The sequence below is a fragment of the Motacilla alba genome, chromosome Z (assembly GCF_015832195.1).
Source record: "Motacilla alba alba isolate MOTALB_02 chromosome Z, Motacilla_alba_V1.0_pri, whole genome shotgun sequence".
Lineage (NCBI taxonomy): Eukaryota > Metazoa > Chordata > Aves > Passeriformes > Motacillidae > Motacilla > Motacilla alba.
In genome coordinates, this window is record NC_052046.1 from 45,792,462 (window position 1) to 45,936,640 (window position 144,179).

A 144,179-nucleotide genomic window follows, 5' to 3' on the forward strand; every position below is an offset into this window, starting at 1 on the left:
TATTTAATTATGCATGTGGTCTCCTCAGTATTTTTTTGCTCCAAACATGCTTTGTGGAAATATAAGCAGTCAAGTAGTCTCAGTTGGGCACTGCAGTATCGTCCAATAGCAGCTGAGGTAAGTCTGGCTTTTGTCAAACCAGTAAATAAAGTCCAAAATGACTGATCATAGGAATGAGAGCAAGAGCATTAAAATGCATAGAAGGAAGAGTAAATGGAATAAAGGAATACTAAAGACTAATTCTGCACGAATGAAAAAAAAAATTCCATGTACTAAGTGTTTTTTTTAAACAATTTCCCTCTATAGATAAATGTCAAATTTCATTGTTTAATTATAGTCTGCAGTACAGGCTGGAGATGAAAAGAAGACTGATTATGTTCAGACTAAAGAGAAACACAGGACTGAATATAGAAATAGTAAGGCAAAGAGTATATTAATTTGTGCTTTGTCTGGCTTCATTGCAGTCATAATTAGAACTGCAGCATAGTCAGAAAGTAATTTCTTTGAGCAGAAAGTTTTAGGGTCATTTACCTGTTTTGCAGTCAATTTTTCTGTGTAATTTTGCCTGCTTCTGCTTTATTTCAGGTGCATTCAGTGGGACTTAGATAAACAATTACTTAGTTGCAAAGACTTTCTGGCTGTATATTTTATTCCTTATGGAGAATGAAGGAAGAAAATTTCTCCTCTAAGAGAAACACATTATAAACCTCTTATATGTTACAATGAGTAAGATTATGTCAAAATTTTACCCATATTACTTTCTGATAATATTGTAGATGTTCACACATTAGGTACGAAGCTCTTAGCTTCTCACAATTTCATGAAAATATGGAATTAAATCATTATAAGCATGTTAGGTATGAGAAAATGAAACGTGAACTTATGTCAGACTAACAATATGAACAAAAAAAAAGAGGACTCTAGAAATTGTGAGGTTCCTTTGCAATACTTTTAATGTGTGTTCAGAGGAGAAGCCATGTAGAAGGGTCTCAGGTGGGCAGGACTGTGGCAGGTATGCTTCTCAGTACTGCTTTGCTTTTGCTGCTGCTCAAAAGGCAAAATTGAGGGAATTTGTGGCTCCAGTGACAAAACACTTGACACATAGTTGTAAAGGGTGCATTACCCGCCTTTGTCAGATGGGAAACGTTATGATGCATCAGCTACATCAAATGATGAATCATACTTTAAAGCATGCTGTTTGATGTACTTCCCATTGCCCTAAGAGAGATTTGTTTGAAATTCTGTTTTAAGATGCAATTTGCAATTTCTTTCAGTATTTTCTAAACTACTTTTCAATGAGTATTTCAAACTACAAACACTTAAAATAAAGAAGAAACATGCAAATGTCGGCACATGTTTTTTCTCCATTTCAGGGCAGAACACCTCAAATGTGCAGGAGAAAAGGAGTGCGCAAAAAGCCCCCAAAACCTGGGGAAAGAGTAAACAACACTGTGTCTGTGATCAAGACATCCAGTAAAGCTTGCTGCAGATTTCATCATTTTGTATTTGTTCTTGTATAATTCCATTCATTTAAAACTCACTTTTCTAACAGGTGAAGTAATTTATCAAATATACAGTAACTAAAACCACAAAAGTTAAGTCATATGGTCTCTCAGGGATTTCTCCTTAGTGCTATTTCCTCTACTCCATGTCAAAGAAGGAAGATAATTAGAGAAAGACAAAAGTTTAAAGAAACAAACAACAACAACAACAACAAAAAACCAAAAACATGCAATAGCATTTGAACTGGATAGCTTTGGACCAGATGTAATATCTGGAACAGATTTGAAACTAAAATCCCATTGAATCCTAAAAGAACCTACCTTTTTGGAAGTAATGGGGCTCTTGAAATTCTTGCAACAAGAAAAAAATTAAGAATTTTTGTGTTTATTTTATTTATGTATTTATTTTTGTTTAATTTAGAGAACTGTTTCATATATAGGAATTGCTAAGGGCTGCTAAACAGAGGTGGAAATGCTATCTTAAAAGTTATTAAACAGGCGAAGAAATAATGTTTTGTGTTAATTCCAATCTGAATTTAGGAATAAACTAAGATAAATTAAACAGTTTAAATAAATCTCCAAGACAGTATCCATATACATAAGGAAATGAAGAAGAATGAGCTGTAGAGCTGGCTGGTGTAAAATAGCACACTTATGTGCTATGATTACTCTGCAAATATATGCCCTCAGAAGGTTAGGTAAGGCTGGGACAATTTAACAGCTATAACCAGAGGAAAAGGAAAATGCAGACAGAATATCAAGAAGAGCATGACATGCAGCTCTCATTGATGTCAATTAGACTGTGATCAGTGACTTCTCATAGTGAAGTATTGTCTCCTGTAAAGCAGACACCGTTTTTGTTAGGATGTTTGAAATCTTAACACCCACAGTATCAGAGCATGTTCAATAGCAACATTAGAATAAATAGGAATGAGGATTCAGCTGGAGGCTTGGAAAAGAATGTTTTACGCCAGAAATAAATTTGTTAAAGTAATTTAGAAGCAATGTGCTCAACCACACTGAAGGCAGCAGAAGCTGAAAGGGAAGGAGATTCCTACATCTCCACCATTGCTTACAAGAAATGAGGACACAAGGAGAAAGAGAACAAAAAGAGATGTTGTGCTGCACTTGGTGGGAGTATACTACTCTGTAGTCCATGATCTCTACAGTAAGAAGTTTTCCTGCCAGGTGACAAAGATGAAAATCCAGTGAGATGCCGGTCTTCTTTTTTTGTCTTAATGTATTTGCATGAGCATTGCACATTGGACCTCTACCTGTGTGTGGTGGGTTGACACTGGTTAGATGCCAGGTACCTACCAAAGCTGCTCTATCAGTCCCATCCTCAGATGGATAGGGGAGAGAAAATATAACAAAAGGCTTGTAGAATAAGGACCATGCACCTGTTACCATCCTGGGTAAAACAGGATCTATGTGCGAAAAGTAGTTGAATTTATTATAAATATTTATTATAAATATTATATATAACATCAGATTAAGATCTGTCTTCCCCACACCCTTCCCTTCTTTCCAGACTCGTCTCTTGGTTTTTTCTGCCCCTTCCCCCTGGTGCAGAGGGGTAGAGAATATGTCCTGTTCAAGCTTTACTGCTCACACTCTTCCTTTGCTCCAGTATGGGATCCTGCCTATGGGACACAGTCATCCACAAATTTCTCCAACATGAGTATTTCTCACAGACTTCACAAATTACTCCAGCATGAATCCCTTCCACAGCGTACCATCCTTCAGGATCACACTGCTCTGTAGTGTGTCTCCTGTGGGGTCACAAGTCCTGCCAGCAAACCTGCTTCCATCTGGGCTCCTCTCTTCACAGGTCCTGCCAAGAGCCTGCTCTAGCACAGGTTTCCCACAGGGTCACGGTCTCCTTCAGGCACATTTACCTTCTCCAGAGTGAGGTCCTCCATGGGCTGCAGGTGCATCTCTGCTCCACTGTGGAACCACGCACGGGCTGCAGGGGCACAGCTGCTTCACCATGGTCTGTACTGGGGGCTGCAGGGAAACGACTGCTCCAGCCCCTGGAGCACCTCCAGCCCCTCCTTCTCACTGACTTTGGTGTCTGCAAGGCTCTTGCTGTCATGTGCACTCACTCATGCCTACATTCTCTGGCTGTGATTGCTGCTGCACAGATTTTTGCCCCCTTCTTAGGTACATTCTTTCCAGAGGCACTGCCACCATCGCTGATGGGCTTGACCTTGGCCACTGGTTGGACCATCCTGGAGCCAGCTGGCATAGGATCTTCTTTTCACAGAAGCCCCCCAGCCGTCAAAACCTTGCTGTGCTAAACCAATGCAGCACACTCTTTATGAACTCCATGCAGAGCCAGTTTTACAGATGTGGTAAAGTTACTGGCTGTTAACACTGTATTAGCATGGGTTATTAAATCCTTACACAGCAGATGGATTTTGAGCATACTACTTCTGAAATGATGACTAAAAATTATTTGCAGGGACTTTCCTGGTATTTCCACAAAGTTAAACATGAGAAAACTCAATCCACATGAATCAGTGGGATTCCACTGTTCCCATTCCACTTTTCAGGTTCATTCAAAAGCTATTCAGGAATGTGAGAGGATTTTCTTGTAAGTAGGAAGTTCTAGTTCTGCTTACCTATGTAATGTTGGTCCACAGCAGACTCCAATTTGGGTATCAGAGTCAGAATAGACTTAGACTATGTACAGAAAAGAGTCTTTTTTCTCTATCTTTTCCATCTGTTGACCACTATCTATCTTGTCTTTCTTCCATCATTATTTTTATCATTTTCTTGCTGAGAACCAAAATTCTCCCATTTTTCCAATATATAGGGACTGATGCTAACCATGTACCAAATACCTCAGATGATTCTTTTTGAGTTATTAATGTTTCTGCTACTCCTGCTGAATTATGAGAAATGTTAACAGCAGCCTACTCCATGCCAGATAGCTGTATATACAACATGTAAATCACTGTGGATATCCTGAGTCCATTAAAACTAGAAAGGCTGGTGCTTCTTGTTGCCTTATCTTTGCTTATCAATCTCACAAGAAAGAAGAAAGGTGCTGTATGGAAATACAATGTTAAACCCCCCAGCTGTGTGGCCCTCACCCACACCATTACTGCCACAAGAGTGGGAGAGGGTTTCCAGTAAGGAATGTCTTACTTCCTTAAAGCATGACTTCATATGAAAATTTCAGCTGTGGCATAGAATTTGAACTGGGCAGTATTTGAACAAATACATGCTTCCGCTTATATAAACAGCCTAATTAAATCCACTGCTTAAAAGCTTGCAGAACTGGCAGCATGCTTTATAAGGACAGTTTGCCAAGGAAATGAGGAGCTTGGGACTAAATCTTTTCTGTCTTGTGTACAGGAGCAATATAATTAATTGCACCTTCTTGCATAAAGCAAGCAGAATTTGGCATAATCTTCAAAGCATGCCAAGCTCCTGTGTGCACTGCATGCCTTTGGGTATGCAGTGGTCTAAAAGCAATACAGAAAAGAATAGAAAGGATGCATAATCGCTCATTTTATTTCTGGAGCCATTTTAAATTTCACCCTGGAAAATATCTGTGTAGATCTTCAACATGGTGATTGATTTACTTTCAGAGAAAGTAGCTCTGTGCTTCATGTCTTGTGTGTTTTATCTCTACTGACAATGTGGCTGTTATCTAAGAAGGATATGTAGTACAGTTAAAAATATACATATTGGTGTGTAACATATCAGTCCAAAAAGATAGTCATAGAACCAACTGCAGAGAGCACCAACAAAGACTTTTTCAGACCTTCTAACCTGTGCTTGCACATGGCATTTCGATATAGAACAACAAAATTGTCCAAGAAACTTGACAAGGCTTCACACTACAGAATGCTTCCACAGCTGCGCAGTTGTGGACATGCTGCTTCAAAGCCAAGTTAGACACTGTAACTACCCTCATTTGTTATGCTCATCTTTATGCGTTTACATTTGGCATACTAATGCTTCAACAGATAGCACCTGACTTAAAGGGTATTTTGAACAAAGACACAATAAAGTATTCTAGTTTTCTGCCCATCTCTGTACCTGTACAGCCTTAGATGGACACAGACTAACATAGTTGTCTTATGGCTTTCACGTGTGCTCTTGGCTCCTTTATTAAATGTAATAATGTGTCCTTGCAGAAAAACCAGGAAAGCTAGAGATGTGAATAGAGAACTGATCATTGGCATTCTAGGTAAAAGCCTGATTCCATAAGAAGTGCCTTCTCAGAGCTCCAAATGGCAGACAGTACTCTGGCCTATTTCCAGGTGATGCTAAGGAGCCCAGTGAATGAAACCAGGTGAGGGACAGTTGAGGCAATCCCTAGGGCACTGCTCAGGGAAGTGCATGGCATGGGAGCAGGGAGGGATAGTTGTACCAACTCTCAGCCCGCAGCTGCTGTTACTGGCACTTGGGAGTGGGTTGTGCAGGACTTGGGAGTGCTGCATTTTCAGTGTTCTAACCTCTTGGCACAGTCATCCCCAGACTTTCAATATCCCAAACAGTCCTGCTGCCATGATAGCCTCTCCCATAGTGTAATGGGCAGGACTGGATCATCTGCTAGCATCATCTAGCACCTTGGTCAGTAGCTGGCCCCTAGCCCTGTGAGACAGGAGTGGCTGGCAGTGACCAGCCTCAGGGTCACTGGCCATTCCTAGTGCTGGAGTGTGAGCAGAGGGGGGAGCTACTGGGGAAGCCAAGGGAGTTAATTGGCGTTTTGTGGGACATGGACATCACCCCAACATGAAGACCTGGGTAAGACAACATTGCAGGGGAGTTACGGAAAGATCTTAATGCTCCTCCACGGCTGCCTCCAGACCCCTGGAAATCCACAGGGTTTTTTTTTAATTCCCTTCAGTAGCATAACACCTTCCTGCCTGAAATTTCCTTATCAGCTAAGCCAGGTGAATGCAACAACCAGAGGAAGAGCTAGGAAAAGCGATTTATATTTACCACAGAAACTCTTCCCTTTGGCTAAAATTTTTCTTCCTTCAGCCAAAGAATTTGATGTGATCCAACAGCCTCTGGGCCTACAGTACCCTCTCTCGTTGAACAATCTGTCAGCAGCAGGTACTGCTGCAGCTGGACCATTTGCAAGCCACAAACAGCTCAGGAAGCCCAGATTTGTCCCTGTTATTTCATTAGGTGTAGACATGTATTGGTTTTAGATTGCAAATACTGTATAACTATGCAGATTACGTTTGTATTTTGATGCCAGAATAGAGGCTAGTTGCAGCTCTAGAATACTGAAAATTTCTTCATTCTTCCATCTTGCTAGGAACAGTACTCTAGACACTATTTTGGTTCTTTTCTTTTCTCTTCTCTTCCTTTTCTTTTCCCTTTGTTTTCTCTTCCTTTTTCCTTTCCTTTCCTTTCCTTTCCTTTCCTTTCCTTTCCTTTCCTTTCCTTTCCTTTCCTTTCCTTTCCTTTCCTTTCCTTTCCTTTCCTTTCCTTTCCTTTCCTTTCCTTTCCTTTCCTTTCCTTTCCTTTCCTTTCCTTTCCTTTCCCATTTCTCTCATCTCTTCTCCCTGGCACCCAGGGACAGGACTCAAGGGAATAGCCTAAAGTTGTGTAAAGAGAGATTTAGGTTCTTCACCCGGAAGGTGGCCTGGCACTGGAACAGGCTCCCCAGGGAAGTGGCCACAGCACCAGCCTGACAGAGTTCAGGAAGCATTTGAATAATTCTCTTGGGCACATGGTGTGATTCTTGGAAACATCCTGTGCAAGACAAACAGTTGGACATGATGATCCTTGTGGGTCCCTTCCAACTCCATATACTCTGTGCTTCTGTGTGATTCCATGATTTTCATGAAGAAAAGAACCCAGAGATGCTCAGAAAGAGACTGAGGGCACCTCCAGAGCGAGAAAACCATGTGAGGGTAGCAGCCTGGTTGTGCAGAGGGTGAGATGCATCAGAGGCTGAATTCCTAAGAGGGAAGCTGGTTCTCACTTGACTGGATGATCAGAACAGCAGCCTTGAGCTAAAGGTAATGAAGAGGGTTGATAAGGCCAGGTTTATAGACAAGTTGAACAGTTCTAAGACTTGCTTTATTGATTAAATGACAATGGGGAGCCAAGAGAAAGAAGTTTTAGTAATCATGGTAGTAGGTTGTGGGAATCCATACTCACAGCTGGGTTACCAGAACAGCAGAAAGAGAGCAGGTCAAAATCTTTCATAGAAAAAATATTTTGTGTGTTGTTATTCCTTCATATTCTGATCATAGCAATCAGTAGTGATTAGGATAAAATCTCCCTGACCTAGCAAGGATAGAAACAGTGCACTGGTTGTAACATAGGACTGTTTTGAACAGAAAACAGGAAATTAAGCTCTGATTGAGATCTGTTTCTTATCACTCGTCCTGCTTTGAAGTTCCTATGTCCAAAGTATTTTCCCTGCAAGCACAATATTGTTTTCATAGTAATAACTCCCCTCCTTTCCTCCCTTCATGAAATTAGCTGTTGATTCCTTAACTTACATATCCTGTCTGAAGAAAACATCTGGAGCCAAGGCAGGAGTGAGATATTTACGTCAGGGTCTGGAGTGTCCATCTGTGTGGCAACATAAAGGCACCGGGGAGTGTAATGAAACCTGCGCACGCTGCCTGGTCCAGAGTGAAGAAGAGGTCAAATGCCACAGAGCTCCAGATGTCTGGCTGAGTGAGTGGATGAATGTTGGCTGTGTAGCCACAGTGCATTAATGACCCATGCATTAAAGGCAGCTGAGGATAAAAAATAGATGCTGTCAGCAGAAAGGACTAGAGCAGGTTATGGCTCCCAAAGGCAGAGAAAGCTAGAGAGCCACAGTCAGGTTGTGCTGTCTGCATGACTCCACAGTTGCTTTTCAGAATGACTGTGTCTCTCTTTTGTCTTCCGCATTTAGCTGCAGGAACAGGACCACTGCAAAATTCAACAGCGTTGGGTGTGTGTGTGCGTGCACAGCACAGAAGCAGCAGGGTGATGAGTGTGCACCACAGTGGCTGTACAGAATAACCAGAGATTGCTCTGGTTTTACCCAAATACCCTGTACAATGTCAGGACACACATGCAGGATTGGGTGAGAGATAGTCCCAGGAAAAGTGAGTATGGTTGATCACTATCTATGCACATAATCACAACAAAGAGGACACTTCTTCAACTGGAACAGAATATGCAACATGAATAGCACCACCTTGCAGCTGGCCACAAGCAGACCTGTGAAAGGGGGCTAGGAAAAAGAGAAAGGTTATAGTGGCATTGCAGAGTTTCCTTAGGGGTAAATGTCTCCTCCATATTAATGACATAAAGAGCTTGGTACTCCAGGGCACAGGAATGAGGGTATCTACTGTTTTTCATTATGGCCTTCTCTGCACAGCTTTGTGAAGGCATATCAGCAGAGGCAGTTCTCGTTTCTCATCTTTAATTTAATTTACCCCCAAAGAGGAAGCTGTGTGAAATAACATGGCGGGGTTTCCACTAGTTTGGTAAGAAGAAAACACCTGCCTTTGCCTCTTTAACCTGTTTTTCCATGACATGTCAGCAGACCTAAAACCAGCACATAAAGGCCTGGAGAAAAGGCAAAGGCCTGTGACTTTGGGTAATGTTGTAAAGGTCAAGTCCTTTTTTTCACAATGCGTGTCTGGGATGAATGTAACAATACTGTCGAGGGAGAAAGGTCCTGCTCATATAGGTCATGTCTGTGTTAATTTAGTCTACTTCTTGTACAAATAAGTGTACCTTGTCTTATTAATCTTGTAGTGCCCAGTTTTAGAACCCTCCTCCCTTTTATGAGGAGAGTGATACCTATGCATGTGATTTACATGTTTGTATATGCACTCACAAACACATACATGAAAAGATTTGATAGCCCATATTGTCATCTTGTCATAGGTCAGGCTTGATAAGGTTGAGAGGTTACTTTCTACTGTTTTTTACAGTGAAACAGTAGTACTTTTTAGGCTTTGTATCTGGAATAGGAAATCTGGGATCCGAAGAATACATCTGCAGGGACCAATACTGCTCCAATTTTTCTGCTTCTCACAGCAGGAATTTTCATTAGAAATCACTACTTAAAGTCAATCCCAGGAGATATGATGCAATGCTACAATTCTCTGATGAATTACATACAGCATCACTGTGCTACAAAATATTTCATATGGAATGTATTTTCTGAGCAATAATTATCTGTTAGATATGCACTATCCAGAATAAAGTTGGGGAAAATTTGCTGATGCCCCCAACAAGATAGGAAAGATTATACAAAATTGCTGGAAGTTTATAAATCACTGTAATAATTGCTGTGTGTGCTTGTGTTTGATGTTATACACTTCTACAACATACAGAAAAAACACAGCTCAATTGCCTTTAGCTTGTCCTAGAAGAAGCTCTGAAAAGTATGATTATGTGATTAATAAAATGCCTGGATTATGGTTCATGATCTTGTGTGCTTGCATGTTTATATATAGGTAATGCTTGAATGTCTTGAGCCATCGGGTGAGACTTGAGTCACGAAGCTCTAACTCTGGGTAGCTGCCCTTGTCAGTGCTGAGCTCAACTCAACGTATGCACTATGTCTGTGGGCTTCTTGCTCCACAGCACAAACTGGACATTGCCTAAGTGTAGGGCTAGTGCTCTTGCAGGGGCAGAAGGACAGAGCCAAACACTTCCTGCTGCAACATGCAGGTTTCTCATGCAACTGTAATGGTTGTGTTTGAAGCTGGCTTAAGCAGATGCTGACACTGGCAGGCTGTGTTTGACAAAATTACACTTCAACACCCATTATGCTAAAGGAAGTTGCATAAGGAAACACTGAAGACATAAAACCAATTGGTTCTGGTAATGCAAAATATGTTCAAGATACTTTCTTAGCTTGGGTTAAGCTTCTGACAGAATTGCCACTGAGAAGGGGGATTGTGCCTTGGTCTCAGGAACATGTTCTCTTTCCTATCAAAATTAGAAATTATTTGGTAAATTAGATAAGCTTGTAGATCTGGTTGAACACTGTGCCTTCAAGAAAGAAATACTGGTCTTCAGTAAGATCAGAGAGTTGATGTCTCATGGCTGAGGGACCGCTACAAATGTGCAAACATATAGCAAGCTTGAGCAGCTAGATAGCACAGGGGAAGCAGAATTGCTTCTTTTAACAGCAACAGGGCCTAAGACCAGCTCAGAGTGGCTCTGAAACCACACCTTCATTCAGGATCAACTGAGTGCTGTTCCTGACTCTTGGGATAACAGAGCACCTGGAAAAAAACAGCTACTGGCCTGTTTCATAAGGAATCTCTGTTTTGGGTTGAAAAAGGTCTTAAAGAAGTCACAGACAATTTATGCCTCTGCATTTCCTAGAGGATTTCCAATTGATGTGACTCTCATTAATTCAATGTTTTTTGGTTTGGGTTGTTTTTTCTTTCAGTTATAGCTGGGGACATTTGCAGACTAGCTTCAAGTCCTCTAAGGCACTAGCAATCTTTATGGAAATTTTCACTAACTGGTACTGCTGCATGCTCATTATTGAAGAAAAACAAAGAAGGAAAATGAAATGAAAATTAGATCTAGGCCCTCCCGGCAGCTGTCACAGCTCACACCCCCGTTTAAAATTATCTGAGCATCTATTTTTGTGGAGCTGATGTGTTGCTTTATGACCTCTGCCTGCCTGGTCCCCGAGACTTATTATGGATATCTAGCACATAAAATTTCTTCATTTACCTTGTGGTGAACAGCATTGAACAAAAATAGCCTTGTCTCTGCCTTAGTAACAATATGAAACAGTTACTCTTTTTTCACTGTAGACAAGCTTGTTAAAAAGATTAAGTTTTATATTATTAGCACGTTTTTGGTATCTAAAACACCTTGGGAAAGGAAGGATTTCATGGCTTTCTAAGAGCTGTACCCAGTTCAGTTGTCAAAAGTAAACTGATTCATAATCAATGTTGCCAGGAAGGCATGCTTGAGACAAAGGAAGTATGTGGGCAGAGGAGTAAAATAAGCACATTAAATGAAATAACAGCTGCCTCCATATATAGAAGTTGCTGTCAATAAATACAAATAATATGAAATTTAGATCAATTATAAATGAAATTTATTACTCTGATGACTGATACATTATTCTTTTTTCTTCTCTTCTCCCTTCCCTACCATAATGTACCCAAATAAGGCCTAGATTGCGCTATGGAGATATTCCAGCTATTGCCACTTGTGAAAAAAACTAGAGGCATCTAGACAGAAGGACAAAGCCTTTGCACTTCTGAATCTTGTATCCCTTATGTTTTTGATGTCTACTTTAGTGGTGGAATGGAGTTTGTACCCTTGGCTTTCTCATCACTGCTTCAGATAAACTATATGCTAAGAAGTGGGGCTCATTAGTAACCTCTAGGCCATCATTAGTAACCAGGCCATCATTAGTAACCTCTCAGCACAGAATTACATAAGGAGAAATCTAGTGCCAAGGTTAGCCTGTTCCTTTCAGCTAGGTGACCTTCTTTCTTTTACTGGACCTCCAAGGGACTATCTATCTCTCCTGACTCCTTTCCATAAAACAGCCCTCTTGTAAACCATCATTTTTGTGGTTTTAAAAATTGGTGAAATTTAGATGTATCCTTTATTCAACCAGCTGTTACTCCCCTGGTGTTGCAGGACAGTGTTATAATACAGCTCACAATAGCTGAAGCTAATTGCTAGTGTCAGGAAGACTGGCAGTGTTTTAGCAAAAGGGAACTGCACCATCAGTTAAATAGTTCTTGGGAAAGAGCCTTGGGAGGGAAAGGGGAAGGAAAGGGAAAGGAAAAGAGAAGAAAAGAAAAAGAAGAGTGAATCAGGAGAACAGGTCAGATTGGCAGAGTGACAACCACCCCTTTTCAAGATAAGATTTTCCACTTTTCCCAAATGCTCCATATATTTCTCAACTTCAGAAAATCTTCAAATTGAGAATCAAAATGTATACATACTAAAAACTATGTTCAAGATAAAAAAAAAAAAAAAAAAAAAAAAAAGCAAGCAGACAATTTTAATAGATTAAAACCCTTTGGAAAAAAATTAAATTGCTAATATTTGGGGTTTCTAAATGGTTCTCTGCCAGATTAGTACAGGACATCTGCTAACAAATTTACCTGTAAAATAACCACTAGACCTACAAACCTACGAGATAAATTTGGCAATTAAGTGATTGTAGGCCTCCACTCTAGTATTGACCTGCAAAGTAGCCATGGTCAGCCAGCTGCACAAACCCCCAGCTCAGACCAGGGTTATGTCTGTCCCTCATACTGTGCCAAGTCCATCAAGGCCTGGGCAGTAACACCTGGCTCTTGAGAGATGATCTGCACTCATGAGTTGCAAAAGTACTTTCATAGTAAAATATGGCAACACTTTCAAGCTTGCCAGCTATTCTCCCTTGTCAGGTGGAGTAACAGATGTGGAGAGGTTAAGTGGTTTATTGAAGGTCTCAGATAAAGTTGGTGGCAGAGCTGAGAGTATCTCAAGAAGACTAATTCTCATGACCTTGATCTAAGTGACACTCTTTGGAAAGCATCTCATTATTCACATCTGGTTGTTTGGTTTTTTTTTTTTTTTTTTTTTGTATAGTAGAGATACTTAATTACAGGAAAGAAGAACTATAAGAAATGGTAAATTATGAGAACAAGGCTAAAATCATTAATAAAATAGAAGTGGACATTTAGTGCTGAGAGACTCAGCAATCTCAGTTGAATAAACTGGGAGCATGAACACTACACTTCTGGCTTCTGCAAAAAGAATTTGCTAAATTAAAAACTTGCACAAGTGATATTTTGCTGCATTTCCAGATATGGGCTTAGTTTCCCCAGGGCTGTCCTCCATGTATTCATGTTTTAAATCATATAAACTATGACTTCCTGAAAATAAAAATAGCTTTGTTAAACTTAGACTTTTAATAAAGTACATCACCATACATGAGGCAGGAAAAGTATTTCTTTGCACAATAAAAGCTTCTGGCTAGTAACAAGACATTATAAGACTTAAAACATTTGCAACATCCTGAGACTCCTCTCATGTTCACCAGTTCAGCTCTGAATGGAGTGAATGCTTCTTCTCTCCACAATTAATTTTCTCCCCATACTGAAGTCTAAAACAACAATAACACCCTAAACTCTTAATCTGAATTGTTCTATCAGACAAAGAAGTGAAAAAACAGAGCAGTATCAGCATTTTGTATTTTCTTCTCCATGCACAGCAGGACATCAATCTACATTCAAATTTGTGAACAGTCTTACTGAAGGCAATCTAACTATTCCCATACTAAGGGATAAAGAAGAAAAATATGCATTTTTAGTTTGTGAGGCAGATTGCCATTCTGAAGTTGTCCACAGACAATCTGTAAGGCAAAGTTGCAGCTTCTGGAGGGGGACTACCAGGTCATGTCAGCAGCATTTAACTGCTGGGCTACCTGCACTCCCTTCAGAACAGGCACGTGGTGAGTGCAAGCAGCACAAAGCTAGAGCATGGTGACAGGCAATGTCAGACACGAGTAGCTTAGCACTTTCAGACTTGTTAAATGAATGAGACAACTTGTCTGTATGAAGTTTGACATGGATGTGTGAAGGGGCAAGGCCTTAGCAATGTATTAGAGTTATTGAAATTATATTTTCAGGGAAAAACTAAAAGGGAAAGCCAAATCCTACAAATATCTCCTGAGACTCAAACATAAGCAACATACTGTACCATCTTTCCGAGTCTGTTTGCAGGCCTGAATCACAGAGGCAGGCTTGCATTGCATTTTGTCTGTATACAGTATGTGTTTCAAGCAAGAGAATTTGTTTTTTATTCTTGTTCTCTGGTTAGCAGATATGGGGACCCTTGCCATCATAAAGAATGGATGTTCATTCAGTCTAACTCAGTAAAAATCACAAGCCAAGACGATTCCCTTGCAGAAGAGTATCCTGAGGAAAGAGCCCTTCTTCCACGGGTACCTTTGTTCCTCCCTGCCAGTAGTTCTCTTTCTTTCATTTCTGCATTGCTGCAAGAAGTTTATAACTGTTGGCAATTACAAACCCACTTCACCAAATACAGCAGAGAGAAGTGACAACTGGGAAAGATGTGCAGAAGCAGCAGCTTCTATAGCACCCTGCTGCTAGTCTGAGAATACATTACAGAGCTATTCACAACATTTTCTACAGTAGTTATCCGGGATTACAGAAGCACAACATTATAAAAAAAAAAAGCTTACAGAATTAGCAGCCTGCAGTATTGGCATATTGTGAAGACAGCAATCTCTAAAGTTGCTTCAGTTGTTTCTCTCCAGGTAGCAGCATTGGCAGTGACTCAAAAATACAATACAAATTGCAGCAGAACCACTGATACAAAAGGGAATAAACAAGAACAATGGGGACACTTTTAATCAACCACTTGCACTTTTACAGGCAGTTTTAAAAGGTTATTTTTATTACTAGTTTGTATTTATACACTGTTATTTGCAAATGTGCTCCTGCTAGTACATACCACTGACTCAGTTTGAAAGGCATGTCTCTATTTTTTTATATCCTCACAGCAGTATGGAGTTGTTGAAGCCTCAAGGAAATGGTTCTTTCTCTCTGTCAACCATGCATGCATGCACGTGGATTTGATCTAAATATTTATTAATTCTCTGTAGAGAATATAAATACAACAATCAAACAGTCCTTGTATGGCCAGGGTCTGACAGTCTAACATTTCTGAGCAATATTGTAGTGAAATATTCTATGCATAGCTGTTCAATTTACATCTTTTATTGTACATCAGTGAATTCAGGGGGCCTAAGTTACTTTTTAGGGCACTCTACTATATTTTGAGATCTCTGTATCATAATAGGTTTATCTGAAACTTAAACAAGTATATATAAAAGAGGTTTCTTTTTGTACTGACAAATCAGGATCCAGCACTAGTTGTCTTTTTCAAACATTTTCTGAAACTGAATCTGTCCTGTTCCTGGATTATAAATTTAAATGTTTAATGCAGAGGTAGTTTTGGGAAGGGAGGGAGGAATTTTATAGCTTCAAGAGGAAGGTTTGGGGTTGTGTGTGTGTGTGCATGTATGTGTTTGTATTCTTTTTAAGTCTCATTTGAGAGAACTGGTAGTAGGAAAGTTGTAAAGGAAGACCAGAGCATATTTAGTTATTCTGTTCCTGCACCAGATTGTCTAGGCATAATAAATGGACAATAAAATAAATACAACCCCATGTCTCTTAATTTGATACTTTGAAAGTCCCCTACTCTCTTTTAGCCTAAGGTAGATTACTATTTTGTTATTAAAGTTCCTTTAAGACTACTAAAGCTTAACCCAGGTTGCACTAAAGTAAATGGGAATTGTTAAATTTATTTCACTGGAGACAGAAATAGGCCTTTAGGATATATCCTTCCATTGCTACTTATTTCCTTTTATTTCATCACATTATGTCATCATAAGTATATCTGCATTCTTGAGGAAGTGGCATGGGAGATCAAGAATTTCATTTCCCAGGAAAGGTCACGTTATTTTCCAAATCTAGAATGATGTGGGGGAAAAAAAACTTGGAGGAGCCCTCCAAATCTCTCCTGTAACCCAAATTAGTTACTACTTGTTTTTGTTTAAACACCCATTAACATACACCTAGATATTAAACATGATTTGCCCCTGCAAATGTCTTATAAAGTATCTTGCAATGCCAATCTGTAAACTTTTGCTAGAGTTAGAAATATGTTTTGTCAAAAAATTCCAACCTTTTCTGAGTGGTGTGAATCTGCTGGTGTAAAATTACACAGAAAGCTCTGGCAACCATGTGGAACAGGTTTGAGCAGCACTGGTTGCCAGCAACATGTCTTTGCTGTTGTTCCCACTTGTTTTCCACATTACTGAAGTTGCTCTAGCACTGGCAGCATTCAGGTTAAAAAATATCTTTAAACAAAAGCTCAGTGGCTGAGAGGATTTAAATAGTTTTTTAAGTGTGATCCCTCTTGGCATGGGTAAATTGGGCTGTTTTCCAGCAAGATTGTGATTTAAACAGAGATCTGGCTATCTGCACTTGAAGTGCCATGGGGACAGGGCCTCAAAATCAAACTATAATATATAACCAGCTGCTGACAAAGCTGTGAACACTGGGGGTGGCAGTTATGAAGCAGAACATAATTCCCAGTCTTACTCCCACAACTCCCTTGCTTTTGGTGTCCTACACATCCTCTTCTACCCAATAAATTCCATAACACCCTGTGTGATACTCTGATGTTTTGAATTCCTTGCTCCTGGACAAGGCAATGCAGTGTGTTAACAACAAGGATGTCACAGCTGGTTCTGGTTTTATCCCACAGGTAGGCTGCAATACCCTTGGTGAATGAAGCAAGTGGTGGTTGACTTGTTTCCAAGTGTGTATTTGGACCAGCAGGGTTAGAGATACAAAAACCAAAAGGGTATCCATACAGCAGTGTGCTATGTTTACAAAATAAAGCATACAGGATTGAATAGCTGAAATCTACTCAGACACAATGAAAATTCTATTGCTTTTTAATATGAGATGTTCCTGAAGTTGCTGTAAATTTCAATGGGAGTTCAATATGTGCAGCACATCCAGATCTAATTTGGAACCTGAATTATATTTACTATCCATTTAAAGCATAGATGGTTTTTAAATTTGTTCACCCAATCTTATCATGTTGTGCCTGTTTTTCCTTTGCAGTTACTCAGAGTCCACCAAGCTACTCAAATTGCTAATTAGCAGGACCTGAATGCTTCTATTTAAAGGAGAAAATCAGGTGTGCATTCCTTCACTTTTTTTTTCCACAGAAACTTAATTGTATGAGTTAGGGTGGTTGTTTCATTACTTTCACCTCAAATATTTTCTTAAAAAACTTCCAGAACAAGATGGAGGTATGACCTCTGTGAGACAAGTTGCGAAGTTTGAATGTTCCAAGATTTCTCTGAGTCAATGGAAGGGAAGATGTTTCTCAGCACTCCAATCACCTCCTGCTGTGCTGCTGTTGATGTCCCACAAAAAAGGAGGTTCAATACAACAGAGAGCAAAATATGTCAGTTAAAAAAACTTTTGTGCCATTTGAAGTGTTTGTTATCATAATAAAATGTATTTAAAGTCTTGTCTCACTGAATGAACACCTGATACAAATACCAATGCAGTAGGAAGGAAGCTTTGGTCATCTCACTCTCATTACACCAGTACCAGTCTACTGTACTGCACCTGCTGTTGGCTGCCAGGGAGAGCCCTAAAGGCACAGGAGCAAACTGCTTCCACTGAGTGCTCATACTTCTGAAACCTGCTTCTTTTGACACTTCTCAGGAAGGCGTAGTTGATTATCTTTTAGTTTGCAACGTACCAATCAACTCAAACAGCTGAACTGTTTTTCTTCCAGCACAATTTCCAAGGTATTAAATCCCCTTAGTTTAGAAATATGTATGTATTTTCTTTTGTTTTTCAAAATAGTAAGATTGTACTTAATTCAGGTTAAATATCATGATGCTTTGATATGTTAGACAGAAATGTTGCTACTGAGAAGTCAGCAGCTATATCCGAGGAAAGCTTCCCACATTTTGCATGGGTTTCTGACAAAAGGAAATAAATTAACTACATAGTAATGGGAAAGAAAACTGTTGATTAAATGATGCCTTCTTAACATTCTGCCATGGGGGGGGGGGGGAAAGGCAGTCACTCAACACATAGAGGAAATAGAGTTTAACAGAATGTTTGGACTACAGTGTGATTAGATGGCAGATCTTATTGCCACTATATATTGCTACAGGCATAAAAGCTGGAAAAAAATGTATTCTGGCTGCCTATGGCAGGTGTGATTTTCATCATATCAGCTGGGTAATTGGATAGACCCATTTTCTAGGACGATTCTCCCAAATGCATAAATGTGAAAATAGAGATTTCTCTACAGCTATTTTCTTCTTTTTTTTTTTTTCTCTCTTTCTCAGTTTTGTGCTTGAGTTCTTCTTCTTCTTCTTTTTTTGTGTGTTTGCGTAAGTGTGGCTTTTATTACCTTAGTTCAAATTGTACATGCTGTACCTATCTGTGCATTTATCATAAAATGGTAAATTCCCAGATTTGTAGACTCTACAAGTTGAGCAAAAGAGGTAGCCCAAAAGATAAGAGAAATACTGTCCAGGAGATGGAAACCAACACAATCTTGTTTTCCTTTATTATACTGTGCAGAAATTACACAGCAGGGACTTAATGTCTCCTCTGCAAGAAATACTTCAGTCATTTGACTTTTTACCACACACCAGGAAATCAGTCGCATGATAGAAAGTCTAAGAAACTGGAATACATGGGTTACAGAATTCATGGAACTTCATACTGTTCTCTTATTGATAGTCCATCTTAGTTGTATTTCAACCCATATGCATACTTTTGTCTTTTGTAGTTTTGGCATAGATTGAGATATCTCTTCCCTTTGTAAATCTGAGACTAGCATTCAGAATGAATGCTGCCATCCATTTCAGCTTCAGGAAAACATTCTTCTACAACATTGTCAATGTTATTTGCTATCAGTGGGCTTGTTTGGTTTAGGAATGAAAAGGCAGGTGTTTGGGTGCAGGCCTGTACAGACACTCATGCCCTGTTGTGGCAAATTCTGTCTGTCTGGCAGTGCAGCTGGACGTGCAGAACTGCACCTTCCCCAAGAATGAATCAGGTAGGCTGATGGCAAAATGATAAAACCTCTGTAACCTCACACACACATTTTCTGGGGCATGAACAGCAGCTGAATTTAGTTTTCTAGGTGACTTCTTATATATTCTGGCTTGACCTGAGAGTTTTCTGAAAGATTCACAACTCTGCCAGCATTTAGTGGGATTCTCGTTATAGGAAAATCTAAGCATGGTTTTGTAAGCACATCAACTAGTTCTAGTGTGAGCCCCACTTCTTTTGACCAGTACTGTAGACAAGAAATAAACACTTCTACTCATCACTGTCTGACATCCCAGTTGCAAGTTCAAAACATAAGCTTTAGGCCTACCATCACTGTTCAGATGCCGAGGGCAGTTTTTTTCTTCTCATGATTATCCTCTTCAAAATAAATGCTAGCAATCTGTGGTGGACTAGGACTGAAAACAATTCCAAATTAATCTAGCAGGTTGTCAAGAAATCAAAAATACCATCACTGTATGAGCTGATGCAACTTACTGCAAGTTACATAAACCAGGGAGGCATCTTAATGGAGTGATTGATGGCACAGCAAATACTACTGCAAGAGGCTTTTAGACTTAACTCATCATTTAAGTTACCCTTCTATCAGCTGAGTAAGATTCTATTCACCTGCCTAATATTAAATAATTAAACTTAACTAGCTACAATAAACGGTGTAGGAGATGAAAAACAAAATCAAAGTAAAAGATACACTGTATTTTGTAAGGTGGGACTGAACATGAAAGCCCCTGGTGTAAAGAAAAAGTACCCAAACACACACAGCCCTCTGTTAAGACCTGAAATTTTTTACAAGGTGAAAAAACTGTTCTCACTGAAGAGAGTGGTATGTCTTCCACGAAGTAATTCAAGTTTTAAGGTCACGATCAGACTGAGGTAATTCTCTGTGTTTAAGAACCAGGGAACATTTAATGTGTATGACAGAATTTATAAAAAAAGCACAAAATACCCCTGACACTGGATACACCATCCTATTGTATTTTTTATAAGTCAGAAATAGAATTATTCTGAATGCACAGGGAACACTGGTTTCCTTTTGATGGTCCTTTAGCTGTGGTGATGGGGCAAAATGGGTTCAAACAGCTTGAAGTAAGAAAATGCCATGGAGGTTTATATTGTTATTAGATGAAGACTTAACAACTTGTCCTTAATCCTCAATTACACTAAGTTGGTTTATTGCAGGGACAGATAGCATAATAGTGGTTAGAATGTGAGTACACCTGGTTTGCCGTTCAGAACAGGGTTGATGCAGTTGCATTGAAAAAAAAAAAAAGAGTGAAAATTCACCTTTAGTGAAAATGGCAATTAAAAAAGAAAAAATTGTAGCAGGAAAATTAACTCGAAGAACTAAACTCATGTCAGCTTTCAAGAAGTGCTGGCTGGATGTTAAAAAGTCTGAGGAGTTTTTCTCAGACAAATAAGTTTCCTTGGAAAATACTTGAACCTAGGGAGCAGCACTAATGAGATAAGTCTGTAAAACTCTCTGTGCCATTAGCAAGGCTCTAGGAATATTAACAGCAACAGCAAGAAAAATTAGATGTCACAAAGGATTCCAGAGTGTTTCCTCCCATTCCCAGACTATCGTACCTGGTTTTATAGTAGCATGTTGCATACCCTGTAAAATGAAAGCCTTCTCTTTACTGTGCCTAATGAAATGCCCTCCGTTTCTGGTTAACCCAGCAAAACTGTATTTTCATAAACAGGAAACCAAAGTTAATCCCTAGAGCTTCAGAAATAATAATGATTTTTAAAAGTGTGGAAATATTTATAATTTGTATCACAATAGCAAGTAGGGAAGCCAAATAAATTGGAGTTGCTTAATACTGGGCAATGTGCAAACATAGCACAAACATCACAGAAATATGCAACCTAAACAGACCAGACAGCCAGAGGGTAAGAGAGGAAAGAAAGATGCATGCTAAATAATTACAAATTTCCCAAGCTAGAATAAAAACCAAAGGAAATATAAAGGAAAATATATTAGAAACCTAATTACCATGAGGGTTCTTTCAAGTGTAAAAAATGCTATTATTCATGGAGTTTCATTTCTGTCAGAAGAAAAAGGACAGTGAATGAAGGTATGCAGATACTTCATTGTAGCTCACAATGAAGCAACTATATCACTGCAGCTACTTAGCAAAGTTCCTTTCTGATATAAACAGTGCTATTATCTGAGAAAATCCCATTGGATTTCCATTTGGTGAGTTTCTTTTGTTTAAGGATCTTAATTTTATTATGCATAAAAGCTCTGAACCAATTTGCCAAGTTCAAGTCTTTACATGTTGAGTGAGAAGTTACTGAGTCAAAAGGACATACATGCTTTTCCATTCTCCCCACAATTTTTTTGTGAGTAGTAAATCTGCCTCACACTATTTGGTGAAAGAGCACCTCAGCTTGTGTTTCAGTTGTCTGGATCTAATTCAGAAAATACAGATACTAGCTATAAAGCCTTAAAGGAGCACACATCACCTTCCACATGGGTAATTATCAAGCCACGTACAGGGGCTTGGATGAAAAACACATATGGATTAAGAGAGTTTGTTGGGACTTCCAGATGAGACTTCTGCCTCTTCTGGAAAAAAAGCACAAGTTTTTTCCTCACCCTGACTTGTTCATAGACAAGAACCAATTAGAGGAAACAGTGGAAAGCGAATGTCCTCAGCAGCTTCCTCTTTTACCTGAAAAGAAGACAAGCAAGGAGTTAAATTTTCTGCTCCAGCTCCACCACCCCCATTCAGTGGGCTGAGCTCCCCTTAAAACTGGCAGCTGTAATTGCAGTCTCCTTCTGCGCTGACCACGAACAGACCTTTACAACCGACCGAGCAGTCAGAGCATAACACATTGCCTCTTGAGCTACATTAACAGACCACACTTCTGGTTCCTTGCCTCTGGCAGCTGCAAAACAATGTAAGTTTGCCTAGGCTGCTTCATGAATCACAGAATCAGCAATCATTTAGTTTAGAAAAGACCTCCAACACAGAGTCCAGTCTTTGACTGATCACCCCCTTGCCAACTAGACCATGGGTCTTAGTGCCACTCCCAGTGGTTTCCTGAACATCTCCAGGGATGGTGACTCCACTACATCCCTGAGCAGTACATTCCAGTGTTTAACAACCCTTTCCATGAAAAAATTCCTTATGAAGGTACGAGGGTAGACAGTTACCATAGGTGAGAAATCCAGCTATGGTCAGCTAAAGGAACTCAGTAAGTAGCTATCTTGACAACTTTTAATTGCTGATACATACCTTCACTGACGTACATGGCTACATTAGAAATGGAGGAATCCTCTTGTGTTCATGAGTGTTATACCCACACACTACTGTTTAGTCACAATTAGTATGTGCATTTCATTGCTCATTTGAAAAAGCAGAAAACACATTTTTAAATTTGGAATTATAAGGTAATTTTTCCCTTTTAAAAATCAATCTTTTCTTTTTTTCACAGATACCATCAATCCCAGTAAAGATAGACATTTCTGTCTGGTTTTTTTTGGTGTGTTAACTGGCAAATATTCTGGACCATGGAGTGGGAAGAATGTCATTTACTAAGAAAGGTTCATGTAAATGTTGAGTTATTTCTGTTTGACCATTTCTTTCAGGTACTATTAATATAGGCAGTCCTTCAGGGTATCATTACTGTGCTAGCAGTTTTGGCCAAAGATTTTATGATGTTTCTGCAATTCACCTGCTCCTGCATGAAATGTAACCAATAAAAACTGGAAGTTCTTACATCTCATACCTTAAATGTACAATATTGAAACAAGACATTGCATGGTGTTCCCCTTATTGGTTCTTATGCTTATGAAACCAGATATTTCTGCTGATGTTTTATGTGTAAATATGCTTACTCTCAACACTTCCATGTAAGTACACTTTTTTTTTTCCTGCACAAATTCAACAAAATTTATTTATGTCTTTTTCAACATTGCTTTGCTCCTTCTCACAATAGTTTCTCATGAGTGGAGTCCTCAGAAAGAGAGCTTGAGAGAAAAAAATGAACTTGTGGTTTTAAACTAACTGGATCTGCACCAAAATTCTGGATTAAGTTTCTGGTTTTACCACATACTATATATATATGACCTGAGGCAAGGTATACTGTCTCTTTATTTCTCATCTTGAAAGCAGGGATAATAATAGTTTCTCTATGTAGCAGGATTCTTATGAAGCAAAATCCATGAACAGTAATGATAATCTTCAGCAGAATGGAAATAACAATTGCAGCCATTCTTTGAAGGTATAAAATAAGGCCAAATGCCATGTCTTGCACTTGGGTCTCAGCAAACCCCTGCAGCACTACAGGCTGGGGGAGACAGATGCTTGGCAAAAAGGGACTTGGGAGCGCTCACTGCAAGCTGGCTCAGTGTGAGCTACTCTGTAACCACGTGGCCAAGAAGGCCAATGGTATCTTGGCCTGAACCAAGAGCAGTGTGGCCAGCAGGACAAGGGACATGATCATCCTCCTGTACGTGGAGGTACCTGCAGCTGAGGCTGCACCTTGAGTTTGGTTCTGGGCCACTCACTTAAAAAAGGACATTGAGCTGCTGGAGGAAAGGGCAACAAGGCTCATGAAGGTCTAGGAAACATGTCTTATGAGGAGTTGCTGAGGTAGCTGGGTTTGTTAAGTCATGAGAAGGGAAGACCCAGGGGAGACCTCATTACTCTCCAGAACTCCCTGAAAGGAGGCTGTAGTGAGGTGGGGGTTGGTCCCTTCTACTGTGTCTGCAGTGAGAGGATCAGACGAAATGGCCTTCAGCTGATGCAGAAGAATCAGATTAGATATTAGAAAATTTGTTTCACTGATAGGGCATGTCAGGCATCTGGAATAGGTTGCCCTGGAAGGTGGTGGAGTCCATCTCTGAGGGCGATTAAGAGGCATCTGGATTCAGTGCTAGGTGATGTGGGTTAGTGGTTCAGGAGTTACAATGGTAGTGCTGGGTTGATGGTTGGACTTGACAACCAACTTAGAGGTCTCTTCCAACCTTGATGATTCTAGGGTTCTAAATAAGGGTGTTCATCTTCTAAACACACACAGGAAAAACACCATCTGCAGGGCACTGAGCTGAAACTGGTTTTTGGTACTGACTCTTAAAAAGGGAGATCAGTGTCAGGGCATGCCTGATGGAGGCACTTCTCACACTATGTCCTTCTGAAGGCAAACTAGACATAAGTATATTGGTGGGCACAAAGCCCTCTCAGAAAAATATCCAAAATTGTAAAAACACAGCCTGGAGAAATAATAAACCACAAATATGTTGACAATTAAAAAAAAAAGTATCTGGCACATTTTTCACTTTAACTCATGCCACTGAATGAGTGGCATGATGTGCAAAACCAGGGAAAGTCGTGCACAGGAGAGATGGCAGCTGGCTTGGCAGTAGCATGGTGTCACCAGGTATACCTTCCAGCCGTACTTCTGCACCTAGCAAGGAATACCTGATATTGGATGCTCATCGTGTTTCATGTTTGAGTCATGCTTGCCACCTTCAGCATTTCCCCCTTATTTTTTTTACTTTTAAAAGACAATGTATGACTTGGAACGGAGCGGAGATAGCTCTCTTCGAGAGCCGCAGTGGCAGCACACCAATTTTGAATCAGTAAACCAGCTACAGGTGCGGAGCACCCATGATGACTCATCACCTCTCTGTCATCAACTGAAGTGACTGCCGGGGGAACGGGGGATGTAGGACGCTGAAATTTTACCGACACGCAAAGTGGGCTTGCTGCTGTCAACAGCCGGGGGTCAGAAGACAAATCCCCTTCTCATTTCCTGGTCCGACCACAAGCACACCAGCTTTCGTGACCTGCTTTCCGCTACTCCTTAAGGCCGTGGCGATGCCAGCACATTCTGGCGAGGGGAGGGTCAGCACTGGGGTCCCGCAGCGGTGGGCAGTAAGCTCCGGGCGGCGGGAGCAGAGCGCAGCGGGCCGGGCAGGGAGCGCGGCGGCGCTGGCGGAGCTTGGATGGCGCGGAGGCGGCGGAGGAGGAGCGGGCGGCACAGCGATAGCGCTGACGGGCAGCGGCAGCCGCTCTTTGTCCCCTCCCCTCCCCTCCCCGGCGCGCCCAGCCCAGGCGGCAGCGCGGAGCGGAGCGGGCCGGCCTGGGGATTCCCTCCCCGCGCCGCCGAGGTCGCCATCTTCACCCCCGAGCTCGCCTCGGACGCTGCCGGCAGGGCTCCCGGGGAGCCGCCGGGAGCCTGCGCCGCGCCTTCCCGCTGCATGTGATCGGCGGGCGGTAGCGGCCTCCTCCGCGGATCTCGGCTGCGTCCTCCTCCGCCCCCGGCGCGGCGGGGAGGGGGCGCGGGGCGCCCGGCAGCGGGAGACGGAGGTGCCGGGGCGCGGCGGGCACACAAAGGAGCGGGCGCCGCCGTGGGCAGCGGTGAGTGGCGGGGCAGGGCTGCGGGGATCCCCGCGCTCGCCTCCCTGCCCGGTACCTGCCGGTGGGCTGGGCTCTGGCCACTCCCTTCCCGGGGGCCCGCTGGGAGCCATGGCGGGGGTTGTGTTGCGCCGCCGCCTGGGACCGCCGGTGCTTCCCGCACCGCCGGCCCCACGGCCGGCCAGCGGCGAGCGAGGGCCGAGCGAGGTGCCCGGGGGCGGCGGGGCCGGTGCTGGGCGGGGCGATGCGGGGGAGGCTCCGGCCGCGCCGCCTCGGGAGCGGGCAGTGCTGCGGGCGATGCTCAGCCGTAATCCCGCTTGACGCTCGGACAAAGAGGAGCGAGCCACAAATTTTGTGGTGGGCGATTAAAAAAAAAAAAAAAGAATACAAGGGTTTGGGTTTCCTGGATTTTGTGGTTTTTGTTTTTTGGATTTTTTTGGTTTGTTGTGAGGCTTTTGGCGGGTGGGCTGGGAGGTTTTTTTTGGTTCTTTTTTAATGCCGTACGCCCCCGCCCCGTCTCCCAAGCGTGCGGCGGGAGGGCAGGTGCCGCGGTGGGCGGCGGGGCCTGGGGTCGGGCTGTGCCCGGCACAGGGCGTGGTGCCGCGGCGGGGATGCCGCGACGCCTCCGTCCCTCCCTCCCTTCCGTGCCCCGTGCGGCGTGCGGAGCCCCGCGGGGCCGCGGGAGGAGTGTAAGGCCCTCCCGGCAGGGGAAGGAGGGAGCAGGGGTGCGACAGCGATGATTTTCGTGCGCATCTAGAGAGGTAAATTAGCGTTTAACAGCTGTTATTTGGAATGTGGCGCTTGTCCGCTGGGGTGAGCGTGTGGTTTTCGGGCAGATAATCCGTGTGTGTGACCCTGTGCGTTTACCAGAATTGTAACTCTTCCATAGGAGAACGTTCCAGGAGAACGTGAGGCCCTGTGACATTTAACTCTAAAGCTGGATATGCATTAAACTGTAAGTTTTCCAGTTTTGTTTTTGAACTTGGATTGATGAATGGAGTGATTGTTTTATGTCTGCGATATAAAAACTTGAGAAATAATTTAAGTGAGACCCTAGGCAGACTTTTCCCATGCCTGTTGCATATATATGTCTCTCCTGGATGGCAATAACTGGTTAAAAATAAAAAGTAAAGAAAATCTGCGAAAAACTAATGCCTTAAGTGCTTGCTTTACGTATCGTTATGGTGATAGATTTTACTTAATCCTCCAAGGCTGACAATCACCTTTTAGACTTAAGTCAGTGTATAGGAAATACCTGTAAGTGCAGTACTAGTGTGTTTCCCTACATTTGACTGAAATAATTGAGATAAGATGCTGCTTTTTCCTCACTCGTAAGGCATATTTAGTCAAGTATTTTACTTAGGTGGTCTGATTAATAGCAGCTCGTTGAAGGTATAGATATATTTCTGGGTTGTTTTCTTACAGTGTTAAAACATAGATGCATTTTTCAAAGATGTAATTAAAAATATTAAATTTCTACTGTGATGGGGTTTTTTGAAGGGTGAAAAGGACTGTTGTAGATGAAATTGCAGGAAATGATCACGCAAATACTACAACCCCAAATGAAATAAGTAGCAGATCAAATAAGGAATGAGATAATTCACTGTACAAATTTAGACTATACATAAACTTCATTGTATGTCAATATCACTGCTCTTTTAAATTTGGGTTCTCCCATTAGCTTAAGTGAGAAGCTGGAACCTGGATATAGCTGTCTGGGCATCTAAAGTGATTTTGCTAACAAGTACAAGTAATTCGGTGTTCAAGACACTTCCTGGTGAATTTTCTCTATATCTAGGCTAGAGCTGTATAGCTTACAAATTCCATCACTCAGTCCACATAGTGTTATATGGCATTTGTGCTCCAGAGGAGCAATGCACTCTGAAACTGTTGTTATATGTAGCTTGTACAGAAATATTACAGTTAAATTATCTTTTGCTCTGTTTTGCAAAAAAATAATTGTCAATTTACTTATGCTGTAGTATAGCCATACAAAATAAATTTCTTTTGAGGCTTGGTAGTAATTCTAATGCTGTGAGTGTTTTGGAACTTCTGTGGTGGCTTGCTGTGCAGTGTGATGGTCTGTGGGAAGTCTTGAGGACATGGTGGCTGATCACAGTAGGGAAAAGACAGAAATGTTTCAAATATCCCATCAAGTAAAAAAAAAAGTTGAGTTGATTTAGAAACAGGAAAAGGAGATGAGAAATTGAGTATGTATTCCAACTTTCTTTCTGTATATTTCACTGTGCCTTTTTTAATGTGTATATCAGAGGTTTCATTGCAGTGATAAAATATTAACCCTAAAATGATTTCAAAAAATCAGATCATGTGCCATAGAGTTGTTACAGTAAACAAGAAAGATTAAGTGTCTCATTTAATCTCTTTGCCCAATAAGAAATTGCTTTTCTAGGAGTGATGATTGTCGGTGTTGAAATAGTGTTAATCAGCAGTTGTTGCTGTAATTGATTGTCCACTGCAGAGGAGTCCTTGTAACAGCCATTAACTTGAGCAAGCTTGCACAAACCCTGAAGATACTTGTACCAGACCTTTTGACCCTGAGGTGGGGGTGAAGGGGCTTCTTTTTTGCCTCTTGAGTTTCTCCTCACAAGAATTACAGTGCACTATTAGAAAAATAGTTTTTCCTTTACACCCCTGACAAGGAGAACATATTTCATTCTGTGATATATCTTTGAGGTGACAGTTTCTTGAAGTTCAGGATTATCTTTTCAAACTGTTAGGAATAGCAGAGATACTTGCTCTGCTTCATGTGATTTATAGACCTACCTTTTAGGCATGAAGCGTAATGTGGAATTAAACGACTCAATAATGGAAAAAAAGAACCCTGGTGTTGAAGTACTCCCTTGAGATACTGCCCCTGTTGGTTTTTTTTTGGTTTTGTTTTTTTTTTTCTTTTTTTTTTTTTTTTGTTTTTTTTTTTTTTTTTTGTTGTTGTTGTTACTTTATTTTCAGTGAATTTAGCTTGACAAATTAAATGTAAACTAAGCTTACCATGCTGCTAAGGAAAATCTTGTGCCAGTCTGTTTTGCATACTCCGTCATGTTTCATTTTAGAAGCCCTCTGGGTTCTGGTCAATGTCAGTGAGTACTTGGATAGAATCTGAATGAGACTAATTTTCACTTTTGAGTGATACACTTTGCCTGTTCAAATCAGTTTTCAGCAACTCAGTTGCAGCTCTTGATTACACTTGACAGCCTGAGTCCAGGTAGTGAATAACAGTTTATAATTTGATTCATTACTGCAATACGTGTGTTCGTAGCTATGATTCTAACAAGCATTTTAGACTGTTGCCTGACGTAAACATATGTAAACACTTATCTTTGGTCACCGCCTTACCCCTGGGTGTGTGTTTCTCGTTCTACGCCTCTGTGTGCGTGTAGATAGAGAAAGTGGATGAAGGCTAGTGTGGCCCTTGTTCCTTGTGCCATATTCATTAAAATGTGTTTGTTGCTACCATAACTGTTTAATATTAGCCATCTTGTGTCTCCTAGTTTTAATACTGGCCTTGTATTGTGTAGCGATTAAATGAGTTTTAGAGGAACTTGGGGTATTGTGAAAGTGTTCGTCACTGTTTTCATACTTTAGAAGTGGGAGAATTGCTTTCTAATGTGTTCTGAAGGACTGTAGACAATTGACTGCTGAAACATGAATGCCTGTCTCCCAATCCGATTTTATCAATGCTCGAAGTATACTTAGCAAGGTTGACATGAAGGAGTTATTTTTTATGTTATAGCTGCTGTATTACTTTTGTGTTAAAAAGTACAGAAGCAAAGTGTATATCACTGCACAAATAAATTATTTTATTTTTGACTAGACTAGGTGTAGATGCTCTAGAAAAGCAGGCACATGGTGTTCTTTTCTGTAGCCAAGCCTAGGAGGAAAATGAAGGAGAGAGGGGGAGGAGGAATGCTGCTCTGAAGGATGCTGATCGTGAGATGGGTGGATTGGATTAATTTTTCTTTAAAGAAAATCAGTTGATCTGAAGAGAGGCTTTTGAGTATTCACTGTCACCTAAAGGTTTCATGTTATTTTGACGAAGCAAGTCTGTCTTGCATGATGAGCATCTCATTTTATTGTATGACTAGCAATGATAAGAAATGATGATGAATTCAAGGAAGAGGCAACCTGAAGCAATTGAACGTGGGTAAAAGAGCAATCAAACAGCTGCAGTGAACGTGTTTAAGTGGGGGCTTCACATAAGGGCAGATTGAACGGGAAGTTTAGCAGCGAGAAAGCTGCCTATTAGTAGCAAAGTGAATGTAGGAAAATTAGACTGGTGGGTGCCCTACGAGAGGGTCTTGGCTCAATGCCCATTGCATAGGTGGGTAGCTCTGCCTGAGGACTCCTTTGGTCTTTCTCAAATGGAATGTTTTGTGTGTGTTTAGAAGCGGATGCGCAAGATGAAATTACTAGACCCAGGGGAGTTGTAAGAGGAAAAGTAGTTTCTGTTGACTGCTTCACCTCAGCAGCAAGGGGAAGAAGAGCTGCCTTGTCCTTACAGAAGGCAAATATTAGGGACTGCAGACCTCCTTCAAAGCAGTCTTACATCTTCTTCATCAGAGTGGCTTAGGACAAGGGGTAAGGAGGAAGAGGTAAGGTGTAAATGAAATTGTCATCAGGTTTTGCAGGCTTCTTCCTGAAACAAACATGAACTATATTAATTTCCTCTTCCAGATTATTTCGTTTTCTGTCCAGTCAGATTTGCAATATTTGTTGTGAGACATCAGAGGGAGAGCTGCTGGTGTGACCCTTGGGGATGTCTTGTGCAGGGCTAGGAGTTGGACTTGATTATCCTTGGGGATCCCTTCCAACTCAGCATATTCTGTGATTTGTGATACCTTCTGTCTGCACATGCATTAATGCATGAGTGGTGCATGGGAGAAGGCAAGCTGCTGATAATTGTACTGCCTGAAAAGCTAGGAACTGCTATACAGCTTGCTTTTGTGTTATGACTAAACTATATTCAACAAACAACTGAAATGGGAATCTGTTCTGTTCAATAGTTTACTTATTTTGCTGATGTTGAAAGTAGGGATCATGTTATAGGCTGACATTTAGTCATGTCAAAGGTCTATTTGCAGTTACCTGAGCCCATAGTTATTAGAAAAAGTTACCTCAGTTCTTCACTGGACAGAGTTTGGATCCTTTCCCCACCATACATAAATTGTAACAGAAGTATGCTGGATGTGATGAGGTTCTTCTGCATTGCATAAACCAGTGCCTCTGTGTCAGGGAAGAGGTGCTGGAGGAGAAATTGCAGTTCATCTTTATAGGAAAGGAGAAACTTAGATCTAAATAGGAAGGGGTTTGTAATCCTGGGAGGGTATTGCACATGGAGATGACCTCTCTGGTCTAATAACTGTTCACAGCTAAACAGTTAGAGTGCTTTGAGTTGCACTTTAGGCAGGCAGGGATAAAATATTGTAAGTATCTCTATCCATTTAGGCTGAAAGAGAGAGCTATTTGTTTTATCAATATATGAACAGTACAAGGGCAAAACTGTGCATGAACCAAGTAAGTGATTACAGACTGCATCATGGTTCGCTGGGTATTTTGCTATCTTGTACTTTTTTACAAATCGCTGTACAACTCAACCTGTTTTTTTCTAACTGTATGTGCCTTGAACTTTATCAGTTATTACAAAGAGTTCAAAAGTGTTTCCTTACAAAAACTTTCTTTTCATAGAATAGAAAGTGTGTTGTCACCAAACCCTCCCCAGTTAAAATCCCAATTGTCCTCATAGAAAAAATAAATGTGTGCCTTCAGACTAAGATTTGTGAATTCTGTCATAAATTTAGTACCTTTTCTGTCTTAAAGTTCTGGCTTATTGTTGTATGGGCTTTATATACTTCTCCCATGCTTCATTTTTGGAATGGGCCCTTAAATCATCTTTTTTGTACTCACTCACTGAACTTGGAGACCAACTGTTTAAATCTCTTGCAAAAATAGGACTTTTCTAATTTGCAGCTGGCTTCCTTGTCAAAACAGTCATGCTGCTTAGTACTGAAATATTATATGCAGAAAGTGTCTTGTTACATTTATTGGTTGCTTTTATCTTACAGCTCATATTCAGTAAGTCTTGTTCTGTCTGATAACACCTCTTTTAATTGGCCCCACGTGATGCAGCTATTAGCCTCAAACACCAGTTACTAGAGGAAATCCACCTACTTCTTTAAAGCTTCCTGAGAACAGTTTTTCACTTGAGCTCAACTACCTATTTCTTCTCTTAACCTTTCAAGTGAATGGTATCTTGCCTTGGTATATTTGCACTGAAGTTCTTTTCTAGTAAGCTGACTTTTACAAGGTTTGCTCTGCCTTGAAATAAAGTTAAAAAAAACTAAAATTGATGTGAGAATGTACTTTCAAGTTAGTCCTGTTCAATTGAACTGTATAAACAGATTTTGAGATACAGTAGAAGCTGTTTTCTCCAGCCAAAATTAAGTATAAATATTTCAGAAATAGAAGTTTACCCATTTTATTTGGTGTAGATATGTTCAGAAAGTCAGTGTATAGTGAACAAGAAGAAAGGCTTAAAATCCATATTTTAAGTAACATCTAATTTTTAAGGGGAGGACAAAGGGAGCAGGGAGTAGTCTTCACCAAATTACACCAAAATGTTATTTTTGGTATTTCATGCACTCCTTGCTCATCTGATTTTTTGGGTTTTGTCCTTAAGCATATGTGAGGAATCATTTGCAGAGGTAATAGAAAACTAAGCTTTGATGCATTCTGTTTTTTTATTTCTTTTTGGTTGGTTGGTTTTGTCCTATGAGAAATTCATCTTGCACAAATGTTTAGATGATGTGCTCACAGTAGGAGCATGTCACTGGTACAGCCAGGGTTTGCTACATAATAAGTCTTTATTTCAGTGTTGAAAAAGGGACTTTTTAGAAAGGATAAATCTAGGTGTGTTCAGCTCTGCTATTTCTTATAACTGTACCTGGTTTTCTTCTAAGCTGTCTTGTAAATGGCAAAGCCTTGTGGTACTCTTCAAAAATCTTAGTTCAACTTGAGACTGCAAATTCACTGAGGTGGATCAGTACACACAGTTTCACATGTGGACCATCCTCTAGGGTCTACTGTATTCAAGCTTCCTGTAGAAGAATCTCTAGATCCCTGCACTGTGTTATGTTCCGTGAATGATTGCTAAGTGGCACTTAGTACAGGCCTTTCCCGGGAAGTCAGCAGGGGTGGTGACTCCTTTCAGCTCTGAACATTGCAGGTCAAACCCTGGCTATGATTAAATTAGTGGTGAAGCTTTCACTGAGATCCTAAATTCATTACTGTTTAAAGTCTGCAGAGCAAGTTAGCTGCATGTCTGCAAGAATGCTTTTGGAGAGTGATCAGCCAGCAGTTAGCAGTTATGGTGGAGTCCTATTTCTTGCATTTCTTCAGTGGAATTGCTGATACTTGTATCTGGAGGTGCTTACAAACCAAAGTGTGAGCATTATCAGTTTATATACAGAAAAATATAGGTGCTGGAGGTTGTGGTGGATTTGGTTTTTAATGTATTTATTATTTGTTTGGGGCACAATTGTCACCTTTACTCCCAGTCATTTGTCCTCTGTGTTGTCAGGATATATATGTATTCACTGTAAGACGATCCTTATTTCTTAAGATTATTTTATTATTATTTAGTTCAGTTGAAAATTGTAATAGATAAAAGGAGACTGCATCAAGAGTGATCCTACTTGGGAGAAACTCACAGCAGGCACAGACCTGTGATAGTCCAAATAAGTGTGCATTTTAGTGAAATAGTATGCAAATTAAGAATTCCATTAAAGAAAATATGTTGTTCTGAAAGTGACACTTCCACAGATCAGATAGGTACTCAAGTATTCACAGAGGTAATGGGTGATTCTAGGTTATGCTTTTTATACTGTTTATATGCTTCCTCTTTTTTCAAATTCTTAAATTTTGTTCTTTTTCTTTCAAGGACAGAAAGTGTGATCTGAAAACTTTGTTGCTTTGTTTCTACAGGTTGAGATCATACTCAGATATTTTTGTCATTGTTCTTCTGTGCAAACAATTTTATCAAACTATTTGTGACTTAATGTCTTTTAAAATGTAACTTAATTTGTGTTTTCATCTATTCAAAGATGTTGAGGTCAAATGCTGTACTGTTTTGAAGTCCCAGGCAGCAAATTTTGCAGATCACCATGGTAATGTGCGTGTGTGCGTGTAGGAGGAAGGCTAAAGTTGGAATCTGCATTAGCAGAATCTGTTAATATTACGTATGCTCAGTGGCATTAGCACTGCTTGTTCTTTGACATGCGTGTTCTTTGACTGCATGTTCTTTGCTTAATTAAAAACAAAGTAATATGATGGAATTAAAAGCCCCATTGTCTGATTTTTAGTCCTTTTTTTTCTCTCTATGTGTGTATGTGTGTTTCTGAAACAAGTCTACTGAAATAATAAAATATGGGTATTTGTGGAATCTTCTTTCCGTTCAGAAAATGGCATATGATGATCTTGTAAAGTAGCAAAGAAGCTCCACAATTTCTTTGTTCCCTCTCTGAGAATTTATGGATAGACTTAGAAGTCATTGTGTTACAACTAGAGATATCTATCAAGAACACTTGCTGCTGATAGTGAATGGCCTGGTGATTTCTGCCAAAACATTGTGAATGTTTAAGTTGCTTGATTTTGGGTAAGCATATTTGGATTATTTTGTACTTGCAGCTGTTTTCGCAAATACAGAATTAGTTCTGAAGTATCATCAATGCTAGTTTAGGGTTTTTTTTTAAATAAAGAACTGTGTTCTGTTCTGAAACTGATTCTTAATTGCCCTCAGTCAGTGCTGATTATAGCTAAACTTATAAATGCCTGTGAATTTGTTGGAAAAGTGCATGAGAAAAGTTAAAGCTGAGTTTTTTTGTCTCTTTGTTACTGTAGTCTAAATAAACTTGGAAAAATTGGAGACTTGGATGAAGAATGATTTGTATTCCCCATTGCTATATTGATTGTCTCAAGCCTCAAAGTAGGAGAACAATGAAGACTGTGAAGGTTGTAGCGGGGAAGCCATACAAAAAGTGGCTGAGGTCACTGAGTTTGCTGAGCCTCGAGGAGACTGAGGAGAGGCAGAGACCTCATTGCAGTTTACGACTTCCTTGTGAGGGGTAGAGGAGCAGCATTGATCTCTGTGATGACCAGTGGCAGGACCCGGGGGAATGGTATGAAGCTGCTGTGCTAGGAGAGGTTTAGGTTGGATGTTAGGAAAAGGTTTTTTTACCCAGAGTGTGTTTGGTTCCTGGAAAAGGCTCCCTTAGGAAGTGGTCACAGCACCAAGCCTGACAGAGTCCGGAAGTGTTTGGACAATGCTCTTGAGCGTGTGGCGTGACTCTTGAGGCTGTCGTGTGCAGGGCCAGGAGTAGGATGATGATCCTTGTGGTTCCGTTTCAGTTCAGCACATTATATGATTCTATGAAATTTTAATTACTTGCAATAACTTACTAGTTTAAAAATACTGACCCACTGTTATTGAGAATTGTAGGCATTGATACAGGTTCAAAATGCAGACCAAGTCGTTATAACTTTTGTTAGATGGCCTGGGAGAGTGGGCTTCTTAACTCTTCCATTGCATAGGCAAACCTTATAGCAAAACAACCAAGGATGGGGAGTTCAGATGCTCTTGCTGCATCAGAGTTCAGATGAGTCAGGAAGTTCACCAGAGCTGCCTTTGCCACCAGCAGAGCAGAGTTATTAGCCTGGCGTGATGTGAACATTCAGACTGTTTGTTAACTTGGGAGGTCATCTGGAGATCTCAGCCATCTGTGTGTGCATTCACATTACTTGGTGCATTTTGTTTTTACAATGCTATTCGCTTGTACACAATCTGTCATAGTAATAACTCTTATTACTATGATATTTTTCCTTCAAAATGCCAGGCCTTCTTTTGAGAGTGCAAGTGTGGGAAGTGATGGCTTTGACAGTCTTTGCCTTAGGAAAACAAGCTGCTTTTTCAAGGCTGTTTTTGCGTGGGCTGAACATCACTGTGTACGCAATGTAGTCATTTGTATATCTAGTGACTTGCTAGGTCTTTTTTTGCATTTTGAGGAGAAAGATACTTACCATCTACTAGACTGTCTCTCTTTAAATATCTTTAAAAAACGAGACTTGGGGGTCAGTAGGACTTCAGACAGTGAACTGTTGTAGTTTTGGGTGGGATTTTTTTTCATTCCATCATTCCTGTTCCATTTCATTCCATCATTGTACTTCTGTTATGTACTGGATCTGTAGTACCACACAGATTGATTGTCATCCGGGTGATTTAAAGCAGACAGATTTTTCATATTAGATTTTGAAGTAAAAATTCAAGCAAACTACATCCTTTATCTGATAAATCAGTGAAGTTAATCATATCAGGTTTTCAAAGTCTGTATTGGCAGGTGTGAAAACAGAGTACCTGCTCTAAAAAGCATGCTACTAAATGCACCTTCCTCCCACTGTTAAAAAAAAAAAGCCTTTATGATAGTAATATAATCTTGAGAAAGAAATACTAGTACACAGATACTTCTTCTTTCACTTTAGAAAGGTTTAGCCCCTCAAACTTTTTAATACATACTGAATTTCTCCATACTCAAAATTGAGTGTGTCTAATTAAAGTAAAAGACAAGGCTTCACCCATTATGTAGCTGAATTTCTGCACTTGCTGCTTTTGATCCCAAAGTATCTTTCAGTCTTCTCCCTAGTGTGTTCATACAGTGTTATGTGTTCATCTTCTAAAGCAAGCATGTGTGTCTCTGAGCCAAGGAATTTCATTAGAAAGAGTAGAAATAGGAAAGCTTGGTGCCAGTACAGATAAACATGACCTGGACACCAGTCTTCTGGGTGTCTGACCTCTACTAGTTTCTGGGATAATTATTTTTTTTTCCCAACTTGGTGGGTTTTCTGGAGGCCAACCAAGATAAATGCAGACATTATAAAGTATTGAAATGTCTTCATGTTGCTGTCTTCTAAGGATCTCTTGAGAACCATGTTTGAGGTGAGGAAAAGGCATTCTGAGGTAAGTTTAAGTAGGCTACTGGCCCAAGTCCTCTTGTAGGGCTAAGTTGGTGAGTTGAAGTATCTTTCTCCTAAAGAAACAGAGTGTCTTTCTCCTAAAGACATACCTTCAGTGTAAACTCCATCTCTAGTTGTCCTCTAAGGAACTCTGATTTTGAGATTTACATCCCTCTGATAGGAATGGGAGAAAGTAAAATGAACCTTCACAATTTTTTTCAACTTATCTTTAATGTTACATACTGTATGTCTCTTTTGATGCCAAATATGCACAGGTCTAAACTCACTGACATTTCACTCACTGCATTAATTGGCATTCTGTTTAATTAATTGCTGTACCACTTACAGGCTTCATAGTGAAATAATAAAATATACTCTGTGGGCTGTCTGTAATTTTCTGTATATATGTGACTTTGCCTTTGACTAGAATAGAATGGGGGCTGTAAATGTGTATGTATATATGGTATATGTCTACAAAGATAAAAACTACTTAGGTGCAAGATGAATCATTGGTGTTTTTTTCCATTTTTGTTTTTAATAACTTTCAAAATGATGAAAAAGTCCCAAATGAAGACAGTGAAACTCAATGAAAACTTCAGATTTTTATTTTCTAATGGATAAAACAGTGAAACTGCTGAAGTTCACTGGTTTTTTTTTCTTCCAGCAGACAGGATTGAATGTTTGTAGACTAACTGTTCATGTATTGTAAATTCATGGGCTGTTTAGCTTAGAAAATATTTTTCTTTATGGTATGAATAAATTTTTAAAGTTTACAGTGTACATGTGTTGTGTTTTCAAGCTCTGTATCAAATTTCAACCTGTTTTATATAATTAGAAAACACCTTAGAAAATGTTATGGAGCTACAGTAATAATTTTACTCTCTGAATTTGACACTTAGGAATAGCAGTATTAATTTTCTCAATTCTTTTGTTGCTCATGGTGCTTTTATAGCTGTTCCACTAAAATATACTTCTTTGGCATTGAGGTTCTCTAAAATAAAGTCTCTCTTCAGTAGAAGCACTATACTAATAGATACGTTTCACTTTTCTAAGGCCACCCATATCTCATTTTTTCAACCCTATTGATTTGGTTTTTGTCATCTTTGTTTTCATACACAGGTTTTATAGTGAACTCTTCATAAAAAGCAAATGTGACTTGTAAGCTGGGATGTACTAAGTAAAATAAGAAATCATCAGAGCAGATAATATCAGGATGACAATGAAATCACCTGTTAATGTGGCCTGTTAGTCACTAATGCAACATTAGTGATTTTTTGTAACTGGTTAAATCAGTAATGTAATTATTATTTGGAAATACAGGCTTGAAAACAAGGCTTCAGAGAAGCATACAGCTTCAAATTCTAACACAAATGATACCACTTAGACAAATGCTTGTTATAACTGGATTTTTTATGAATGTGATGTGAGCAAGTCTGCAGTAAGCTGTCCAGAGTTAATAGAAAGTTGGCACAGCTGGATAAGTAGTGTGCCTTGGCAGTACCTGCAAACAGCTACTTTTTCCACTCTGCTGTCATTTAATAGCCTCTCAAGCCAAAAGTCTACCATTTATAGAAATGATTTTGTTAATTAAATTGTCCATTAGGATGTATGTTTAGTCTCCAAGATTCATACACCTGGGATTCTAAATAGCTGTGACATCGTGACTTAAAACCTCTGATCCAGATCATCTCATTTCTGACTGACTTTTTAAGATGTTATTGTACAAGGATGGCTTTTATTGTTCTGTCCTGCTGCTCTTACAGCATGGCCCTAGATTTCTAATGCTGAAGTTTAGGAAAGCCTTGAAGTCTTTTTTTTTTTTTTTTAAGGAGGGGGCGGAGGAAGACATTTGGCTTAGAGATTGTAGATATTCTTATAGCTACTGTTACCTCACCTGTATAAATGTTATTACATGTTTAAATTGTTTATACAGAATTGGTCCCTACATGCTTAGGATGTTATGTGTGCCATTAATGTGTTCTCTTTGCTAATTTCTCATAATGCAGTTTTCGCTCAGTGAAATTTACTAATATGAATCTTTCTCCATTTTGCTTTCAGTTGCATTGCGTTTAAGTGAGGAGGTCTCTGTTTAACTGCAGCTAAATGAGTTGTTTCTCCTATCTATCTATCTATCTATCTATCTATCTGATAGTGCCCACAGAGTCTTAAACTAGAAGGCAGCTAAATTTCAATGACACTTCTGTTACAAAGTTGAGATCTACTCTAAAAAGACATGATTGCCTTTCTGGCTTTAATGATTTTATTTGCTTCATATTGGACTTTCACAGCTCTTGCCATGCTATGCTATGCAGACAAGTTTACCCCTTTTCCTTCACAATATTTTTCTTTTCATTAACCATTTTTCTGCATTTATAGTCTGTTACACCTGCTCTCATCTGCTTTAGCTCTTAGTTTCTATTTCATAATTTCTCTGACGATCTTTTCTGGAAACTACATGGGTAAAGATGAAAACCCCTTAATTTTATTTTTTAAATCTGTCTTATGTGAGTCTAAGAAGAGAGGACTTGGGTTCCTGAGTGTGTGGGCAAGGAAGAGCTGAGATAGGATAAAAAAGCCCCCTGTAGAAGTCAGCAAGCAAGTGCCTCGCCATATAGGGTGAGGGTTAAAACACTGTGGATGTCAGGTGTAGTAGGGAGGTGGAACCTTTTGTCTGGGGGGTTGTTTTGCTCAGTTTTGTTTTGGTTTTTTTTGGTTATTTTAATAAAATCTGCAAAACATTGCCCTGTCTAACACAGGAAATGTGCAAAATTTCATTTACCACCACATTTACCTTATTTTTATATGCACATTTGAAGTGTGAACTAGATTGTTTGGTATTTTCAGCTTTCCTCATGTCTTCTGTCTGTTTTGAAACCCATTTCTGATATATCAGTGCTTTCATGACGGTCATCGCAGATGGATGCTCTGTAAATACAAGAGTGTTCTGGTTCGTTTGGGTTGAGATTTTTGAATAGAGGTTTAACAGCACTAACTATTCTCCTGCTACTTCAAGTAGCAGTGATTCTTCTTTTCACTCAGAGCCAGCTCTTATGAATGTGTTTCCTTTCTGTTATTGCCTGCATTACTTGTAATCCATCCTTCCTTTAACTGAGAACTGCTGAACTCGGTAGCACATGTCATGGATGTGATCCAGTAACAAACTTGTTTGCTAAACCTCACACACTTCATGTCATTTAACTGCCATGTTACATATTTTTATTGGGAACTAGTACAAAACAGTTATTCCCTGAATGACCTGGTATTGCCAGTAATTTGAAATCTGGTCACTAAGAAAGGTTACCTAGCTATAGTCTTGCAAAGATGATGTACATACAATTTCCACACACTCTTGCTAATATAAAAGTCTGACCCTAGCAAAGGAAGCAGCCAAAACTAAGGGTACTGATTTTGTACCCGTGCTCCTTATTTACTTCATTTAACTATGTCAAACATATGTATATGTATAAAAACTATTTATGTATTTTAAACAGTGTGTAAACATATCGGGATATAAGGATTAAGAGGACCTGAGAGTGTGTAAGTCAGTGAAAGTTTCTTTCAGCAGCGCTGTAAACAAGGTAGTCGTAATCCTTGGAATCATTAACAAATGGAAGTAGCTCAACGATTCTGACCCCTGTAGTGCTTTTCAAAGGAGAAGCCTTGGAGGAACTCCTGACTCTTCCTTTGGTAGCTGTTTTTTTTTCCTGGAACCATGAAGTTACATTGCCCTTCAGTGTGAATAGTTTGGATTAGGTGCTGTAACAGGTAGTAACTTAATTCTGTTTTTTTTCAGTTTCTCATCGCTCTCTAGAATTGGGGATATCTTCATTGAATAACTTGCTGCTTAAAGAAAGTAACAGAAGTTGGGAAATTCAGGTAGGCAATACTTTCAGTTTACTATTCACTTTAAACGTCGATGCAAACGTGTATGGCAGATCTATAAATACTCATTGTGGTACCAAAACCATCAAAGCATGGTATAGATTTTAACCTTACTAAGATTGAATGTGGTTTCACGGCACCTCTTGTGAGCTCTAAGCAGGCCCTGATAAGAAGTCCAAAAGACTTATGATATTCAAGTGTTCTTTGTGCTCGTAATAAAAATATATTAATGTTTGTATCTAATATGATAGGAGGTCCAGGTACTTTGTAATGCTCAATAGATTTAACAAACTATTTTTGGCAAACTATTGTCTTGTTGCCCCAACAGACTCTGGTATTCATGGTACGTGCAGCCACGTACACTTCCATTTCTTTTCCCAGTTTTCTTATCGAGAAAAATTCTTGATGGATTTGCTAATTACATGTATTTCGCATTTCACTTCCTTTGTTCCAACTAATGCTTCTAAATAGATCTCCAATACTTAATTCCTATATAAGGTGACAATATTCTTTTGGTGTTCTTTGTGTAATAGCTTTCATGGCTTTAATAATTTAGTTTGCAACTCTGTATATTACAGTGTTTTGTTCAGGTTTGTTCTGATTTTAAGGATCCATCCAACTTTAATTTGCTACTTTCCAGTTTTTAATTCAAGTACATGTGCTTTGGTGTGGTGTTAAATAATGTGTAGGAATGGCCTGTAGTTTTAATAACCTGAATTTTCCTCCACCAAAATTCTTGGATAGATCTACTCCTATTTGACTAGATCTATTCTTGTTTGACTTAGCTCATTGATAATGATTGTAGCACATTTATGTTGGGTTGATTGCTGTGGATTACACTAGTACCAATGAAACAGTTAAACCTTGAAACTATTGCTGATTTCTTATGACCTCAATTCTACATAGCAATTTTAATTTTAGAATTTGTAGTTCTCCTTTAATATTTTTTCTTTACTGTTTTCATATTTTACTGTCTAAAAATCCAAATGAACTGTGTGGAAGAGATTCTATAGGATATCAGTACCTTAGGAAATGTACTTAAAAATCTCTTACGCATGTTGTTTCTTCAGAAGGAGATGCAACTTGGGGAACATATTGCAAAAATTCTCCATAGAGTGTTTTGCAGGCTTTGTTGTTGATTTCTTTTTCAGGAACTAAGCGTCTTTCTATTTTACCTTACTCTCTGCTTCTAATCACCATTCATGTAGTATGTAATTCAAATACTAGTAAAAATGGATGCTTTACCTTAAAAATACTCAAAGTATGTTGAATTTTGTTTAAATACAGGTAAAATTACATTTTACATTTTAAGATACTGTCAGTGTTACATTTTCTGTTTCATTCTTTGTCTCCCTTCCCTCAAGTTCCTTTGAACACTCTGAAGTGTTTTTGGTATGACTGATGATACGAGACGTGTTTGGGCTTATCCTTCATGTTGTGCACTTCCTTTCCATTATCACCTGATCTTTTTAGCTCTGATTTCACTATTACTTGTAAAACGTTTCTGCCAGGGAGTCTGGGGAGGAAAGTCTGCACAGGAATTTACCCTGGAGAAGCACGTGACAGAAAGGTGATTGTATTGTTAGCGTGAGAAACTGAAGTGTAAATGGCATCCCAAACTGGGAGCAGGAGCTGCAGTCTCTATTGCTGACCCTGAAGCTCCTCCTCTGGCCTCCTGCTTGCTGCTGGGCCTCAAGGGCATTCCCAGATGTTTTATGTGCTCACCATGTGAAAAAATGTTTCATTACAGAATGAGAATGGGCTGTGCAGATGGGGAATCTCTGTCCTTCCGACTCTGTCAAGAAAAGGGAGAGAGAAAGAAATAGTAGCCCAATTGTAGTAACTAGAACAACCCTAAGGTAATTTTTAAGTAGTTTATAAACTACTTAAACTACTACTGCCAACCCCCAAAAAATTCACAACCAGAGAAATACTGTCCTGGGAGGGTGGATGGAAGAAGGAAGGCAGGCAGTTGGGTAGCATCTGTAAGGCGATAAGGATAGGTGATGATGATGAGGTCTATTTGAAGAAGACAATTCAGAGAAAAAGAAGAGGAATATTTAAAACCAAAGGGAAGTAAGGGCTGTACTATAAGCAGCAGAGGAGGGCGCAAGGATGGATGACAATTGATGCAGGAAGGCAAGTAGGGAAGAAGCAGAACTTCCGGAGCAATGGTTCGGTGAATGGTGATCCCCACTGGAGCAGGAGCTGACAGGAAGCAAAGAGAACTCACAGTGCAAAAATGCGTGTTTCATTCTTGTGCCAGAAACAAGTGAAGTGCATTGGGTGTTCCCAACCTGTTGGCTGGCCTTTCTGTGCAAGCTCCAGGAGTGTCTGCAGGAAGCTTCAATCATAGATCAGGAAGTGCAGCCTTCCTGACTCACCTTGCTGGCAGCTATGAAGTTGGTAATGGTAAAATCTCCATAAAAACCGTATAATGTGGCCTATTCCAGATTAAAGAAAAAAAAAAAAAGAAGCCTTAGATCCTAATATTTTTCTTAATTTTTCTTAAGTTTTTGAGGTTCAGAAATTGAAAGTATGTAAGATAGTGATGGACAGTGCTCTAGTGCCATTTCCTGCTGCCTTTTGCCTAGAGCCCTGCAACTTTTCCTTTCCCTGCTTCACTGCAGTTGTGTGGTGCACTTTGTTCACATGCCGGGGCCTTTGTCGCAAAACTCTGACCATGTGCTTTGTGAATGTACTTCTAGTCACATGAAGTAGAAGTATTTAGGCTTGTGGTTCTTCTTCATAGTATATTCCTCATCTGGCCTCACTATGCTCTTAAACATACACTTTCCAACTGTTAAGCAGAAACTCAGAAAAATCTGAAAAAAAACCCCAAAACCCTGAAAACTTGTTTTTTCTCAATTTTTCCATTCTTTTATTGCTAATTTAGTAAAGTTCTAGAACACTGGGAGGAAGGAAAAGATGGGAAAAAACCTCACCCTCATGAAGGTAGGGGAAAACCTCACTCTCCTGTCAAAACTGTAAATTACTTAAGTTTGGCAAGGAAGCCTTTGTTCCATTCATGTCTGGAACTAAAAGCTGGTGCAACATTTCTGCATTACTCTTTGCATCCAGAAGTCGTTACCCTAAAATGCTTGTGGATTGTTCATTTGTTGTGTGCACATCTTGACACCACCATAGAAAAAACGCACTTATTCAAAATCTCAATTATGTCTTTTATGTTTCCTTGCTTTTTTAGTATATGATTTTCAAATTGGGTCCATGGCTGGCTTTTCTGTGCAAGATTTTAGTTTCTTGAGTAAGGATATGTTTAGATTTCATCCACCACACTTTCATTAATTCTCTGTGATTCTAATTATCAGTTTAATAATTGATTCATTAATTTGGAGCAATGCCATAAAGAAAAATTTTAGTTCATTTATGTAATTGAAATTTATTCAGTGCTTTTTACTCTAAGGGAAAGGAAAGAAAGAAAAGAAAGAAGCTCACATAAGGTCTTGGATCTCAGCATTTTATTTCATGAAGGACTTTTGTTTTTCAGTGTAGCTTAACTACCTTTAACTTGCTAAATTCATATTATCATATTAATCCTGTAGAATAATTAAAGTAACACAGGTAGAAAACTGTCCTTCTGTTACTCCATTTCAGATGCCATTTTGTGCAACCATTCCATTACTGCTGACTCTTGTACCATCTGTATTCATATCTGACTGTCCTCCATTTCCTCCCTTGTTGAACTTGGGTCAAATCACTGGGGTGCAGCTGAGTTATGTGACTGATCCAGCTTTCTTAAGCGTTCAGAAATTACTTAGTTTATTTCCCTGAAACATTTTTTTTTGCATTTCAAGGTAGAATATAGCTGATCCAGCTGAACGATATTAATGTGAAAGTCCACAGACCTTTTGCCCTCACTTTTCACAGTACGTGGAACATGAAGTACAAATTCTCTGAAGCTTTGTTACATTTGAAACTATAAAACAGGAAAGCTAGGAGACAAAGTTTGTCAATAGGACAATTGCAATCATGGAAACCAAATTTCATTATACCTGTATATGTCTGTATGCCGAGAATAGTAAACAAAAAGTAGGAATGGAAAGTGTGTAGGGAATACTGGCTGATGTCTAAATTAGATACTTAAACTGGTTTATCCCCCTCTGTGCTGTAATGGGGAAGAGAAGGAAAGCGCAAGACCCACAAAGGAATTATGCTGGGAAATATACCTGCATGATGTCCAGTTTCTGTAATTTGATATACTGAATATACACGTGAGAGATCTTTCATTTTTGGAGTTTTGTAATTAGACTTCTGATTCACTACAGAATCCACTTTATATTACAGGTCAAGTAGTTCTCTTCTGTAAGACATTTTTTTCCTTTCTGGAAGTTGTATGCTATAATCTTTTTCTTAAATTGGCTAGTCTTATGTGCAGTGGGAAATAAATCTTCCTGAAAAACCTGTGTCCTGCCCTCTTACACTGTACTTTGCAACCAATATTTGTTTTGAAATATGTGATCTTATACTGGAAAAAACATCTGCTATTTTGTTCTTATGGCACAAAGCTCAAGAAGCTTTCTAAGAGTATAATTCTGGCTTTTCCCACCTCGAATAATCACATCTCCACAGAAAATGCCCCAAAGTTCATTCAGTACTTAATGTTTGGGACAAAGTGCTCTCTGCAGAGAGAATGCCAAGGACAAATGTCCTGGGTGTACTTGAACATTGACATCCTGTTTCCTGGGAGGGCCTGGGCTGAGTGTTAGTAGTCCTTGCTATGTTCAGTGCTTACTGTTTGTCTTCTGTACATTAGGTTTGTATGTCCAATGCTATGCATTCACTAAAGCTGCCAGACAATGCCTTGGTGTTACACAGTCAGATTAGATTACTATAGCTATGAAATAATTAAAGACTCCTATTTTGCAGCATGAAGTTTCTTGAAATTAAAACCTAAACTTTTTGAAATTAAAACTTAAAACCTAGTAAGTTAGGTACAGAGAGGCAGGGAAAAGCTTCTGTGAAATCTAAGAACTGGCTGAAAGTGAGCACAAAGTAATAAACAGACTTGTGCTTATGGCAGAAATTAATTCTCAAGTTCATCTTTGCCACACAAAACAGTCTTGCAGTCTGTCTTTTGGACCAACAATTGGTACAGCACACTGAAGGACACAGAAGAGACTGTATTCTAGCTTTGTTCTTAACATTATGTGCAGCTTACGTCCTTATTAGGGAAAGCACTTAAACTTGTGTCCCTTGAAGGAGTGGTGTGTTCCAATATACACTTATTCGGAATTTTGCACATAGATTCAGAATACTGTCTTGAAAATTTTAGTAACATTTTGCTTTGGAGGTGCAGATTTTACAGACTTCTTGCTTCCTTTCTGTCATTTCACGGAGACCTAATGTCTGTGACATGTCTAGTCATGTCCAGAATTATTTGACTGGACTGTTTGTGTGCTGTATTATGTCCAGGAGACACTGATCCAGTTTCTTGGAATATGTTTCATTCATATCATGTTATGCTTTCCATGGACATCACTTAGTTATGTAATTTTCTTTTTAGAATACAAAGAGTGAAGCAATTATCTTGCTGCACCTGCCCCCTTCAGCATGAAGTAGTGGCCGTAGATTTTTCAAGGATGTGATTTCTTCTTTTGACCAAGGCAATTCAAAAGAAACACGTCTTGTCTTTAAACCTTTCTCTGCATTGAAATGTAGTTTCAGTTGCATTGAAATCAGTCTTTAATCCTTCTAGTCTTTCTTCATTCTCAGTTATTAATCCGACCAGGAATGTTTTCTGTTACTGAGTAAATTGTGGAGGAAGGGTAAGTAGGCCAGTATTTCCATTATTCCTGTTGCATAAATGATCTGCCTCTCTCTGACTGTATTATGCATGACTGACCTTCTGTTTGGGGCTGATTTATTGAACTTCATTTCAAGTATTTGTCAACAGTTACTTTGTCAGTCATGTTTGGCCTTAATTATGAGTCATGTTCAGAGGGTGAGCTGCATTTGTACATCCTGGGCACATTCACTCCATGGTGCACAGTTGGAAGACCTGTAAGAGTGGATGGTCTCAGGCTGTAGCTTCTTTAAATTCCATTGACAGGCAGAAGAGGAATTCTGCTTTTGAATTGTCTCAGGCAGGAAAATAGTGGGGAGTTTCAGTGGCTCCAGTGGATTTTTGTTCGCTTTTTTAGCTAATGTGAGTGAATTAAAAAATGAGGATAGTGAGGCTACTGTAGCTCCCTTTTTAAAAGTGGTCTGTTCAAGTTAGTGCTCGTATTGTGGGAAAGATGTTATTACTGTGGTAAGGAGGAAGTGTGAAATACCTTCTCCTAAAGAAGACTACATGGGTGATAGAGAGAGATGCTGTAAAAAGTAACTCTCTCTCTCTCTCTCTCTCTCTCTCTCTCTCTATATATATATATATATGTATTGTATCTATATTTATGTATACATAAATTACCTTAGGCAGAAGAGGGATGGGGGGCATAGAAAAACATTGTAATTAATTAATGGGAGGCAGGAGCGCCGGAAGAATTGTTTGATTTACAAAGTAGCAAGCTGAATCTGTAGTTGAGCAGCACCTGCATCTCAAAAAATCTGTCAGGCGTTGAGTGGAAACTGCTGGCTACATGACACTTCTGACAATCTTGCAATCTGACTTACCATCTGAGTTTTGAGATGCTTCTAACATAAAGGTCCTAACTTGAGAAGCCACAAGAGACTGCTGTATTGAATGTCTTTTAATGGACTGTGACTTAACAAGTAAATGAAAAGCCACACAGTGGCATGAATCTCTGGTCCCCACTGATTTTAAAGTGCTGATCCCCAGAGCCGTTTGTATATAGGTGTTACTACTTGATTTGTTTGTTGAAGTGAAAACAAATTCGTGGAGATTTGCTGAAATTTTTCATTGTTACCAGAATTGCTATGGAAGAAAAACATGACTTAATGTCAAAATTTTATTTATCTTCAGATAGCCCAGTTCATAGAATGATTTTGCCAACAAGTGCTCTCTCATAAATACAATGGTTCCTTTGTTTCTGAACTCTCTTTCTTTTGCTCTCCATCTAGCTCCTTAATATCTCCTGCAGCAATCTTTGCCTGTGACTATTAAGATACATTTCGGCTAAGCTTTCAGGTGTAGTAGGTTATCTGTTGTGCTTTTACTTTCCATTCTTCATTCTTCAGATTTTTTTGTTTAAAACCAAACAAATCAACCCAGTTATTTTATATTATACTTTAGACCTGTTTCAAAAGTGTAGCTTCTGTCTCTCTGCTATGTTCTGCCTTGCTTCTCCTCTTCGTCTCTTTCACCCATTAGAACACCAGCCTTTCCTGTTACCTCCAATATAGCACTAACCCTTCCTGTTACCTTTCTGCCTCTTCCTTTCTGCTGCTTCTATTTCAGAATAGCTACAGTGGTTGGTACCACTGTGGTGATTCTGTTAGTTTGATCCAGAATTTGAAGGCTGATGGATAGTGTTACATCATGAAATCCTTTGTGGTGGGTGTCACAGGAGAAAGACTGTAACTATTTCTGTTTTTAAAGCTCAGGGAAAAGTTGATAGCTCTGCAAATACTGACGGTTGTGCCATTTGTGGGGAAGGGAGTTGATATGTGTTACAAATTACAGAATGGTTTGGGCTAAAATGGGTCTTTAAGGTAGTATTGGAGACTCATGGATACTCTTTGTTAACCTGTGTATTGGTCCTACATATTGGCTTGCTGTGACTGGTAATGCCTTGTAAGTGGATGTCTAGTTCCCTAGTGTGAAGTTTTGTAGCACAAAAATATCTATGTCCCAAAACTGTTAAAAAAGCACATGCTTGTTCCAGTCTCTAGAGGTTGATATACTTTCATTTCCATATGTTTAAAGAAGTCACGTAGCATTTACTCACCGGAAGCTTTACAATAGAGTAGCACTGCAGCTATTGCTAATTTGGTAGTTCAAGTTTAGCTCAAGTGTGGAAGTGGTTTTTTTGTTTGTTTCACTGCCCTTTTTTTTTTTTCTTTTTCATATAGCCGAGAATCCTCTAGAAGCAAGACTCACATACATCTAGAAATAATAGCTTGTTTTGCAGAAGCTTATGATATTCTGAGGATGTGTTTAATAACAGTTAACAACTACAGTTGCTAGTAATGTGCAGCTACAAAAGGAACAAAATCCCATTACTTGACAAATTAAGAGCAGTAGTTTTTCAGAAGAGCTTCTGAAAAACTTTTCATTGTCTCATAATTGTGCTGTTAGTATTGGTACACTTAGGGAGCATTTAATTTTTGATAATCTGCATTTTCACTATTACAGTAAAATAGGGTATTCATCAAGAAATGTAAGAATGTATTTTAGACTATTGTTTTTAGAATTTTTGCAAAAATCCTAAGCACTGTGCCTTTTTCCATCAAAATACCCATCTGTATTTGTCAAAGTTTATGACCACTATGCACTGACTGTTATTGCTGGTGTTACCAGTACTGTCTAAATTTTGCAGCTGTCTAGGATATAAGTATATTACAAAGCAAGTTAAATCAGCTTTTTTTTTTTTAAGAGTGATAGGTTTATGCACATCTCACTAGAGCAGTTGAAATGCTTGAGGTATCTATCTAGCTATGTAAAAATACACACACCTGCTAGTTATTTTCAGATGTTCAATTATGGTTGTGCTAGTGACATGAGAAGAAGATTCACTCTCTTTTGACAGGAGTCAGCATTATTCACTATATTGCATGTTCCAGAACTGCAGTTACTTCAGCATCACTGTGTGTTATTCTACTGCTCCTCTCTTATCCCTCTTTATTTTTCTAGTTACTTCTGCCTTGTTGGCTGCCTAACATGAAATGCATGTGTTGTTTGTGGTGGTTTTTTGTTTGTGGTGTTGTTTGTGGTTTTGTTTTTTCTTTGACTCTAGCTGATGTATGTCTTTAACATGGAAATTGAAGTTCTCTCTCCTAGTTGTTCTGTCATCCCTGTTACAGAGCTATGCATCAGGAGGGGGAGACAGAGATATGAGATAAGGCTAGATGAAAGAGCAGGTGGAACCAAATACTGAAATACATAGCATTACAAGTAAACAATGGTACCTGTACCATTTCTTGATCTTATTTTGTTCCTGCTTTAAAAATTTATGATATATTCTCATGATGGAAGAAAGTCCACAATTGTAGGTTAAGAAGAAAAAGAAACTTTTTGTTGTGCTAGAAGTATTTCACTCAGGGTCCTTGAATAATATTGGTTGTATTCTTCAGGATTAGATGCTTACACAGATCTGAGACAGGTAATTGTAAATGTGTTGTTTTTTTCAAAATGTGTACTTTTATTTCACTGAAAGAAGTGTGGTTTGCTCAGCTCTGCTTTCTTTGTGCCCTTCAGAAATAACAATGAGGCTAGAAGACCTCATAGAACTACCAAGGTGAAACCCATGAGGCAAGATCTAAGCTGTTTCTCAAAAAGTTACCATGAAAAAGACTGGGATGTCCTTTGTTAACGCAGAGTTAAAACAGCATGCTTCTGCCTATGGTCCTTCCAGCCCCAGGTCACAATTGTCACATCATGGGACAGGTACCAGCCTTTTAGTTTCAGACTATCTCGAAGTCATCACCCCTGACTGTTCAGGAGTACAGTAAGTGCATAGCCTTGCCAGCATGCTCTGGTAATCTTACGGGCAGGAAACAATGGAATTCATATTGCTGTCTATGGAGACTTGGTTTCCTCTGAGCTGGCACACATCCTAGATGTTTCCTCCACTGTCCACTGTTGTAAAGAGACAGACCTTCAGAAACAGGTTTGATGACATTAAGTGAAAAATTAGTCTGGCATTTAGTAAAGGCCTAAACTGTGATTTCCTTTACGCCTTTTGCTGTGTGATAGTCTGGCTCTCTGTGTGGGAATACTTTTGTACTCTATTAAATCTCTGCATCTGCTATTAATGTAGAACTGATAATCTTTAAAGTGTATGTGTGAGATGTACATGAGATAAATATTCTGTTTCCATTGTAAACTACTTGTACATTACCAAAAAATCGTATTTAATGAATTATTGTGTGTTGCTACTCAGGGTTCTCATGAAGAGTTAATATCTTTCTCTTCTCTAATAATTTTCTGCTCTTCAGCAGTGAATTTTTGGCCTGAGAAAGGGAAATCCAAAATGAAAACAATCAATTTTGTTTTCTTTCTTCTGACACCAGAAATGCTAAACAACTTCTTTTTAGGAAATTGCTGACAATATTCTGGCATTTACAATTAACAAGATACCAGAACCCATCCAAGAAATAATTATTTTTTAAATATTTCTAATTTTATTTATTTAGCTACATTTCCTGAATGGAAACACTGCCTATAGCCCTCTCCTTCACAAGTGTACAGAATGAATCTAGTTCTTAATGCCAGTAAAGATTTAAGTTAAACCATGGGAAGGTTGTGGTTGTTCAGTGCGAATGAACAGTGCTTGAGACCACAGCGCAGTATGCTGATTTGGTCATTGAATCCTTTTCTGTTTTTTGTCTTCAATCTGTATGCCCCAGAGAACGCCACATCTCTTGAAAGGAGCTCTTTCTTGAAGGCTGGGTTTATTAGGAGACTGTTCTCACTAGTTTTAAAAATACAGGTCTTGTCTCAGTAATTGATAAGTTGAATTGCAATCTGAGCTCCCCATCAAGTCATGAATCAAGACTGGATCATAAATGAGCACTTCTGCAGTGCACCCCTGGAAGGGAGAAAGCTGGTGGTGACAGGCAGCTGAGCCAGGGCGCTGTGCCTTCTGCAGCTCTTCATGTCAGTGGTCACGTTTGACAAAGCCTTGCCTGCCTGCTTCTGATGGGGGGAGAGGGCGGGATGCTCTTATCTGGCGGCTGGGAGGAGCAGATAATGAAACCCTTTGTGTCCCCCTCCAGAGACATGAGCTTCAACAGCAATGAGCTATGCAGCTGCAGCCGTAGCAACAAGGGCCTGGAGAAAAGAATGAGGGCAGCTTCCCAGCACAGGATGGCCAGGGGGTTAAGGATGAGCAAATTGAACGGGTAGCATAGTATTTAGATGAACCTGTGTGCCTGTTACTCTTACTAGGGATATATTTTTTTGTTTTAATTTTGACACTTAGACTGAAATATATCCATGTGTCTTTTAGTACATTGATAAACCGATGACTAAAGACTTGCCAGTGTCTTTGTTGCTTTTAAGGGTCTTGATAGTGTATTCTGGAGAATTCACAGTGTTGTTTGGTACAGTGCAGACAGTTCGCGGTCACCAGTTAAAGAGCATGAAAGAAGTCAGTTTTGATTTTTGTAGTATAGGTGCACAGAATCCTTAAAGATGCAATGGTTTAAGAAAATAATTTATTTTTGAAAGGGTACTAATTCAAAGGGTTATTTGCATTGGTGCTTCTAAAGTGGTTATGTTTATTGTGACAGATGATTTTTAGAGAAACTGATGTTAAATACTTCATTTTTTAGGTGCAGCAATCTGGTCTATTTTCATGGGAAGTTCCATGAATGAGTTGAGGATAACTCTACAGATGAGAATACAACAGGCTTCATTAATTACCTTGCTGTGGATAGGGATTCACAAGCCACAGTTTGGGCTGCATGTCTGGGAGAGAGGGGCGTTTGTTTGAGGGAGAGACTGAATAATGAATACCTTAAACCAAATGATCTGTGTCTGAGTGGCAGACAAAGAGGGCTTTGGGGCAGTGACTGATTATTCCTTGTGAAAGGACCACAGCCATATCTGGCCTGCATGCTGAATCTCACATGTGAGCTGTCACTCCTTATTTTTCCAGAGAAAAAGGGGAAATCAAATCTACTTAGGAAGCAAGTGCACCTTGTTAATGGAGGTGCTGTTACTGACTGCATGATGCTCATCTAGTTACCGTAATGAGGAAATTTTGGTTATTTTAGTTCTGTTTTCCAGTCTTTTGTCAAATGCATTAGGTGTTTTTCAAAAAGTTATGTACAGATCTTTGTTTGTTCTCCCTTACATTTTCATACCTCCTAGATGCAGTCTGTAATATTTGTCCCACGAGGTGATTGTAAGCCACAACCCAGAGCAAACGGAGCAGTAGGTGTGGTGATTCTTGGATGTTTTCTGATCAGGCCAAAATGCTGACCTGTGGCAATTGCAACTCCAGGACCAAGTTTACTTCCACTGACTGTGCTACACAGGCACTACTGCCCTGCACAGGAGCTGGATAAAGAGCTGTCACCCGTCTAAACTGTTCAAGCAAGATTTAATGAAGCTTAATGGTAGAATGAATGAGTTTCTGATTTCTTGGCTTCCCTTTTTTGTTGCCTCTCAAACTGAGCACTGAAAGTGAAAGCTAAGGAGAACATGTTCCTTTTACTAGGTATATTTGTTGACTTGCTGTAAAGTGCAGCGGGAAAGGTCAAGTGTTAAAATATTTGGAGACACCTTGATACTCAAGTTGTAGAATTCTCTGTATTTTTTGTGAGGGGTAGGAAAAATGGGGGAAATGTTCTGGTTTTTGGAGAGGACTTGAGACTGTACTTAAATACTTAATTGAGTAAATATATCTTGTGCTCTTTTCAGAAGTTGCTAGTGAAATCAAAACTACAGATTTAAAGTTTGACACCATCTTTAACAGTCCTTTTCCTTTATTTGGGAAGGAAAAACACATTCAAGAGCAACTGCAGCTTTCATCTAAGCACATACTTTTCACACCTTAATCTAAACTTTCAGATAAAAACTGTTATCCCAAGCAAAGGAATTGGTGTGTGGTTTTTTTTGTTTTTGTTTCCAAATATGAGTGAATCTTTGTCAGCAGATACAAGAAAAATATCTGCCACTCCACCCACACACAGAGAAGGAAAATTCAACAGTTTTGTGGCATTGAGGGAGATAGGACCTTGTTCAAAACAGAGAAACTTTTTATGGTAAATTGAATCGTCACCATGCAGCTGTTTGACAATTTAGTCAAAGTAGTTGCTTCTTCCATTTTAGTTTGTTTACTTAAGTCAATTACACATGCAGATTCAATTGTACCCTCCAGCAAAACTCTAATGACTCAGCAACAGATCTTTCACTGGGAAGGATTATATAAATGAAATACTATTATGCTAGTAAGTAACTCAAAACAAACAAACAAAACCAGACACAATTTAAACAAGTGTGAAGGCAGGAAACACCTTTCTTTTTTCCTGTGACAGAGAGACTTCCACCGAATTTTACAACTTAACTTGTAGTGATGATGGAGTTTCTCAGCTTCTCTGTAGTGTGAGACAGAGTGCTAAAGCAAACTGCAGTTTGTGAATGTCAGTATGAAGATATTACCTGTTGTAAATACCAATTGTATATTTCAGAGATACTACAATGTCTTTTTCAAAAGTGTCTGCAAAGCTTCTTAGGAGTTCAAGGTAACTGGAGATCGGGGAAAGAGTCTCCATAGAACTAAAGAAAATAGTGCCTCTTCTCTCAAAGTCAAAAACCTCTCATTGTACCTCTTTTGTAAAAGGCAGTGTGCTAGTTTAGGCTGGTTTTGTCTTTTCAAAACTTATGTAATGCCTGTTGTGTGGTCATGTGCCACAGTAGTTCTTGAGAGAAAATGAAGCTGTTGTGCTAGTCAGTGGCTTCTATCTCTGCATTGCTGCAATGAGGGCATGGGACAAGTTCTTCTGTGTTAAATGAGACTATGTCTGTGTTTTGAAAGGGAGGCATGTGCTGACCATGGCAGTAGCAGTAAAAGTAGTGGATTTGTATATTAGGAAATTCTTACGGTTTGTCTTGTTTCACCATAATAACAGTTGGAGCTAGGAAGATGCTTCTGAATATATATTTACCTTGTGGTCTAAGGAACTAAGTAGTCACCAAGAGAAATAACTTAGTTAATAAGTTTACCTGTCAGAAGAGTAGAATAAGACACCAGATGGTGAGAGTAATGTAGAAGGTTCTGGAAAAGAGTTTATTCTCTGGGCTTAAACTTGAAAGCATTGGATGTGAAGTCCATCAGGAGCTAAGCCTTGTAATTTACTGTGTTGTCTGTGGCTAGTTTGGGTCTTGAAGGAACCTCGTAATCCTTTCTGATACAAAGAGCCACAATAGTTTTCACTACCATTTTCCTTATGACTTTGTCATGTATGTTACAAAAAACTGCCTGTTGTGTTGGCTGTCTGAAAAATCTGTAGTTGATCTTGAGTAAAGGAACTTGTATTTCCCTGTTTCAAGTGGGTAAATGGTTTTGAATGATGTGAGAAGCACTTGAGTCTTCATGCTTATATTTATTGAGATTCTTTTCATAGTGAGGCAGCACAAGTACTATACTTAACATTTGTTATTCAAAGTGTTATTTCAAGTTATCAGCAGAAGTACTGCATGAATTGTGATTGTTTTGTCCTAAGAAATACTATGGTCAAAACGTTGTTTATTTTTTAGGCTTCACTTTGGGTTTCTGCTTAGGTCAGAAGGTTGGGAACTAGAGGGAAGTATGTTGTGTATTTCATTCGCCTTTCTTACCTGTTGGCAAGCAGGAAACTAAGTGATCTGATGCAAGAGAGATTGCTTGGAGATAGTATGCCTCTTACCTGTATCACAGTTGTTGATACTGTTTTCAAATACCTTTTCTTACAAATAATCTAATTATTCCCTTTTCCTCCATATCAAACAAATTCTCCAGAGTTAGGTCCTTGTACTTGGAAGTGTTCATTCAGTGTGGATAACAAATATTGCCAGGTAACGTAATGGCCAAGTTGAAGTGCCCACAACGGGGAAAAGAATTTAACTTCATTGCTGTGCCATCTTAGAGCAATAAGGTTTTATTTCACACTCATAACACCTGCTGTAAGTAGATACTATTTTTATAGTACAGCAATTAATATTTAATGGATAATTTTTCCTTGCCAATGGAGAAGTACAGATGTTCTTGGGAAAGAAGAGAAATCAAGAAGTAGGTAAGAGTAAATATCTGAAGACTATGCTGGGCTAGTGCGGAAACCTGGACAACATGGAGCAGAAGCAGAAAGCACAGGCTCCTCAATTAACAGAAGTTGTTAATATAATCATGTTGTTAACAGAAGTTGTAGGAATATAATCATGAAAGGACTCAGTAGCAAAAAGAACCTAGTTCTCTTTCAATGGCTGTTTTTCACCATCACTGCATAAAGAGCTGAACACAGTATGAAAGGGCTGCTTGGCTTGTTCTTTCTATCTTGTTTTCTAACTTTTGGCTCCTACCCATACTGTCCCAAGGATTTAACATGCCTGCTTCACAGTGCAGAATGGGAAGAACAGAGGAAAAGCACAAAAGGAAAGGCACTAAGAAACTGAGAGTTGTGTAGCTTGACACACCTTGAGGGTGATTGTTTTGTTTGTTTGAAGCACTAGTAGAAAGACAAAAGTTGCACACAATTCTAACATCAGTTTCAGCCTTAACAGCAGCATACTAGTGCAGGTATCTTGAGGAATATGCCTAGTAGTTTGAGGGTTACTTTTCCCAAGTTCTGCATCCTCTGTCACTCTAGTATCTTTATTTCTTTGAGATTTGAGCTGTACCAGTTTGATCATCCTACAGAAGCTAGATGCATAGACAAGAACAACAGAATATTTAATAATTTTTGAAAAACCCAAAACATATGGAACGCATCCATGGCAAAAATGTCAAGGTAAATTGTGAAATAGGGAAAATTACTACAAAGCCTTGGTTAATTTATTCCAAAGGAAAAACAGTGTGTTGTATGTCTTTACTTGGAATGTCATTCATAATGAAAATAGTAGTAAAAGGCTAGTGATGTACTAGTTCCCCAGTATGCACACTATTCAGATGCTTATTTGTCCTTCTTCCTGTATATTGCCTTTTTAAAAGAGGAGGTAGAGAAAATATTCTTTGAGAAAGAGGGGCAAAAAGTTAAGGAAAGAGGACAGGATGAGAAAGTGCTTGTGAGCTGTAAGGAAATGAAGGGGCATATTTTTCAGACTTAGAAGGCTTAATTATCAGAACAACTTTCTAAGGGCACTAATGGATACTGCATCACTTGTTTTCTTCAAATGGTATTTGAATGCCTATTAAAAAAAATATACAAATGAATGGAGGTTCAAGATCTTCAATTATTACTTTAATGTCTCTTTGTGTAGAGTATTGGTTAATGGTGTTGTGGAGGCCTTTTCAGATGGGAAGCACACGTGTACATTTATCATTGTTGCTGTTTGTAACTAGAAATTCCAAGGCAGGCTAACTTTAATTAATCTGGCATTTATCTACAAAATGAAGTTTCAAACTTCAGGGAGGTTTTTTCTGCTTCTTAGTTTACAAAATAAGACCAAAACCCCAAACAAATGAAAGAAGACTGAACATTCAGATAAATACAAAGTAGTACAAGCATGTTAGTGACCACAAATTAACCAATGACTTAACTATGTATTTATTTGTTGTTTTAAAATTATACTTTCAATTTAATAATGCTTGGCAAAGAGCAGTTACACAAAGAAATGCAGTCGTAGCAAATACATCCTTCAGAAAACAGGATGTTATTAGGTTTTTTTTGTAACTTCTGTAGGTCAGCCTTAGTAACTAAGGTTTCTTTCCAAACTGTGGTTTGGTTTTTTCTTTAACTTGTTTTTCTTGTGCAGGTTGTGTCACTTATGTGTAAGAGTCAAAAGCCGTGTAATCTCAAGCTATAAGTATAAAGTCTGTATCTTGAGAAAAAAAATGAGGCATTTTAAAATACTGTTATGCCATATGAGAATTCTTTCAAAATAGAATACAAAATTCTAGTTGCACTTGCACAAACCCTGGTATTAATAAACAGTGAGAAATGAAGTGTTATCTGGCACAGTTACAGTCCTGTACTGTTGCCTATTTGTAGCGAAGAGAACAAATCTTCTTTTACTTTTTGCTTGGTGTGTATCTGGCAAGTAAGCATTGACAACTCTAACAACTGTGTATGTGTTTTATTAGTGTTACCTAAAGAGCAGACTTGCTGTATCCATTAGGGGTTTGTTAGATGGTTTTGCCAAAGAGCTGCTGAGGATAGTGCAGAGCTTTTTTAAATACACAAGATTGACATAAGGGGAACGATGCTACTAAGAGTACATAAAACTTGCTAAGTATATACTCCTTAACTTGCCATGTGTGTAATTTTGCCCATCTAGTAGAAAAGTAGTTTCCATGGACACTGCAGCTACTGCAATATATTCACATTATATATCCTTACTTCAGTCAGTCATTCCACTTAAAGAAGGTCTAAACCTAGTCTTCTCTTAATATTATGCTAATTGAGGAGCAACATGTGTTACTAACAGACATGCAGAGGACCACTTGTTATGTTTGTTCTGAGCAGTAAAAAACTGTATAACTGAAAAGATTCCGTTTAAAGTAATGTGATTTTGTCATGAAATTATCTGAATATGTCTTTATAGTTGTATTGCTAGAATGCAATGAAAACAGATACCAAGGCAGATGCGTAGAGTTCTTTTTAAATACATCTCAGATTAAAGTAATCAGCAGTGCATACTCAGTGGGGGTTTTTTCAAGGCGTACTATTTAATGAACTGCAGAGTTCTGTGAGCAGAGTATAGAACAACTTCTTCTGGGGCATATATGTGTTGCTTTCCAGGAAAAGGTAACATGTTTTACTGTTGCTATGTCTGTTCATAAAATTGTAAAAGATTAACATACAAAATTTCAAAAACTACTAGATATTTGTTGGTCTGTTGAAAGGATCTCTGTCTTTAGCATCTGTGAGCAGTTCCAATGCCTTACGTCTGTGAGAAGATACACATGGAAATCCTTAAAATGGTGGAAATACGTGTGCTTAGAACAAAGTTGACTACAAATGTTCCAGGGTGTCTTAAAATACAATTGTTGCATGCCTTAGTTTCCCACGCATACAAAGAGGGAGAGGTCAGGAGACTTCCTTAAAGCCTGTACCTGCCATGAGCCTCCTGTTTATTTGTTTGTTTGGTTTTAGCAATTAAACTAATTCCTGTTAAATACTAGAAATAGCATTAATGATGATTGATTATACTCAAAGATCCTTATATATGTGCATGATGGTTTTTTTAGCTTTTGCTGTGACAATCCTATCTCAAAATTGACACCACAAATTGTATCAAAAAAGTCACTGGGTCCAAGATGATGAATCATGCCTGTTCAGGGAAAAAGCTATTGGCTGGTTACCTGCTTGGTACTATTTTTCAAGGTTTTGGCAGAGTCTTTGAATCATTAATGAATTTCTTTTTTTTTTTTGGGTAATGTAGCATTTTAACATATATCAAGAATCTTTTCATTTCTTCCCACATTGAATGATGGGCTGAAACTTCCACTACTTGCTGACTTAGACTATTGTACAATTTAGGAAAAAACTCCAGGAAATTTATTTTGGTGATAGCTTTCTGGTTTTTCCCCTATACCATTTTACTTGATTTAATGGATAAATTGATTAAGTCTGTGTTAGAGTAGTAACAGGGGCCTGGAGTCTGCATGTCAGAGTACAAAAGTGCTATTTGGCAAACCTGCCTTAGAAAGTAATAACCCAGTTATATCAACAATGTCCTTTGTATTTTGGACATAATAATTATTTTTGTAATTAAAGTTGTGTTTTATGCTTCCATCTTTCATCTGAAAGCATGCAAATAAAAAACTCCTATGTTTGATAAATAAACTAGATAACTTGATCTCATGTTTATCCTTTGTAATTTAACTTTGATTTTTTTATTTATTGTTGAACACACTGTACTGGTCTCTTCATTGTTCACAGTTATAAAAAATACTCTGTTAACAGAGGACTTTCTAGCTAGCGTCAACTAAATGAGAAATCCACATCTATGCTCAGCTTGGGCACCTCTGTTTCCCTTCAGAGCAGCAGTGTCTTTCTGTGAAATTGACAGACAAATGTTGTGCAAGGTGTCTGATTTGGCAACATGCTCTAAGCTTGTTTGTACTATGTAGGAGCTATTGACAAGTAACTCAATATTTTACAATAGAAGGAATTTATGAGCACAGTGCTACTGTAGAGCATTTACTTAGGCCAAACTCAGTCTCTTAAGTACCTATTATTGTTGTTAGGATTATATGGAAATAGTTATTTTAGTTTTAACATAATTCAGCTCTGATTTCTTTGATCTGGATAGCAATACACTGCATTTTTCAGGAGAAAAAGCACTTGTCTGAACTAATTTTTAGCTAGGCCGTATGGCGTGACTCTGCTTTGCAATTATCGCATCTTAAAAAAAAATAGGTAGATTTAGCTCTGGATGCCCAGCTGTCAACCCTACAGGGATGGCCATGAAGGAGTTGATGTACAAGAACGTGTGAGGGGCAGGGAGGCATTTTGGGAGGGGCTGTGCTCTGAGGCTTGGCCAGTCTGGGTCATGTCTGTCTGTGGGAGTTGCAGCAGCTGGTCCACCCTCACTTTGTGTAGCCTGCTCCAGAATTCTGTCTGGTGTAGCTGACACTGCTCTGCTTGTGCAAGTCAGCTCCCTCACATACAGCCACATTTGGCATCTCCAGAGGTGCCATCGTGGGGTGTGGATGAAGTGTAGTGCAATGATTGTGCATGAAGTCGCATCTCAGACAACTAAACACCTACCCCTTCTGTAGGCATAGTGTGTCGAACCATGGGCAGAGCTAGACTCATATCCAGCGTGTTCTTCATTGCCTTCTTTTTTCCTCCTTTCCAGAATATGGTTTCTGATTTCTTAGTTAATAAATTGGTCTCTAATCTGTGAATTATGTTAAGAACAGACATTCAAAGGTAGAAGTTTTTGTGTGGGAACATGAGTAACTGAAAGCTAAAAGGAATTAAGCAGCAAATGCTGTCTGGCTTTGAGCTAAATAATTAAATACCCTCATTTGGGGGCAGGGAGGATTGAGATATGGTTCTATGTGGGCTCTTTTGTGTAGTTAAGATTTTTTTGGGAACGTCTTATGTTGTTGTGATAGCCACTTAACTAATTCGGAATATAACTCTGATAGTCCAAGAACATGAACCTGATAGAAGAGCTGGGCACCTTGTTAATTTTTGTTAAATGAAATCGGGGTCTAATTAGGACTCCAGATAGCACGAGCACTGTGTTTGATTCTGCATGCAGAAGATCTGTTTCTGAACACTGGGTAGCAGGATATAAAGTAGAGTTTTTCCAACTGAATTTAATTGAGAAACAGGTAACTTTGTTGTGAGTTAAGTTTTAGCATACAGAAAACGTCTTCTACTAACAATAAGGTTAACAGTTTACCTTCACAGTCCCTGGATTAATTGATTTTAAAAAAACATGTGTTATTTAAATCCTCTTTAAAAGAGGTTGTATTTAGTATTACATTTAGCTGTCATGACTCAGCTTTGCAAATGTCATGTTTGCCTCCAGTGAATATAATTTATACTGTGTGACATGAGCCTAATCTGGAATGTATTGGGAAAAAATAATAGGGTGCTTCTGGTGCTTAAGAGCTTCTGTATGCTTAACAGCAAACAAAGTTAATTTTTAAGGAAGACAACAGCCGATGCATGACTGCATCAGAGCCAGCTGGCTGAAGTACTTCTGCAGTCAGAATGAACGTGTAAATGTAATTCAGGTGAATCAGATATTGTTTGTGGGGAGAAAAATAAAATCTTAGTAATCTATATATCCATCTGTTTGCTCCTTCAGATTTTAAAAACATCAGCTACCTGCACTGAGGGTGCTTGCAGAGGTAGATAACATCCACGAGGCTGTATGTGGGGGTTGTGTGAGGTCCCTGACCCAGGGCTTGCCTCCTGGGAGGAGGAGCCAGCTGGATGCCCAGTGGCTGCACCCTTGGCTAAGAACCTGCTCCAGATCTTGCCACTGTACCTGCTGATCTGGTTATTGTCCCCTGCTGTCACACAGTCCAGATCCTAAGCAAACCAAATGTTTCTGTTTCACAGAAAACTTCGAAGCTAATGGTGAAATAGACACAGCCAAGAAAGTTGTTATCTTGAGGGCAGGCAAGAGACCATGTGTTCAGTCCAGATGTATCCTGGAAAGTTTCTCTAGCTGTGTTCTGAGGAACAAAACAAGAAGTGTCCAGGTATAATGTCTCAGTCCACTCATGCTTATTAATGTAACTTACAGAAAATACTTCGCATCATAGAGAACAGAGGGTTCTTCAGTAGATAAATTATATTTTTATACAATTTATTTCATAGGAATGTGGTTTTGACAGTTTAAGAAATTGAAGTTTGTTTGATTTTTTTGTTAGAGCAGTCTTTTATGCTATGAAGCATGTTTTAAGCAAGTTTAAACACATTCGGTTAGTAGGCTCTTATATAAGATAGAGTTTGTGACATGGAATAATCTGCAATTTATTAGTGTATTGTTGGCAGACTGGATTTGCATCTATCAAATTATATCCTATCTGTGAATATGCCTGTTTTTTAAGAGGATGTTGCTTGTATTTTCTGTCTACTATATGACAGTACAATTTGGAGTTGTTACTATAACTCGGAGTTCACTGTGGAGTTCAAAGAGTGTCGTCCTGTGGTTATTTGGTGTCAGAGTATGCTTTTCACATTACCAATTTACTTCCTTATAGTGAGAAGCTAAGAATTGAGACACATAAGATTTCTTCCATATTTAGTGAACAAGTACTGCAAGCTGTTTATGGTTTTGTCAGCAGCTTTCAGTTTCAGGAGCTGAAATTATTCTGTTTAAGATTTATTGGTAGGAATAAGCTAATTTAAAGCTTGTAGGAAAAATGGCTTGTAGCCTTGACAGGTTCATTCTAGGTTTCCCTTTCCCTGGATACCTGTCAATGCAGATAAGCCATACACCACTGTGTGTGGGGGTGTTTCCTATGGAAATCAAACTGTTTGAGGTTTGCAGTGGTTTTTCCCTGGCTGTAGAGCTCCAGGTGAGTTTTACTCTGCCACTGAGATATTATCCACAGGACATTTCCCAAGTGGACATTTTTAACAGTAATGACCTTTGTGGGTACACAGGGAACACAAGTCAGTGTTCCTTGGCAAGATAGGCAGCTCATTTCTGAGGAGACCGTCCAGTTTCCTCTGGGTTCAGATTGCAGAACAGCAGTAACTGTTCTGCAGGGAATATGTACTTTGTTAAAATGTTTCTGGAACATTTTGAAATTCCCGTTTTTGTATAGCACTTTGTTTCTTAACTGGGTTAGTAATTCTGATATCTTCAATGAAATTGCATTGTAGTGTTGAAAATTTGTGCACCATGTCTTTTTATTTTAAGCTGACTATATGTACTTAGTTATTTTTCTGCTTATGTAGGAAAGATGTCATAGTGTCTTTTGGGCTTAAAGATAGACACCACTACCTGGTCTCCTATTTTACTTTTCTAAATTTAATAACTTATTATTGAACTTAATTTGGTAAAGCTGTTCATATTGTCCAATGTATAAAATGCCAAGTGGCAGGTGAGCTAAGAGAAGAAGTCACAGTTATAATGTTAACTAAAAGGCTTTTATTAGTGATTACATGACAATCAAATTACTATTAATCAGTGATTGAATGGAAATTAAATGGTAATCAATTAAGCAGTAATTGAATGCAAACTAAGCAGTGATTTAACCGAACTTTTAAGAAAGGTGAGAAGGATTGGTAACTACAGACCTGTCAGTCTCACTTAGTACTTGGTATGGAAATTACTGAAAACATCATAAGGACAGCACAGTCATTGGTCACAGCCAGCATGAGTTCATGAGGGGAGAGGTCTGTTTACCAAACTTAATTTTCTTTTACAAGGTAACCTACCCAGTTGACCAAGCAAAGCCACTTGATGTAATCTTTTTTGGATTTCTGTAAAGCTTTTGATACTGTCTGTCACAGGACCCTTCTGGAGAAAATGTCCAGCCCACAGCTGGATAAACGCATCATGTGGGGGGTGAGCAGCTGGCTCATGGGTCAGGCACAAAGGGCTGCAGTGAATGGGGTGACATCAGACTGGTGTGACCTGCCACTTGTGGGGCTAAATCTTAGGGACAGTGCTCTTTAGTGTTTTAGGAAATGGTCTCTGAATGTCGATATTAAGTAAGTACATGAAGTAACTTCACCAGTTACACTAAATTAAGACGAGCTGTGGGCTCCCTTGAGGGTAGAGAGGCCTTGCGGAGAGACTGGGATAGACTAGAGAGCTGGGTGATCACCAACCATGTGGAATGTAAAATGAGAAAATGCCAGATTCTGTATCTGATCCAAAGTAATGCTGCTTGAATATACAAACTGGGGAGCAAGAGTCTGAAAAGCAGCCGTCCAGAGAGAGAGTTGAAAAGAGGTCTGGGGCTTGGTTTTTCTGGCAAGTTGAATATGAACATGAATCAGCAGTGCCCTGGCAGCCAGGAGGGTTAGCCATGTCTTTGGGTGCATCAGACACAGCATTGCCAGGCAAGAGAGGAGTTTGTCCCACTCTGTTCTGCGCTGGGGCAGCCTCACCTTGAGTGTTGGGGGCAGGTTTGGGTTAGATTTTTAAATTGTCTAAATATCTTTGTATCTAAAGCTATTAGAGAGGGAAGGGTGACCAAGATGGTGGTAGGTCTTGAGGGCAAGACTTATGAAGAGTGGTTAAGGTGACTTGGTTTGTTCAGCTTGGAAAAAAAAATGAGGCTGAGGGAATGACCCTGTCACAGTCAGCTCAGGCTGGTTCTGTTAGCTCATGGTAGGACATGGTCTAGATTCCATAGTTCATGTGAAGATATGGCCTAGCAGAGTTCTGCATAGCAGGACTGACTTCAGTCAGACCTTCTTGTTGATGATGTCTGTCAGGATCAAAGCACTCCTCTCTCAGAAGGGGTTCATCCATCATGGACTTGCCAAAAAACAAGATCTCTAACCAGAAAATTAGTAAGCATCTATCTATCACAAAATGAAAGTCAGTGAGGATTTTCGAGATTTTGTTTGTAGTTGCATTTTTTTCATACTCTGTGTAAGTAAACATTTTTATCAGTGTAAGCATCAAGAGCTCTCTGTGGTCAAGTACTCACTTTAAAGAGTAAAGTAAATACTCAAATTCAACTCAGTATTAACGATTGTTTGCAGTGAATTTCAGTTTGGGAAAGGGGGAAGTAATTCCTTTTAATGTGCATTTAAGGAACAGTAATTCATTTTAATTATTGTGCATTTTATTAATGTGCTTTATCTGAATCAAGCTGAAATTTGAAGATAGTTACAAAAGAAGATATTTTGGAAATTACAGTATTTCTTCTATGATAAACAACCCTGTATGGGTACTGGTTTTATTGCTAGTGAGGAGCTATTACTCTGTGCATGTGTAATGCCTTAGTGAGAGCAACTGTGTGTATGAAAAAATCTGAAGTTTGATTTTTCCCTCTTTTCTGAATTTCATTCTCTTTTTTTTTTTCTTCTTCTTTTTTTTTTTTTTTTTTAAATCGGGTATCTGTAGAAACATTTTTTTTCAGTTTGTAGTTGTTCTCCTTAGTACCATCTGGCTATCTGAAGTGTGTAGAGGCAAAAGCTTGTTAGCTTTCTGATTGGTGGTTTTCATACTTGCTGGATATAGCATGAGAGCCTTAGCCATAGGAATGAAATGCTTTATGATTGCTGCAGTTACTGATTGTAGGTTGTGTGTGTAACTTTGTATGGACATGTTCACGCACATGCAGTCACAGTATTTAGCGGATTTCTTGAGTACAGAAGTGCCTGAAAGGAGTTTTATGTGCTGTGGAAGCATAGGAGCTCTCTGTGGGCGCTTCCCAGGAGCTGTATTTCAGTTCATTGCTTTCTTTGCACTTCTTTAAGTATTGCAGAATTAAGACACTCATATGTGCATTATGGCATACTTAAATTATGGTACTTGGACCAGATTCATTTGTTGCTATAGGTATATCTGGATTTTCCTGTCCCTTAAGTGACTTTAAGAAATGTCTGAAGGCAAAGGAAAAAACCATTTACTGCTGCTATACTGCTTGAAAAAGATGAAACCTGACCTTCCTGCCTAGGCTTGACTCTGTGCTATGTGTTACACATGAATGTGCTAGCTAATCTCTGGCCATTGATGGAGAATAGGAAAAAGCCAAACATTTTACCAATTTTCTTCTTCTCCTCATGGTCTGGTCTGAAACCACACATAATGCTATAGTAAGGATTTTTACATGAGTGCAGGTTTCTGACTTGAGCATTCTTTATGAGGCTTGCTTTGTGAGTCTACTGGTGCAGCTCCCCATGCTTACCTTTAGAGCGAAATCTAAACAGGCCCAGTTAGCGCTTGCCACCTCTCACAAGTTCTAAAATTTCTTTGCTCTTTGCTTTCTGGCTCTGCCATATGCCTTAGTTACATTCTGCTTTTTCTGCAGAACTTGGGTGATATTTCTGTACCATTTTCTGTCTGAAGATGGACTGCATGTAAAATAAACTGAATGTTCAATATTTTGTTCTCAAGTGTCTCGTCAGGAAAAACTGATACCACTTCAGACCAGTCAAAGCCTAATTTAGACTTCTATGTGTGGTTCTTGTGTGAGTGCTCTTCAAATGAGCAAACGGTAATAGAGGAAGGCGTTGAAGCCAAGAGATATCACCTGTATTAAGCTGCAGAGTGGTCATTTAAGTGAATTCTGAAAGTACAGTACACTGGGCAGTAACAAGAAAATGTACTGCTTCTTGGGAATTGGTACCCTTGAAAAAATGACTGCATGAACTCACAGGCCTCTGCCTGCAGCTTCTCTGGGTACCCACTCCAGAAGTCCTAAATTGCACTTCTATTCTAGAGTGACCCAAACTATCTTTTGAAAATGTGATTTGTCTTAACTTTTTAAGTTTCTTTAAGCCATCTCCCGTGTGCCTACATGTGGATGCGTATACAGAGTTCATGTCACATAAACAAGCTAATAATAGAGAAATTATAAAAGGGCTAGAGAACAAGTATTGAGTGGTAAGGCCTTAAATTATAGCACATTAAAAATACCCAGTTCTGTTGCAGTTTGAACAAAAACCTACTTCTGTTTTGTTTTTTGCCAGCTGTGGAACTGAAAGTTAAAGCAGAGATTAATCTGATACATTCTAGCCATTTGAAGCATGCATTGTCACATGCCAAGGGGGACTTGAACAGAGATAATTCATCTGGCTTTTCAGATGGCCTCATGTGAATCCTGGGTAGTTTCATGGGGTACAGTGACATTGACTTATCCAGTCCCACAAAATTTGAGACTGCTTTTGCTTACTGCACTTGGTCTCATAATTGTTTTGCACTCAAAGGGGAGGTGAAGTGATGTCTAGGTATTAGATAAATTACTTTTATGTGGAATTGCCTTGTTAAGATTTAGGCTTTGACATTCTTCTGGGATCTCACACCCTGGGGGAGGTTGACAAAGCCTGAGGAGAAGAATGTACTGCTGATAGTGGACAAAAACAAAGCAGAATTTATGTGCCACAAGGACTTTTGTCAGGACTCCTACGATAAGGAAGAAACTAATAAAGCAAAGACAGCAACTGTGCTGAGACCAGCTCCAACTGGTAAAAAGTAATTCTGGCAGAGGGAGACAGGGATCACCGACTCACAGCCCATGAACTAAAGAAACTTATGGACTCAGGAGAAAGTCTGAGCATGTGAGCTACTTAGCATGAGACTCATTTAACCAGTAGAAGGTGTAATACTAATGAAAGATACCTGTGTAACTTGTGGCCAGTGAACTGTGATTTCTTTCTTTGCTGAAATGTATAAATAGTCTAAAGTTTTGGTGACTGGGGAGCCAGCCTTTTGTGGGTTATCACCTAGCTCATGCTTTGCACGATAATTAAAAGAATTGGAATACCTTGTCTCAGTGTGTAAATTGGCACTGCACACCAGGCATTTGGGACAGTAGCAGCAATAATTTACTAAAGTGCATTAAAAGGTCTTTAAGTACAACATCAGACTTGTGTTGCACCACAGTTTTACAGTGGCTGGTTAAGATCTGAAATAGTGGTGTGCCATTGTGATGTATTTTTTTATATGGAACACTTACTTGCACAGTTAATAGTTTGCCTCTGTGAACTCTTGCACTTTTAATGGCCTTTCTTCTCTTGTTCACACTTACTACTTTCCTCTGTCCAAAACTTCCCTTGGATATTGCTTTGATGTGTTAGTCTCCTGTGGAGAAAAAATACTTTAAATGCTGTGAGTAATGATTTTTATCTGTTGTCATACTAAGAACAGGTGAGGGTCCCTTCACTATCTTGCATGGTCTGCCATGTAGTATGTGGTGAGCATAGACTGTTCCATTTCCTCTAATGTTGCACTGTTTTTAAAATGGTCTCCCTGGATGCCAAATGTTGAGGGTTCCCCATCATTATTGTAGAACAGGGCAATAATAATAATAACTGGGCATTCTTCAGGAATGTTTGTTTGGGGGTTTCTTTCTTTCCATTCTTTACAGAAATGGTATGTTGTTGACAGTTTGCCTTGAACCATTACTTTGCCCTGTTCATTTTTTTCCTCCCTGACTGATAATAACTGTTTGAAGTAACAAGGAGGCTAGCTGAGAAAAGCATTATTTTTCCTTCTGTAGGACTTGCTACTTAAGAAGAAAATGTTATTGACCAATTTAAACTTTGTCTAACAGCATTTTTTTTCCATGCAAATAGGAAGTCAATATGAAATCAGATTTTCTAAACCATAGGAGTGAATTCTCAAAGGCTTCTCACTTGTTCTTAGCCGGCTGTTGTTGGCGGTAGGGCAAAATATGCCTAGACTATCTCTTAAGTAGGATAGAACATATGTTTTAAGTCTGTGATTTTCCTTCCTGTTATTTAGTAAAAAATTTTGGATTATTAGTTTTCTATTAGTCTTTCTAAATTTTCATAGTGCTTTCTAAATTTTCATTAGTGCTGTGGTTTCAAGAAAAGTAGGTTGCTATGGGCATGTAAATGTGGGGAATAGTATAAGCTGTGAATTGACTGTTTCAGAAAGATTCACTGAACCCATATATATCAAATGCAGTTATTAATTAAAGACAGGAGAAAGCTTTCAAAAGAACTAGACATCAAGAATTTTAATATGACTAGGTGGTACTGTCTCATTTGTTGGTTCTGTGTCCAAAATTGTAAGGACCTTTCAAGGACTGGATCCCTCGCGTGAAATAAATAAATTTAAGTGAAGGGCTATGGAAACTCAGGCAGTTGCAGATGGGAGTATAAAAAAACCAAAACCAAACAAACAACCCCAAAAAAACCCCACAAAAAAACCAAAAAACAAACACTTTTAAAGCCTTTCTGCTTTAAGGTCACAGCTGGCACTTGCAAATATGTTTACTGTCACACTTGGTGAGCTGCACTTTTCTTGACAGAATTGTGTGCTTTCCTGCTGTCCTCTTCTTTACAGCTCCCTCTCATGCTATCAGCAACATGATAAGGAAAACCTAGTATTTCTCCTCAGAAACTTGCTGTGGTTTCTTTCCTGTATCTTTTGCTGCCCTCCCATGTATTATTCCAGGTGGATACATTTATTGCAGGGGAGCTTGTGATGGCTTCCTACAAACTGAAAGCACAAAAACTGGAGGTGTTCAGTGAAAGATGTGATTGTTCCTAAAGCTAGATTCCGTACTATTAGCAACAACTACAATTTAAAAAAATCACCCCATTTGTCTCCTTTAAGTAAGGTGTAAATAGTACCTTCATACTATTCCCCTGTTTTCAACAGTCTTTCAAACCTTAAACTCAGAAGCAAGTTGCTCTTATACTAGTAATTGTTTATGGCTATTAGTTTGTGTTGAGCTTGGTTTGAAGTATAAACTATTTCCAAGTTGCTCAAGGAAATATACTAATGAAAACCGTTTCAGTATTAATAGGGGCAAAAAATAAGAATTTACTCCAAATGACTAATAAACCCAAAATAAAGCCCTATAGCCTTACCACTCTTGTAATAATGTGAAAAACCGTATCACAAAGACGTGAATAAAATAACCTTCTTACAGAGTCAGGACATATTCATTCGGGGTTTAAAAATGCACAAGAAAGTCTAACTCAGACTTTGAAGAAGATTGATAAATGTATTGAAACTAAACCCTAAGGGACTTGGGAGCCACTAAGGCACTAAGGTAGAATCTGTGTGGGAAGATTATGAGGAAATGAAAAAAGGATTTTAGCCTTATTCAAGCTATGTTGATAGTGAATGTTGTCTTTTGTGTGGCAAGACTTGTTTGTAGCTCAAGTTTCTCAGGATTTAGAAGTGCAGAAGATAATTGATGCATTAAAATCAGTGTCCCAGTGCCCAGAAGTGTCTGTTCTTGTAGTGGGCAATGGAGGAAGAGTGCTTCTGTAAGTTCAGTGCCCCGATGAGATAAAGTTTTTGTTACAAAATTCACAAATGAAAGCAATTTTCTCTGTAGGTTGTCTTTGTTTGAAACCTCTTGCTTCTTGTAGGTGGTTTGTTTCAAAAAATTAGGCTGGCAAATGAAAACATCTCTCACTTCCTTTGAGAGCTGGAGAGTGTCCTCTGGTTGCTACAGCTGTACGTGTGCACAAGCACAGCCTCTCTCTTGGTTTGGACACACCTTAATCGCCTCATTTCTGTTTGCCACATGACTTAATTTAGTCATCATCAAGAGGAAATAGTGTGGCTACAATAGAAATTTAAAGTGCAAAATGTGAAAGAAGTCTTAGAAATACATTCAGAAATTATAATTTTCTACTTACAGCATGCAGGATTGAAAGAAATTACAGTTCTTCAAAGTCTTTAAGGCATAAAAAACGAAATCAAAATACCCATGTATTTCGTGAGATGAATCTCCTTGTAGTAAGAACAGCTGGAAGGTTTTTTTCTTACGAAGTACTTGAGACTAAAATACTAGTAGTGGGCTTGGTCATGACTTTGTGCCTACTTGTGCTTAATATGGCACATCATGTTGTGTCAGGACGTGTCATGGCATGGCATGATTTTTGTTCATGATTTGCCTTTTTTTTTTTTTTTTTTACCCTTTTTTTCCCCCATTCTTCTTAAATAGTAGTCTGAGCTTTGGAGCAAGCCTAGTTAAATTCAGATGCTAACACCTGTAATTTTTTTTTCTCTTCCTGTGGTTTTATTTGTTTCAAGTGATTGTCAAAGAGCGTTGTTTCCACATTTCCTGTGTAAAGCCACAGTGAACAGTATACAGTCAAAGGATATAGAAAATAAACCCTTAAAAGGATGCCTTTTTAAAAAGACCAGGCTGTTCTCAAGCTGTATATTTAATAAGTAGTTTTATTCTAACTGACTCTCCACAGCATAGTGCATATTCCTGTTTGGATCAGTTAAGGTAAATGCTGTCTAACCTGTTCTATATCAATAAATGTGAAAAGCTCAGAGGGAAAATTGGTGTCTTAGTTTACCTTTCCTCCTTTCCTGCTCTGTATACTTCTCACTGAAAAGCTAATACTGCTTTAGTAAGAAAAATGGGTGATACTGTAATAAAGTGTGCTTTGCCAGCTAATCATTAATGCAGTGCTTGCACTTCCTGCCTTTGTGACTGGTATTTAACAATAAGCAGTAGTTTTGGTTTTTGCATTAGACCAGCCACTGTGGAATAAACCTTAGAGTGAAGAAAATTGCCTCATTGGTGTTCCACTTTAAATTTTAAACAATGTATTATTTTAAAAATCTTGATTTCTTTTAGAATTTCTATAAATGTTATGAAATTGATACAATAACTAAGGTATGAAAGCCTTAAGATGCAACAGAGTTGTTCAGCATGATAATCCTGTGTGTTTTTGTAATGTGAGTCATTCACTCTAGAATAAGTTTTATTCAGAGCTCAAAAAGTTTACATGGGAAAAGCAAATTGATGTTTCACCATTTATTGCTCTGATAAATTTCTGGTTCAGACAGGGTAATTGTCTTGTCTTTTCAATGTGAGCTCTATGGTGTTCTGCCCCTCTGAGCACCATAAACTGAGCAAAGATCAAAACCAAAGGGTGGCAGAACTGTTACTGTGAAGTGTGTTCTTCAGCCTCTGTTGTGCTCTTCATCTGGCAAGTCTGCTCTGACAAATGCAGCAATACTGCAAATGATGCCATGTTAGGGTGGTGAAACACTGGCACACGTTGCCTAGAGAAGTTGTGAATGCCCCATCCCTGACAGTATTCAAGGTCAGGTTGGATGGTGCCCTGAGAAAACTGGGCTGGTAGAAGGTGTTCCTCTGGAAGGGAGGCTGGAACTAGATGATCTCTAAAGTCTATTTCAACCCAGACCATCCTATGGTTTGTGATTCAAATCTTAATCCTATGAAAAAGGAGGGAACTAGATGTGAAGTACTGCATATATTTTGAAGCCTCATTAATTGCAGCTAGACTTGGGGTGCAGTTCAAGCTTTGCAGGAACAATTTCCCACAAATTGCTACTATGCTAATATTACATAATTACGTGACTAGAAGCTGTAGGCCACTATGATATTTTTTTCTATTTATTTCTTCATAACCAATAATTTGGAAAATTTGTTCTTTATACAAGCAATTGGCAGTGTAAGGAAAGTGTGTTGTCATTAACATCACAGCACCAATACACCTTTTTGCTTTCAGGTTAATTGCTTTTTCTTTCCATGTTGGTGCAACAGATTTATGCCTGATACTTATATTATCCTGATTCCTGTAAAAGTAATTTGTTTAGCAGACTGGGAAAACATATGAAATTCCAGAGCTTTAAAAAATACTGCTAAGCATTTGTTTTGTTTTAAGAGGTGCAGTTAATGTCAGTTTTCTTCAGACATACCAATATGTCAACTGTGTGTTTTAATTAAAAGTCAACAGATTGAAAAAGTGTTAGTGATTGCAGAACCACCAAACTAAAGGCAAATGTAGCACTTTATAGGCTATAAAACTAAAAATGCTTTTTAAAGAATAAACATGTAATCAGAGATTATTATTTACAATCTTTAGCTTGGCTTTGTCATTCAAAAGCTTTAGAGCTAAGGCAGGGAGTCAGTTTTGACTGTCCTGGAAGTCACAAGTCCCACATGCAGAGAGTGGCTGTGTAGGCCAAGACTTCTGCACCCTTGGGTATTCTGTAACCAGGAAGAGCTTTCCAGGCTCACAGGTGCCCACACAAGCCCTACAGGTTTGCTCCCAGGGCTTCAGCTCAAGCTAGTGCTCAAGGCTGCAGTGAGCTGGAGGAGTGTGCCAGCTATGAGTGAACAAACACAGAGACAGATCAACAAAAAAAAATCTCCCTGCCCTTCAGAGTATGTCTTCTGTACTTGGGTGTAACATGCCGATCAAAGTTAACCCTCTGTGAGAATAAGAATTTGATTTGTCAGTTCTGGACTTAGTCAGCGATTGTAAGGAAGCAACAAGTATCATAATTTTAGCAGTCACAAATCAGAATATTGGGGTACTTGCAGAGCAAGAAAAGCTCACTGCTCACTGCACACTACCCATTCCTTGCTCTAGCAGCTTACAATATATCAAACGTCAAAATGCTAACTATGAGTGTTTGATTTTTCAGTTCCTCATAATCTGAGCTGCTAGCATTGGCAGGGCATTGCTGTGTTTCAGAACAACTTCTCACCTATCGTAGAAGTAAATTACCCAGCTCTTAAGGAGACATAAGCTGTACAGTCATGGGACTAGAATTGTCAAATATTACATGCTTAACAGGAGTTAACTCTGTTTTACTTCTGATTTTGTAATATACTGAATCAAATTTAGAGAATAATTGTGTGGCGTGCAAATTCTGAGCCTGTAGAGAACAGCTGAGTATTTTTCTGTCAAGGTTTTCTTTGTTACTCTTACTGTTTAAAGTTAATGAAATTTTCACTCACCAGAATAATTGAGAAAATGGGTCTGAAGCCACCTAAGTATGGAGTGAGAACTTCCGTAGAGACTTCTATTTTCATTCTTGGGTTTCACACTACTGGTTGTTGAAACCCGAGTTTTATTGCAACTTCGTGATTCATTAATGGGATTTAGATGGTGATCTTTAAAGCAGGAAAAACATCTTTTAAGTAGTGAAAATATGTCATGTTAGCACTGTTCTAAGACCTTCTTTTTAAGTGCCTGACAAGCAAAAGGTTGTGTAGAAGTATTTTTGTCAGAGTGGGGATTGTTTGCTTGTTTATGTTTCCTTCTTGCTCTCAGGGTATCCTGTTTAATAAAGTTGCTTTGTTTTATATGGTATTAGCAACAGGATGACCTAGCAAAGCATATTCCCCCACCCCGTTCTGATTTTCAGCAAGGAATGTAAGAAACAAGCAGATAAACCTAATTTTGACAGTGTCAGGTGATTTTTCAAAGCTTGGAGGTGAGAGTACTTTAGATGGGGTTTTGCTATTTAGATGTTGTTACTGCAGCATGCATTTTTTTCTCAAAGAGCTTCATCTAGTGGTTTAAAAACCAAGAAGCGTGACAGCTTCCCAAAAGCTTTGGAGATAGTATGGAAAAGGTTCCATATTCTTTTCTTTTATTTTCTTTGTATTCTTTTTGTGCATGTTGTAGGCAGTAGTTGTGGAAAGTACATGGCTAGTCATGGCCACACAGTGCAGTGACTTGGCATGTATGTAATAAATGGGGGACTGCTTTTCTCATGTGCTTGGCCCGAAGAGAACTAATGAAGGTGTTAGCAAAGTGGAGCTGCTCTGCCACAGAGCGTGTGTACTGATATATGTGTAGTTTCATGCATTGCATGGAACCTCCAAACCACTTAATACTGTGAGGAATTGAATAGAAATGGGAATTACATAGTTATGCAAACATCTATGTGAGTGAAGACATATAAAGAATTATTAAGGAATATGCCTGTAAAAACTTGTGAATATTCATTATCTTGCTTTCTCTGCAAGTGAAGTTTATGATATGTGGCAAGATAAGTGAAGTCTCACAGGAATTTTTATTGCACTCCTTCTGAAAGAAACCAGAACGGAGGTTTACCAACAAACATTATTTGAGCAAAGGAATGGTTGGAATCTGGAGCCTCATTTGTTCCACTTGAGGAGTTTTAGAGGTTTAAGGAAACGATTTCAAGGTCTACAACTAATACGATATTTTGAAGTCACCTGTAAATGAGGCATAGGGTAGAAGAGGATGGAAGGAAAGAAAATACATTGTGTTGACCGGGTCCAGCCATTTTGCAGAGTCTGTATACAGAAATGTATTTGTTTCCTCGACATTTAGGAGACCATACCTTTAATTGACAATTGTGTAACAGGGTTGAGGTTAAATACCATTTAAATCTCACACTGTGAGTGTATGATGAGAAATGTGTATGCATTGAGAAGTATGAGAAGTTAACAGGCACGACTCGCTAAGAAGATAAAGGGGTGTATGGGCAATTATCACTTTCTGAAATGAAATTTGAAAGTTAGAAACAAGCCGAGATGACTGCCAAAAGATTGGACACCAATTTTTGGTGTCACTTCATCTAACCAAAGCTGGAATGTAAGTCTCGTACAGATTTATGCTATATGCAATTTTTGGTAGTCACTGTAGAAAAATGAACCTGACTTGTTTGCTGTCTTTCAATCTGTGATTCAGGGCATTACCAAGAAATCAGTGGTGTGGGTGGCTGGCTTGGAGCTTGAGATTCTTTGTATTCTCTCTTTTTGATTCATGTACTTCTGTTTTCAGGTTCACGTAACGCTAGGGACCAAAGAAGCATTCGTAGTATTTCTCTGGTGCTGGGATCAACCTTCTGGAAGAAGACTCTAAAATAACTTTTTGCCTTCAAGTTCTTTGTCCTGGGACTGACTTGTCTTTGGAGAAGAGCTCATCAGAAAAGAGAATTTTCACATTGGAGCCATTAAAAATAAACCTGTTCAAAGAACAGGCAGACTTAAAAAGGTTGAGTCCTGCTTTTCATCTGTGTTCCCACTTCAGACTGTAAACAATGAGTGAGTTTTGGTTGTGTTTCAACTGCTGTATTGCAGAACAGCCTCAGCCTGTAAGTATGAATATTGGCACGGCTTTGTTTTTATATAATTAACTAAATTGTTCACATTTTTTAGTTGTTTGTTTGGTTTTGGTTTGTGTTTTGGTTTTTTTAAAATTAGGGCTGTTTGGCCAGCATTGGTGAGAATTAAGCAATTAATTGATAACCTGCCTTGATGGCAATCAAAAAAGTCTGTTCAAAGTGCTGTTGCTTTCCTGTCCTTGAGACCAAATCTGTCCAAAGTCTTTGGAAAGAGCCTATATTTGTTAGAATTGAAAAGGAGAGGAAGGGAAAAGGGTGATGAGGATGTAATCTGTCTTTCTAGAGTAAACAACTTTTTAGTGGAGATGTGTAAATGTCCTCACTTCCTAATGACTTAAGGCCTGCCTTTGGGTGTGGCTAGACAATGATGGTAGAAGAAAATGAATACATTAAAAAGTCCAAAGTGAAATCTACCACCTTAATTTAAAAAAAGATTTCATCTTTAGCTATTAGGTTAGTTTTTAGATTGAATCTTTGAAGAGTGAAGGGATGCATTCATATTATAAATATTTTTTTAAAAATAGAATTTAAAATGGCTGTTGTGTGAAAAAGTATATAGTAAACAGTTAGATGAAAGAAAATTTCAAAGCATGTGTTAGGAAAACAGAAAATACACAAATATTCTTTGTTTTCATATATATTTTTAGTACCTTTAGAGTGTTTTTGAGTCCAGTGCTGTTGGCAGAATGAATGTCTGTATGAGGATGGAATTAACCATGAATATGGCTAGGACTGTGAGAAAGATCATTTTATGATATGACATCCAGATCAAGCTAAGTGAATGTATAGAAATTACAATGGTCATACAGTAGTTTTACAAACACGTTAAAAAAAAAGACCCAATTACTACTGGTAGTATTGCAGTAACCAAGAGAAACCCAGAGTGAATTAGGAAACCTCAGATCAATATGCTCAGCTGCTAATATTTGGCTTTAGGGAAACTAAAGGATTGGAAAAAAGTACCTCACATTAGGCATTGTCCTTGCACAAAGCCCGAATGCCAGACTGATGACATGCAAATATTAAAGTGTGACCATTAACATTTTGAACTAATGAGTGCAACTTTGTTTCTGTCTTAGTCAAGCAGAGCTGTGGGAGGTGAACTCTGAGATACCAGCATGGGAAGCTGTGATCCTGCTCTCTTGCTTGAATACCATGCAATCCTTTAAAATGCTGGCTGTACTCATATGGACCCAAAGTTATTTGTCTCTGGTTTTAAACATATATTTGAATAAGATGACACAGTTCAAAGTATTCTAGATAGCAGAATGGCATATTCTGTTCATTTTTGAGAATCCCGAGGCTCAGTCCTTACAAAATCTTGACTTGACTTCTATGATCTGTTTAAATTACTGCCCAAGAAATCCACATATGTTAATACAATGGTCTGTGAGTAATGACTCCTGAAGTGGGTGGAGATTGTACATGGAAAGTGGAGGAAAGGGAAGCAACCCACTGTTTCTGCTGATACAGTGGTGTGCATTGGCTTGATAATTAAAACCGTCCTTGTGTTTAAGATCCTAATAGCATGTTGTTCAGCACTAACCTAGTTTTTGAAACGTGACTTTCAAGTGTTGTAGGAGACTTGCATGTTACAAAGTGCCAAAATTCTTCAGGGTATTTCTCAAAAAAAGAGATGTATGCCCTTCTTGGCATGCTTGACAAAAGGCACTAAGTTGTCCTTTCCCTGCAGTTACTCATCTCGTTTCGCTGTGTTGTATTGTACAGCACTTGTTCTGCCATGCTCAGTTGCACTAAGTGGAGTGTTTAATCAGACACTTATACTTCTGAGTAAGTGCAGGAATGTTTTCCATTTGAGACAAATAGCAAAGCATGTACTGTAACTCTGAGGCAAATGAGTCTGATAAATGAGACAAGTGATAAGCAAGCAGTTTTCCCTGTCTCTGCAGATGTTGTGTGCTTGCATGAGAGACTTGCTGAAAAACATGCTAGCTTTTAGTCCCAAAATACTGCCACATATTTCCCCATTTTATCATAAACTAAGTGAAACATGCAAACTTGGATAAAAGTTATGTGTCTGTCCCCTGCTGTGCATCCAGCATGTCAGTTGAGTTCAGTTTCTAAGGAGAAATGCCTAATCTGCCCAGTCTTATTCCTTTCATGTGCCTTCTTTCATTTTAACTCCTGCATCTCAACCACTTCTGTGGCCTGCCTAAGTGTCACAGCCATTTCATGTTTAGCAATTACATGTTGAGTGGCCTTCATCTGGGGTAGGACTAATGTGGTCTTGTAGCAACACTAACAACCACTAGCCTCTCAAAATAGACCTTAAAACCAGGAAGTTAATTTTCTAATTGTTCTGATCAATGTTTAAAGTGTTCCTTCTATTCTGTTTTTAAACTTATATTTACTATGGAATATCCTGAGTCAGAAGTGACCCAAAATGATCATGGAGTCCAACTCCTGGCCCTGTGCTGGACAGCCCCAAAATTGACTCTGTGTGCTCAGGAGTGTTGTCCAAATGCTTCTTGAACTCTGTCAGGCTTGGTGCTGCGACCAGTTCCCTGGGGAGCCTGTTACAGTGCCCATCCACCCTCTGGTGAAGAATCTTTTCCTATATCCAGCCCACACTTTCCCTGACATGTCTTCATGTGTTCCCTTGGGTCCTGTCACTGCTCAGCAGAGAAAGGAGGATCAGTGCAGCAGGAAAACCTTGCCCACATCATCAGTTGTCTGTCCATCCTGTTCCAGGGCCTCATGCATGTTGTGTGAGGGCACTTTGGAAGGTGAGGCAGCCTGGGAGGGAACTTGCTGTCACCACAAGCAGTAGTAACTTGCTTCTGTTCTCCCCTGGGTCTCTTAGGTCCCCTCCTTCTGCCAGGAGACATGTTCTGAAATTATTTTTTTTCCTCAATATCTTCGGCAGATGCTGAAATCTGAGGCACCTTTAATGTCATGGATAGTGCCATAAATGTTTACCCTCCTTGCTAGAGGGGACATAAAAAGAAAGTCTTAATAGTTGCATGTTTCTGTGATATTTTTAGCATCCATTGAGCTAAGGAGTTTCATTCTCTTTTGAAATCCAGGATGCCAGAATTGTCACTGCTTTCAGAATTTTGCTGACAAAATTCTAGCATACTACATTTAAAATGGTCTAATACAGCATCTATATTCTTTTCAGCTATAGCGCACTTAACATGAGAACTGCACATGCATGAGTCCTTTCAGTCATTTTTATGGAAGGACAATAAGAACACAGTACTTTGTGAATTTCACTGACATTACTTTTCTAATAGCATACCCCGCCTCCAGCAGAACAGTAACAATGTTGCAGCTATATACTAGTGTTCTTTTTAATTCCTTAAATCAAAGACAGTATTCAAGTATTACCATAATCTTTTACTGAAATGTGTCTTGGCACAGCTTTTAGTCTTTTGTCAGTGCTAACTGTATGCATCATGCTGCTGTGAAATAAAACACCTGTCTTGGAAAGCAGTGTTCTACTCTCTCTCTTAAATGTTGCTTTGGTTGCTAAATATTTCCCTTGCTGTGTCCAAAACAGCAGTGCTCATGATCACAGAAGGCACATGTTGGAAGCTCTAAGCTTCCCTGAAATAGAGTGATAAAATGAAGAAAGCAGGTATTCAAAGCAACAAAACTAATTAGGGATGCAGCTGAAGAAAGCATGTTCCCTTGTGGTGGCTTCTTAATAGCCTGAGGTTCTCACCATGGTAGAATCCAAACAAAAGCCAAGGGAGAATGTTCTTGTATCACCCTCTAAGATTTTTTTTGGATTCCTAATGTATTTTACCACAATAAAGTCTTCAGACTAGTTGCTTTCGTATCTGTTTTCATGATACCAAGGAGGAGATACTAATCTATTAATAAATATGTCCAGATATTCTTGGTGGTTTAAGTAGCCTGAATTCAATTTCTTATGATCTGACCTGTGTTTTGGGAAAAGTAGCACTTTCTATGATTGTATGTTTTCTTACACCTCCCACTGATATCCTTTATAGGGTCTCTAAGCTGATTTTGTTTCCTAGTGCAAGATCAGCCATTTTTCACATGCTTCCTCCGTGTTATCATCTCATCCACTGCTATGTTTCAGTAAACTCTGCCAAATTCCCACTACCAGATGCATTGCTAAATAACAAGCTTAGAAATCCTACAGGTTTTTAGAGGAAGTGTCCGTGGTTTCTTTCTTAGGCTGAGCTTGTCGCCTACACCAGGAATCTGTTATTTTCCTATACTGCTTTCTTCCTGGTCTGTCCATTTTTAACTTGCAAAGTTAATTTTTGGTCTGAGTAGCCTTTGGTCATGATCTGACCCCCCCTGATTTGGGCCAAAGCTCAGTATAACTGAGCTTTTTGGTTTGCTTTGACCTTGAAGTAAAATTGTTGCTCTGCTACAAAAAAATAAACTATATTCTCTTACTTCTGGCTCCAGGCTTCATGTCCTAGTTAATTTCTTGATGTTTTGTTGCTTGTCTCTTGTCTAGATGATTTCCATTTTGTGTTTTGTCAAGGGGTTTTTAGAGTTTTGTTGCATGCTAAGCCATAAATGATTAAAGTGGTTTGGAAAGTGAAAGTTGTTTATTGCCTCTTTTGATGTATGACAGGTAGGTATTTAGAGTGAGGAGACCAGTCTTAAAAGAGAGGCAGGAAATACCCTGTGCCTGCTGCTGTGCAACTGAATGCTGGATGCTTCAGAAGACCTAAATTATCCTAACCCTGGATACCTAAGGAAATTACCCATGGATGGATGTTGTCCACCCTAGCTTCCTTTCTGGAGGAGTCATAGATACAGCCAAGGATACATCTAACACTGCAATTTATACAACTCTTAAAAAGGAGAGTTAAACATGTATTCATTAAACATTCATAAGGCACATTTTTGTGCAGAATAGATCACCCCCCAGCAGGCCCACATACCACCTTGCTACTTGAAGTACTGGTTCAGGCTCTGTGTTCCGAACAAGTGCTCTGTGCAAGTGCAGAGGCTTTTCTGGCTTAAAATACCTAAAACTCAGGCTCTCTTTTTCATTAAATTCAATCATTCTACTGCATGCAGTAATCCTAGGAAAGACTCATGTAGATGACAACCTTAGAGAGCCCTCAGATTTCAGAGTTACCCTACTGAATTATGTTTTGAGCTGCCAGTTTAGAGGCTTGAAATTCTTTTTTTTTTTCTTGTTCAGTGCTGTTGTTAGAAGTAGCTTGAGGGAACACCTTATCAAAGGGGGCAGAATCAAAAAAGCAGCAAAATGCTTGGCTTTTATTTATAAAACCTGATCTGCTTGTATGGCTTTCAGCTTAGTAGAGCTGCTCTTGATTTTTCTTTTACCTTTAAATAAGCCACCACACATCTTAAAATATTTTTAGAGATTTTCAAGTATTAAACTATTTACAAAGAAAACAAAGGAAGTGTTTTGTGTTTATGTATAAATACCTGAATGAAAATCACTGAATATTTTATGTTCTTTTATTATGGCTGTGAAATTTTTAGCCCTTCATTTGCTACATTGATGTTATTTACTTAATATGATACTAGTTGATGACATGGAAAATAGCTCTTTGAAGAAGTTTGGAAACAAGAATTATGCCAGCTTTCTGTTGATGATAATGTATCTTGCCACTATCAACATACTTGAAGAAGGATGTAATATACTTTTAATATCTGCAGGCTCCATGGAGCTCAGGCTTTCCACTTAAACATGGGCAGGAAGTAGATTGTGCTATTTGTTGATCTGGACACCAATGCTAGAGCGCTTTTATTTCTTGTTTCTTATTTATCTTAAATCTCCAATTTTTTCAGTGAGAAGACATTTTCAAGAGCAAAACCCTGGTATGAGTCACTGGCAAAAGGAGCTTCCACAAGAACTAGTTGATGCTGCCTAGCAAAAGTTGATAGTTTTGCAAATACCCTTGGAGACTGTGCTGAAGCATCTCCAACACAATTTTTAAAAATTTTTCTGTAATTTTTCTAATGGAACTTGAAGCTATAAAGCTTCAAGTGTTTTTGGTGTGCCTTAGCTCTAATGTTTGTCAGTTCAACTGTTTTATCCCATTCTGCCTTTCACATCAGAGCAGGGGAGATGGGGAAGCATGAAGATTTAGGGGCATTTCTACTTGCCAACAGCTAGAGGCAGGGGTTATCTGAGAGATGTGCACTTTCACCAACAGTATTTGGAAGTATGCTTTATGTTAGGGGATAGAGAAGTCAGTTGTTGCCCTGAAGCTCCGTGTTCTGACTTCTGGCTTTGACTGCTTTTGATATGAAAGGGAGTATTGAGATTAGAAGCTTCCTCTGCTGATATCTTACTGTGTTTTTATTGTAACTTTTCTAGAATGGATCTCAGATATTGTGTTGGTGATAACTCTTTAGACCAATATGCAACTCAAAAAATATGTATTTTTAAATTGTGGTTTTAAAGAGCTTTGCCTGCACTTGCATTTTCAATTCCCAACATCAGCATTTCACAATGCTGAAAGTTTTACTTTTTCAGACTGTTCCTCAAACCTCTGGTTCTGCAGTTTCTGTTATGACACTTACACAGGAAATATTCATGATACTAAAGTTCCCATTTACTTACAATAATGCTATTCTTCACTGTTCTCAAAGATCCTGAATTTATAAGGTATCCATTAAGTCAGAAGCTTTAATAGGTAATCACTTGTAATTATTTTCTTGCCTTTGTCTTCAGAGTGGCTTATCTGATCGCTCTAAAATGCTGACTGCTGTAATTCTGGGTGAATATCCTGCCACAGGAGGATATTCTCCAGAGTGAGGAGAACAGAAGAGTGGAGGCAGGGCAGAACAGCTGAAGCGTCAACTGCACTTGGATGCAGATTCAGAGAAGTAATGACTCTCTGAACCCATTGGGTATTTTTTGTTTGTCAAATAATTTTAGAAAGTTTTTTTGGTTACTTGGATGTATCCTCAAGAGACCTGTAGTTAACTGTAGCCAAGGAAATATACCATCTCTCTTTGTGTTTACTCTCTCAAATGAATGTGTAACACAGTGATTTGTTAATATGTCATGCTCTGAAAGTGACTTGACATTAAAAGGGATAAGGCTTGCATGGAATTTTTTAAAATAGTTTAAACTACATTATCTCTCTTATTGCAATTATACATTCAGCTTGCTCAGGCTTAGAAAATAGTCTGGGTTTATAATATGTTGTCTTTAGCATGGACAGGCTCTTAATTTCTTTTCTCTGGCTTGTAGTATAACTTTTTCAGGGTGAACATAACCACCCTTGATGTTCTGCTTGATAGTGGATTGTAAAGGACTACCTACTTCATAGTTCATAACTCTTGGTACTGGGATGCTCTCAAATCAGACTGTTTTAATTTTGCCTGATCTTTGGCACATTGCAATTTATGTGTTTCTCATTTGCTCAAGATGTTTTCAAGTTGGTATGAGTCTGCCTTGTCTCCAGAGAATGAGAAATTTAATTGAGCCCAAATTGTGATTTGTCTTTCTAAGTTTGCCTAGACCAGCCTTTCTTTGCTGACATAGGGTGGCATTTCATGCTCTACTCTTCAGCCACCTGGAGTTTTCCATCTCTGGACCAGACATACATCTCATCACAGTGCACAGGAGGAAATAGTTGTTGCTTGTTGCTTATCAGTGTCTGCATGCCCTCTGGTTTACATCCACCTCTCTGAGTGGGGCATGGTGTAACACAAAGCTTTGTACTTCAAGTTTGTTAAAAGAAATTGTGATCTTGGAATGTATTGTACTTACTTAAAAAGTCAAAACATTTTCCATGGGCAATGTGTCATGAGTGCTGAGTGTAGGTAAATGCTCTGGAAATTTAGCATTCTTTTATTTGGACCTCAGAGAGCTCCAAGTAGGTTGAAGTCTTGCCTTTGCTGAAACCCTCCAGTTCTGTCTCTGGTGCCAACTTTTGTTTTCTCGCAGTTCAGGCTTGACTCATTTGAAAGTTCAACATTGCAATTCTTGTTTTACAGCTGGAAAATGTCAGACAGGTTATTTGGAGAGCTGCATGATGGTCCATCAGTGGCTTCAGAAGCTGTGACCTTAAATTAGGAAAGAACAGAAAAATTGGGACGTACAGGATGACATAGTGAAAAATGAATCTAATTTGAATAAAATGGAAGAAAATACTTCCAACAGTATTTATGAATAGATGTTAATTGGAGATTACAGCAGAATGATGGAATTTTAGAGGTGGAACTGATGTCTTGGGAGGCTTATCTGGAACAGAGACTAGATAGAACTAAAAGAATAAAGTAGGTATTTATTAAAAGGCCTTAATAGATACACCTTGGGCAGTACAAGAGCCCAGTCAGGGCTACATCCAAGATGGACCCAAAATGGTCACAAAATAGACAGCTTCAGATTAGGAAGTCCCATCCTTCTTGTTGTTTCTCTTCAGTCCACTCTTATGCTTTTTGGGACTGAAACTTGTAACAGTTGTCCTTGGTCACAAGGTGGAAAAGGATTGTTTTGTCTGCCTACCTTGTGAAGAGAACTTACTTACGCTTAAAATGAAGCTCAGAGCTACACACCTAGGCAACACAGAATCTAAAAACTATGAAAGCTAAAACTTAAAGGATCGTTTCCCCCCCTTAGAGGGGGGAAATCAATTTAAAGAAAGACAGTTGCATAAAGTGTAGTTATTAAACTTCACCTCATTATGTGTATTTGCATAAAACTTCTCTTTTGGGGTGCTTTTTTTTTATTTTGCGAACTGAAATGCTGATGCTGTCAAGGATTAACTTGCCTAAAGAAAGCGCATATGCCTGTGTTCAGCTGGGAATTGGAGCTCTGTATCAAAGAAGAGTAATTTTCCTCCAAAAGTAATACACTCATGATATATATTCTAAATGTAGGTTTACAAACTAAAATCCAGTTCAAGTATATTTCTTGAAAGACTAGAGTAAAATCTATATAGGACATGTCCTACTTTACTCTGTTTGGAACAAATATTACTTTAAATACAGCTTGTTGTACTGCAGTTACTAAAACCCCATTTAATTCCTAGGCTCTCGGATGGTGTTCAAATAACGGATTACTGTTAAAATGGGAGAATAAGTCCTGCCAGGCACAATTCCAAAGAAATATGCTAGGATATGTAAACACACACGCACATACATGCAGCTATTCAACATACTGGATCGCTTGCGTTTGTGGCAGCAGCTTGGCATTGCTGAACTTGTGAGGTGTGGAAAAATGCCAATACAAGAATAGGCATGCTGATCCACAGAGTAGCAGGCAAAAGAGCTCTCAGGCCTTTTACTGTCCATGGAAGAATATCAAATGCATGTTTTCTGTTCTTAACATCGGAACTAAATTCTGAAAATGAAATTACTTTTGGGTTAATAATGCAAAGAAAGGAAAATTTAGGGGAGGAGGGAAGAAAGCTTCAATTTGTCTAGTTCAGGGAATAAAGAAATAAGATTTGTGTGTGAGCTACTTAATTATTGCTTTTAGAAACTATTTTAAAACCTTTAGAAGATGTGTTTGTAATGAAAGCATGGATTAAACTGACTGCTGGAAAACTAGAAATTATGCAGTTAAAGCCTCTTTGCATGGTCCTGCCCCTAAAGAAACAAAACATGTGCCATGCATCTCACATCACTGAGATTCAGCTGCTCTTTTAAACTCAGGAATAAAATGCCAACATTTCTGTTATTAAAGGAGATTAGTGTTCCTTTGCAGAGAAGACAATGAAGAGGAATTCACACCTTTTCATACATACACACCTAGATTAAGACCTTACAAAAAATTGACTGAGACACGAAGATAGTTGTGTGTTAGCTGATTTAGTGTTTAAAGAGCTGAACACTGGGGATCTGTGCAGGCTGTAAACTTCAGGTTCTTCTGCATAGCAGAGCCATTTTTTTTCTGATTTATGAAAATATTTGTTGTATTGTGGATTGGATTTTGCTGTTTAGTTGATTTTTGTTTGATCTGTTTTGGTTGGTTGGGGGTTTTGGTTAGTTTTTGCTGGGGTTTTGGCTGGGGTTTTGTTGGTGGTAGTGGTGGTTTTGTTTGGTTTTTTTTTTCTGTTGTTGGGGTTTTCTTGTTGTTGCTGCTTAGTTGGTGGGGTTGTTTGTTTGCTTTGGGTTCTTTTCTGTGTGTTTTGGGATAATCTGCTGAATTACAGCAAAACCCAACTGTGAGAGTATTTTCCTTGGTGCCTCCCTGGGATCCTGCTGACTGCAAAGATACTCATGGAAGCTTATTAGTAGTTTCTATGGAGTTTTCTTTGAAGGCAATTCATCTTGGGTGCTAAGGCAAAAATTTATTCTAGCTAGATTTTAGAATAGTTGATGCTAATTCTGGATTACATGATTTGGTTCAGATTTTGGGGGTTTTTTTGGTTTTTTGTTTTGTTTTGTTTTTTTTTTTACTTACTAGATGTTCATTGTAAACAGCTTTTTTGTATCTAGTCAGATTATAAAACAAGAAGGGTTTCTGACAGGACCAATATTCACCTGACATAAGTGCTGCAAAACAAATGCTGTAACACCTTACAAATGTGAGGGTATCTTGATCATCCCCTGAGTCAGTGAAATTATTCTCCTTGTATACTAGTAGCATGTTTCATATCACCAAAGTCATGTTTTGCAGTATCTTTGTCTGTTTCTCATTGCCTTTAAACTAGACACCTGTCTAAATAAATAATGTTCACTTTGTTCAGTAAGAAAAACCAGAAGAGCTTACACCAGTCTGATCTATCTTTATGATAGGAAAAGTGACCAGATACCCTACAATACCTTACATTACATAACAATGTACATAATTTAGTGTTCTAGAGTTAGTCATCTCACATTATTTCCCAGTGAAAAGGAAAGAAAAATGATAAAGAGAGTGAGATTTCATTTGGTATTGGTGTGTTTGTAACTTTTGTCTAAATGACCAGCAGACTTCTCCCTTTGAAAGATGCTCTGAGACAGCTCAAAAACCTATTTTACCCTAAAGTTGTCTGTTGATCACTAAAATGTACATCAAGTGGTTGACTCTGACAAGGAATTACTTTTGAACTTCCAGTTGCCAGCTCTGCAAGCTCCCACTGTGTTCAGAGAGTTAAGCTGAGTCTTTTTCCCACACTGTTACAGTAAGCTTGCTGTGAACAATCATCCTGCTTCAGCTCACTGGAATTTAGTAAATAATTTGGTCATGCCCAAGAAGGAATAGAATTCAGCTTAGATTCTTAGCAATGTTGGCTCTGCAGGCATTGCAGGGGAGAGTATTACTGACAAAGTATTTTTTATGCCCAAACATAGCAGACAATTATTTTTATAATGCCTAAGACAAGAAAATCTGTATGATACGCAGACTGTGGTATGGTTTGTGCTTTTACTGTTATACCAGATAAACAGCCTCATGCAACTTTATGTGGTTTAGTTTCTTGAAAAGAAAATGAACTGTAACTAACAATTCCTGAACCCAGAAGAGGAGTCTGAAAGTAAACCTTGCTGGGAAACAATTGGGAAGGGCAGAAAGGTTAGAATTTCTCAATATTTTTATATAGTAATCCCTAAGAGAGGGCATGTTGAGTCTCATGATAATGCTGAATCCTTTTTTCTTTTTTTTTTTTTAGTTTTGCAGCTAGAAAGCAAACACCTTTGTGGTATTAGTAGAGAATTGAGTTTTGACAAATACTAGATTCAAAAATTGTACTCAAAATGTATTTGCATATTCAGTATGCATTAAAATGAACTTCAAGGCTTAAGAAATTACATTTAAAATTGCCTGTAATGATGTATAGAGAAAACCAGAGTCAATTGTTGTCCTAAATTATTTTGATGTAGAATACATCTCTCCATAGTCTAAAATTTTACCACAGCTGAGAAGCATGTGTCAGTGTCTGTACACGACAGCAGTTGTAGGTGGCTACTCAAATGCCTCTGTTCAAGGACATTGACAGATGTTCAGGGAAGCCTGGTGAGATAGTGAAGCAAAATTTAGGCATAGAAACCATGCAGGAAATCTGGAAAGAAAATTCAGTTCTTTCAAATTCTGTGCCTTCATCATGGAAGCATGTTTCTGGGTGGTGTAGCCTGATGACAGTGTGGTATGGAGAACTCTTAAAATAATCGAAAATGGTCAAGATTTGGCAGTTGTCATGCTGCCAAGCCAGTGATTCAAAGCTTTTTTTTTTTTTTTAATTGGCATAGGTACCATAGTCTACTGGAAACCTGGGTGTTAGTAAAGGGTACTTGTCCTGTTTCAGGTTATGAATCACAGAGTGGTGGTGGTAATATTTTATCTTGGTTGTTGGCATTTTTCTTTAATTTAGGAACAATATCTATCTTCCTACCAAAAATTACTATTCAATTCTGTATTCAGAATTCTAGTTGTTAGGAACATGGAGTTATGTTCTGTCTTTTTAGATATCACATGGTTCCATTTGCTGAAGAGTAAAATGAAAAATACTTACTATAAATAATGTACACTTATTGTTATGCAGCCAGTTTAAAAATTCCCAGCCAGCAGCTCTTCAGAAGACCTGAATTTGCTCTGTATGTTTATTGTTCTTTCTACTCTTCATTCTGACTTTAACTGCCAGGCACTGCAAATCTGTAGTGAAAAGCTGATGTTGGGTGTATCCTGATTTTGGTGGAAGTTGACTACACTTGTGGAACTGGGAAGCGGTTGCCCTGGAGTTGCCAATAGTGCATGAACCTGGAGGAGTCTTAGATATCTCCATGGTACTCAGTGTTGCAATGCCGAAGCTTCCTGTTTGGCTGTCAACAGGAAACCATGCTTTCCTATTCTTCCTGTCATAAGAAGGTCCAATATTTGGTTTTATTGTGGTAAGATCCCTAGGTTTGACACACTGAGAAAAGCACACTATCTATTTCCTGGATTTCTACTGTGAATTCAGCTTCAGAATTGCCAGTATTAGGCTGAAGGAATTGTATGTAATGGTATCAAAAAATGTGCAAGTAGGAGACATAGACAATAATAGAAAATCTGCTTTTGCAGGAATAGAATTACCATGAATAACCTGGTGCAGAAAACCTGCAAGATACGGAAGGATAGGCTGCCACAGAAATGTATTAGTAAGTAGGAAGGTTCTCCTGAATAGTATGAACAGCCAACACTACCTCTAGAAAGGATGATGTGATGTTGTTGATACTACTTGTGAGTGTAGCCGTAAATTGTGACTTGTGAATGTACCTGACTTGACAAAATTTCTGTAGTCCAGCTAGTGGAACAGTAAGAATCTCTTTCTGCTACTGCTCCTGAATACATCTTTTCAACAACACTGAAATGAGAGGAGTAGAATGGGACAAGTAAGTTAGGAACATGGAGTTCTTCCTTACTTAATGAAATTGAAATAGTGATTGTTTACACTCAAGACCTGTGGAATTGTGGCATGCCTCAGCAAGACTACACAAAAGAGTCTGTACATGTTTGGAAATGGTGTTTTCCTTTTGATGGGATGCTGGACAAGGCAGTAGAGATTCCTTTATTTTGCAAAGGAAAGCAGGACACTTCTTGAAAGGACTTCCTTGTTATGTTCCTTGTAATAAAATATGTATGCTTACAGTGCTTGACTAGTTTTCCTACACAGTGTCCTTTTGTCTTTATTGTCTGTCTTTTGAACCTACAGATTTTAAATGGCACACCGTGTTGCTCCTCCTTTTCTGCCGTTCTTCTGTTGGAACTTGTTAATCGGTTCCTCAACAACTTCCCTTCTGTCATTTGGGGATATTTGCCATACATCAGCCGTAGGCTTTTGTGTTACTGACAATTCTGAATATGTCAAAAGCTGAGCAGAAAGCTAATCTAAATCTAAGCACAGCTGCTGATTTGAATATTCTTTAAGACTTACTGGTAGACTACTCTTCCAGAGATGCTTCTAGCCATGCTGTGTGTAGGCTTGATGTGTTAGGATCTCTGAAATACCTACTGGGCCATCCCTTGCTAAATTATTTTGACTGCTTGTTATACTGTATTTTAATAATTTTTGTATAGTATCACCATTTCTACATCCACTAGTGAGATCACCTTTCAAATTTTTCATGGTATGGGAAGAGCATGGGAGGCTGTTCTAACTCTTTTTTGCTTTGATGCCTCAAGCACAAGCAAAGACAGACTGTCACATAATAATGTATTTTGGGATGCATTTTTTACAAAATTATTTGCCTAAAATGAGCTGGATGAGCAGACTGACAGTCGAATTTGGGAGCTTTGCAGAAGTCTTCACAAGAGCAAGAAATGGGATAGGAAATTTGTGATTCCATGCAAATAAGTTCTTCTCCCCTACTGCAGATGAGGGTATCCAGTGCTGTGTGACAGCCCTCATGCTGAGGCTGTAACTGATCACTATGCCTTTGGAGCAGGAGGGACAAACCCAAGACAATGCTGAGGTCACTCAGGTGACAAATAGCATGGCAAGGAAATGCCAATGGGAGGATCTCCAGAAAGGTTAGCAATTAGGAGTACGTCTCAGACTGAGACACAGAAAGCTGTGATGGAATTACTTCCCTTAAAAAGGGATCTGTACCAAAAAAAAAAAAAAAAAGGAAGTATCTACATTTAGAGGAAGTTCATTTTGGTAAAACTTCACTGAGAAGTAAGTAGTACATTATATCATTAGAAAACCAGGAAAATATTTAGGTATTTTGTTGCATAAATATACACATATACACACATATATATATATTTATATACATACACACACCAACAAGAAGCTGCTGCTATCCGGGCAAACTAACTCCAAGTTTCTAAGTTGATACTCACAGAGGTGTTTAAAAGCTTAAGAATTCACTATGTGTGTTTTTGTTGATTCCTGAGGATATTGCTATTAAATATTGTGGCTTTGTGTTTGCCTGTAGCAGAAGTACTAGATCGTCCACTCATTAATCCTACTGCTAAAAAATAAACAGTGAAATAATAAACTCATGAAAATCCATTGTTTCCCAGTAAGGGAATTGCAATGAGTTTCATAAAGACATTTTCTGAAAATACCATGTGGGCCCTGATTTATTGTCATAGTTAAAGGTGAATCACAATGTGCAGGCTTGTGAGAACATATGGCAGTGCCTTTAGGGGTATAACATTCAGTGCAGTGGATGCTTTAGCTGGTCCAGAGAAAGTGTTAAGCTTACTAAGGGATTGGTTTTGTATGGTGAATGTGAGGATCCTGTGTCTGACAGTGGCTATTACCTGTTTGGAGGTAATATTTGAATTTATTTTTTGTTCTTTTAGTTTTCTACAGTGAAATTTGATATGTGCATATCATTATGTTGTAGAAGATGCAGAGTATATCTACATCTACAAAGGAGTAGAGAAGGCTTGCATGTAATGTACTTTACGCAACGTGTGCTTCCATCAAGATGGAAATGTTTTCAGACACCACACACAAGATATAACAAACCTCTTTAGATTAGTCAGCTAGCTCTAGAAAGGCTTTAGTACAGCATGGAAGATAATTTCTTAACAAAACTGTTTCAGTGCTCAGTGTTTTTAAGCACACCCAAAGCTTTTGTTTGGGTTGTATCTGGGGGGTAAGGAGACGTTCATTTTACTGAGCAGGAGGGTCTACATGTTGTAATCCTGTCTACATCCTCTAGAGAGCTACAGTTCTCATCATGCCAGATGATCATTCAAGTATTTCCTGTGTTCTTGTTGGGAAAGGTCAGTAAGCAAATGGAAAGAAAGCTCAACATGATACAGTTCATGGCATGCTCTTACCAAGACTTTGGGATTTGATTTTTGTAAGAAACTATTAGAAGTTTCCAGAAAGTTTGTGCTGTGGTGGATCCTTGTATCATTCATTTAACCTCTGTTTTATGTTATTATCATTTTGAGTTACGGGGGAGAATATACAGGAAAGTCAGTTGCAGCCTGCTCTTCATCACCATCTGAAGCTAGAGGCTTGTAAAGTAGTCTAGATTGCAAGACACCTCTGGATGTCATCTGGTGCAGTGCAGCTGCTCAAAGTAGAATCAGCTAGACTTGACTTTTGCAGGACCAGGTGTATTCTGGGGATTTCAGAGGATGGACATGCAAATTCACTGGGTTTTGGTCTGACCACCTACATAACTGTTTATTGTATATTTATGTTTAATTGGTGTTTTCTATGTTGTTACTTTGGGCTGTGACTTCTCAAACCGCCACTGTGCACCTTCAAGGCTGTCTGTCTCCTGTTCCCTCCTATATAAGTAATGGAAGACCATTAAGATCACAAGGAGGTGTCTCATTTCTTACAGATGAACAAACCGAGTATTTCAGTCTCACTTCCTATGCCCTGTAAAGCAGAGTTTTTGTCCCTTATCTGTCGTAGATCTGGATTGACTCTGAAGTTTCAGTGATTGATTTTTTTTTCATTCGTGCAGGTTGATAATGAGCACTTGATCCAAGCAACAGCCAAACTATTGGAAGTTACTCAGCTGTAAGGGTAGAGTTAATATGTTAATGTTAAGTTCTGATTTTTGCTGAGAAACTAAGCTGGTTTGACAGACAAGGGTACCTACAGAGGCTGGAAGGGGACTTTTTGCAAGGGCAGCTAGTGGTAGGACAAGGGAGAATGGCTTTTAAATGAAAGAAGGTAGAATTAGATTGGATATCAGGAAGAAATTATTTTTTTGTGAGAATAGTCAGGTACTGGAACAAGTTGCACCGGGAAGCTATTGTTGACACATCCGTGTCAGGGACTTGGAGCAGTGTGTTCTGGTGGAAGGTGTTGGAAGGGCAGTTGGAACTTGGGGATCAGAGGATAGTCTTTAAGGTCTCTTCCAGTCCAGCCTGTTCTCTGAGTCTAGGATTTGTTGCTTTCATCATGCTCTACTGTCATTTAATTTATTACCTGTTAATCTACAGTCAGACTTCACAGTCTAAAGACATTAAAGCAGTATAGTTAGTGTAATAAAAAATCAGTGTGATTCATTTAGATTACTGGGGTTTTTTAATACCTTTTTAAAAATTATGTTGAAGAGACATTAAACCACCCAAAGTAATATAAATAAAATTATTAGAAGGATAAGTAAATTTGTGGACAAAACGACAGCCAAGTTGAAAGTTGAAAATGTCAACTTAAAATTTTACTAATGTGTTTTTTTAAAAGGACAGTGCTTTCTAGCTAATGCCAAGGAATAGATTGGGATTTACTGTGTTACTTAAAGGTGGTTCAAGCATCTGGAATGGAACAAGTTCCCTTTGATGTGTGAGCTAAACACATTTCTTAAAAGACCTATTGTCTTTCAGAGTCATTTGACCTCATCTGGCAATTTTTTCCTGTTTATTTAGAAAACATAGGCTACAATTGCCAGTTTTGTCATATGATGACTAACGTCATCATAATATAATGGAATATTGTGTAAACAAACCAAAAAAGCTTATACTTCAAAAGATGCAAAAAGGTGGTGAATTTGCTAAAAAAAGGAGCTGGTTGAGGTAATATGCAATCCAGTTTGATATATAAAGTTATGAAATAGATTAATTTGATGAGAAGTTGAAACAAAATCAATCTGATTTTGCAAAGATTTGATGATGCTATCTTTGCTGACATTTCAGATTATTTTATTTATCCTTTCATTTTGCTTTTTTATATGCATGAATGGAACTGCTAGTTGTTCAGCTGAGGAGCTGAGACAATCAGATTTCATCTTTTTTTTTCCACTTGAGTCAGTCAGTACATGCCAAGTGATTTTGCTGTAAATGCTAAATCCAGTGTACACTTGATAATCGGCTTATTAGATACTAGTTGTAACAGCTCACATTATTAAAAAACTTACCTCTTTTCATTCCCTGGTCTCAATTTCCTGATTCCTTTAGCTAGAGAAATCATGAAGCATCATGAACTTTTGGAAACTTAATGAAAGCTGTGTGTGCTGGAGACCTGCTACTTACCTCTGTTGCTTAAGAGCTGGTATGAAAGCCTGTGCCAGTTTCCTCCTGCTTCTGTTGTGATGAGGCCACAGTTTGCAAAATCCTTAATCAGTCTTTAAATAATCTGCTAAAAACTGCCCGAGTAGGAGACTGAGAAAAATGTGTTTTAGTGAGGGCAGCAGCTTTGGTATCTTGTTGATGGAGATCACAGCATTGGCTAGAACATCTTTATGCTGGGCTTAGATATCAGATGTTACTGCTTTAGAATAAATCTGTCACTGAAATTCAGTGGTTTGGAGGCAGTGTCTAGCATTTCAATTTATCTTGCACATTACCTTAGTTGTGCATCTGTGTGTTTTTTCTGTGTGGGAGATGTTTTGACATGAGGCATTTGAAACTACTCTGGCTCATTGAGAGAGTTATGTGGGCTCCTACACTTCAAATGGTCATTGTCGCTTTATGGTTCAAAAATTGAATTAAACACTGGATTGTTAAACATATGCTAGTGCTGACTGGACTTTTAATATTACTCTGTATCGTGTCTCTTTCATCAACTTGTATATAGTGCTTGGGGATTGTATAAATGATGGACTGCAGTGTAACCTCACAGATTTAAAACAGCTGAAAAAAAATACCACAATATTCAAGGAAATGTTAAGGGAACATGCAACCTTCCTTCTTCAAAAATATCACATTGACTTTATGATGATCCTGAATATCCAGCTATTGTTTTCACAGTGTTAGTTTGTTACCTAATGATCTACTTGGTAGAGATGGGTGTTAGCTTTCCAGCTTCACATGCATACCTGCTTTTTGTTGGTTTTGACATGAATGTACAGGTTCCTAATTAGGGTGGAAAGTGTGGAGAAATGCATCTTAAACATGCAATGCACAAAAGCAAATGCAAGGGATACCCTTGCCCCTACAGACCCCTTTTGTAGAGTTTGATGCAAGATGCTACGACCTTTTTAGGCAATTTTAATGGGTCACTATTGGGAACTGAGACACATCACTCAGACCACAGCTTGTCTTGAGACACATTCACATTATTCTGTCCACGAGACTATTTTGGAAGCAGAACAGCATGTGTGTGGGAGGAGAGAAAACTACCTCTGCAGGGTGATCTGATGCTTCCTATTCTGAGCAAATACCTAGCCCTTCCTGTGCGTTAGTGTCTGGAGGATCAGATGGGTGCCACAGCAGAGGGAATCTTGCTGCTGTTATTTTTTAAGAGCATATACAAAAAATATGAAATGTCAAAGAAGGAAAATAAAGGGAAGGGTTTCAGTTTCTCCTCTAACCATCCAAATCCTCCATCTTGAAATCGTTGACTATCTTGACTTTGATTAAATCCTTCCCTTAGATTTCTGTCTTGGGATTTGTTTTAATATTTGGCCTGCAACTGCTTTTGAAGTTTCAGCTGGATTTTTGAATACAAAGCTAGCAAATGGCTCTGTTTCAACAGTTCTATCATTGAAATGTCCTCAGGGATGCTTATCTTGATTGGTAAAAGGAAAGCAAAGTGAATTTGCAGATTAAGAGTTTGCTTTTTGCATTGGGTAATAATGAAATTATCACTAGAATAAGTGGTAACAGAAGTTCTGCAAAAAAGGCTTGCTGTTTGAGGGTTGTTTTTGAAACATCAAACACAATAGATGAGAAAACCTATAATCTGATAGCTCTTATTTAATTAAAAAATCCATATTGTATCTGTATTATCAGTGTCTTGATAGTGCACCCATATAGTGTGAAAACAAAATATAGTGAAAACAAACATAGCAGGTAGATATAGAGGAAAACCGGGAGTATATTCCTTCTTTGCATTTACCCTGTCTATCATAAGAGTAGCAGGTGGGTGGCTCTACTGGGATTTATTTTGCTTTAGGAGAGTTTGGGATTTGGATTGGTTTAGAATGGAAAGATGTGTTAGAACTAGATCTCCTAGTGTTGCAAAGGGTTAGATGATGTTAAATGTTATTATATTTCATTATGTTCTAACTACCCTATTGTTACTTAAAAGTCAGGTTTGCAAAGAAGTATCAGAGAGTGAATTGTTTCTTATTGTATTTGATGCCATTGTAATGACTGAGCTAGCAGTCAAAATTCACGCTCCTGTTGTGGAGACAAGTATTAAAAGCTGTGTAACTTTCTAGTGTTTATGAATGCACAGTAATCTTTTTGCTTTTAAAAAAGAAAACTTTTTGGAGGCAATAAATGTTAAGTGATATTCTCTGACCACAGAAACCCATTCTGCAAAGCAACTCTTGATAGTGTGCCGATGGATCGTTTAGTTCTCTGCTCACTAGGGAGAGTTTCTGTGTAGGAAGTTAGCAAGTAAATTTATTAAATCTCAAATAAGGCTGTGGAGAGGAATTTAATCTTCTTTAGTTAGCATTTGCCAAGAGAGATAAGCCTGTTTTATGACAGTATTCATTTAAGGAAAGGGGAAGACCATTTTTTGGCTTGGCAAGGTTGAGCCTGCCAGCCAACAGTATGCATTGCTGACTCCACAAAGGCAAGCCTAGCAGGTGAACGGGGCCCACTGAAGCCACATATGTTCCTGCCATAACCCACTCAAATGTGGAGTGTTATTAATTCCTTTATTTACACAGTCTCCACTCCTTTTAATTTTACTTTTTTAATAGTCTGAAATTAGAGAAGGAATTGATACAAACTAATCTTGGAAAATTAATCTTGGAAGGTGATGTTTTTACTCTGTATCAGTTGAGATGCCGAAGCATGGTACATAGTTTTGTTTTTTTTCCTTATCGTGTATCAAGCCAAAATAATACGTCATGAAAAATAATCACGTCTTGAAGAATAAGGAGAAATTGTGACAAATTTGAGCAAACTTCCCCTTCTACAGATAGTTAAAATGAAAGACTAGATAATCTTGATCAAAAAAAGGAAGGTGCATCACTTGGCATTTTGTGTATGGAACACTTCATATTGATTTTGATCTGGTTGGAAACACATTGCACAATATCAGACTAGATAGATCAGATCAGCATGTTATTTCCTTTCTGATGTATTGTACTGTGCCCTGTACTTTCGGGACACAGATAAATATGAAATGACATTAAAAAAAGTCTTTAGATACATGATATAATAATATAACAGAAGTAATACATAAATATGCTATGTGCAATGTATTTTTACTGCACAGGAAATAAGTAAAAACTATACGTATAAAATAGTTACTAAAAATTACACTCATAACATTTGGGTAAATGCTAAAAAGTTGGCATTAGGAAAGTTATCCTTCCCTTGTGATAGCTTGATGATATTAATAAGCATTAGTTTTAAAAGAGTTCTCCTCAATACAAACATAATTGTGTCTGTGTTAGTTTTAGAGAAGAGTGATTAAAACAAGGATTTACTACTTGTGACTTAAATACCAAATTTTGTTATTCTCAATGTGAGGTGCAAAGATCCAGCCTGTCCCTGCCACTGATTGTTGCTCGTGTACACATTGAGGACAGTGGATATTCTGTTGCCTGGTTTCTTACAATTTAGTTTACTGAGATCCCAAGATATAAATAGCCAGGACATCATACAGCTGGATAAAGAACATTTCTGTGTGGAAAAAAGAGTCGTCACTTTTTCTTGTTTTGTAAAGTGAGATAAATTAAATGGGTAAGCAATAGGAGAAGGATGCCATATGCGTGAATTTTAATAAAGAAGCATTGTTTTCGGAGATTTTGTATTCACAATATGACAATAATATATCATCCCCCCTGAATTTCTTCAGTTTCCACCATGTACTTTAGTGCACATTCCTCATCTACACCTGCAGTACCCCTTTCATTTTAGGACTGCCTGCTGCAGGTAAAAATCCACACAGACATGTGTGTTGTAGGATCCTTTGCAATGCTGTTGTCACTTACATTTCACTTAGACTTGGATTTCTGATATGTCTGTCGCAGCCATCTCAAAATATCTGGTGTAGAATTAGCAGAATGTGCTCTTCTGGAGCTTAACAGATTCCTTTGCTTTTGATACCCACCAAATGTAGGCTGGCATTTGACTTTGGAGTATCTTTGTATGAAACTTCATACAAAGGTTGACTTCACTTGCATCTTCAGCTTCTAGCAGGAAAGTAATTGTCAGCCTCCCAAGATCTAAGTGGCAGAGAGGGGTGCATTACCACGCAAAGGAGAAAAAATTCCCAAACAGAGAGCTTGCCTAATTCAGGAGTGTTGCCATCACTTATGAAAGGGCTTGAGTTAAAGAAGCGCAGCCTGACCTCTGGACAAAATCTGGAGATAGTGAAAAAAGATAACTTCTTCCCTGAAAGCCAGAAATACAGGGGAGTAGAAAGCAAATTTTACATACTTCTGGACCCATCCGTATGTTTAAGGAAACAAATTACAGTTTTGAATTTCTTGCAACAAGTAGTCTTTGGAACTATGAAAAACAGCATTTCAGTGAAATGTTTGTGGCTTTGGTGAAGGGCAGGTTGAATACGAGGTATAATTAGTTTAACTTTTTAGGCAAAAGTTTAAAATTGTTTAAAGTTTCAAGAAACTTGCAACGTTAAAATATATTGTGTGATGCAACGACTGGAGGCTTTCTGATTTCTGATCTGGTATTTTGAAGGAAATGCTACTGTGTGGGTGCAAAGTGTCATTTGCATGTTAAGAATAGAAAAGATCAATCTTTACTTCATTTCTATGGTAACTGAAATTTGATCCTGTTTCATTGCATCTAGTACACATTCAAAACAGGGCTTCTTAGGTGGGTCTTCACACTATTTCCATTTCTCTCAAGACATTTAACACACAAGCCTGAATCTCTTCTGCTTCAGTTTCAAGATCAGTTTTTCTTTTCGTGATGTAAAGATTGCATGGTATGTACTTTGCAATCCAAATTCTTCAGCTTTGTGTCAAGGGAACAAATTGAGTAAAGCCATTAAATGATGGCACTTCATGTTCCACTTCCAAGATCCTTTTACAGGTCTTTTCCTCTCATCTCATCATTGTTGTGCTCTATGTCACCCCTTGCCCTCCTAGTAAAAGGGGAAGTGCTTTGGGACAAGGCAAAGGGGAAGAAACACTTTAATACATATTTTAAAAGTGGACTTTTTTTGTCCACTGATGTTTCAGTACTGAAACCGAATGTTTCAGTAACTTGACCTAAACTGTCAAGAAAAGATAACTGTCAAGTTAGCTAATCATTATGAACCTTCTGTTTCCCTCCTGCTAGGGAAAAAATCCATAGGGAATGCAAATAGAGGACACAGGACTCATTGTAGTTAGGCTGACATTTAGTTCATTTTGGGGCATTTATTTCTTTAGTCAGAAACATCTTGAAAACAAAGTTTTAGATGGTACAAATACTCAGGGGTGTGTATGCTGAAATTCTTTGCACTAGTGTCATAAACATTCATTTGTTTCATAGATGACCTTTAGTCACATTTCATTACTACTAGATCAGTGGTGTGTAAATGTATTCTAGGGGTAATTATTTATGGTATGATGTCAAGCAGTTTGGGGTATGGTTGAAGCCTAGTAGGATTAAATTTTGCTGAGACCTGTCAGCATTTTTTATTTCTTTTTAACATGGAGTATTTTATGTTTCTTCCCCTCCTAGAAGTCATGGTGATTTTCTCAGCTAATCAGCCACAGCCTCTGTGGCTCTGTAGAAGACAGGGACCACTTCCCAAGCACTGCACTTTTAACTCCCAGAACAAAATCAGTCCTTCACTGCAACAAATCAGTCATGCAAGAAGCCTTGTGAGCTGTACTAGGAGAGAGCATGGAAAGCCACATATGGTAGAGGGGAATGAGCATAACTATGTTTAATTTCTTCCTAAGTAGGAGATGAATGTGCTGCTTCTTTCAAATTCAGTTTACTGAAAAAAATCAATCTCATGTGTTAATTCTTAATTAGCATACATACATTGTTATGAATGTCTTCTTAGAGATACAAGGCCTCAAAAATACAACTTTAAATCAAAATCCTGGCAAAGCTAATATTTATGGTGTCCTCTGTAAAAGCTTTGTATCCTTTTCAAGCATATTCCCCTACTGCTTTCTCCTGTTACACTCCTTATAAAGAGGTGTATTTTGCTGTGCTCCACATGTCTGTTCATGTATTCTAATTGGTCATTTTGGTTCTGGCTGAGACCATGTCTACAGGACAGCACATTCTAGTAGGATCAGCTGTGTAGGACAGCAGAACAATTGCTGTTGGGGAGTCATGATGTGTATTAGATGTCTTGTGATCTACTCCAGCCTGGCTCACCTGGTTCATTGGCCTCAATGTCTGATAGCAAGGGAGAGCATCAGTTAGTCTTCCAGTTCAGCTTCATTTAAAGAAAAAAGTGTAATTTTTGTTAGTCTAAAATTAAATCACAGTAAGTGAGAGCTGGTAAAGTTGCTTCAAAAGCATTCTTGGGATCTAAGCTAAAATAAGCTTGGAATATGCAAGCTGGATACTCCTGCAGAAAAAAATAAAGTAAATCAATTTTTTATCTGCTTTCACAGTGAACTATTTTGTGGCACTGCATTTAAATACTGTTCCACAGCTTCATGGAGCTCACATCAGTGCGCGCATATAAGAGGGTAGCAGGCTGATGGCCTCTGATAAGGAACTCAGTTAAGATAACTTGAGACATGGTTTGGTGGCAGTGCAGTTTAAGTAGTGGTTACTGATTGACTGCTACTGATTATTAGTGGAGAATCATTTACAGTCATTCACAAGATCCAGCACTTTGTTAATGGCTTGCCAGTGATCTTAACAAGTTAAGGAGTAAAATAAGTTACTCTTAAAAACAACAAAAAAAGTTAAATTGTCTTAAAAACTCATAAACAAAAATAAGAAAAATCTAAAGTGTTTGAGTTTGTCTATATTTTCTCTGCATGAAAACTCTATTAAAATGAATTGTGGGTGTATTGTATAGATACATACATTTGGTTGCTGTTTTTTAAAAGAGGGAGGGGGCAACTGCTGCAAGCATTAAATAATTGTGTTTTAATTAAAGCAGTGTATTTTCATACAGCTGTGTAGATCATCTTTCTGTGTCAACATTACAGCATATTACAGTACAGGATGGTGTAAATACAACTTTTTTACAGCTGGAATATTTTATTTGATCCATTGATTGATTTTGCAAAATTCTTTGGAATTAGAGAATTCACTAGTAGTTTTAGCATAGATCTGATCATTGTATTTAGCTGTTCCCACAGGATTTTATGTCTTCCTCCTCATCCCAGCTATTCGTAGCATGCAAGAAGGTACTGAAACCTACTGAAATCTCCTTTTGTAATCAGAGAAAAGGAGCAGGACAGGACCAAATGTGTTTTGTACTTACTGGCTAAACCCTATGATGTATTCTTATAAGTGTGGGCTCTGATTCATAAAGATTTCATCTGTAGCTATTGAAATAGTAGCTAGCCCACTCAAGGCATGTACCTTCATGCCTTGAGTCTGTGTGGTCTTACAATCTCATAGCCAATTAGAAAAAGAGATCATTAAAAACAAGACTGAGTGAACTTTAAGGTAATGGGAAGGTTTCACTTGAGCTCAAGTAAGTTTTTAGCTGTTAAACTCTACTTCGTGCAACATACCTTAAAGTAAGATATTGGAACTGTGTTTTGTGGCTTTTTTTTTTCCCAAATGCAGGCATTTTTCAGAGTATGGGCATATGGTGACTACACACTGTATGAATTGCTCTGTGCAAGCTCCTGGCTCTGGCCTGAAAAATGAGGATAGGGTTTTCTTGTTTTTATCCTTTAAATTCAATGCTTAGCTGAAAGCAGGCAACCAAAGCAGCTTTAATTATGGAAATTCTTTACTGCCTCTTTTTTTTTTTTTTTTTACTTGCATGTTATTAGATTACTGAAAAATGAAGCTGTGACTCTGAAAATTGGGAAGCAGAGGTTAGGCAATTCTTGCCTTTGCATGGTATAGGAATCAGAAGAGTCCCTGAGCTGGCATTTTGCTTTAGTATTGCACTGCACCCCTTAAGCTCACAGTCAACAATCATGCAGAATGGAAGTGATCTTGAGTGTATGGGTTCAGAGTTCAGTAAAGATATGTCTGTGACTAACCCTGATCAAACTCAAGGCACTGTTCTGGATGTTGCCATGAAGTAAATTGCAAACAGTGACATCAGGGCATGCAAGTAAAAAATTCCTAAGTTAGTGGCTTCATAGACTATTCTAACACACTTTGATCCTTTATTCTTATTTTGAATGACTCAAATTTGATCTGTCCCACCATGATTTAAATACAAATATAGGCAGAAGTTACTGTATGAAACATTGCAAATGCTGGTTAATAAATGTGGAATTTATTAAGGTTATTTACTAATGTTTTGTTGGCCTAAATGCTGGGAGTGGTATCTGTGCTTGTCTGGTACACATCCTCCAAGTAAAAAGGACAGTAATACTAGTGTTTTGGTTAACCTCAGAATTTGGTCTCTGTTTTTTGACTGTTAAAATACCTTACAGTGTATGCATTATCCTTCCTATGGATGGTTAACTTCTGCCTTTATGACACATGTTTGTTCTGCCTTTTCAGTGAATCTCAGATGTTTTCTTTACCTTCCTTTCAGAAAAGACGACGGCGGATTGATCGAAGCATGATTGGGGAGCCGACAAACTTTGTTCACACAGCTCATGTAGGATCTGGAGACCTATTCAGTGGAATGAATTCAGTAAGCATGAGTGGATGAACATCATTTCATATTAGATAGAATACAGAAACACTATATTTGTATGTTGTAGCTGAAGCAATGATTCTTTCAGCTATAAGAAAGCATCTATAGGAAACTGAAGAATGACCTGATAGCATTTTAATTCCAAGTCCTAAACACTTGCATTCAAGAATACAGATTATAATTTTTTAATTCTGTATTTATTGATAATACGTTTTAGATGCTGTATAAATTATATAGAATGCTTTTTAAACTAAAAATTCACTCTGGCTATATGTATGAAACAAAACAGATGTATACTTGAAAATATACTCAGGTATTATGTAGAAAAATCCAAGTGTCTTATAGTTGACTAGATTTCTTACGTTAAATGCCTCAAGCTGTTTTAAATGTAGTTTATGTAGAACTCTAACTTACCTCAGTTTATGGTGTACACAAATTTATGTTTGGGTGTTCTTGCTGAGCTTTTTCCATATTCTGTAGCCCTGTTTGCAATGTGAATTATTTCCAGAGCAAGCAGTGTCACAGGTAAGATTTTCTAGCTTCCTGTAGAAGATGGCCACAATAAATATTTTTAGTTTTCTGACAGCGAAAAAACAGAAGCTAAGATAAATAATGAAAATGAGCTTATGAAAAGAGGTGTATCTTTTAGAGCTTCAAATTTCTGTGAAATATCAGTCTGTTTCTAAGGTTAATAATATAAAATATAAAAAATGTTTGTATGTAGATGAAAAATACTTCTTGACTTAATTAATAGTCTTTAAATGAAAACATATTTGGAGATGACAAAGAGTTGTTGACAAAGAGGAAAAATCTCTATTGGAGATATCAGAATAAAAAGCAGAGTTTAAAAGCCTAAATGTAAGCAAGGGAGGTAGTTTGTAGCTTCAGCTCGTTTAAGTTGGTATTATTGAGATCAGACAAAAATTTTTTCTAACTCAGCATGTAATGAGGAAGGGCAAAGCTAGAAAATTCAACATCAAAAAATGCAAGACTTTTTTTCAAAAACAAAATAGTGGGCTGGAAATGATTTTTAGTAAAACCTCTGTAAGCAAGGTAAATGGCCAAATACAGATTCCACTTGATGAAATTTAATTAAAGCTGATTCCTTATTTAATGTGATATATTGCATTAATATTTAAAGCCATTATAAATTGAAATAATAGACTGAAAATAATGTGACCAGCATGTTTGATTACTTTTTTAAAGTGTGGCTTTTGCTTTTTCAGTAATTGTTGTTTCTCCTGAGGGAACCTTCCTCATTCTCACAGCTGAGCTGCCTCATTTGAGATTTGTGTAGGTGGCCTGAAGCTTTATTTTTTCACTTTCTGCCTGTTTGCTCTCATCCTTTTCTTGCATAATACCCAATTTATCTCCAGGTAGTAGGTAATCATTATTGTCTCTCTACATAAACTTCCTGGTTTTGAATGCTTCTAAGTAGCTCTTTCTTCTTTTTTTTTTTTTTTTTTTTTTTTTTTTTTTTTTTTTTTTTTTTTTTTTTTTTTTTTTTTTAAATTTGGATAATGTGCTGCATCAATGACCAGCATGTTTTTTGTGATCCTTGATGGAAAGTATCTGTATGTGAAAAATAATCATTCCCACTCCCCCTGCTTCAGAAACTCAAATCTCTGTTTTCTCACTCTGCATATTTTCTGCCTCTTCTATGGTGGTCTCCACATTCATTCTTCACAGTGTAAATTCCAAGATTACAGCATTAGCCTTCACATGTTCTTCTGCTGCATAATTTCCTTTATAGCATGGACATTATATTCTTTCAGGACCCTCTTTGTGCGTTCTTTTTTAAAATAACTTAGGTGAATACCTGCAATTTAATTAATGATTTTCCATTTATATTTGGTTCTTTATTCACTTTCTGTCTGCCCTGTGCCTTTTCTCATCAGCATTATTCTTTGTTATACATCTTTACAATTCTGACTGAATAGTTTTCTGACTATCCAGAATATTTCTGAAATATTTTGCTTTTTTGTTTTCCTTCTCTGCAGAGTGCCTTGCTTCTTTGTCAGAGGTATACTTAAACAGCAGGAGCCCTCTGTGCACTGTTTCTTGTTCATTTCCATCCCTTTTTCCCCTATTTTGCTTTCACAGTCCATGATGAAATCTCTTTCTTCTAATGCTTCATATTTTTCAGTTCAGTCTTTGATTTCATGTATTTCATGTACTTTTCCATTGTTTTCTTTCTCAAGATCTGTCTGTGCTGTTTCCTAATTCTGAAAGGGAGGGCAAAAAAAAAGGAAATAAGGAAATTTAATGAGATGCATAAGCAACACAACAGTTTGCATGACCCTTAATGGGTACAATCCTCTTTCCTTTCCAAAATCTTTAAAATCCTTAATTTCATCTAAATTAGACATAAGAGAGAAGAACCTTGCTGTTGCATATCATCAGAGAAAGGCAATGGCATCTTTGGGAAAGAAAAAAACCAAAAATTACATCTCACTGTGCTTGTTCTTGTTGCTCAGCTTCAAAAGGAGGGTGGTTCAGAAAGAACCTTAAAAGCCACCTTAAAAGCCTACAAATGTTAGACCTTTTTTGCTTAGCAATTTTAACATTGTATGTCTCCTGCAAAAGTTTTCATATGCAAAATAGCTACTGAACTGTTAATGCAGACTAGTTCCATTTGCTGCATTCTCTTTTTTAAAGGCAGAAGTCTCTGCATTTAAGACTGATACTTCCTTACCCAGTTACTCGTGTGTGACTCATGAACTGGAGAAATTAGACTCACTTTTAGAAATTAGACTCACTCTTGAAAACCTACACTTTAGCCTTGCAATTTTTGTTGATTTGCTGCTCTCCAAAATTTTAAAGTCTAGTAAAAAAGTTTTTAGGTGGAAAGGTGATGTGGCCTGGAGATTTTTATAGGTTTTTTTATGCTGAAGTCAGAGTTCATTCAGATAAAATTACCAGCATCCTACAGTCACTCTTGTGAATACATTTATGTGTAGATTAATTATTTTCTGAGGAAAAAACTTGAATTCAGACTTTCCATGGGCAGGAAAAGATGCTTAGGGAAGAAGATGAGCGGCTTTGTAAAATGTGAAAGTTCTTAAATATGTCCCTATGCACTTCAGCACACTCTTTTACTGAGTTTGTAGTCTTTCATGTCAGATCCACTAGAAAATTGGCCCTGAATACATTTCCCTGAAGAAAAATAAGATGGTAGTATTGCTTGCTGCAGCTGTATCACTTATTTCAGCAAAAGGCTGAAGCATAAAATGGTTTTACATTGTGCTGCTTAAATACATAAAAACACAATCCTTTGCATAGCATTGTAATATGCCGTTGAAGATACAGATAAAAAAACAAGCTCTTTTGTCACATAGGTTTGAAAAACTGCGTGGAAGAATGAGTTTGCTGGTGCATTCTGTTCATGTGCATGTGTTTTACTTGCTGTGGAAAGGAAAATATATTTATTTTGTCTTTTTAGACAGGGAATATCAGGCAAGCTGCTTGGAAATATTTCTCCTGTGCTATTTTAATACAGCATAGTGATGTTCCAGTGGTGTTTTTAGGTCTCTGTGAAGGAGGAGCATAGATGAAATAATTGCAAGTGGTGCCCTGCAGGCATAGCCTTGAATGAATGTTACTTTCCACTCTTTGTGTAGTTGTTATGTATGCTCTGGGATGCAGAGAAAAAAGGGCCAAACCTTTAAGATTCAAGTTGTCTTCCTGCAGGCACTTGGACACGATTATTTTGACTCATGCAACACAAGCAGGAAAGAACTATGGGTTTCCATTTCTGTTTGGTGATAGAGGCAGTGAAAGTCATAGCAGGATGTGCATGTCTTGAAAAATGAGGCATGAAACAGGGGGCATGAAGATTTATGTGCATCAGGCTAAAAATACCTTCAAATAAGCTATGTTCAGGAAAGTGCAGATTGACTGGTTTAAAAAATAAATGCCCTTCATTTAAAGGAACAGTATTGGTTAAGGGAAGCATTGTATGTTGTCATGTAAATAGATAAATCAAAAATGTTCCACAAACCAAAATGTCCTTTTTGATTTAGAAAATTCTAGTTTAGCCCTGTTTTAATGATCGGAATTAGCCATACAAATATTTGCAACTTGGATATTATACTTTTAATATTATGTTAATTTAGTGATAAACTTAGGGGTCATCATACTTGCCAGAGAACATTTTCCATATAACAAGATAAATTTTAGTTTGTCAGGTGGAGTCAATACCAGTAAAAGATTTGATTTTTTTTATTTTTCTATTAATCAAGTGAATCAGTGAAACCATAAATCAGCCAGCTTTCTTTAGGAGAGAGGAAAAACTTTTGCCTCAGCACCACTTCTTCGATCTTTTCTGCTGAGCTATGTGCTGAAGTTAAAATTTCAGCAAGACTTGGATGCATGTATCCTTGTGCAAAGTAATAAAGCTTTACTGGTAACAAAGTAGAACTTGGAAACTAAACCTAGAGAAAAAATAAAATTAAAAACAAGATGATGCTACAACTCATTGTTCTTCCTCTACCCCTCTTTTCCTTTCTATCCCTAGGTCAGCTCAATTCAGAATCAGATGCAATCCAAAGGAGGCTATGGAGGTGGCATATCTGCAAATGTTCAAATGCAGCTCGTAGATACAAAGGCAGGATAACCTTGGGGATAACTTTCCTGTAAGTATTTCATTCTACTTCTTAGGCACTGTTAAAGCAGTATGAAAAACAATCCTACTGCTTCATAATTATCTCCCTGTAAAAACCTGTGTCTTTATGATGACCAATTTTTAAATCAATTTCTGAGTAAAAAATTAGGTATCTTATAAGAATGTTACTTTTTCACAGAATGGAGTGCAGATTGTTCTGACTGTGTCAGTCTGACCTTAAGTATGTTTTAAGTAAAGGTGATGTAGGCCAATCTTTGGAGGTGAAGTTAGTTGTAAAACAAGTCTCATAAGAAGTTTGTGGTGTGATTACAGTACCACTTTTGCAGTGGTTCCATAAGATGTATGGTGTTAAGTCAATATATAGCAGTATTGCAGTTGGAAAATGGTCAGAATGCTCAGAACTTGGTTTAATGCATGTTTTCTGTCTTTTAGGTTTATGTGAGTTCCTGTATCTTCTTTCCTGTGTCCTCTCTTTTGCCTTGGTGACTGCTTTCTGTGCTCATGACAAGAGAAGTGATGGCTCATTGTTCACCCTTCGTGATTAGTCCAGTGAAAAGTTGCTGTTCTGCTCTGATGATGCCACTTATCAGATTGGTCTGACTGTGCCTTTCAGTGGCATGCACGCATTGGCCTCTACCAGTATCATGGATGTAGAGCTGTTTAGGATTGTTTGTCACTTTTTAGTTGTTCTAAGGCACATTACAGCTCCAATCTTAGCTTTCCTCATTCCTCAGAAATACTAATGCACAACATTCTGTTGCTTTTTAGTCTTTTAATATTTTCTCCATTCAAATAGTTTAGAACTGAATGAGTTTCCACTAGTGTCTTCAATTACCTAATGTTCACTGAATTTTTGAAAGGTCTGAGACCTGCAAGCACAAATAATTATTTCGTACAAAATCAACAGAGTAGATGACCGCATGCTTTGTGATGTTACTTTTTATGGTGGCCTTCTTGGTGCTAAAAGAAAAAAAAAAATTACTTACTGCAGATGTGAAAAATTTTGCTGTGGCACCAAGTCATGCCTGTTTCTGAAAAAGGACTTGTAATTTAGCTGCTTCAGTCATGTCTTTATTTTAGTTTTTATCCCATTGGTCTTGAAATAATAAAGAGAGAGCTTGCTTTCATGAGGCATTTGTTGTAAATGTTCGGTATATTTATTTTGAAAGAGCTGACGTTGAGACTGTAAACCAGTGTAGTACTATATCTAAGTGTTGTGGAATGGCTTTAGTCTATTTACACAGAAGAGCAACATGTTTGGCTGCTTCTTTTTCTTTCTACAATTTTCCTTAATTTCAACCTGTATAGTCATTTCCAGTAGCAGCATGTCAGACTACCTGCAATATTGGCTGAAAAGTTTAGTAGACCTTTCTAAGTATTTGGCAGTTTCTGTGTACTAAATATTTAGGGCCGTGGAAGTTGCCAAGAGCGACATACTAATCTGGCAGAACAGGTGCCAATGAAAACAACATACAGGGTGACTTTTTACTGTCAGTAAAATGCCTTTTGCTCAGGTTCCAAAGCATGTTTCTTTCACATGTTGTGAAACTGCATTTTAATATTGCACTGTTTTCAGATTATCTCTGTAAATGGTCCCTTTTTTTGCTTCTTGCTGGTGGTTTTAAAGAAGTCAATTATTTGAGACCTGGTTACATTAGATTTTTATGAGGGAAAAAGACTCAAACCATCTAAACAAATACGGCATAACTGATCCTAATCAAATCCATTTCTATATGCAAATACACATGTAGACTACTGTCATAAATAATTCTTTACTCTCTTTCTATCCTTTCCCTGATTTCACATTGCAACAGCTCTTTGGTTTATTTAAGTATCTATGAACCTACCTAAGCTTCTCTCTCTGTTTGTAAACAACACATAAAATAAACAGCTGTGGAGGTAGTTTGCCTTCCTAGGTTGTATTTCAGTGGTAGTTGTCACTTACCTGGTTGAATAGTTCAAAGTAGGTTGGATAGTGTTCACCGATAAAGATTCTGATTCCTGATGAGATGTTCAATTGTCTGGATGGATAAGTACATGGCAGTGCAGTGATACATATATTTTTTTTAGGGGTTAGCATTTCCAATGCCATTTTAACAATGACTCTTAAATATACTACAAAACTATTATAAAATTATTTGATCTTTGTTATTGGTAATAGCAGCTTAAATTTGCTTGCCAAACCTATCTTGCACTTGCCAAAATGTTTTCAGCTCAATAGCCAGGAAAAAAAATTGACATATTTTTATAACAGACATACTTTTTTTGTACATTGTGTTCATTCTTGAATAAAGTCAGTTCAGTGTTGGCTTGTAGATATTAAAAGGAAAGTATTGACTTTGATTCAATAAATGTTTTCTTTCAGTTGGTGGCCTACCCTTTTTCCTTTCCATAAATTATATTTGCATTAGAAAAACACTTTAATCTTACAGACATATTTGTGGTGAAAAGAGTAACCTATTAGTATCAATAAATAAATTGCAGGCTTGAGTTTTTTTGTGGCACTTGACCCTTTTGTTGCCAAATGGAATAACCCATAATTTTATCAGTATTATTGTTGCATTGATTTAACATGTATGCCAGAGTCTTCTGCAAGGAAGGGAGAGTGTCCTAAATATACTTTTGAAATCTTTCCTTTTGACTGCAACTCATATGTGTGTTACTTTCCTGATTGTGCTGCAGATTACTATGGTGGTCAGTAAAAGACTTGTCACCATAATATGCTCTTCTGCATTAAAAGTACCTGCAAGGCACAGTATTGCCTACTCTCTGTTGGGGTCAATTAATTTTTATATTTGACACTCTCAAAGTTTATTCATTAAGCACTAACTTAATGCTTTAAATTTCATGCTAAATTCTTCTAAAGACTGATAATGAATTCATTAGCTCATGCCAAGTCCATTAAATTGCTAGTTGAGGGTAAAAAAGGCAGGTAGAAGGAAATAAGGTTCTAAAGTAAAATAAAGATTGAGATAAATCCATGCTATACCAATCAGCTAAAGGGTTCTTATTTTTTTTTAATGCTGAGGTTATAGAAACTTAAAACTGTCTACAAAGGTATGTTTTGAAGACCAAATGTTCCACTCTGTGTGCATATTCAGTGACTGACATTAAAAATTCTGCCAGTAATTACTAGGATTACTTCAAAGGCACACCCGTGAAACTGATTGGGACTGGTCCCATCTGCTTACCTTTACAGTCCATCCTAGCTCTGACACTGATTCAGCAGCTAACTCGTGGATACTAACCTCTAGGAAAGGTTGTATAACCACACTGGTTAGTTTCAACCTGGATCAGTTTCCTAATGCTTATTCAGAGTAAGCATGGGAGCATGGGAGTGAATGTCATGGGATCAGAGATAATCTGTTACAGGGAACATTGATAATTTGGCCATAGAAAGACATTAAATTGGTGGTTGGAGTTAAACCACCCAAAACAACAAACACAAAAAACAACAGCAAACCAACAAGAAACAAAAAAAACCAAAAAAAACCACAAAAAAAAAACCAACACAAACAACCCAAACAAAACCACTAACAAACAAAAAAAAAAACCAAACAAAGCCAAAAGGAAAACCCACCCAAAACAGAACATTCAGGCTTTGCAGTGGTGAATACATCTACTGGAAAGAGTAATTCCATTTTTTTGAGCTCTTTTTCCATGTACTCAATGGCTTTGTCCAGAGTATTCTGATTGGTTTGGAGGCACAAAGCATGTTGAACATGTTGCTAAAAGAACAACCACATCATTACCAAGAGTCAGCCATCCTCATACAGAAAGATTCATTTCTGCTATCAGTGGTAATTCCATCTATCAGCACTGCACAAGAAATCAATTTCTACCTTCCCACAAGAGAAATTATAATTTCAGTTTTCAAGCAAGTTTTCTTTTAAACCTGGAAAACTCAAAGTGCTGGTTGAGTTGGCAATAAATTAAATACCAAACTTGCTTCCTTCAGTATGATGCAGAATGGCCCATTTATGAATAACTAAGTTGTCATGCAAAAGCTGCATTCATTTGTAGCTGTTTAAGCATTTGAGCTTATAGCATTCATTGTCTATAGACAAGTTCCTGGTTTTTTAGGGGTGTTTTTCAAGAAATTTGGTAGTGTGTTTTTATATACGAGATAGTAACAGAGCCTATCAGCAGAAAATAACAGTAGGGTGTTAAGTTTGGTTATCAATTCTTTCAAGTGGAGTTAACATCACTAAGCAGTAAGAAAACTTTATATATTGATGTCAGCATTCTAGGAGTACTGTCTTCTATCAGTGCCCTGCATATCGGAGTCCTCAGCATATCCCTGTTTCCCAGGAATATGCTTTGCATACTCTGCCTTCAGTTCTGGGAAGGGGTTGTTGGCTTTCAGTTTTTTAAATCTCTCATCAGTCTTTGTAGGTCCTAATTGATTTGAAATAATCTGCCAGGCAAAATAAACATATATCAAATTTGTGCCTTTCCTGCTGGGAGGCTCCAGATGAATGACGCCAGTTGATGGAGCAGTGGTGTGAGGAACTCTAATGCACAACAGAGGAGCCTGGGTTTATCTTTTGCACCTGCTGTCACTCACCGTGATCCCTCATCCAGTGTGTGTGGTTGGCTGTTGTTGTGCAAGGCCAGTTCTTAAAACATTGCCTGAAGGAGGAAAATGAATACTGCTTGAAATTGATTTTTAAGTCCTCAGCTTTCTTGAAATGTGGTGTCTCTAGGGAAATAGCTATTCTGGAACAGTTTTCCTTAGGAAATCATCTTAACACTATCAATAAAACTTTCAAAGAACCATACACCTTGGAAAAGAGTTCAAAAGTGATTGATGCTAATGGTCATTTTAGCTAATGGACATTTGGACTCTACAGATTTTTTTACTTGTATTCCACCTTCTGGAACATTAAAAATAGTCTAATGTATGGTATATGCATTAAGCAGTAGGGTAATGCATTGATACAGGGGCACTACACAGCATTTCTTTTCACATTTATAATGAAGAGAAACATTTCCAAGGGTGGAAATAGGAAATAAAAAATCACATTTCAGTAAGCAGTATTGGCTTTGGAGGGATGGAGGACAGCAGGGAGGGCAGATATAAATGATGAATGAGTGAAAAGAAAGAAGAATAAGTGGAGGGGAAGGCTGAACTTTGATAGATGACCAAGCACTGTATGTATTCCCCATGGCATCCTTTTGAAGAAGGAGCTATTGGCAACAGCCACAAAAACAAGAGCCCAGTGCAGCAAGATTTATTCATTTTTCACTGTTTCAGGTAGTAGGTTCCAAGACAATTACTCTTTCTGTAAGTTGCAATGCTTGTTTGGTTTCTAGCTGGCATAATCAGGATCTGTCAGAATGGGCAGTAGAGTATCCCAGGGCAACAGGGGAAATACACAGGATGGTGAATAGATGACCATGTGGCTTCACATCTTTTTGAAAACTTACTCAGAAGTCTGTTTCCAGACTCATTTACTGGAGCTGGACAAAATAAAGATGATACTTGGACCTACTGCTATGGATTCAAGTCCCACTAGAACCACCCACTTCTATCTGCTTACATCTAACTGCAATTGCACACATGCTGTTTTCCTCAGGGACTGCCCAAATGCACCCAGCCCAGTCCATGGAAGGGAATTAAATCACCATGCCATGATTTGATTTAAGAGCTTCCTTGCTTATTCTTTGAATCACAACCAGAGCACTGGAAATACATGCCAGAAGGAAATACTGTGGCTAAAACAACAGCTTTATAGAACCATGAACTTATAGTGAAGTTATATGAGGATGTCTGCTTACTAAAACAATTTAAAGTAGGATTTTCAGCCTCTTACAACACACTTGCATAGTCTCATAGAGCAAAATTAAAACTTTCTGATCTGTGTAGGTACAATGGCCCATACTGTCTGCAATGTACGTGGCATAAGGAGACATAATAATTCTGTCTCTCAGAGTGCCTGCCAATTTCTGAGAGCACAAGGCACTTCTTAGCTGCTGTCTGAGAGTCCTCCTTTTTGTAGCAGCACTTCTAACATCCCTCCCACAGCAATGAGGAGGCCAGCACAGCGCTGATAGGATGGACATGGTATCCCAAGCCAAAGTGCCAAAGCCATTTGGCACAAAGGACTTGCAGCTATTTTTCTGAGTGCTTGCAACAGGTAAAGCCTGATGCATGTGCCGTGCCCGCAGCTCAGTGTGCCTGCAGGGTTGGCCAACACATGCTACCACAGCAGCTGCCCTGCTCAAGAGGCAGCTGAGGCAGCCCAGACTCCTCCAGCCTCCCCACACACTAAGTGAGGCATTTACATCACATTCCTGGGCTGCACTGCTGTCTTTCCAAGTGCAAGTTTGCACAGTACTGCACTAAGAAAATCCTTTTCAAATCACATTTTCTAAGAAAGGGCACTTGGTTAACATTGTGAAGAAAGTCAGATCCTCCTGCTCCCTGCCCCCATATAGCAGGATTATGCCAGCAGAGTCAGCTCATGGAAGGGCCACTGAAGCTGGCTATTATCAATACAATAATCAGAGCTGTCACTGCTTAGAAAACTCTGATCAAGTATGTGCAGCTGCTCATTTGAATAGCTTTGTCACTGAAGAAAGCTATCCACACCCATGATGAAAAGTTCTCGAGGGAACAGACATGCCTTCTAAATTTAAGCTCTTTAAGTAAGAAATTTCCACAGCCCTGTCCAACAAACCATGCCACAAGGCCCTTAACCTTTCCCTGCCCTGCCCCATTATTTGCAATATTGATGGTCACATTAAAATATGTTTAAAAGTTTTAATAAATATTTAGGTAATTAGGAAGTGGGCACTGGCCTTTCTGGATGGGCAACTGCTTTAGATTCCCTATTGTCTCAGGTTAAAGCCAATTTCACAGCACACTGAACTATTTTGCAGTTGAGAAATCTACAGTCCAGTGCTCTGACCATGAATGAACCTGCAAATGAGAATGGCCTTTTCTAATCAGACCAAGAGAATCTGGAATCAGAGGGCTGCAAAGAGTTTAGAGGATTTTACAGAACTAAGAATACTTTTCCACAGTTCAGAATTTCAGTGCTTTGCTTTTTCCTCTGCACAACCTTTTGCCCAAATTTCAGGTACACCCCATCATCTGCATTTTTATTCCTTCACTGTGTACTGCTTAAGGTTTTTGGGCTCATGAGAACTATTTCTAAAGACTCTCTGTGCTGTGCTGCTTCTTGTTTCGCACCTGAAGAATGTCTTGATTCTCTCACCATAAATGGCATCATAGCCAGATCTCAGTGGATTGTCAGGAATATGCAGCCAGAGCTAATGAATTTAAGTGAGACCTGAAATGTCAAACATAAATATCCCCAAAATATCTACAGTTCTCCTAAACCAGTAGCATCAGCAGTGGTTTGAAATTTGCTTGGGGGTTAAAACCTAAAGGGTAACAGCACTGCTTTTGTAACATAGTATCGAATGACTGGCATCCCATGCCTTACCCTCACTTCATCAGTAATGCTTTTTCTAAGGTTACTTCAGAGCTTCCTAGTGAGATGCACAAGCACACAGGGCATAATAGAGACTTTGAAAAAGAAAAACTCATCTATTTTTTTAGTAATAATTTTATAAAACCAGCCATTTTTTCCACAAACTAGTTGCCTCGTCCCTTGACTGTGTTCTGTAGTCAGAAAGATAAGACTCCTGCAAAAGCAGCAGGGTAACTAGAGAGTTCTCTGCTGCTTCAAGCAATTACCATGACATAAGAAAAAATAGATCCTCTGAGAAAAGTAAAAAGGGTCACAGTATTCTTGTCAAAAAGCCTCATTTGTTGTAATAAAAAGATTTATTTGAAGAAGGACTGCAGGAACTAAGCCAGGGTAGGACAACTTCTCTTACCAGAGGTCACTGCAACTTACATTACTTTGTTCATTTATGTCAGTAAGAACACTTAGAATCATCTGGTGAAAAAAGAAAGGAACTTCCGCTGCTAATACAGCTTCAGATACAGCTTTTAGTGACAACTATCTCAGTTATTCATTTGTTAGGACGCAGGAACAAGATCTGTCCTCTGCCAAACTTCTGCAGAGACAGTCCTGTTACTGACATCTTGACACAGTGAAAGAAACACCAAAACAAAGGGGATAAGTCTCAGGAACTTACACAGGTAGATGGGATACTTCTTTTTCCTGTACTGGAAACTTCTGGTTCCTATAAACAATACATGCAGGGAGAGAGGGAGGAAGAGCAGAAGGGTGGCGTTCACAGTCGTGACTGCTGCAACTGAGAGCTCTTTGCATGACACAGAGCTCTCTGGCTGTGCAACTTCTCATGGTTTTGACAAATATTTCTGACTCTATGCCTGCATATGATCGTCAGAGAAATTGTTTACAACAGTAAGACATCCTCTTAGTCAGCCCCAATGACACAACATTGTCACTGATGCAATACCATTTTCACCTCTTATCTCTGAAATCAGAGGTGTGAAAACCATACCACCTGTTCTCCTTACAGACAGAGTGACTGAGAAATGTTTTTGTGAACATGGCACCATGTACTCATCAGAGCTAAGTGCTTCAATATTGATTTTGATTGTTTGAGATTCTTTAATCAGCAGGTGGGTTTGATGTTTGCAGTTGTGTTATGGAAAGCAACAGAAAAATCCCAGCCTGCCTGGAGGTGAAAGTACACTAAAAGGTGTGTGTTGTAGAATCAGCAGTTCTCCAAGAAGCCACGGTGAAGCTGTCCAGCTGCTTTGAGGCTGAGCATAGGTCTCAAAATGAAAGCCCACAAATACAAGCCAACCTTGGCAGCAGTTTTTGAGTGAAAAAAGGAAAATACAGCAGCTACTGCACTTCCAGGTTCCACTTTCTTTGGTCAGGTAAAACTGCCTAGATAGAGGAAAATGGGAAGTCTTTGGAAAAGTCTTTGGAGTGGTGCCAGACCTGGTCTCTGAAGGAAGGAAGCCTTTTGGGACAGACACCTTGTCCTTCTGGACTGACAAATGGCAATTTGGAAAGTCTCAGATGACACAACTGTCAGCATCAGGACTCACAAAAGATGGCAGGCTAAGTGACATTAATTTCTTTACTCTCACAGAAAACTGGAAACTGACCTTGAACAGGAGCAGCTGTCTTCAGGAAGAGCAGTGATGGGTTTGATGCAGAAGTGACTAAGGTGAAAGACATAGTGATATCTGTTGATAAACTTAAATACTTTCACTATTGCAGGAGTCTTTTCCAACCCTGATTTCCACGACAGGTTTTCTCACCATGCAATGTAGTCTGAGGAATAGTAACACTGAAGAACAGTTATATTGTCCAGCTCCATTCCCTCTACTTTTGACAGTTGTGTCTGTTTGCCAGCTGTGGTGGGTTGATCCTGGCTGGACACCAGGTGCTCACCAAAGGTGCTCTATGACTCCCCTCCTCAACTGGGCATTGGAAAGAAAATTTAACAAAAAGCTCATCAATCAAGAGAGGGTCAAGGAAGGATCATCAGCAATTACCATCACAGGCAAAACAGACTCAGTTTGGGGAAATCAGTTTAATTTAGCTAAGTCTTTTTCCCAGGCTTAGCTTCACTCTAAATTCTCCATCTCCTCCCCTGCAGTGGCATAGGGGGACAGGGAATGGGGTTATTAAATCATATGTCTCTGCTGCTCCTTCCGCCTCAGCAAGATGAATTCTCAGTCTTCTCCTGCTCCATTTAGTGGTCCCTCCCACAACAGACAGTCCTCCATGAACTTCTCCGACACGGATCCTCCTCACTGGCTGCAGCTCTGTGAGAACTGCTCCTGCTTGTATCCCTTCCAGAGGGTGCAGTGCTTCAGGAGCAGACTGCTTCAGCGTGGTCCCCCCATGGTGCCACAGATCCTGACAAGACCCTGCTTCTGCATGGGCTTTCCACAGAGTTACAGCAACCTTTGGGCTGCCCTGGCATGGAGTCTTCCACAAGCTGCAGTTGATACCTGCTCCACTGTGGACATCCTTGAGGGGACAGGCTGCCTCATCAGAGTCTTTGCCAGCGCCAGTAGGGCAGCAGTATCTCTGCTCTGGTGCCTGCAGCACCTCATTCCCCACCTTCTTCACTGACCTCGCTGCCTGCAGAGTTCTTTCACTCACATATTTTCGTTCCTCTCTCAGTTGCTGTTGCACAGTGGGTTTTTTTCACTCTTTCCTAATTAGGTAATCACATAGTTGCTACCAGTGTTCCTGGTGGACGCAGCTTTGGCCCGCAGTGGGTTCATCTGAGAGCCAGCTGGAACTGGCACTCTCTGTTGGAAGCTGCTTCTGGCATCACCTCACAGAAGCCATTCCTGCAGTCCTCCCTTCTATCAAAACCTTGCTGCATAAACCAAACAACCCCAATACACCCCTGTTATTAAGCTCTCCTTTATACCTGAGAGCTTATTTGAAAAATGTGGTGGGCAGACATTATCCTCTTTTGGACAAGGTGAACTGGTGAGTGCTAAGCTTCATTTTCTTCGCAACACTGCACGGAACAGGTGGTGTAAGATGTCTGCTACCAAAATTCATATTAACAGGTGACCTACCTCTGAGAGTATAATGGTGATTTTAACTGGTACAGAACCTCAAGGGTTCAGAGGTCCTCTGGCATACTGCAAGTGGTGGTGGGAGTCACCATGGAAGTCTTTGTGGTGTGCTGCTGTCCTTGGTCCTCTGCATGTCTCTCTGGAAGAAGGCACCATGAACAGGTGAGAAGCAGACTGACATGGTTGGTATACAGGTTTCTTATTCCAAGAGAATAGAAACACATGGATCAAGACCAGGATAATAAAACCTTATATGCCTTTTTTCTCCCCCTTGACTTCGCGTTCTTGCCATTGCAGAACACTCTGCAGCTTCACAAAGACTTGTCTCACATAGGGCCACCCCATTTATCACTGAGCATTTAGTTGTCTGTCTTAAAACGGTCTAAAGTCCTGAAAAATCATGTAAATTAAGAAAAGCCCCAGTGTGACATTGTCCACTAGATCCCAAACACTTGATTAACTTTTGCTACCAATCGGCTTACAGTGGGTTCGGTTGAGCTGTGTGAGACTGGGACTCCTGCTGTGTGCCCATCTGCACTGTGAGCCCCTCTTCCTCTGGGCTGTGCCTTTTGGCAGCACAGGCGGAGTTTAGCAGCCACTATGATTAGCTCTGTGATGACGCTCATGGAATCCTCAGCTCAAAGGAGAGGCGAAAAAGGCAGCAAAGTTCCCTTCTAAAGGGTAAAAGAGTTGCTTGTTTGACACAGTGCCATATGTGCCATATTACTGTCTGCTCTAATCTTTCACTTCTGCTAAAGCTGCAAATCCTATCTGGCACTGCCAGTGGCTTTCTCCTGGCAGCCTACCTCCTGTTGCACTGTCTCTCCCTATTTCTAGCTATGACCCTTGCTCCCAGGCATTTTATTACCAGTTCCACCCAGAGACTACCCATTTCCCACCAGACACATTGAAAAGAAACATTTTACTGCCCTAAGATGACTACCACCTCAGAAATACTAAAGCTTCTCTGCATGTCCTTTAAGACTGTCCCAAATCTCTGAGGATCAAACCAAAGAAATAACTAGTGAGAGTGCTTTTTCCTCCCTCCCCCACAGCAAGAGTGAACAAGTTCTAATAAATATGTGCGCGACCAAGAATGTTATGCATTTTCTGCTGAATTTGGCTCTCAGAAATAAGCTCTAGTTCACACAAAAATATGGATGAGGCAGAAGAAAATGCATTATTCAAACTATTATACTATCATTTTCCAACAAGTCTGGCTGAATTCCTAATCTCTTATGTCATCTTAGACATGGGAAGCAGCTGACCTGGCAAGCACTGTTGAAACTATTGTTGTTTTTTGACATCTTTCATCTCCATTACTTCCCTATAGATAAATTCAAAGAGCTGTTTGTGCAACCACCTTTATTCTGTCTTGGCGGAATAAAGGCAATTCTGAAGAAGATAGGAAATATACTGTTTTTGAAAGAAAGAGTGTGCACAGGAAAAAGCAGTACATGCATAAGCATGCCTGGTTCTCAGGTCATGCTGCAGCCTGTATTGGTTTTCAAAGCTTCATTGGCTCTAAGCTGCTTGTGAGAGCAGTTACATGAGATAATACTAAGTAATAATAAGTAAGAGAGCACAACTAGCCTTCCAGCCTCATCTCAGGTCTTTGTGCAGTGCTTTGTTCTCACATCCCACTCCATCTTTCCTGTTCTAAAGCTGATATGCAGGACCAACATGCATGAACAGCACAAAGCACAAGGAGTGAGCCACACAGATAGCACATCATATCTGCAGTAATCCTAAGGGGCCTCATGCTGCTCTGATACTGCCATTTCCCTCGGGAAGGCTCAAATTTCTATCCCCTAGGGAATGGCAGAGCAAATGAGTGTTTCCCACTCTGGGCCTCTGGATTTGTTTTGCTTTGAAATGCTGCTCCATGAGGACAAGCTAGTTTCTAGCACCACATGTAGAAGTTCCCTACCAACACCAGGAAAAGAAAGTTCCCCATCCCTCAGCCCCGGGAATATACACTTTGTACAACAGCAAAACTCATATGCATGCTTCTCCAAATTGTCACTTAGGATAGGAAACCAGCTCTGCAGACACATAAAGTATTTTGAGAGCAATTGTTAAAGCTGCCTAGGCAATCTTCAAGGCATTGTTGCAATTCTTGATGAAGCCATTTACATTGGAGGTGTTCATTCTGTTCAGCTACAAAGGGACTAGCTGATCTGTGCTTCATGCAACTCTGCTATCTTGGCTGTTTTCTGCACACTGAAAATGTGGCAGCATGACTGCTGGGTACATTGCTCCAACAATTTACACATAGCCCAATTTTCCCCTCCCTTCATTCCATGTGTCTGCACACCTTGGATTGTTAGAAGATGTCAGGTACATGTATCACACAGATAAGGCTGTACTCCCCACAGTAAAGAAAAAATAAAGTTAGCACTCTGTAATATAATAACCATAGCAAGTATGCTGCAAGTATAGGGCATGAAAATTGTCACACATGCGTTTCATTTACCTATAGAACCCATTGTCTTGTGCCATTTTGTGGCATGAAAATCTTCAGATACCTGTGCAGCAATTGGTTTCTCCCCCAACTTCCTACTTGTTCCCAAACTCCTCATACACTGACAAAAGTTCAATCTTCTCCTCAAGCTGCATTGACTAAAATGTGACTGAAGAGGCTTGGACAAAAGCACTGGAACAGGAGCATTTTAAAAGCTCTGCTGTAGTCTGAATGGGAGGTCTGAGCTTGGGTCAACAGCATTAGAAGGAGCCACTTTCTCACGTCTCCTCTCTTCACAGATCTGACCCTATGGCCAAGGCTCTGGCTAGTCTTCTACTGCTGTTACCTTGTCTCTGTGCTCTAATGTTCCCTTACTTTTTTCATCCACATGCTGTTCATGGTGATTTTATGTTTGCTCTCTTTTGCCCTATTTTATTCTGGTGTTGTTGCAGAATCTTGTGGTGTGCGTCCCTTTTTCCAGTTCCTCTGTGCATGACCACAAAAGGACAGTGCAAAGCACAATTCTATTTTCTAAACCTTTGACATGGAAAAAAAAGAGGAAAAAATAGCAGGGGAGAGAAGGAGATTAGTAAATGAGCATATGAACAACACATCTGGAACTACAATAATAGTACACTGTCCCATAAGTGTGATAAGCCAGCAACTACATACCCTAGGTTTAACTCTTGCTCATATAATTAAGGTTCTTCATTATAGCAATGAAGCATTTGGCAAAAACTGCTCTGCAGAGAAATATTTCAGTTACTAGAACACTTCGATCTTTGGTGAAACATGTCTTCACCTCTCACGCTAGTGTTATTTCCACAGATCATTATCTCCTTTGAGTAAGCTTCTCTTGGGTGCCATCTACTGTAAGGGAGCTTCCTCAAGCTGGCAGGTCTCAGGAAGTTGTGCATATTGGGGTGGAAACTTAAGGGTGCCTTGATTACCCATACTCAATCTATGAGCTTTTCTTGAGTACTTAAGAAGTGGTTATACACTTGAGGAAAGATGCAATGAAGTTTTAATGTTAAGAGTTCCCAAGTCCACAACAGAGCACAGGGACTGACAAAGCAATAGCATTTAGATAGTGCTTTTGCATTTGTACTTCAAGTATGCTCTGCAAAATATGGTGATTTCCTCAACCCCTGCTGACCTCTTCTGCAGGCAGCAGTGAAGAGAATGGGCCTGTTAGAAAACAACGTCCTAAGTATACAGTCAATTATTTTCCTGTATTTTCTTTTTGTGGTTTTGATTCCTTAGGTAAGAGTTTTACTAGAGATGCAGAAACAGCACTCCAGCAGTATATCTCATAAGAATGAATAAATGAGGCACAATGTAGCAAGATAACAGGACAGCTGTGAACTCAGTCCTGAGGCTGAGGTTTGTGTGGAGCCTGATGCCAGCTAAGAGAAAACAGGGACTAAATGCAGTCTGTTGCTATTAAGAACAAAAATTTCCAACCTTCACAATTAAAAACTATATATAAGGACTAAAACAAAAGGAAGTAACAATGGGCAAATGCCATCAGGGGTGGTCAGGCTTCTCTCAGTTCTCTTCTGTCATTTATATATGGGTGAACTGTTTTAAAATAGTTTTGTCATGATGAGCCAGGATTGAACAGCTTGGTGAAAAGCATACACTCATTGGCCAGTTGCTGATGAGACACACAAGGCACCTATATTTGGTATTCCTCCATTTGGGCTCTCTGTCTTTAACAAGATATTCTCCCTTTGCATTTAGGTAGATCAAAATTAATCTGACTTTGTACAATATGCATACGTAGGCAAGCAATTGCTACCAAAAGGAACTTGAACTGCAGTTTTGGAAAACATGCTGGAGCACCCATCATTTCTTTTCCATGACTCATAGCAGTAAATGCAGTAAGAAAGAAATGTGTGTGATCCACATACCCTCTCAGCTGTTGGTGCTCCCATAAACAGTGAATCCTAATTACAGGCACTTCTGAAAGTGTTGCACACCTTTTGTGATTTTTTTGCAAGAATATGCTGACAGAAAAGTTGAGCTATGTCAAAATAGAAGCCAGAGGGTCAGAAAAATAAGTGCCTCCCAAGAATGTGAAAAGTGTAGTTTTGGTTTAGTTTGCTTTTTCCTTTTCTTAGTAGCTATTGGGGTGGGTTTTTTTACACTTGCAGTACCAGGCTACATATCTGTTTTAATGAATATCTATAAAGATAGTTATCAACATTGCTAAATTAAGTAAATCACTACCAGGTGCAAGCATGAATACTTAATGTTGGCTTTAATTTAACAGCAGATTGAGAAGAGACGGTTATTTTGAAGTAAAACTTGGAGACTGTTTCTTGTTGACATTTTTGGGGACTGTGGAGGAAGAAGTGTAGGACAAAGATTGAGAGGAACTGAGTCAGGTCAGGTCATTCTGACCTCTTCTGTGTTTTTCCACTCTTCCTTTCCACTTAGAAGCAAACCCAAAATACAAGAGCATAGTGTCCCCAGCTAATAATGGGGTTAGTACATTTCTGCAGTCTCTGCTCAACTATATTTTTTTTTTTATTAACTGCTCAAGCCAACTAAACTTTCAAATAATGTCAGAAGAGTAGGCATTCCCTCAAGGACAGGTAGCAACCAATGGGACAGAGAAGTGTATTAGCAGCAGTCTTCAGACTACATCTGCAATGTCATGCTTGATAAATAATTAATATACTTAAGATGACTCTCAAAGGAAAATAAGGGCCTTAGGATATCTACAAATTCATTCATGTAGTGAATTCAGATTTTTTTTTATTAGAATCATTCCTAGAGGCTCCAGCTTTGTCTTGAGAACACAATTTTCAATAGGCTCTGAATAGTCAGTATAGTCAGTGTAAGCTCTTCAGGGAAATCTCAACCAACAAGAGATAAGACATCATTTTTGGGAGTCATATCAAAAATACAAGGAATTTCCCTTTTTCAACCCCCAAAAATTTAGTGCCTTTACATTGTGGCATATTTTCCTGTGAAGGAGATAACGGGCCAAATTGGGAAGTATTTATGCAGAAACAGTTTGTGATTTTCTTTTACTAGTCCTAAAAACATATGAAATATAAAGCGTTTGTCCTCCCTTTCCCTTCTATTACAGAATATAACCGATGCCCACAGTGAACAATAATTGCTGGATGAATAACTTTAACATCAGCATAGCTTTTTCTCTAGATGATAGGTGTGCCAGTCCAAGCTCTGAACTGGCGTTAATCTAGTTCTCTTTTTTTCTATCAGCCAACTTACAGTAATGAAAGAAATACAAGCCAGATGGCTTAGTACATTGTAGGTGGCATCTGATGTAATTAAATGCTACTTTAAAGGAAAACCACAATGGTTTCTCTGTCATTTCTCCTAGAAATAGCTCTTGGGAATCCTTCCCAATGAAAAAATATTCTTAGAAGAAAGCTACTAAAAAAGTAGGAGTTAGATGAGGGAATGTTCATTCCAATGTGCTTTCTCATCTGAAAATAACCTGCCTTCTTCAAAAGTAAGTTATCTGCTAGTATCTGGTAGATCTGACGTACATTCCACTCATAATTTCCTTATATTTTATTTCCTTATTTTACTACACAATGGTGTTAGAATAACCTCATAGCAAACAAGGCAAATCTACTTTTTCTTCTTCCTTGTCCCCTTACTACATCAAGAGATCCAGTGTGTCACATTTCTCTTGTTCAGAGGCACCAAAGCATTTCTGCCCTTCCAATCCCTTTGCTGAAGAAAAAAAGTGATTTTTGCCAAGCTCAGGCAGAGCCATCCATGCACAAATGGTATCAGTAAGGAGTTTCTTCTAGAAGAAGACTAAAGGAGGGAAACTGATATTTCATGAGCCCAAGTCCTAAGGCTGAAGAAAGGCTCAATAAATAGTCATATGTAGCTTTTACTCAAATAATGGAGTATATGTACAGAAAGGCAGAAAAATGTTCACTTAGTAAAAGTTTTATTTGTTTAGTACCTTAAGTCAGGTGTTCTGTTGACTGACAAGTTTTCTACAAGCTGAAAGCAAGCCTGCCTAATGCTGGACCTCTCAGTCAGCAAAAAAATGCTACTGCAAACAAGAGATTTAATTACTCTCTTGTATGCAAATATTTTCCATGCCTGTAAAAAAAGCTAGATGAAAGCACACTGAGTAGGTTGCTGAAACACAAGCTTCTCCATATTTTCAAATATGTGTTTGACAATACAAAAATACATGCAGAAAGGTACTCATTTCAGATTTGTCAGGAAAATCTTTAGCAACTTAGCCAGGGCGAAAAGGTCATGAATGTTATAATAATTTGTTCCAAAACAGTATATTAGGTAACTCACAAGTGTTGCATATTCAGTATAGCAGTTTTCTTTCAAATCTATAAGATTAGAAAGGAAAAAGCAAAAACAAACAAACAAAAGACCCTAAATGAAACCAAAACAAAACACTCTAAGCCAAAAAGCTAAACAATTTGTTCTCTAATTTTATTAGACAAAATTCAGAAGCAATTGAAAAATGTGCATTTTATAAATTTCAAGAAAACAGTTATAAATCTGGAGATAAATTAAATCACGAGATTGGTTGCACTGTTAACAGGAATTGACCCTGTGGCATTTGATGAAGAAAGAAAATGTGAGGAACCAGCTCTCTGGTTCCTATGTTGCAGTAAAATATTAAAAATTATATGGATCAGAGAATCCAAGCAATAACGGAGTTGTTTATCTTGATGGACAAAGATAGCAATATTCTGAGCTAAGATCATGCTCACCAGTGATGGAATAATGACATTGTTCTACAAAAATATGTCCTTTCTTACTGTGAATTCCCAGCAGAACTGTTAAAAATTGAGCAGTAAATTTTAGCATGGAAGATTAAAATAGGGAAATTAAAAATGTTTCACCCAAGAGCCATTCACTCTTGTTACCCACATTTATTATCATCCAAGAAATGAGATATGATTTTTGACAATAAATTTTTTAATTGCCCTGAGCAGAAGTTTCTGATAGTGAAGGCAGCAGATCCTTTTTTTTCTCCATACACATACCATATCCAAGAAAATCTTATACAACAGAATTAAATCTGTTTTCTGTTTTGCTAACCAAACATGACCCATCTAAGAACTAGCAGAAGCTGATGATTTAATGGAGTATTAAGGAGGGAACAGGAAACAGGTTTACTCCAACCAGCCCAAAGCTACAGAGCAAGGTAGCAAGAACTACTATGTAGAGTTATTGAAAAATAAGGTACGTCACAGCATGTAACATGTACTGGAAACTATTTCTCCTGTGGCTATTGCTCCAAAGCAGAGAAATTCTACAGACAGAAAATTGGATACATCTTTAAAGGAAGTGTAAATGCAGATTTTAAAAGCATCTGACTTAAAGCATCTGACTTTGTCTTTGGATGGACCACGATGGTTTTTTGGAGTAAAAAGGAGTATTTGCATTTCTTGATTTAAGAATCTGGCCTAGTGTGAGGCAGGAAGCTTAGAAACAAACAGGTGAACTTTGCATCTCAACATGAATATATTTAGTCCCCTAACAAATTATGGTATCTGCCTCATGGTGTTAAAGACAACCAAAGTTAATGACACACACAAAATAAGGAAGATAAATTTAAAGAAAAAGGCTTAAACTATATTTTCAGTTTTGAAAAAGAACATCCTGGAATCTTACAAAAGAAATCAAAATATAATTCCTTAATGAAAGAGATAAGAAATTTTGAAAGCATTACTGTGTTTTGTGGTGTATAATAAGAGCACAAAATGTGGACTGGGTATTAGTCACTCTGTCCTTTTTTTGCCTGAAGCTACCATGAAGGGGCTGCCTGGACCATCATTATATATGCCTTTCCAAAAGCATACGCATTTCAAACATTCCACTAGAGACTGAGACACTGACAGGGTGACAGGAAGGCTCTTGCCAAGCAACAGCTGGAAAAGATATGCCAGAAACAATGGGAGAGCTACAGGAGCAGCAAATCACTGTGAAGAAGGAGCCTGTTGCTTTGCATGGGAAAAGAGTAGCAGCAGCAGGAGAAAAGCAACAGAATGAGATGTCTGCCCAAGCAAACCCATTTACTTTCAGTTGTCTTTTATGACACAGATGACTCACTCTCTTTTGGCTTCTGAACATCTCTACTACTCAAATACCCTCTCCCAAATCATTCTGAGGAAGTAAACCTCACAGAATTGCAGTTTGCCAGCCTCAGGCATCAGAGTGATAAAAGATACAAAATATATTGTTACGCTGTTTAGAATTATACAGTCACAAGCCCCAGGGGTTTTGCATTAGAGGTTTCTTGCTTGCAGTAAATCTCAAAACACTAAATAGTAAGAGTGTTCTGCTGACACAGGAATTGAAAAAATCTGGGCATGCTTCTGTAAGGCCTTTGACTTACTGGCCTCAACATACTTGTGTCTTACAAATACAAACCTGTGAGACATTACTCTAGTTTTCCTGGATTGTCAAACCAGTCACAAATTTCCAATTAACCTGCTGACCTAGCACTTGCAGATAGGTTTGAAATGCTGATCAGATAGAGGCTTTGTCCCAGACAGTGAAGGCTTCTCTTGTGGGACCACATATAGTGTTAGTGCTAATACATATAACACTGATTCCTTGTAGAGATAAATCAAAACTCTGGGCAGCACTGTGAGTTAGGAAGTCCTGTTATCTAGCTATTGTGTCTTAAACAGCACATCCTGGTTAATTTTTTTGTTACTTCCACATGACAAGATTGTTTCCTGCCTACAAATGTGGAGTAACACTATTCTATCCTAAATACTTAGCCACCAGCAAAATAAATTGACATAATAATATACCGACTTAGCCTGGCAATGGTTTGCTCAGCAGGTGTAAAATCCTCCTCTTTTGCTGACTCACCTGTAACCCATTTTTTGATAATTTCATGGTTGGCTGTTTCTAGGTGATGCAGAAATGGGATTTTTTTTCTCATGAGTATTTGCATAGAACATGGCACCTTCATCACCTATACAGTGTGAAGCAGCAATTAAAAAGGCCAATGTGTCTAGTTGACATATAATAATTCCTGCAAAGTCAGGAATTGCCTGTGTTTATCCTCAATTATATAAAAGTACAATGTAGTATGCCCTACTATGCAGGCCAGATAACAAGTCCCAGGAAAAGAGCATCTCTCTGTAAAAGCACCTCAGCTTTGACATAAAGACAAACTTCCCAGATACACATGTTATAGGAATCTGGCAGAGGACCCTGTAGCAAAGCTTTTCTGTATCGACCAGGACTCAAGGTCTCAGGAGTAAAGTCAATTTGCTTAAGAAAATTAAAAGTCATTCCACCATTACAGAACTTCAGACACATCTAAAAATCAAGCTGCTCTTTTTTTCTCTCTCTCTCTCTTTTTTTTTTTTTTTTTTAAATTAGAATACAGTGATATGATTTTTCAGTGTGCTTTGGGTTTTTTCCATCTATATCTTTAGGTCAGTGCAGATTAATGTGCTGATGATGAGGAGTTTAACATTGAAATCCTAAAGATGGTGTTCAAACATACAGTTTCTGAGTTCAATATTCTAGTTTAACTCCTCAAAGGCACTTGTGAATGGGGTGAGGAAGATTACCAAGGTATTCTGCAGAACAGCTGACTAGTGACACAAATTGCTATAGACTGCGGGGACAGTTTATGCTTGAAACAAATTATGGAGTTCCCATGCTGTCTAGACAGACATTATTAAACTGTATTTGCAGTAGGTTCAGCTGCAGGCACAGAAGGACCTCCTGTTCCCCACAATCAGCACTGTCCTCTGCCCTGCTGCTGGCTTAGGTGACAGAGCAAAGTTTTGCTCTGCCAAAGTTTTGCAAAGTTTTGTTTCCTGGCAAAACTAAAGCCAGCAGTTCCTGCCTCCCTGGCATCTTCCCCTGTCATATCCTCCCTCAGTTTTGGTGGTTGTGAAGTTGATGAGACTGCTTCTAAAGCCACAATTGACAAAACCAAGGAACTGACTAAGGTTAAAATTAACTCTTAAATAAGCAAATAAAAAAACAGTAGCTTTGCTCTGGAGTCAGCTATCCATGGATCCATCACTTCTACAGTGAGGATGGCAGATTCTTTACAGTCCTACCACTGCTTCCAGCCTGACATGTATAAACTGCTGATGACCTTAGTTTATATTATGAGGAGAATAGAGAAAAGATATATATCTTTGCACTGCATGCTCCTGCAGTGCTCCTGCAATGCTCCTGCAGTGCTCCTGCAGTACTGGGGTCAACAGTCTGTGGGGAAGGCTTGAGGAAGAAAGAGAAATCAACCACTGGAGTTGAAGTTCCTTGTGATGGTGAGTCAGCATTCTTGAGCTTCAAATAGCAGTGTGCATCTGGTTCTATTTTTTACATGTTTATTTTCCCTTTTCAGAACGAGTAGTATTAAAATGAAATTTCAAATTCTGGAGCACAGTTTTGTGGTAAGGGCTTGCCTAGAAGGCCAAGGAGAGTTGTTCAGTAGTAGGAGCCTGTAGTTGTTTCTGCAAATATTTTCTTTCCTATCACTTCAGAATAATTCTAACTTAGATAATTATCCAAAGCCACTCAGTTGTGGTTCTGTTCTAGTTTCAATACATTCAATAATAATCAAGTAATTATTCTTTCTCATTCTCATGACTAATCAGGAATCCTTTTTTTTTTCTCATGATTACCTTTACATTAGAGACTTCAGTCACTTATGCATTTCTCAGGCATCAGAAGTTCCTGTTACTGTCCACCATAGGTAGGTCAGCAGAATTCCCTTTTGGAGATACTATTATATTTTCTCTTGTTTCTACAGGAGACGAAAACTTGAGAGAGAAAAAAAGGAAAAAACCTACCTTTTTTTCCTCAACATAACTTTTTATTAAGCATCAGAAGAGTTTTCATTAAGTAATATATAAAACCTGATGCTTTTAATATATTAAAGCATTACTGAATTATTTTTTGTGAAGAACTATTATCTACTTTTGGCACATGTAGAATATGTAAAGAAGATGAAAAAAAATACTATATCACACTTCTATCAATAACTTAGAAGTTTGAATAACTTACAAAAACAGATGTAATTTTTATAGGAATTCAAGTGACACCACTAATGAATTTAAGGCTCCAGATACTACTCTTGGGAGTGCAGCATAAAAATGAACATTTCCTAATGCATACTAAGCAATAACATCAGCTAATCATTTTCTGCTGTCAAATAATTGAAAAGGAAGGCATTCACTAGCTAATTCTGGTATATTTATGACATCAAGCTGGTTTTACCTCTATAAAACTCAATCTGCTTTGACAACGATCTCCAGATTTCCCTCTGCTGGGATAATGAGATCATTGCTCGCCAGAAATATACCACTGCAATCTGTTTGTGATACTTTTGTCGGGAACAACCTTGGAAAGCTTATAAATGTAGAAAGACAGTAGAGCTTTCCTTATGCATGTGCAGAGAACTGCAAATAATCATACTGATCAGGTATCATAGTCCTGTCTCTGCTAACAGCTTAGATGGAATCAGTCACTTTAGTCTTCCTGGATGTACCTGGCTGTTTAGGAATTGAGAGCAGATGTAACAGATGAGGTGCTAGGAGAGACATCTCAATGCTGCTACTTCTTCGAGAATTTTAGCTTTATATATTCATGCAGGTGTAGCATTGGCTGCTACCCAGTAAAACATTAAATCCTTGCATGTCACCTTAGCATCCAGCCTTCCTTATTTCCTGACCTCCCATGGGTAAACACTTGCTCTGAAGGCCCCCTATTCATATCCATGCCAGCAGAACTGGCATCAGCAGCTCTGTCTTTCCTCCCCATTAAAGCAATTTACTACTAGTACAAGAAATTAACATTATGCATCAAAAGACTGATTTATCTGAAAGAAATGTTAACAGTCTAGGTCCTGTTCTGCTTACTGGGGTTAAAGAGAGTAGGATAAAAAGTCATAGTGTGCATCTTTGAAATATGCATTTGTTTGCTGTGTTGGCACAGAGGGTAGTTGATAAATTCAGACCAGTAAGACTTCCAAACTTTTTTGGCTTAGCATGATTGTAGAGGGTCTCATCTTTGAGGATATAAATGTGTGGGACAAGGAGTAGCTAACAGAATTTTTTAAGGCTTGTTTGACAGCTCCCAGTGAAAAAAAAAGTCTCACTTAAAAATTCTTTGTGCTGTCATGAGAGATCAAAATGAGTATACTTTAGACACAAGATGAAAAGCTGCTATGTTAAATATTAAACTGGGACCTCTACATATATTTTTCAGGTTACAAAATATTTTGCTTCACAATAATTTGCAGGCTATTTCAGGCACATTTTTTTACATGTACTCCAACATCCATACATACATGTAGAGTACATACATTCTGTAGACTACATACCTGTACTCTACAGAAAAACATGTAGATCACTGACAATTCCAAAGAAATCAGCATTTTTTAGCTTGACCTCACTCATGCACCAGCGAGAAAGTTCCTCTACATAGCCCTAGGTCCCCAGTGCATACTGTGGTCCTGCTCTGCTGAATGCAGACTGCATTTGCATTTCTTGGGAACTATTTCAGTGTTCATGCATATGGACAGTATTAAGTTTGTACAGCTAGATAGCAATTTGGTCCAAATACCACCACATTACACAACATTTCTTTAGTTACTTACCGCAATAATTTTCCCATGTTCTTGGAGCCACTCTCAAACAAATAACAGAGCTCACTTGGTTACAATGTGGTATATTTGACTCCAGGATATTGATGTACTCATTCTTCCGTATACTCCAGCCTGTTACAGAGCTATGCTACTCCAAATAACATGTGTAGAAATCACTATTTACAGCAAATTTCTCTCTCTTTTAAGGGTGTATTCATTTTATAGGCTTAGATTAATTTTTGGATTTTCTAGGGATCTGATTTGTCTGAACTACCAGGGAGATTTCTTCTTTCACAAGGCTAGGAGAGTGGAAACTGAACCAAAACTAGTTCAAACAAAACTTCCACCACTGTGGTATCATGTTCAGCTTGTGTATTGGGTCTATAGGGGATGGACTTAATTTTCTCTACAGCAGTCCTGATAATGCTGTACTTTGTATTTGGAGCTAGAAGGATGTTGATGACCAGTGTTTTGGCTGCAGGGCTCCCACAGCATCAAGGATGCCCTTCACTCAAGGCTGCCCTTCACCCAAGCATGTCCTTCAACAAGGACAGCTGAGACAAACTGACCCAGAAATAATCCATAAACTATGACATCCGTTCAACAATAAAAGAGAAGGAAAATCGGTGGGAAGCATTCGTTCTTTAGATGTTTGTCATCTGGACCAACTGCTATGTGTTCTGAAGCCCTACTTGACTGGACATAGCCTGCTGATGAGATGGAGAGAATATATATTTTATTCTCCTTTGCTACCATGCACAGCCTTTGCTCCATCTTTATTAAACTGCCTTTGTCTTGATCCACAAGGCTTTTTTCATCTGATTTTCTGCCCCACTATCCTGCTGAGGAGGGGAAGTGATAGAGCAGCTTCCTGGGCAGCTTCCTGAGTAATATTAATTTTCCTGACTTACTCACTCTTTCATCATTCTTCCTGGGTCATTCAGGAGGTTTTACAGCTCAGGTGTCTTGCTCAGGAGAACTGAGTTTGCTCAACCTATTCAACTCATATTGGTTGCAGGGTTACCCAATATCACTGGTTACACAACATCAACACCTACCCACCATAAACTCAGCCAGACACACCCACAAAATCCTCAGAACTGGCACTACGTTGTCTGCTCTGGATACAACCTGGTCATTTTACACTGGTTCACAGTTCTGTGCTCAAACAGACTGAGGAATATATTCCCTGTTTCCCAAAACCTCATTCTCTACAGATAAAGACTCACTATAGTTTAACAAAATTTCTTTCAAATTGTGTCGAAGTGTTTATTGAAAAGAATCCATACCACTGCAGCAGGCAATTAATTTCTGGTTGTAAGGCATAAATGCATTCAAGAGAGTCTGAAGCTCTGTGCTCTATCCACACCAAGTGGATGTGCTTTGACAAGAATGGAAATGTTCCATGTTTTTGTCACTGTATATCATATGCAGCATAAGAAACAAAATCCCTGGTCTGACTCCCACCTATGTTGCTAAATGTCATTACAGGTCTAAGGTGTACAGGATTTTGATGTATAGAAAACCTATTTTTCCCCATTTAAAATGTATGTACAAAGAACTACCTCTATTCTTCCATCATTAATGTGAGACTGCCTAATTTGTGTGAGTATGGCTTACAAGAGCTTGTAGTAACAAATTACTCCTTGTGAATCCTTTTGGATTCACAGAAAGAAGAATCCTTTTGCTCCTGATCAGACTGTGTAAGGGGGAAAGAGAGCTATGTTTTCCCCTGCAATGCTAAGAGATCTTCTCCTGTAACACAACATCACCATGTGTGATCCTGAGAACTGCATCTGAAGAAAAAACATTTGGCCAGGGCTATAAAAATTCAGCATTGTGTTGTAATATTTTCTTTTTCTGCTTCATTATCTGAAAAATCCCAAATGGCAGTCTAATTCACTGGCATTAGAAAGGAAGTTTATAACATTAATTAAAAAGTTACAACATACTGTTGTAAATGTCCAGTTCTTCATACAGATGCCCGCACACAAGAGTTGCCTGGTATTTGATGGAAAATTAGTATCTTGAGAGAGAGGTAGGGGGACTGGGTTTTGGGTTTTATGGTTGGTTTTTTTTGAAATTTCACCTGAAATATACAATTTTCCTGCGTGTAGGGCATGCATCAGGTTTAGCATAAGACTGGTACTCCACATAACATACAGCAGTACATAGAAAATCAGGAGTGCTGCACAAGCCCTCTTTGAAGCTTTTAGACTGATACTTCTTATGATCAAAAAAGCCACAATGGGAATGGCATGGGGCAGAGACAGAGGAGACCACCATTTCAGAGATTTTTTTGCCACAAATAGATTCAGGAAAAAGGCATTTCTTACCTACTACTTTCCCTATTTAGTTACTTTAAAATGGTTTTAGTTAAAAGGCTTCCTATTTGCTCTTCCCATTTTCTATTCCTTAAGTTTCTTTCTGGTCTTCCTTCTGTGCACCTGTGAAACAACTAAACAATACAAGTATTAGAGTGCTTGCCAGGCTTCAGAGCTAAATGTCAAGTAAGGGAAAGATGGAGACAGTAAAGGACTCAGTTAAAATATGTAGTATCAAAGAGTATTCTGAGTTGGAAGGGACTCAGAAGTCCAACCTTTCCCTCATATCCAGCGTAAACCTCCCCTGGCACAGCTTCAAGCCATTTCCTCAAGTTCTGACACTGTTCCTCACAGAGAAGAGATCGTTGCCTCCCCCTCCACCTACCCCCATGAGAATGTAGAAGACCACATGAGGTCTCCCCTCAGTCTTCTCTTCTTCAGGCTAAACAAACCAGGTGATGTCAGCAACTTCTCATATGGCTTTCCCTGGAAGCCCTTCACCATCCTTGTAGCCCTCCTTTGCCCCTAATTACTTCTTTATGTTTTGGTACCCAAAACTGCCAAAATATAAAGTCCCAGCACTTGAGGTGAGGCAACTCCAGTGAAGAGCAGAACAGGACAATCCCCTCCATCACCCTGGCTGGCGATGCTGTGGCTGGTGCACCCCAAGACAGGACAGGGGTGGCCCCCTAGGCTGCCAGGGCACTGCTGACTCTTGTTCAACTTGCCCTCGACCAGGGCCCCCATGTCCATTTCTGCAGCGCTGACTTCCATCATGTCATTTCCCTTTCTGCCAGTTCATCCTGGGTTGCCCCTTCTCAGGTGCAGAATCCAGAATTGGCCCTTGTTGAATTTCCAACAGCTGATCATTGCCAAGCCCTCTGATTTGCCAAGGTCTCTCTGCCTTCCATCTGCAGACTTACTTAGTATTCCTTCAAGTTCACATGTATTTTATGTATTAAGAAGTATCTGACGGTAAGGAGCACACAACTGTAACCCAACAGGTGCTATTGTCTTCATTTTAATTAAGAAAGAACATTTGCAGATTTTAACAGACATCTATTCCTGGTTTATGTGACTAGTAGGGAAAAACACCATGTGCTATGAATAACGAAGCAGGACATGAATGCAACAACTAAAATTGCTCTATGTAACACATTGTGAGTTACCAAGCTTGAGAAGACAGTAGAGATTGCCCAGATTTATTCTTGGAAAGCCAAAAAACACTTGTAAAACAAAGTAAAGTACTGTAACAAGAACTAAAAATAAGTAAGATCAACCCACTTAAATCTGCTGCAAAATAGTGAAGACTGAAGACATGAGGGTGACAAGTTGCAGTACTCCCAGGCTTACATGTTGCAAAGTGGCCTTAGAGAGGAACAGCATGGTGGGTGGGAATGCCTTGATGCTCCAAGGACAGCAAATTTAATGTAAAATGCAGCTTCAAGATGTACATAAAATACTGGGAGTACCAGCTCTAAACTATGACAGACAAGATACGTTGAGAGTCTATGTGAACATGTGTGTGTTGATACCTTTTTTGCAGGGAAAGGAATAAATACATAAATTTAAGGATCAATAATTTTTAATTGACCAAATAAAATCCTTAAGTAAAATCTCTTTTTTGAAGAAAGTAATTAGCATATTCTGTGAATAATTCTGTTGTTTTCTAGCATCAGGACATTGAGGTGCTGCAACTGAGGCAAAAAATGGGTCCTGTCACTTACCTCCTTTACATATCTGTGCTAGGCAACTGAGTAAACTCTTCTCCTTGGACAAGAATTCTCTCATTTTCTCTTTCCACTTTCCACAAATACTACAGTAAAAAGAATTAGTAAGCAGCCCAGATTCAAATCTGTTAAAACATCGTTTACCTGGAATGACTCCATTGTGGCTGACAAAATCCATCTGGGTTTCCACTTGTCACCAAGATCAGTAGCTGCCTGTTGACCTCAGAGTTTTTGAGAAGATGGAGCCTGAAGTCAGTAGAGTGGTTTGCACACTGTCAGCTAAGTACCTGGTGTTTAGGTGAACAGAAGCATCTTGGAAGACTGCCAAAACCAACCAAATAAAAAAACAGGGAGAAATCTAGAGAAGAAAAACTGTTGCATCACTTCTCTTGCCTTCTGCCTTCCACTGTAATTTCTGGGCAATCTATGCCACATTCTACAGCTATGTTGCAATTTAGGAAATTACTTCACCACTGAAGAGCTGAGTCATCTTTGCTGAGACAAGTCTGTAACATAATGGTGACATAATTTAGGGATATCTTGATTTAGCCTTTTAATCCATCCTTTTATATGGTTTGGCTAGAATAAATAAGGTATAGAGAGGCAGCCTTGTTCCTTGCAGTATCTTATGCTGTGGATTATGCATTAAACAGTACTTACAGTACTGTGCCTGGTGGGAAAGGACATGTGTAGTTTAGCCAATAATCCTGACTTCATTCTGTGTAGGAAAAGAGCTTGAGTCATCAGTAGAAGCTGAACACACAATGTGAGACGGTTATGTTTGTTTTATCAGTTACTGCCTCTATAGACTTACTAGTATTGAAGAGTTCCTCACAGATTGCTACCAAAATTGACAATGTTCTGATGGAGTATTTTCCCAGCTCCATTTAGCAATTACCTGTGAAAACTGAGATAGATAACAGACTTACTGACAGTTTTTGATCATCATCTCAGAGGGACAAAGGTTAATTAAATACTGCTGCAAGACAAAATTAAATTTCAGCCAAATATATTTCAAAACCTGCATAGGATGGAAGGCTGCCAAAAAACCCCACGTGTATTTGGAACTCAAGAAAGAAAAGGGCCTCCAGGTCTGCAATGCAATAAAACCACACATTTGATCATTTCTCAAAGGAGTAGGCCAGAGGATGCAAGGATGATCCCATGGGTTTTTTTCTGTGATAGCTGAAAAACTACTAAAAAGTAGGATTTCAACTAAACTATTCTCAGTTCTTAGTTCCTCTGGAACACATCAAGACTCTAGCATGTCTTCAAGCTTACTTTGTCCTTCATAGAACAATTTCACATTAAAATTTGATTTTGGACAAGCACTTCTAAAAACAAAATTAAAAGCAAACAAATAAACAAACAAACACAAAATTACACTCCTGCCCTCTCCCCAAAAACCTCAAACCAACAAACCAAGAAAAATCTCAATCACACCAAGTAAAAAAATTCCCAGAGGTTGGAAACTGGAATCCTAATCACAATCAGAATTAGAAAATCACCCGTGATCCTTCTAGTGTTTTCTTACAGCAAGAGGACTTACCCCCGTTGCTTAGTGGCAGCACCAGGCAAGGTGGAAGAAGTTCTGAATTCAGTTTGTCGTGATTATTTTGATCTTCCAGTATCTACAGAAATTTATTTGGTCCTGTATCTCTTGCTCCTTGATGACAATATTCACCAGCACCCATTACAATAAGAGCAAGCAGCACCAACAACCGATACCAGGTTCACTGCTTTTGTTCTCACAGAATCCTCTTCCCCATTGACGCCTGCTATGTATATCCTGGTTTGGTGTGTATTTCAGGGTGTATTGCTGTGCTGCACTTCACTCATTTGCTCTCTGTGCTTATCAGAGAAGGTAAATAGGAGCAAGAAGATTTTTTTTTGGTTACAATTCGAAAGTTCAGGATTTGGGAACAGGGCAGGTGATGTGAAGGTGTATCTCCCTATCACTAAGAGTTTCAAATGAACTGACCCTGTAGTTTGCCGTAAACCCCAAATGCTACATTCAACAGCCTTACCAGGTCAGGTTTCCCAGTTCATTTCAACGCACCAGCTGAGCCATTGGCACTATGAATGCACATTCTACTTGAATGCACATTCTACTTGAACGCACATTCTACTTTCAAAGTATTTAGTGGTGAAAACATCCAAGTGAGGTCAGCTTTTTACTTACACAACATTCAGATAAAGAAAGCACTGGATTTTCATCCTGATTACATATGTCTTAGTTTAAATGCAATGAAAAGCTAAAGCATAGAGCTGTGGATTCTCCAAAAGGCTAAAACGTTTGAGATCTCTGGTTAAAGTGAGCTCAATGGTAAGAGAATAAGCATCTTCTCTTACCTGGGTTTGCATAAAGAAATTATGATAATGAATCATTCACACTGCAAAAATGTAAATATTAGTAAAGGACATTACTGTACATAAGGACTTTTTTTCTTTTATTTTCTTTTTTTGTTTAACTGTTATTTAGGGGCCTAAGCCCAAGCTTTTAGTGACTTAGTGACTTTCCCAAAACTACCCATGTAGAGACTTGCCCTTCCTCCAAGGTCTCTTCTGGAAGAAGATGCAGTAGCATTTCTGACTTCACTACTGCAGCCCACAGACTCAAGAGCACTGGACCTCTTTAAAAAAAAAAATAATGAAAAGATGAAAAGATAATGTGTTTATGATTTTTCATTGTATTTCTGCAGTGACATAACTATAACAAAAAACTGGGCAAGACAAAGCAGAATTGACACTGAATTGACTCTGTGACACAGATATTTTAAGAGATGACTAAAAGAAGAAAATTTTTTTCAACTTCTGTTCTGGTTATGAATGAACCTCAAGAGGCAGAGGGTCTTTTATTTTATACAATCACTTTCAGAAATCTAATGCATTTCTTCAAAAGCAACATTGCACAATTATAAGTATTGTAAATCATGTGTCTTTAACAAGCGATAAAAAGAGCAGAAAAGCTACATGCACAAATTAAACTGGAATAGTTTGAAAGGAAGTTCACAGCACTTTTTAATTATGTTACTGGTTTAAACATAACTATTCCACTATCTTCAAAGGAAAAAGATGACAACATCTGAGGAGTTCATTAGCTCTACATAAAGAACCAATTCACTTCAAAACTATGCAACTGTTTAAGTCTACGACACAGGGCAAAACAATGGCATCAATTCTATTTTCAGAGGAAAATGTATATAATTTAAACTCACATAAATAAGTTAATGAAAGTGAATAAACAGTGAATCAAAAGAAGTGTGCTAGCAATATGACTGCTTGCAGTGGCAGAAAACACTACTTATTTATTTGAAATTGTCCGAGGACAGAAGCATTTTAGAAATACTGCTGTTAATATCTGAAAAAATTGTGAAAATATACTGGTATGTCAGATAAACAAAACTATAATTTTCTTTTTGTATGCTATGAATACTAAGAAAGTTTGTAGGAAATATATTGTGTTTGGGTATTTTTCTTCTTAGGAATTAATATAGGAAGCCTATTTCACATCCTTGAATGTCTGCAATGTAAAGAGAGAATAATGATCCTCTTTTAGCTCTTCTGTGCAAATATTGAAATTTTGCATTCAATATTAAATATTTTTGTTGCTTCTTTAGCATGTGAGTACCTCAAAATCCTATGATGTATCATACCAGAGAAATAAAATTACTTGCACTTCTTTGAAAGAGAAGTGAGATTGAGACACTTAGAAATATTCATTTGTGCTGAAAATCCAACTTCATTCTCCTGAATTCCAGGCTAATGTGTTCATTGCTGCACAGCAATGAAAAGCAATATAACATACACAACAAACCTTCTTTTATCTAACATCAACATAAGGTTAAAAAAAGTCATCAGTGCTGTAAGAAAGTACTGCACTAAATATACATATTTAGTATGCTTGAAGTCTGAAGGTCTCTAAAGAAGAGCAAAAATGGCTGGGATCCTTACTTAAGTTTCTGCTGGAGTCTTCCCTAGTTTAAGAAATGAACACACATGACAATCTTCAACCAGCCTAAATAATCTGCATAAATTTTATTAACTCAAGTTTATCTATTCTAATTTAATTTGAACATCTACAACATATTTATTTAATACACTCCCATATTTATACATCATTATATTTCACTGCCAGTGTATCTTTGCCATTTGTCACTTTAACAGTAGAAATAAATTAAGATGTCTTTGTTTGATTATTAAATATTGGCCACTGTTTGAAGGTACTCTCGATGAGCACAACTCCATGAAAAACGACAGAGTTATAATTTTTAAGTGCTGTTATTTGGAGGCTGTTTCACATACTGTTTCACATGCTTTTTCACATTGTGAAACCATATGTCCTAGGGAGAAGCACAAAGTCAATACTGCGACATATTCCTAGAAATTTCTGGCACATAGGAAAAGCAGGGGTTTATTAGAAAGAATCAGAAATACTTTGATACTGTTCTCAGTTGGAACTAGGTACTGGATGGTAGCTTTTGATTAACATTACAATGTTTAAAATAGCCCCTGCTATTTTCCCCCTGAATCACAAAGATCGTTCTGGTACATCAGGAGTTGACTCTACAGGAAGAAATCAGACTTCCCTGCAATAAGCAGAAGCTTCTGACTAGTTACAGATCTATTTTTCAAAAATCTGTGGGTGTATGAGCTTGGCATTTCCATGCTAAACAGGAGGAATACTATACTAAGGAGGACAGAAAAAGCTGCATATGGATTAGAAGGAAGAGATGCAAGAACTCCAGCCAGCTTCAAAACTTACTGCATATGCTGGTCCACTCTCTATGATCCACTGCATCTCAGTGCTTAGCATCACCCTGTGCAACAACCTACTTGTCTAGGCTGTAAATTTGAATATCTAAATAGTTAATTAATCTAGCCTGATTTTTTTTCAATCAAATGGTAGAAGATATAGTCTGACTCCTATCAGCCTTAAAAAAATTGCTGTAGTCTGTCAGCAGAAGTAAAACATAAGGCCTAGCATATTAGCTTCTGCAAAGCTGCAAATATTGGGAAATTCAGTTGGACAGACTAAGGCAGGAAGATGTGTTTTGCTTCCTTTTTTCCTTCCTATGATACGAAAAATCAAAATTTACTACTGTGGTGATGGTAATAAATAGAATTGCAATTATAAAACCACTGATCAGAAAACACTTCCTCTTGGTCTCACTTTCTTGTCATTACTGATAAAGTGGGGAAGAAATTATAGTTGCACATACTGTAATTATAATTAAGCCCAGTAATACACTGCCTACTTGGCACTATAAATCTGACTTCATTAGTACCCAAAGAAATACTACTTTGACTTGCACCTAACACAATCTCATACTGTGATAAGTATTTCAGGGCAACAGCTGGTTTCTGTTCAGCTGGTTTCTGATGAGTTTGCTATGCTTAGGACCAACTTCTGCCTTCCTTGTAGTTGGGCTGAATGCATGGCAATTAACCAAAGGGGTAATACTTAAACCATACCATGTACATCCAGTTGAGAGTCCTAGCATAGCTAAGTTAGACATAGTAGCAGGCATAAATTCTGCTGAAGCTTCTCTCCTTACTTAATGTTTATAATGATGTAGCTGCCTTAAAGGAATAGAAGCAGCCATGACCTGAGTTGCTGAGCTAGATTCTGCCAGTTGAGGAGTCCAGTTCTTGTCTCAGTGAACCCTAAGGAACATCATCAAGGTGACATCAGCAAGGATTATGGTTGTGGGGCTGGTTGTGGAATTCTCAGATGCCCATCATGGATGGAGAAGTTGCTAGACAAGGACAGTGACATCTCCTAGTATATTTGAAACTCTAGGGAGATCTAGGGAAATGAACCACGTGGAATGACGAAGTGAACATACTGTTTTATTATTTAGGAAGAAAGCAAATGAAACATCATATCATTGCACCTCATATGACAAGACTGAGCCATAGCTGATCATTCTCATATCTCCTTTCTGAAATGCTGAAGAGAACTGGACTTCACCATTCTAGAACTGGATTTTACCATTCTTCTCTTTTACTCATAAGAACCTTCAACCCTGCTTAAATGATATTAGGATATCATTAAACCCTAGTATTTAAAAAACAATTATATGATTTCTATGTACAGTACAGCAGCCAAGAAGTTGTACCTGTCTGGATAGTAGAGAGGTATGTTTTCTGTTTCCCATCATCTTGTTCTCCAGTAGCAAGTGGATATCACAAAGGCAAAAAAAATAGTGAGAGTATAGTTGGGAGAATGGATTCAGTGCAGAAGCATTTTAGAATATCTGAGTTACATAAGAATTCATGGTTGAAGTCTTCTGAGGACATGCATTTGAATTTCTCTTCCTAGTCATGTTTTACACATCGCAGTTTAATTTGTTTTTCCATAGTCAGTTCAGCCAAACAGAGAAGAAGCATATGGTAAAAATGTCCAAGAATATATTCATCCATTTTTTGAGTATAACAAGATTAAGTGAAATAAATGTTTCTCTCAATCCCCTCACAGAAGGGATCTGTCACATAACTCAGAGGTGATTAAAATTTAATTTGAAATATTTGTGGTTCTTAACATTCAAGCCATACCTCACGAAGAGAAATGCAACTGTTATATAGGCTAGATTCTCTGTACTTAGAACCTACAAGGTAATCTTAAATGAGATCATACACTTAAAACACTCTCTGCTTCTGATATAGATATTTTTTCAAATCTTCAGAGCTATAATACTGCCTTTTATGACCAGTCCATGCATTTGAATTGATAGAAAACAACAAAGAAAATTGAATAGAAAAAGAAGTTCTTCAAGCATCCTGCAGCGATCACAGGATATTGTATGTTTGGCTTCTAACTCAGCTAGCAAACTGCATATGTAGAATATGTACTACTGCATATATGAGTAGGTGCTATCCAAATAATGTAAGGGTTAAATCACTGTTGGCCCATGAATATTGGTTGTCACACCGACCTTTTTCTCCATGGTATGCTAGTGAAGCAAGAAAAACATCATGAGATGTTTAAAAATACACATTATATATATATATATATATATATATATATATATATATATATATATATATATATATATATATATATCTCAAAATATACATCAAAATAGTATCTCTAAGTATATACAAATTGTATGCCAAATATCACTTTTGATATCTATTAAGTGTCCTCAGTTGAAGGATGCAACATATGTAAGGGCATTTGCCTGACGGTAAATCTTGGGTTTACATCTATTTTATCATCTATTTTATCAAAGAATTAGCACAACTACTGATTTTAACAAACTCAGAATTACCCTCTGAATATTACAGTTCTGTGATGTGTTTGGACTCTCAACAGGGTTTCTGAGCTTTCTTTTTCTCCTTTTAACAAGTCCTTGCTCCTTCCAGATGGTCAGAAAGCTTGAAAACAGAATGTGAAAGCCCTGCCCTGCCCCACCATAGGTACTTCGCAATACCTCAATAGCCAAAAGGTGCGTCCATGTTGCTCCTAGATGAACCATAACAGAAAGTCCAAAAAAAGGAAAGGTGATTTAACAGAGTGAAACTTTTAAGAATTAGACATAAATTAATTTGAGCTAATTATTTTCCATCAGTTCATACAACATTTACCAGGGTAGTATACTTGAAACTGCATTAATTAATGTTTTATTCCTTTCTGAATTTCAGGTTAATGTGAAGAGAATTGTAGAATTTTATTGAAGCGCTCAAACACCTGTAACTTTTAACCACTATAATTTCTGAAAGAAACAATTTATAATAATTAGGGAAGAATCTAAAGTAGCTTTCAGAAGAAGATATTAATATATTCATATTACCAAGTTCTATTCACAGGATGCTGTTCCCAGCCTTTTGACATCTCAGGTGGGCATGTATTACTCTTTATAGTGCAAATCTGCTCTCTAGTGGCCAAAAGCACCACAACAATTTTATAGAAAAATTTTATAGAAAAATTCTTAGCTAATCCTGAGGTTATTAAGTAAATTCATTGCTGTTTTGCAGAGTGGGTAATAAGAAAAAAATAAATAAACGAAATAGATATTTGGGTGACTGAACTTGAGAGTATGTAATTCTGCTCAGATCTGATAATTCCAGTTAATTTTTCTATCGGTACTAGATCAATCTCTTTTAATATAGCTTAAAATACAATTGAGGTGTGGTGGAAAATCTTAAGAAGAAATATAAAAAATTAAAAAAACCTGAAAAAGCTAATGTAATACTGGCATGAATGGTGAATGAGTTTAGCATTTGAATCAGCAAGCTTGAAAGCTTGTAAGATAGAAATGTCAACTGTCAATGCACATGCAGGTTATTAACTGCCAGTAACATTTCTTCCTCTTCAAACTATGAAGTAACCATAGAAATAGGAGATAACAATGCCATTAGATCATTTCGATCATTTCCTCATTACATCTTTCCTTGCAGAAGTTTCCAAGGGAGACTTTTTAAAGAAAGACTGTGAATATAACTGAATTTAGAGTCTGCTCATTTCACTATGAAGACTAACACCTTGTTATTAGCTCCTGACATCATGACTATGTTTAGATTAGACTGGGTAGTACAACCCTTTCCAGCTTGTCAGCTACTTCACTCTTCATTTTAGTAATTTACACATGGATGTGTGCTTACTTATGAACACTGATAGATTAAACTGCAGCAGAATAACTAAATTTACCACAACTTCCACAGGTTAGTACCTGGCTGAAATAGATAAATGGGTGAGGAATGAACCACTAGTTTCTAGTCCAGGAAGTAAAGGCTACCCAACACTGGCCGTTTTAATATGCAGAAATTCAGCAGGAGTTAGGTGTGCATTTTTGACTGTCACAGAAAAGAGGGTGATGACCAATTCTGCCACAGCCATAGCCTCCAAGGCACCTGATATTTGAGAGGATATTGGCAGACTAAAATTGAGCATATTGGTAAGATAAAATTGAGTTTTATAAACAGTTAAGAGGATTTAACTCTCCTAAGAAATATTGGAATTCTCCTTACATCAATTAAGTTGTATGATATTTGGTGGGTTTCTCAGATGTTCAGTAAAAGGGAAATAAAAAAGAGTGAGAAAAAAGTGGATGAATACAAAAAATGAGGCTGTGCTTCATAACAATCAGAGATTTCATAGAGCATGCTGATTTTCTTAATTGCCAGCCCTTACATTTGTGAAGATAAGGAAAACAGCTTTTGGAAGTTCTCTTTTTAAGCACTGCAGTTAAAGGTTTATATAATCTGAAGTCCTGACTCTTGTTTTGCAAAAGAGAAACTAATTTCTCATTTACATGTATAAAGGCACACAGATGCCAAACCTATGCAACTGTCTACCAAGAACAGCTATAAATAGCTAATCCTTTAGCACTTTCCTCTTGATACATTTCTGCACTGCAGTACTGCACATAGTCCTTTGCTGCACACTCCTTATAATATAATTAGAGAAGATTCCCAAATAAAGCCAGCTGATCCCTGCCCCAAACAGGTTGCAATCTAAGGCACCAAAGTGTCAACCACTGAACGTAATTACCAGGATGAGGGAGACAGACCGACTGGTCTCTATAACCAAAACATCACAGAGCAGCAGCTGCCTAACTAGCAAAAACATGCTATGCTGACACAGTGTAGAAGATTCTCTCCCTGGAGACTTAGAGGGGGCAATAAATTGCTTCATGTTTGCATAAAACTCCTTGCATTTTGCAGTGCTTGCAGATTTTTGCTATGACAAGGCTGCTGTACAAAGCTAATCAAAGGCCTGTGTGAAGTAGACACAGGTATTTTGTTTTGTGCAAAGAAAAAAAAAGTAGTTACGGCAAATTAGCTCCTGGGGAAGCAAGTTGTTCAACTGTGTATAAACCAGACATCTTGCTGTTCTCTCCCAGGTATATCTTAGATAGCCACTTAGATGGTCCAAGTGTATGTTGCTATTTCCCACAATATTATATTACAGCATGAAAAAAATACCAGCAGCACTAAATTTAAACTTATCTTGGCCCAAAGTCAAACTGTAATCTCAAAGGATACCAATTAAACTTAAATACAGAAATATTTACATCAGGATGGATGTAAAATTCAAAGACACAAACTTTTAATACAGTTTGAGACTTGAAATTTAAAATAAATCTGGAGATTATTTCCTGTGGAATCACTGCTACAAAAGAGTTCAGAAAAGTTACCTGGATTTTCTTATTGGACTACCCAGGAGAGTTAAGTGGTAAGAAAACATATGTATCTGCAGTTCCCTGGCTGATCTGTGTACACATGGTAAGTGTACAAGGAAACCTCATGCTCTGCCTTCATAAGGTGACAGTGAAGCTCAGACACGAGTTATACACATCACGTTTTGTAATTAACCAAGGATTT

General features: G+C 38.5%; 1 protein-coding gene across 9 annotated transcripts; it reads left to right on the top strand.

Annotated features, from left to right (window-relative positions):
- Positions 1-24,780: 24,780 nt before the first annotated feature.
- On the top strand, positions 24,781-109,728 carry CDC42SE2 (CDC42 small effector 2). Of its 9 annotated transcripts, none has more exons than XM_038125893.1 (7): positions 24,884-25,497; positions 26,384-26,449; positions 40,307-40,389; positions 74,806-75,118; positions 101,494-101,595; positions 106,115-106,232; positions 106,655-109,728. In XM_038125893.1, the coding sequence occupies exons 4-6, from the start codon at positions 75,065-75,067 to the stop codon at positions 106,211-106,213; spliced, it is 255 nt and encodes an 84-aa protein (XP_037981821.1). In that variant the 5' UTR covers positions 24,884-25,497; positions 26,384-26,449; positions 40,307-40,389; positions 74,806-75,064; the 3' UTR covers positions 106,214-106,232; positions 106,655-109,728. The 9 variants fall into 9 exon arrangements, 8 of the variants coding, with proteins under 8 accessions (XP_037981820.1, XP_037981821.1, XP_037981824.1 ...); XM_038125896.1 differs by lacking the exon at positions 24,884-25,497 and adding an exon at positions 25,570-25,701; XM_038125895.1 differs by lacking the exon at positions 24,884-25,497 and adding an exon at positions 25,762-25,851.
- Positions 109,729-144,179: the final 34,451 nt, after the last annotated feature.

Coding starts and splice junctions, on each gene's coding strand:
- CDC42SE2 (XM_038125892.1), top strand. CDS start 24,955: ATGCCAGCACATTCTGGCGAGGGGAGGGTCAGCACTGGGGTCCCGCAG. Junction 25,498..26,383: donor GGGCGCCGCCGTGGGCAGCG/GTGAGTGGCGGG, acceptor ACTCTTCCATAG/GAGAACGTTCCAGGAGAACG.